Raw genomic sequence first — 116344 nt, 5'->3', positions numbered from 1 at the left:
TTAGATGAGGATTACCTAAAAGGTGTGATGCAGTACACAGCAGATTAAATGCCGTACGCTGTGGGGTCACAATCACAGGAGTCTGACGTTTTATCAATAAAGTACGGCGAAATCTCTGACAACATGAAATCACCTTATTGGTAATAATTCCAAATTCTCAACGTTATGTAACTTACGCAATTATTCAGCAGTTACCGAACAGGATGAACTACGTCATTATGTTATCTGATGGAAATAAACTAGCCTATAGTGTACGCAATATGGCGCCGTGTTAGTATGGAAAGTTAGTTAAACATGAAATGGTGCAGGGGATGCCATCATTAGTGCCATTCTGGTCAAGTCAGGTTAGAAATTATAAATCAATGATTCAACTGACTTAGTTCTGTGCACTTTTTAACACATTAAACGTTCTCGTTTTTTAAATCGTTAGTTGGGTACAAACAAACGGGGATGTAGAGTCGGACTATAGCAGCTGCCTCTCTTGGCGCTCATCATTAAGAGGTTAGTGTTAGGACTGGTCGGCCTGGTGTCAAGATAATAAGCGTGGGTGGCAAGCTACATATCTAACACATGACTGTAGACCGCACACGCACAAACAGTACACGGCTGATATTAGTAGTGAAGGGGGATACTAGAGCGACAATGGGAATTAGCATTACAAAACCCCTTGGGAACATATAGCGACAATGGAAATTTAACATGGAGAAAAAGCGTGGGAACATATAGCGACAAGGGAAATTTAACATGGAGAAAAATCGTGGGAACATATAGCGACAAGGGAAATTAACATGGAGAAAAATCGTGGGAACATATAGCGACAAGGGGATTTGAACATGGAGAAAAATCGTGGGAACATATAGCGACAAAGGAAATTAACATGGGATTTTTTTTTAAAAAAAATAAAAAAGGGATAGGCAATGGAAAGGCTATCTCTTTTCGAGAAATATGGCTGGCCCTGAAAAGGGCCTTTGGGTTTATGTTAATATTAATATTAACATAGATGGCATCTGTCACATCTTCTTCTTCTTCTTAAACTCCTTCTAACTGCCGGTCCATACACAAGTACCCTCTTGAGACATCCTTGTCTTTCTATATAAACTCTCCTCATCCATAGACTAGTATCTGTCCTATCAACAACAGTCCACTTGGACCGGACATACATGAGCATGTCCGTCCTGAACATCATTGTTGACACAAGGGTTGAAGATTGAACGTCGGTCCACATCTTGAGGCTCCGAGAACAGGTGAATTAATGCAGTGAACTGCGCTTATTTATAGGCATAGGTAGGATTGAAACGGATTGAGTTCATTCACCAATCATTCACCAATCCGAACACGCGTTACAAAATTCAGTCAGCCCACATCCAATCCGAAGAGAGCAGTCTGTGACGTCTGTTGGTCTATATAGATTCGCTAGCGCTTGTGTGCAGTCAATCTATGCGACAGTGATTCAACATGACGGAAACTCAGAAAACGATCCAATGGGGTGCACCAGCAGGGGAGACCGCCCAAGGGAACCCGGACTTACTTTCAGAAGAGGTGAATTGGGATTTTGTGGATTTTCTCTCTTCGCAAGAATTTGTTCCGGAACCTTCGTTACCTTCTTCATTACCGCAAGTGGAGAATTTTAGACAGAGACAGAAAGAAGAATTGGAGAAATTTATACAACGACAAAAGGAAGCGGAACAAGCTTTTCTCCTACAGCAACAGCAGCAAGAAGAAGAGGTAAGAAAAAAACAACAGCAACAACAGCAAGAAGTAGCAGCAAAGAAACAAGAGGGTGAAAATCAAACGGTCACGGTATTGTTGGACATTTTAGCGGAGTTAAGAAGTCTGAAACAAATGTATCAGACTTCTTTATTACGACCGAAGAGAATACGACCTTCCCGAGCTAAACACGTCAACCCTGTGATTAAGCCTACCGTACCACCCTTAGTGATTTCATCCCAATCATTATCATCATCATCAACATTACGCAGTCCAGAAGTAGGCCTTGGCCGTGGCAAAGGCATAAGGCAGTTAAAGTTGATTGCTTAAACTCACCCCTACGCCATAAAGAACAAAGGCCCTTTTCAGGGCCACCCACATTTCTCGAAAAGAAATACAATTTCAATTTGCCAATAACTCAAAAATAAACCCCACCCATTTTACCCTTATAGTACGTGTCTGTGTATGAGTGCGTGAGTGTACGTTCTTATTTTAAAATCAAAACTCAAAGACACTTACCTTATATCATTAATTTATTCTTTTCTCCATTTTTTACAATCCAATTCACAATTCACAACACAACACTTTAATAAAAAGTTCATTGACTTCTTCTTTCTCCTTGTTCAGTCTCTCTGTTTTTTAAATTTCTTCACCGTCTTTTCCTCATTTTCTTCCCTTCTTCTTTTCTTCTTCTCCTGTTTCTTTGCCTCTTGTAAATAGAATTGTCTTCTTTCTTCCTCTTCTTCCTCTGAAGAATCCCTCTCTTCTTCCGAAGAATCCCTCTCTTCTTCTGAAGAATCCCTCTTTTCTTCTGACTCCTCTTGTTTCTTTTTTGGGCAATCTGGAGACCAATGTCCTTTTTCTTGACAATAATAACAGGTATCTTGACTTTTGTCTTTTTTAGTCCCTGTTTTTGTTCTTTTTTGACGGTCTGGACACTCTGAAGACCAATGCCCTTTCTTCTGACAGATATAGCAAGTATCTTGACTTTTATCTCGAAAGGAAGAAGAGTAGTCCGTAGGCTGGTCTGAAGAGAATTTTCTAATGACCCCTCGCAAAGCTCTGACGAAACGTTCCATCTGGTTAGTCTCTTCCATCGTTGTGCTCGGCTTGAGAGTGAAATGAATAGTGAAAGGACAAGACACACACCCTTTTATATACGCTGGTCTGCTATGACTATAAAGTAGCTCATGGTGTCTGAACTTGAGTCATTTGACTTTTTGCTTTCAAGATGAAACGATCTAATTCATTTGAGAAGAAAGAAGAAGAAAGTAAGAGGCAGAAACGTGATCTATCGCCTCGTACCAGAGCTGAAATCTTGGCACAAATTCATGCCAGTGATTTTGAAGAGGACATGAGTGAACCAGAATCAGAACCCTCTAAAACAAGTTCACCACCCTTAGTCAACCCTGAAAAATACTATTCCATTCGAGAGACGGAAAAGCGCTCCTCTAGAAAATTTAGAACCACGGCTTACAAATACACGGTGAAGTTTAAAGATTTCAAGGCTGAAGTGCCGTTAGAGAAAGCAGAAGTGTTCATCACTGAGGTGTGGGATTCTTTGCTCACTGCACTCAAGCAACAATGTCAACCCAAAGAAGACGATCGCTTGAGACTTTCCATACAACACGACGGTTTGAAATCCCCTGTTTGGATCGAGTTTAGCACCCCTGCAGAATTGACCGCTTCCAAAGTCATGGACAAGATTCAGCACGTGCAACAATCTAATGACCAGTTTGACATCACCGATGGAAAAGCCACATTGGACATGACCCACGTCTCTCTTCCTCAAGGGACCGGACGCAAAAAGATGTTATTGGTGAACGACCTTCGCAGCATTAAGCGTAGCCTTGTCCAAATTCACAATCCACATGACCAGATGTGTTTAGCCCGTGCCATCGTGGTGGGACGAACCTATGCCAACAAGAACGACACGGTACAATGGAAAAGAGCCTGGAAAACTATTCAACGATCCGATCGAGCCAAACAACGAAACGAAGCAGAACTCCTGTTGCAACAAGCTGGCCTGTCCAAAGACACACCCTGTGGCATTCCTGAGATGCAAAAATTGCAAGATGCCCTAGCTCCACGTTACACCTTGAAAGTGCACCCTCAAGAAGTGCGCGGGTCTTTGTTGTTTCGAGGGCAAGACTTTAAGGACGGAAAATACATTCATGTCTATTATCACGATGACCATTTCGATACCATTACCACTATCACCGGATTCCTGGGATACGGTTATTACTGTGAGAAATGTGACCATGGTTATAATAATCGAGAGCAACACAAGCATTGTGGATCGAAATGCTCAGGATGTTTGGCCTCTTCACCCTGTCTGAGCGAAGAACCAGTGCCTTGTTCAACTTGTCTGCGCACGTTAGTTAGCCCTACCTGTTACCAACAACATCTGAAAACGCAAGGTTCACAGAAGAAATGTGCTTGTCAACTTCTGAGATTGTGCCCTACGTGTGAACAAGTCATACGTACCAATAATACCAAGGCACACGTATGTTCAGGAAAGAAAAAATGTCACATTTGTCACCACATCGTGGACTTGGAACACCAATGCTACGTGCAAAAATACCAGCCCCCACCAGAGAAAGAGGATGGTCACAAGAAGAAAGGCAATTTCATCTTTTTCGATTTCGAATGCATGCAAGAGACCGGCATTCACATTCCTAATTTCTGCGTGGCTCATCGAGCGTGCGAGAAGTGCATTCAAGAACCTATCTTCAGTCATTGCCCTCACTGTAGCAAGATTCCTGGAGGGCGTGAAAAAATCTTTCGGGGACCGAACACGCTAGCCGATTTTGCCCAATGGGTCTTAGACCCCGTCGACAAGACGTGGAGCCAAGAGGACATCGAACTTTACGGAGATTGTCATCGTCATGCCACGGTGATGGCTCACAATTTCTCCGGATACGATGGACAGTTTCTTCTCAGATACTATACGGAACAAGGCACCGAGCGTCCTAAAGTCACTTTGAACGGAGCCAAAATCATTTTCATGCAAGTGGGACAAGTACAGTTTAAAGATTCGATGAGCTATTTGGCCATGCCTTTGAGTCGAATGCCTAAAACGTTTGGAATGACAGAAATGGCTAAAGGGTACTTTCCTCACTTTTTCAATACGGAAGCCAATCAACATGCCGTTCTACCCCATTTGCCTGAGGCTCACTATTACGACCCCGACAACATGCGTACCGAACAACGAGAAGCTTTCTACGCTTGGTACCAGGCTCACGCCTCGGACCCTTTCGACTTTCAGGAAGAAATGCTAAAGTATTGTCGTTCCGACGTGGACATTTTACGACGTTGCTGTGGAAAATTTCGAGAACTGTTCATGGAACACGGAGGGGTCGATCCTTTGAAAGAAGCTTGCACCATTGCCAAAGCGTGTTCCTTAGTGTATCGACAACGATTCATGCCTGAAAACACCGTGGCTGTCATCAGCCCTCAAACGACCCACTTTGTCAAACGTCAATACTCGGTCAAAGCCCTACGCTGGTTGCATTACTTGTGCGACAAGGAAGACAAGTGGATTCAGCATGTCCGCAACGGAGGGGGCGAAAAGACCATCGGAACGCATTCGGTCGATGGCTGGGACTTAGAAAACCCCAAGATCGTGTACGAGTTTAACGGTTGCTTATTTCACGGATGTCCCGTCTGTTACCCTGACCGTGGCACTAAAAATCAGTTTTTGCAACGAACCATGGAAGACTTGTACCAGGACACTTGTCAGCGACGCCTAAAGTTAGAACAGCAAGGATACCAAGTGGTGGAAATGTGGGAACACGAGTACGATCACCGTATGAAAACCGATCCCGAGTTTAAACGCCTCGTGGAAAGTTACCAGTTCATGGACCCGCTGAACCCGAGGGATAGTTTGTACGGAGGAAGGACCAATGCCACCTGTTTGCTGTACCAAGCCGACGAAGAGAAAGGAGAAGAAATCAAATACTTGGACGTGTGTTCGCTGTATCCCTACGTGTGTAAATATTGTCGCTTTCCTGTAGGGCACCCGCAATTGCTGACGGAACACATCGACCTGAAAAACATTCGACAATACGAAGGCTTGATCAAGTGCAAAGTTTTGCCTCCCACGAACCTATACCATCCCGTCTTACCTCACCATTGTCAAGGCAAACTGATGTTTCCCTTGTGCCGTACTTGTGCCGAAACGTGCAACCAAGACCAACCTTGCCATCACAGCCAGGAAGAACGGACCTTGACGGGAACCTGGGTCAGCGTAGAATTGTTCAAAGCTCTGGACATGGGATACCAACTGTTAGAAGTGTACGAAATTTGTCACTTTCCCAAGACACAACAATACCGCAAGGGTGACCCTACGCAGAAAGGCATTTTCGCCGACTACGTGGATGCCTTTTTGAAACTGAAGCAAGAAGCCAGCGGCTATCCTTCCTGGTGTCACACTCCCGAAGACCAAATAAAATTCAAAGAGAAATACTACGAACAAGAAGGCATCACTTTAGACCACATCGAGAAAAACGAAGGCAGGCGATCGTTTGCCAAAGTGATGTTAAATTGCTTGTGGGGTAAAATGGCACAATGACCGTGTTTACCCAAGACGGAATATTTGACAGAACCTTCCCGCTACTTCCAGATGATTCACGACAAAACCAAATACATGAAACACGTGGACGTCGTTCGAGAGAATTTGATCTTGGTCAATTACGAAGAAGATCTGGACTTTGTACAAGACGACCCTTTTGGAAATGTCATCATTGCGGCTTACGTGACAGCCCATGCTCGCTTAAAATTGTACGAAGCTTTAGAACTGTTAGGGGAACGCGTCCTGTACTTTGACACGGACAGTTGCATTTACATCCATCACCCGATTCAACATCACCCTGACATCGAAGGAGACCGTTTAGGAGCCTGGACAGACGAGCATCCCGACGACAAGATTCTAAGTTTCGTCAGTGGTGGTCCCAAAAATTACGGCTACGAATATCGGGACAAACAAGGAGAAGTGCACACGCCGTGCAAAGTGAAAGGACTGACTTTGAATTATCGTACCAGTCGAGTGGTCAACTTTGGGGTATTGAAAGAAGCCTTGCAATCGGGAGAGGATGGAAACTTTAAAGTGACCACCTATCAACCGAACAAAATTGTACGTTTACCCACTCACCACATCGTCAGTCGACCCTTGGAAAAAGTCTATCAAATTGTATACCAGAAGCGAGTTCGACTTCCCAATCATTTCACCTTACCGTACGGTCACGTCGGTATTGGTCTGTATATAAAAAAGGAACCCTAGGCAAGATCGATAGTTCATTGTGACTACCAAGACCGAGCGAACAAGATGAATACTTTGAAAGAGGCATCGTTCCAGTTTGGGGATTGTAAAAAAGTTGTATCTTCCTCTAGTGTGACTAATATTGGATGGATAAGACCCATGCATTGCGACGGAAAATGTCCGGAAGGAAACTGCGATTGTCCATGTGGTTACCATTGTAATTGCGTAACGGAGTTTGCAGATGAGTGCGATTGTGAGCCTTGCGATGGATACGATGCTGTACCTTGTGACCTGAGCGATGCCGTAAAGCATCATGGGAACTTTAGTGTCCCTACCCCTATCATGGAAAGTGATGCTGTGCGTGTCAAACCTGTGGGATGCGAAAGTGATGCCGCTCGTCCTCTTGGACATTTTACTGGGTTTCGTTTTAAAGGGGAATGTTCACCTTCACGTCTACCCCCCTACGGATGTCATCCAGCCCTGAGCAAACTCCTACCCATGTCACTCAACCCTCATGGAAACGAACCTGTGAAAAACGAATATTCGTTCCCTGTGCGTTTGTCGGAATACTGCGACTTTGAAAATCGTCTTCAATCGTTCAAAGGAAAATGGCCAAAGTATCTGGGAGGACCGACCCCTGAAGAATTAGCCAGAGCCGGATTTTTCTACTTGGGCGAAGGAGATAAAGTCAAGTGCTTCAGTTGCGGTGTGTCACTTCACCACTGGGAACCGCAAGATTCGGCCTACGTTGAACATGCTCGATGGTCACCGAATTGTCATTACTTACCTTTAGTGGGACCGAGACATTGAAGTAACTTCTTACCATAATAATCTGTTCATGGATACTTTACAAGAGAACATTCGTGCTTTGCCTGTGGAGTTGAGAGAAAGGATTTACCGAGAGCTGGTGAAAATACAAGTGAAACGTAAAGAACAATTGCATCCGTTACGTCACCAGATCTTTAACCACTGGTACCTGAATGGTATAAGAGAACTGGTTCGTCAGAAATTCTTTCAATGGTCAGACATTGTTCAACACTTTGAGGTCGCTAATGATCGACATGTTCATAATTATGGTTACTTCGAGATTCACTTACAGCAATACATTGAGGAAGACAAGGTAAAGGATTACCAACATTTGTTACGTGGAATCTACTTAGCGGAAGAGGAAACTTCTAAACGAACTCTGACGTTTCGGTTACAGTATGCAAGATTTAGATTCCCTACTGGAGAACGAAGATCTCTGGCTAGAAAGTACGTGTATTGCATCCAAAAAAAAGAGAATATAAAAACAGGCTGCCATGCCACGGTTTATGTCACATGTCATCCAACAGATTCCGTGGAAGGAACTCAATGACCATATTCAAACCGTGGATCATTACCATCGATTATTACAAGAACTGTATCCATTCAATTTGGGACGACAAGTGGTGTGTGTCTTAGTGACTTGTTTTCTGGGATTTCGTTTACCAGCCGATTCTTTGTGGACTCTTTACGATCAGTACTTACCACCTCAATGGCCTTAAATGGTCACGAAAAACTCCTTTTGCTCAAAGCCTTGCGTTTTCATCTGGATACTTCTCGACCTCAACAGGAAAAAAAGATTCGTCAACTTTTAGCTACCCAAGACGTGTATGACGATGTGTGTGTAGCTTGTGACTTACATCCCCATTGGACAGATGTCCGTGCCTGGAAAGAATGGGGTTTTGAGGCTTGGACCCAAGAAGTGGCCCAGTATGCACGAGAGTTGTTCAAGGAAAAAAGTTACTTTTCAACCCGTGTTAGTGACGGTGCCAGAAGAACCCGTCACTCAGGACAGGACTGTCGTGGACAGACCTGAAAGACCCTTTCGGGAGGACACTTGTGTGACCTTATCCCCTACTATAGAACTGGTTAGAACATTACCCAAAACATGTGGTTGTTGTACAGACACTTGTGTTTATTCCACGTTCATAGTTATCATGTGCCTTTTATCCTTGTACTTAAGCCTTTGGCTTTTATGTATTTTTGTCTTTCGTATTCATGTTTGAAAAAAAACATTCAATAAACGTGTTCTGAAAAAGTATATAAACTCTTGTCTTGTTTGTTTTCGTGTCACAAGTGACATTTCTCACACCATGGCTACCTCTGCTGTCTCTGCTCCCTCTTCCTCTACTGTCAAAGTCATCGACGAACACTTAGATCGTGCCAGTTGGGAGGCTTTGTATCTTCGCCATCCCTTTAACATGCTCATTGCCGGACCTAGCGGTTCAGGCAAAACCGAATTCGTCAAACGTTTGATCGAACATAAACATCATTTGATCGATCGGCCCCCTCAACGGATCGTGTGGTGTTACAAAGAGTGGCAATCGGCGTACAGCCTCTTGCGAGAAAGTCAAGGCGATTCCATCGTGTTTGTGGAAGGCATTCCTAAAGAAGACGACGGCATCGTCTCTGACTCCCGTCAAACCCATTTGGTCATTTTCGACGACATGTTAGGAGAAGACGAAGAAGAAATTAAACTGTGGTTCACGCGCAAAGGGCATCACCGTAATGCCAGTGTCGTTTACATCACCCAAAATTTGTTTCAACAAAGTAAAGCCCATCGCACCATCAGTCTCAATGCGCATTACGTGGTCTTGTTTAAAAGCCCTCGAGATAAATCGCAAGTGCAAGTCTTAGCCAAACAGTTAGGAACGCCTTCGCTGACTCAGGCGTACGACGATGCCACTCAAACGCCACACGCCTATTTACTCGTCGATTTGAAACCTACGGCGATTTCGTACCCACTTGTTTCACCACTGGTGCCAAGACGGAGGCCCTGTCCTGTACACGTCTCCGTCCTCGACTTCATTTCACTCCCCATAAAAAAATCTATAAAAACCTCAGACCCTTTTTCGTCTGTCTCACACAGTGCGAACATGACGTCCCTTCAGTCGCATCTTCCCGTCAAATTGATTCGTGCCTTGTATGGCATCAGTCGAGAAAAAGATCCACAAACACGAGCTCGTGTCTTAGAAGCTAGTCTCAAAGAAGTCTTACGATGGTTCACGGTGACGGCACGTCAATTACTCCAAGGAATCATTCAGATTCCTCATCAAACCAAACGCTTTTTCGATCGAAACAAAGTCGCTTTGGTCCAACTGGCCGATCCCCGCATCGACACTCAAACCAAAAAACAAATCATTTTGAAACCTGGAGGGAGCGGTACTCTAGGAGGGGTCATCATTCGCTCACTCTTAAGATGGAATCCTAATGCCCCCAAAGTGATATCCAAGACAAAAGTCCAACGAAGCCCCAAGAAGAAAAAGACCAGGTCCCCAAGGAGAACTTCTCCAGTGGCAGGACCCTCCTCTGACCAGACACCACCCCGGAAAAAGAAAAGAAGCCCCCAGAAAAAGAAAAGTCCACAGAAAACTAGTCGCAAGAGAGGCACTTCGGCCAGGACGCAACCTTACACTCGCAAACCACGACCTGCCACGGCGGTGACTGCGTCTACGGCAGCTTCACGTTTGTCCACTTCTCCGTTAATGACACCCAGAACTGAAGAGTACTTGGAGACGTTGATCACACCAAGAACTTCTCCGTTGATGACCCCCAAAAGAACTTCCCCAGTGGCAGGACCTTCCAATTTAGTGGCAGTGGCTGCTGCTCACAAAGTGCCTTCTCCCAAAATCAAAGTTCAAGAAAGATCGGGCATGTTACAAAGTTTACTGGATTTGTCCAAGCAAGAACTGGCTCGATTTAGTCCGTTACGTACCCCTGCACGACGTGTCATGCCTGTCCTCAAACTAATACGCCGTAAAGACAATCAGTGGCGACGCGTTCCAGTATAAAAAAGGCCTGTGACCAAGTCGGGTATCAGTGTTTTTTGGTGCTCCTGAAGACTCAAAGATGTCACCCTCCAGAAAACCCCAAGGAAAGAAAAGGAAAGGACTGCCACCACGTTCAGCCAAACATGGGGACATGTTATCTGTCCTGTCCAAAGCTTCTCCACCCCTACGAAAAAAACTCATTCAAACAGCCTCCAAAGAGGTCATCGATACCGTGTGCGAATGTTGTTTGAACGTTTTGAAAGGCACGATCCCTTTGTCCAAACACCAGAAACAATGCTTAGGCAAACATCGTCACGTTCTTCGCCAAATGGTTCAAAAGAAAATTCCCATTCGTCAAAAAAAGAAGATGTTAGTGCAACGTGGAGGTATTTTACCTCTCTTGTTAGGCCCCATACTGAAAGGAGTCTTGGGAACCATGTTGGGAGGACTGGTGGGAGCAAGATAAAAAGGCCTCGGAAGTTCCAAGATCTCAGAATTGACCCCTGACAACCCCATGGAAGGACGAAAACTAGCTTTAGTACCTTACAAACGATGGATGGAATACCATCGGTGGCAAGAACAACACACCCCGCATTTACCTCCCAATCCCCATTTGAGCGAGATGTCCCAGTTACAACACGAATTGCAGTCCTTGATGGATCGCCAAGATTTGTCCGAAACAGAAAAATCGCAAAAGTACGGTCAACTCATGCAACGACTGCAACTCTTTCACCAGAAAGCTTTAGACGAAACAGCTCTACCCACTCTGAAAGATTTTAAGACCTTGATGAAAAGTCCAGCACCATCACCAGTACCAGTACCAGTACCAGTACCACCAGTACCCGTGACCAAGACAGAAAAAGGAGAAGAAGAGGAAGGGTTTCAAACTCCACCAGAAAAAGTACGCAAGTTAACAACACCACCTACCTCCAGAATTGGATGGATTAAAAAGATGATGGCCACCCCTTCTTCCTCACAAGAGAAAAAGAAAGTGAAGACAGAAGTGAAGACAGAAGTGAAACAAGAACCGATATCCCCCGCTCAGACATCCTTCTCCTCTTCGACACCTATTGCTGGCCGCACACGCAAAGCCTTGCAATCCAAGAAAATACCCCAAGAGAAAAAGAGTAGCATCCTCCAAGAGTGGGTGTCTTATTAACACACCAACCAACACAAAAAAATGGAAAAAGTCTTAGCCAGCATTTACTACGATCCCTCCCATCCTGCAGGTTACGCAGGAGTTCAAAAATTGTATCGTGCTGCCAAAACGCGACTGAAAAGTCTCCGTTTACCTCAAGTGCAACGATGGTTACAAGAACAAGCTACCTACACTTTACACAAACCCATTCGACGCAAGTTTGCCAGAAGTCGCACCCGAGTGGAAGGCATCGATCATCAATGGCAAGCCGATTTAGCCGATGTCTCTCATTTGGTCAGCTACAATCGTGGCTACAAATATTTGTTTTGTGTCATCGACGTCTTTTCCAAATTTGCCTGGGTCGTACCCTTGACTTCCAAATCGAGCAGCGAGTTAGTGCGAGCCCTGCAACGGGTGTTGAAACAAAGCGGTCGTCACCCTCTTCGATGGCAAACGGACAAAGGCACCGAATTTCTGAACCAAGCTTTCCAAAAAGAATTAAAGAAACGTGACATTCATTTTTTTACCACCGAGAATCCCGAAACCAAAGCCAGCATCGTGGAACGTTTTCAACGTACTTTGAAAGAACGCATGTGGAAATATTTTACGCATCACCACACTCTGAAGTACATCGACATCTTACCGCACCTGGTGCAAGCGTACAACCAATCTTACCATCGAAGCATCGGACGTGCCCCGCAAGACGTGACTCCCGACAACGAAGTGTTGGTGTTTGAGCGTCTGTTTGGTACGTCCCTGACGAGGGCTGTCCCCGAGAAAAGTGGAATGTTGGCCGTAGGAGATTGGGTGCGCATTGGCAAAACCAAACGCACTTTCGGCAAAGGTTACTTACCTAACTGGACGACCGAATTGTTTCGCGTCACTGGACGAGTGCATGGCCGTCATCCTGCCGTCTATAAATTGGAAGACATGAACGGAGAAGTGCTCAAAGGAACGTTTTATTTGCCCGAGTTACAACGTGTCACCAAAAAAGAAGACGACGTGTACGACATCGAAAGCATTCTCGAACGCAGAACCCGTAAAGTGGGCAAACGACGTGTCAAAGAAGTCAAAGTACGTTGGAAAGGATATCCACCCAGTTTCGATTCTTGGATCGACGCTTCGCAAGTCATCGACTATAAAAAGAAGTGACCATCATGCCCTTTCACACAGCAGACGCAGCTACGTCGACCACTCCTCCTTCCCCTAGTTCTTCTGTGCAAGATTTACAAAAACAACCCTTGTGGGTGTGGTGTGGAGAACGTGTGCCTAAAACGCAAATCGTCTTTTTCTGCCAAATCTTCGTGGTGTATTGTGTCATCGGGGCAGCCATCGCCAATTTGAGTTTGCAACAAGGAGACAAACAATTGTGGACCATTTTATTGAGCAGTTGCATCGGTTACCTGCTTCCTAATCCCTCCCTGAAATTCACCTCGAACGGGAACCCCGGGAACCTTGTGTCCAGTGCCAGTGCCAGTCACCACTTCAATCACAACCAGAACCCCATTTTGGGCGGAGACACGCCTCTGACGTCCAGTAACCCCTCGGACAGCCACAGAACTCTGGAATTATGAGTCACGAAAACCAATTTTACTTAACCTTACCCAGTGACAGTTCCATGGAGGTGTTTCCCAAGAACACGTTGTGCTGTTACACGGCCAAATTACCTCAAGCCATCCCTTTAGATCACGAAGCCCATTGGGAAGTGGCTTTAGTAGAAATGATTCACCCGACCCAAGTCTTCAATGTCCTTCCCAATCAAAATTTTTTTGATGTGGAAGTTCATGACGAGCAAATGCAACAGTGGATGGATAGCAATGTCAAATATGACAAGAAAACCCGTACACAAAAGTACACCACCTATCACTTGTTCATTCCCCCAGGCTATTATTTTAGTGGTCAACATTTGGTCAGCACCATAGCCTCCAGGTTTAATGTCGTGTTTCTGAAAGCTTTGGAGCATGTTAACAAAAGTGTCACCATGGAGTACCACAAAGCAGCCCGTCGCTTCTTGATGAAATTTGAACGGAGTAAAATCCTGTCCATTTTATTTTGTCCTGAATTGTTTGACATGTTGGGCGGAGACATGGACATGAGAAAGACCATGATCAAGAAAAACGAATTACCCATCGTTTACGACAACGAGTCTTTTAGCAAGTTATTTCGTGCCCCGGTAGAACTGAACCAAGGACTGAATTTGATGTTTGTGTACTCCGATGTGGTGGAGTACAACGTGGTGGGACACACCTCCGTACCGTTACTGCGTGTCATTCATTTCAAAGTAGATTCTGCCACGAACGCTGACGAGGAAGGTGGAAACACTTACCACGTCCACCGCGAATTTGTCCATCCTCACTATTTGCCTGTCAGTAAGTCGTATTTGGACACGGTCAAAATTGCTATAAAAGGAGATCTGGGACAAAATATTCCATTCACCAAAGGAAAAGTCACGGTGAAACTCCATTTTCGAAAACGGTTCTCTCACGACTCGTAAGTAAGTCATGTATCCAGTGTACCGAGGGGTTGCTCGACAGCGAGGACACGGCTTAGGAGATATGTTAAAATCGGCCTTTCGTTCGGTGGCCCCGGTGTTGAAACCGATGGTGACACGCGGATTGCACGCCTTGAAAGATGCGGCACTGACGCAAGGCAAAGAATTTCTCCAAAATGTCATCATCGACAAACAAAACCCTAAAGAAGCCTTCATGAGGGCAGGCAAAAATGTCTTGCTGCAAACGGGCAAAGACATTTTAGGCCAACGAGAAACACCTATAAATGCCCTGCACGCTACCGAGTCAGGCATTCAGCAAGGACAAGGCAGAAAGAGACGACGAAGAAAACACCCTTTCACCAGACTTCAAGCGAGAAAGGCCAAGAAAAGAAGAACCGTTCGAGACTTAGACGTTTTCGATTATTGAGAAAAGAGACCAAAAAAAAAATGATGCATCGAGAATCTTGCGCTTGTTCCAAGACGGAACTGGATCTGTTTGCCATGCCCCCCACGATGATGACGATGCAAGAATCCCAGTGGGTGGAATTTCACCCCGTCTCCTCACTGACCGATTCCGCTCCCATCGAGTTTGAAATCAAAGGACAGCCCGAAGATTACATCGATCTGAATAGCAGTTACTTGTACCTGAAAGTCAAAATTCTAGATAAGACTGGAGGTGCTATAGACGATGAAGCAGTAGCTCCCGTCAACAATTTCATGCATTCCTTGTTCAGTGGAGTGGACTTGTACTTGAATAACAAACTGGTCAGTAGCAGCATGGATACTTACCTTTATCGTGCCTACCTGGAAAATCTCTTGACGTACGGAATAGATGCCAAGAACACTCATCTCAATGCCTGTGTGGTATGGGAAGCTGACGAACCTACCAAGTTTGAAATATTGGAAACTGATGAAAAGAAAGACAACAATGATGGATTTCTAGAACGAAGAAAGAGAATCACGGGAGCCGACACAAGTTTAGAACTGATGGATCGTTTGCATTTGGACATGTGGTTGCAAGAAAAGTATTTGCTGAACGGGGTGGATGTCCGCCTGAGACTGAATCGTAGCAGTGCCGCTTTCCATTTGATGGCTGATAGTGACGGTTACAAAACCAAAATCCTAGAAGCCAGGCTCTACGTACGCCGTGTGGAAGTGTTACCTAAAGTGGGAAACGACATCAGTCAGACGTTGAGCAGAACGACTGCCAAGTATCCCATACGACGCGTGGAAGTGAAAACCTTCACCATTCCCAAGGGACAGCGATCCATGATCGAAGATCATCTGTTCCAAGGACAGTTACCCAAACGTTTGATCGTTGGTATCGTCGAGAATACAGCCTTCAACGGAGCTGCCGAAAAAAATCCTTTCTACTTTCAACACTTTGGCGTGTCCAAAATCGAAGTCAGTCGCGATGGCAAGACCTTGTGTACCCGACCTTTCGAACCTGACTTTACCAAGAAGAATTACTTGAGATCGTACTTGTCCCTGTACGAAGCCACCGGACAGTTAGGAACCAATACCAGTCACGGTATTACGTACGAGGATTATGCAGGAGGCTACGCTTTGTGGGCTTTCGATTTCACTCCAGACCAAGGCAGCGACGAGGGACATTTCCACCCTATAAAATCCGGTCAGATTCGTGTGGAAATTCAGTTTAAAGACCGAGACCCTGATGAAACGGTGAACGTCATCCTGTATGCAGAATTCGATAATACCATAGAAATCAACAGTTTGAGAGAAGTCATCCTAGATTACTAGAAACCATGGAAGACTGTTATCCCTCTTTACCTAGTGGAGAAACTTTAAAGATGGAATGTGATGAGACTGTGGAAAAAATGTTGTGTTTTGAAAAAAAAATTGTTTGATGTTATGATGTTGGATTATTGTTAAAAATGTTAGAGTTGTTGTTTAGTGTTAAGTGATTTTTGAATAAAAAATGTTGTGTTTTGAAAAAAATGCCTTTGTCTTTTGTTTAGCTATAAGAATGTTGGATTGATGCTCTTTCATTTCTTACTATCCCTCTCATGACACTCACTAAACGTTGCGACTCAAAAACCGTGTGGGGGATGTTTTCCTTCACGTCCGCGCTTTGACTTTAAGAACCGGGTTGTTTCCAGTCTAACTATCCATTGTCGACTCATCCTCCTAAGAAGATGTGCTCCAAACTAGCTAAACTCAACGAAGCCTACGTGAATTTACATAGGGTCAGACACAGTCTGATACCGAAGCCAGAAGAAATAGAGAATGTGAGAATGTTAAAAATCACTGAAGACTTGATAGAAGAGCTCTTCAGAGAAGAAATGAACAGGGAAAAAGAAGAATGGACAGAAAAGTACAGACTTCAGAGACAGCAGCAACAACAACAACAAGAGCAGCAGCAGCAGCAACCTGAACCTGACAGAGGCTTTGTCGATTGCCGTATCGACACCAAAGAGTTCTTCTTTTCTTTCCGAAGAAGCAGACCTATCGCCAGAAAGTCTATCCTCAGAGGACATCGCATTCTTAGAAACTAAAAAAAGAATGCCATAGCAAACAAAAAAAAAACAGCCCTTTTCAGGGCTACCCCAATACTCTAGAAAAGAAATAACTATTCATTTGCCAATGTGTGTAGGTAGAGTAGTGTGAAAATAAACACTAACTCTTTTTTAAAAAATGTGAGGGTATGTGTTTGTGTGTTAGTAAGTGCTTAAGTAAGTTGGTATGAATAGTAGATTAAAATCATGTTTTTTTTTTGGTGTTTGAGGTGTATATTTGGAGTTAGATTGGATTGCTTTGCGTATGTGGATAGTCTAATGAAGTGATTTATAAAAAATTTTAAAATAGTGATGGGTAGCATAAAAAAGTGAGTGAGTGTTTCCTTTAGGTCCGCGCGTTGTTGTTTTTGGTCATGATGTAGGTAACATCAATTTTATGTTTTTTAGGGGGATGTTTTCCTTCACGTCCGCGCTTTCACTATAAATTGAAACTCGCTGGGCAGTCTAGCTACCCTTGTTGATTGATCAACACCAAAAATGAACACGAGACTGTCTAAACTGTTGGAACTTCATGTGCATCTGGAATATGCCAGGCGCTTGTTGAATGAACTGGCCGCGGAAGCCATTGTGGAGGAGGGAAGGATAAGAGAGGAGGAGGAAAGAAGAAAAAAAGAAGAGGAGGAGAGAAGATATAAAGAAGAAGAAGAAGAGGAAAGAAGATACAAAGAGGAGGAGAGAAGAAACAAAGAAGAGGAGGAGGAGAAGGAAAAGAAGAGAAGAAGAATAAATTTCAGAATCCCAGAGAGCGAAAATTGGGATTCTGAAGCGACATATCCTGCCTCTGCTCTCTCCCCCAAAAAAGTAAAAAGTAACTGGGGGATAAGATGTGTATGTGGCGCCAGGCCTGGAAGGTGCCACCATTAACCAGGTGTCCATGAAGTTCCAAAAAAACAGCCCTTTTCAGGGCTACCCAATACTCTAGAAAAGAAATAACCATCAATTTGCCAATGTGTAGGTAGAGTAGTGTGAATATAAACACTAACTCTTTTCTAAGATAGTGTGAGGGTATGTGTTTGTGTGTTGGTGCTTGTAAGAGCTAAGGTATGTTTGTGGGAATAGTAGATTATGGGTTTCTTTATTGTTTCTTAGCGTAGGTGGAGAGTATAGTTTGGGTTTTGTAACCGCTCACGTACGATTGTGTGGATAGTAGATTATGGATTTTGTTTATTGTTTCTTAGCGTATGTGGAGAATATATTTTGGGTTTTGTAACCGCTCACGTACGATTGTGAGGATAGTAGATTATGGATTTTGTTTATTGTTTCTTAGCGTATGTGTTTGTGTGTTTGTGTTTGTGTGTTTGTGTTTGTACCCGCTCACGTACGATTGTGTGGATAGTAGATTATGGATTTTGTTTATTGTTTCTTAGCGTAGGTGGAGAGTATAGTTTGGGTTTTGTAACCGCTCACGTACGATTGTGAGGATAGTAGATTATGGATTTTGTTTATTGTTTCTTAGCGTATGTGTTTGTGTGTTTGTGTTTGTGTGTTTGTGTTTGTACCCGCTCACGTACGATTGTGTGGATAGTAGATTATGGATTTGTTTATTGTTTCTTAGCGTATGTGTTTGTGTGTTTGTGTTTGTACCCGCTCACGTACGATTGTGTGGATAGTAGATTATGGATTTGTTTATTGTTTCTTAGCGTATGTGAAGAGTATAGTTTGGGTTTTGTAAGCGCTCACGTACGATTGTGAGGATAGTAGATTATGGATTTTGTTTATTGTTTCTTAGCGTATGTGTTTGTGTGTTTGTGTTTGTGTGTTTGTGTTTGTACCCGCTCACGTACGATTGTGTGGATAGTAGATTATGGATTTGTTTATTGTTTCTTAGCGTATGTGGAGAGTATAGTTTGGGTTTTATTATATGAAATGAAAAAGTAGGGAATGTTTTCCTTCACGTCCGCGCGTTGTTTGGTCATGATCTAGGTAAGATCAATTTTACGTTTTAGGGGGATGTTTTCCTTCACGTACGCGCTTTAAGTATAAGAACCCACAGTATTCGTCGTTCAAACCATTCTGCAAAGAATAAAAAAGAAGATGGCTTCTAACCAGATGGACAAAATACAAACATTACAAGACGTTTTAGACAACTTAGGAATGATGGAGCAGATGTTAATAAGACTGGTTGAAGACCATTATTCCTATAGTCCCCATCGTGTAAAGATGGAAATTAATAACTTAAAAAAGGTAAAGGACAAGATTAGTGGTGTCATGAAAGAGATAAAGGAGGAGAAGGAGGATGAAGAGGAAAGAATAAGAATAAGCAAATGGAACGAAAAGATTGAAAAAGAAGAAGAAAATGAGAAGAGGAAGAAAGAAGAGGAGGAAGAGAAGAAGAAAGAAGAGCAGGAGTAAAAGAAAGAGAAGAAGAGAAAGAGTGTTGGAGATAAAATAAGAACTTGGTGGAGAAAAAGAAGAAATTAGAAGCAGAAGAAGAAAACCCAAAGGCCCTTTTCAGGGCCAGCCATATTTCTCGAAAAGAGATAGCCTTTCCATTGCCTACCCCTTTTTTTAAATTTAAATTTAAATTTAAATTTAAAAAAAATTAAAAAAAAAATCCCAAAAGCCCAAACTCTATTCCCCATGTTAATTTCCCCTTGTCGCTAGACAGACCCACACTATAGTTCCATGTTAAATTCCCCTTGTCGCTAGAGTGACCCACGATTTATTCCCATGTTAATTTCCCTTGTCGCTAATCTGACCCACGATTTTTCGCCATGTTAAATTTCCCTTGTCGCTAATCTGACCCAGGGGTCTCTGTAATGCTAATTCCCATTGTCGCTAATGTACCCCACCTTACTACTGATGTCCTCAAGATTGTCATCTCGAACGACTATTTCCAGATAATATCTTCGGGATACAATATCAGTTATGGAATTAAAGTTTCATGGCATGGGTATTATGCCAGTACTTTTATGTTAAAATACTTTTCGCGAGAATAAGATAGCTAACGATCCAATTTTAATTAGTATGGTCAAATATTGTATGTGTAGTGGAGATGACGGACGGAGGATGATATCGAATGAAAGTGAAAACTGTTCATGGATGTTTTTTCATCTTCAGTGTATTAAAATGAAGTATGTGCCTAACGGAACATGACTCTGTGTGAAATGTCAAAACCTAGTATTTTGAAAATGCTTTTAGAAATATGATATTACATATTAACAATGGGCTTTGTAATTTTGAAAGATAACAACAAAATTTATATCAGCCGATGAAAATTGAAAATTATTACGTTTCCACTTGTTTGTGCATCCATTTGTTTATGCGTCTGTTTATTGATGGATCTATTTGTTTATGAAAAAATAACAAAAATGGTTGAAATTTCAGGGACATTACTATTTATGTTTTATTTTCTTGTTCTGACTGCTAGTCTATATCATAAATTGGGGCGTTACATTCGATCATTTTTCCGTTCCTTGGTTTTTTAAGTACCGTTGACAGTTTGCAAGGCACAGGGGTAAGGTGTATGCTCAACATCTCTAGCATTGTCCAGAAAACATAATTTAACTTACTCGTCTATCAACTACTTGGATTGACATTTAATTCTGATAACATACTTGTTATAAAACCTATGTGTTGTGTGGAGCATACACCTGATGGAAATGAGTGCTTCTGTGTGCTGAAAAAATGTACTTGAAATAGCACAAAGTATATTAAATTTGCTAGTCCATGAAATACAGAAATGGATTTTCACAGTGTATGCATACCACCAGTTATCTGAAGGTGTACTGACGCACTTTCAAAATATTGATGAATCGAAGAAAACTAACTAAAATGTATGTATGTATGTATGTATGTATGTATGTATGTATGTATGTATGTATGTATGACCTCTGAAGTCTGTGTTGGTTGACCGTCGGGCTCGATGAAGTCACTTCTGCGCTGCTCTTCGTTGATGGGTCTTCATGTGACTGGTGAGTCTGATACGAGATGCGCATGTCCTTGAGCAGTGTGTACACTGGAGGCATAGGTTGGTTCTTGACGTTGAGGCCTTCCTGGGTTCCCTGGCGTCGGCGACTTTCGTTCTGCGTGCATTCTCGAAGGTTTTGCACCCATTACTAACAGCTACACGCCAGCCAGGTCTATCCTTGGCGCAGGACTCGAGGTTTGTCTCAGAGCAGTATATCAGGGTGTCCTTGATGGAGTCTTTGAATCTTTTCTTCGGGCGAACAATTTTTCTGTCTCCACTAGACAGAGCTCCATACAAAATCTGACGTGACATTCGAGTATGCTCCATACGGATGACATGACCTGTTCACTGGAGTTGGGTTGTCATGACCATCGCTTCGATACTAGCTAAGCCTGCTCTATACAGCACTACTTCTAGGTGCGTCACTCTGTCTTACCATCTGACGCCCATAATCCAGCGCAGGGCTCTCGCGTGGAAGCGCTCAAGTTTCTTGATGTGCTTCTTGTATGTTGTCCAGGTCACATATCCATATAGGAGGCTTGTTAGCACAACTGCTTTATATACTTTTATCTCGGTGGACAGTTTGATATTCCTGTGACTCAGCATGCGAGAGCGGACACGTCCTAATGATTGTCTGGCGCTGCTGATGCGTGCCGTTATCTCTTTGTCTTGCGATCCATCGGAAGATATGATGCTTCCAAGGTTCTTAAAGTGATCGACAGCTTTCAGTTGGTCTCTTCCATAGACACAGTCGGGGGAGAGCTATGGTGCCTGGGACAGGTTGGTGAAGTACCTTTCTTGTTGAGACTGATAGTGAGTCCGAAGAGTCTCCATGCTTCTGCGAAGCGAGTAACGATGACCTGGAGATCTGCTTCCGTGTGTGCCATGAGAGCACAATCAGCCGCAAAAAGTGCTTCAAGAATAAGTTTCTCCATTATTTTGAACCGGGCATTCAGTCGGCGAAGGTCGAAGAGTGAGAGCCATCCAGTCTGTACTTTATGTGCACACCTTTCTGGAGATCATGTGTAGCATGGTTCAAAATACATGTAAAAAAAATAAGTTGAATAATAACCTCTTAAGTTCAAGATGTGAAAACAGCAATGCATAGCTAGCAATCTTCAACTTGATGCACATCAGAAGTAATTTCCACTTGTGTACTCTCAAACCAAACCAACCCTTTTATTAGCATATTAACATAAAGAAAATGGTAGGTTCTTTAAACTTGCCTTAGGATATATACGCGTTTCTGTTTTGTTTTCTTAAAACAACGATCACAGGTGAGGAAAGTCAATGGAATACATTTTCTGTGCAAAAACGTGAAACTCGGAAGCGGACCCTATACCTATATGTATCATTATCATGGTACCGTGCTTGAACACTACCTCACAAACGTTCTTAAAAAGGCAATGGAGCCAGACTACACATTTAAAGTGAATTTATATATATATATATATATATATATATATATATATATATATATATATATATATATATATATATATATATATATATATTACAGATGGGCCGTAGTAATTTAGTTCAGTGTAAGAGAGCGTGATATGGATAGTGTATGAAATTCCTAGATGATACTTCAGAATCGCTGAATCAAGCATGTCCTATTGCACTTTAGTAATAATGACTTGCAAGAAAAGTTTGATATCTGCATGAAAGAATGCTTTTATTGTATTTCTATTCCCAAAGAGGTCAATGCAACAATGATTTACTTTTTAGCATGCTAAAATAAATGGTAATACTAGTTACTTGTTTGTTTACCGATGTATACGGAATGTTCTGGTCGTCTTGAACCCAGTGAACCACAGGTGCACGACGCGAGCTTGATGTTAAGAAGAAGAAATAAATCATCTAAAGGAAAAAATCATACAGAGTGACAAAAATACCTTAGATTAACCCCATGACCCGTTCTGACATAGGACCCTCTCTATCATAATATATCTTATATATTATGATAGAGAGGGTGCTATGTCAGAACGGGTCATGGGGGTAATCTAAGGTATATTATGATAGACACGGTCCTATGTCAGAACGGGTCATGGGGGTAATCTAAGGTATTTTTGTCACTCTGTATGATTTTTTCCTTTGATGATTGTTTTTTGTTTTTTTTTCCTTAACATCATGCTCGCGTCGAGCACCTGTGCAGTGAACCATTAGAATCGAGACGGACATACATACAGGGCCGCGGACAAAGTTCCGGGGGCCCACAACGGTCAGGGGGTCCAATGCCGTTACAATTTGTAATTCATAGGGGCCTATTGGAGATTTTTTTCCTAGGGCCAATAAATCCTGTCTGCTACCCTTCATACACGTTGTTAACCTCAGTGAACTGACAAATACCACATAAGCTATATACAAACTTAATTTAAAAAAAAAAAACAACATATGCTGCTAAAACGACTGTGTACAGTGTGCTAGTTGTAGTATTTGTCTAAAAATAGATACCCTCAATAAACCCTGGTGAACCACTGAAAAATCTAGCCTTCTTTGGAATATATATATATATATATATATATATATATATATATATATATATATATATATATATATATATATATATTGCCAGTTGTCATGTGACTTAGTCACCCTACGCCTTTTAAGACATGATTTGGTTATGACCTTCGAGTTCTTACACGCCGCATGAGTAGGTTTTAACAGAAATACATTGGGTTTTTATCTTGATAATTTACTAACCGTGTTCCTTGAATTGTTTCATGAAATAATAAAGGTGAATGAATGCGTAAAATTTCATAACCATAAATGCAACGTCAAGGAAACTGAGCTGCAAGTAAATGCACCGAAAGATTATGATAATATTCATCATAACGTGACAGTTGTTGTTGTTGTTGTTTAACGCCATTTTTCAGCACACGATAGACTATACATGGCGGCCAGTATTAATGGTGGAGGAAGAACCTGGAAGAATCTCGCAGACAGAGGTGATATGGCAGTGATCCGTAACGGAGAGCGCTTTAGACCACACGGCCACTCGGGGCCCCTCGGAACGTGACAGTACATATTGCTATGTCACTTCCACCTGCATGTATCGTCTGCTTCATTTTTCAATATATGAATTTGCTCTTGACTCAGAAGATATTTCTCTCTGTGGTGATTTTAATGGGGGGGGGGGGGGATACAAGCAACAATTTAGACCAGACTATATATTTTTTTAAAGCCTGACCTAGAAATGTAGGTCACTGTGACCTACATTTGCATAGTAGTAATCCCCGATTTTTTATACTTTGAATACAAAGTGAATTTTTTTTTTAAATTACAGTATTGTGAAATAATCCCAGATAGTCATAAAGTTTTATCACAAGTCCAAAGGTATAGAGTATTCCGAATTAACTTACCTGTTACCCTCGGGTTTTCGGTCCCCAAAAGCCTGACATCATAGACTGATTATAAAACAAACAGAGGAGTCCCTACCTGGATGGTCTGATGGTAGATTTCCCTTTGAATTTAACCACGAATGGGTCGTTGCGTAATGATTAAACAACAGACTGGCAGTTTCTTATGTCCAGAATCGGTCTAAAGTCGTAATCTTGCATAATACGTATTGACATTATTTCTGGTGCTCTTAACTACGAATTAACTATAACAAATATGTGTATTCATGAAGCATCAGATAATTTTCCCCACAACGTGAACTCCCACGATTGAGAATAAAATCGGGATTTTATTAAGAGAAAATTTGCTCCGAATATGCATATTTACACGCGATACGAATAGAACGAAATCCTAACGAGGCTACATGCTAACTACGGACACGAATATACAACACGATATTATATAATCCTACGGATCAGTTTGGCACTCCTACTCATGAAATCTTTACCCACGTTCTCTGTGTCCTTAAAGTATTTGATCTGCATTCGGTACTGTTGTGAGAACAGCGACCACCTCACCAGGTGTCTATTTGATAGCTTCGCCTGTGCGAAATACTCGAGTGGCTGATGGTCGGTCTCCAGTATAAACTTCTGCCCATACAAATATCGCTCGAACCGATATTTACCGAACATGATACCAATACAATCCTTCTCCGATACGGAGTAGTTCTTCTCGGCCGTGTACAGTTTCCGACTGCCATATGCGACGGGAAAAAAGTATCCCATCGTTTTCCTGCAGTAACACTGCTCCATGACCCGTATTATACGCGTCGGTGCGTAACATACATTGTTTGGACAATCTTGGTAGGCGGACAACCACGTCGGATGTCAGTCTATCTTTTAAAGCTTGGAAGACATACTCACGTGCATCCGTCCAGATAACCTTGTTTGGGGACCGTTTCCTGGTAAGATCAGACAACGGTCCCACAATCGCGTTGAAATTGGACACATACCTCCTGTAGTACCCGGCCAATCACATGAATAACCTTACCTCGTAGTGGGGCGTGCGGCGTTTCGTAGCTTCTCCACCTTAAACGTCTCTGGTGATAGTGTGTCTTGGATCAGCGTGTGTCCCAAATAGTCTAACGTCCGGAATGCTAGAGTTAGGTGTTCACTACACGTCTCCGTGGCTAGCAGGAGATCGTCCATAAAGTTGTAGACACTCCTATCGCGCAAGGGATCCAACACAATGCGCGTCGTCCTAGTAAAGACGCTTGGCGCGCTCTGAACTCCGAAAGACACAACCAACCATTGATAGGTCCCGTCGGGGGTAGCAAACGCAAGTTTTGACCTGTCCTCTTCTCTTACAGGGATTTGCCAATAGCCCTTAGACAAATTCATCTTCGAAAATTATTGCGTCCATGATACGGAGGGGAAAATGTATTCTGGATCAGTTAGAATTTTGGCCTGAAATCTAGTTTCCTATAGTCTACGCAAAAACGATGGGTGCTATCTTTCTTCTGTAATAGAACAACTGGAAAACTGTATGGGGAGTCGGTGGGTTCTATTACTCCCAGAGCAATCGTTTCTTCACTTTCTTTCCTTATCACTTGTTGCTTCGCGTTGGGCATAGGGTAGGTTTCCGTTGAGGTTTAAACTGAACTCGGCGAGTGACATTCTCCTTGGTAGCTCCGTAAGTACATCGGAAAAGCCTGCCAACAAGGTCTCTACCTCCTTCTGCTGCTCCCTAGTCAGCATCACGCTCCCTGTCCGATGGTGTCTCATCCTTCGTCAAAGGACAGCTCGGAACAGTGTTTGCGTTTTAACGTGTCGCCTTCGGTGTCTTCGGTGACCACCGTGGCAAAAGCGAAATCGTTGGAGGGCTCCCGTTCTCTATATTTCTTAAGGAGGTTGGCGTGTTTCTCCTTAGTCAGTAGCTGTATCCGGTAGGTTTGATCCCCAAGCTTTTCTGTTACGACGTATGGCCTCTACACAAATTTTTTAATTTTTTTGTGTTCTTGGGGCAACAACAACAATACCTTGTCTCCTACTTCGTACTGGCGTGGTTTAGCGCGTTTGTTATATCTCTCCTGACGAGACTTCGCCTGCTTCATATTCTCCTTTGCTAACGTACAAACTTCTTCCAGTTTGTTAAGTAAGTAAATGACGTATTGATAGGTAGTATGTACCTCTTCAACTGTCACGGAATTGTATAAATCCTTTTATTTATTAAATACATGTACTCATTTTTGTGTACAACGATACCCGAGGGTGATTTATGTATACTGTACAAAGATTTCGAAATAGTGAGTTCGGTTCGTCCTATGCCGCACGTGCAAAGTGCTTTCGATGTGAAGAACCGAATTTGCAGCGCACAGACGATGCCGCGCACAGACGTTGTATTGCGGCATCGTCTGTGTATAAATACCTCACCGTAGCTCAAAATCTTTACATTACGGAACGTCTTGTCAGTGAGCGGTCTGATTCACTCTGTTGTTCACTTGAACAGGAGTAATGTCGGGAAGAAGCAAGGGAGGAAATTGCGTGTATAAGTCCGACCACGAGGCGAGAGTAAATCAACTGGTACTTCTTAGGAAGTATAAGCCATAAAACAAATCTACAATACCATGGCAACAAAACAGGAACGGATATGGACTCATATCTATCATGACTATTGATTAAATCAAGGATGATGAAACTCTTGACTTGGAATTTCTAAAGAAATAAAACCGATAAAACATACCATACAAAAATCATACTATGTAATGGCAACGGACCAGGAACAGATGCGGACTTCGATTCAGGACCATGGATAAAATACATTTAGAACTTCAAATAAGGTATTTCTTATGAAGTGTTACCCATAAAACGTAACTCTTCACGGAGCCTAACCAAGAAGACGATTAGTAAACGCATGGAAAATAACAGAACGGAGGTGGAAATGTACATAAGTGATACAAACAGGACATACATTATTCTAAACGAAGCGAAGAAAAAAGGTCTCTGAAACAGGAAATCGAACACCAAATTACTCAAGTGCTGAGACAACAATATAACCCACAAAAACGAACTTGCACAATTTAAAAACGAAACAGAAAAGGAACCAAAAGAAAACAGATTTCATGCATACACAATTACTGTAATACCCATTTTGCCTTTTCTCTCACTCTTTTTCTCTATCTTCCACACTTCTAATAATCTAATTGCAGACACGCAAGCACCACACAAACACACATGCTATTAGACACATTATTTATTTATTACTATATAATTATAATCATTTTTTCTTTAAAAACTGCTCAGACCACTTTGATCTCTAAATTTTTATTTGTTTATTTACTACACTAAAGAAACTACTTTCCCATTTTAAACAGATTATAGATAGACTATAACCCAAACCAAGATCTAGATAGTGCCAGTCCTCTCACAGAACTAGGGTCGTAACTCAACAATGCAAACACACCACCTAACAGTGGACAAAATCCGACTTTGGCAAAAGTCACTAAAAATAAACAAACCTTAACAGGGAGCTAAAACCTGATCCCTTAACGGTGACAAGGGTAGAGGATTACGAACCCAAGTTCAAGCCTGCAGGGTCTAGGAATGGAAAATGTCCCCGGAGGTCTAAGAGAATAATCCACGAGGACTATGTCCACGGATAATCCTGTTCTGTTGGTTTTAGGGAGTGGTTAGGAGCAAAGAGTCCTCCCAACCAGAAACTCTACCGGTATGTTAGTGAAGGGTATTACATTCCAGCTTCTCGAATGAATCACAGAGAAACTTGTTTCGAGAAATGTACGAGCTCAGTGGGGCATAAATACAGACCAGGACCCAGCAGAAGGGATAACTAAATAAGCATTGATAGAACAGAACCAAGATCAACCCTGTCAAAAACTACTTATTTAGCACTATTACATCTTTACATCAACACTGCACATCTATCATGGGTGGGCAGGGAAATAATGCAAAACACACACATTTGGAAAACTAGGGTGTCATCTCTTGACCTCAAACCAGCTTTGTTCTGGGGAGAAATGAGAGATGTCAACAAATACTTTAAGGACATGCACATCTTCAGCTGTAGAGGTATGTGAGTTAATAATTTCTTGTGCATAAGTTACAACTATTGTACTACCACGTTTATTTTTGTATATTTTCTATGTAGCTTCGGCTTACGTAGTACAATGCAAATATTTTCTATTCTTGTTTGTGACTTAGCAAGAGATTTATATTAGCAATATATAAAATTGCATTTTTAAGAAACGTTTAGTACCGTAGAATTCTTGTCGGGCACGGTTAGCTTCGCTTCTGAACTTGTGTATTGTTTTGTAATTATTGTGCCGATAATGTAATCTATGTAGCTTACCATATATAAAGTCATTACGTTTTATCATATATGCCCGTGTCATGCATAGTACACGGTGTTATTTTCAGCTGACCAGATTGATCGGAGTCGCATCTGTATAGCTGACCAGAGTGATGAGAGTGAATATATTTTTACTATATGAGTAAATACCACATTTTTACTATTTGAGTAAAACACATCATTCTTTCGTTGTGAAATCACTCTGAATTATTCACCCTTTGTCCTAGTACTGTGTATGGTCATTTAATGTATTTTCATTATTTAGTTCGTGCCGATTATGTTAATTGATCCAATATTTGGATATTAGTCATAATTATTTTATCATTCAAGTCATTCGTAATTAAACATTGTATGTGTATTACCATGAAAAGTGTTCTGTGGTAAATTCAAAATCCCACCCGGTTATCTTGTTACATCAACTGTGTGGTCGTCAGTCCACAACTGCCTCAGTACGGCGATGGGACCTCGTACGGTCCTACCATATAGGAGTTCAAATGGGGGAAAACCCCAGACTCACATACGGCACTTCCCTATATGCAAATAGCACGGAAGGAATATAACAATCCCAATCCTTAGGACGAACCTCATACAGCTTCTTAATAGTGTTCATCTTCGCTAGCCAAGGTTCCGCTAACCCTATCTACACCTTGGCATTTTGAGCAGATATTTCTGTGCTTTGTGTCTGTGAATTTCATTGAATGCGGTGTTAAGCCAGAATTAAGTTGTACAAATTTGAACACTGTTCCAACATGATCGAGATAAGGGGAGAAAACAACTTGAATACACTCATAAATAAGCACTTTTCCAGTGCCGGTCGGTGTTTGCACAAATATCTTTCACTTAAATACACCTGTAATGGCTTCCCTCTGGTGCATAGTCATACTTTTGATGTTAAGTTTACAAAGTATCCTTTTTAGGTGAATTGCTACCACCGATTTCGGACGATGTACAATAAATCACGCTATTGGTTAGTTGGGATGACATACTAAGGGAGGCAACACATGAAATTCAATAGATGTCGCTACGACAAAGCACTAATAGAGATGGTCGATCCACCAAGGTGTAGATAGGGCTATCGGAACCTTGGCTAGCGAAGATGAGTGTTCTTCAGAGTCCCATTAAACCGTTCGACAAGTCCGTTGCGCTGAGGGTGATACGGCGTGGTAGTGAGATGCGTAATCGACATCAGTCGATTCATCTCTTTCATCACGTGAGTCATGAATTGCGTCCCCTGGTCGGTCAGGATCTCGTCGGACACTCTGACTCGTGCCCAGATCCATAGCAGAGCTTCAGCAACGATTTCCGAATCGATATTGCGTTACTCGACAGCCTCCGGATAGCGTGTAGCTTAATCAACATTAAAATATTTCGATTTCCTTGTGCGGACGCGGTTTTTATCAGCCCGATTAAATCCATCGCGACAGAGCGAAATGGTTCATCGATAAGAGGTGTATTACCCTAAAGAATGGGTCGATGATCTGTTTTCGGTGCCATTCTCTGACACTTGTCACATGAGAAACAAAACCGCTTAACATCTTCCTGGCCAGTAAAATCCTTTGACAAGACGGTAATGCGTCTTGGCAATCCCCAGGTGTCCTCCCATGAGATTTTCATGCGCAAGCTTCAATATTTCGCATCGCTTCGCCTTGGGGACGACGAATTGCTTGAAGTACTCGTGTCCGTTTCTGGCATGACGGTGTAAGGTCCCCTTCTTGTACAAAATCCTCACCTCGCCATTCGGAGTTCTTTTCTCCGTTCTTTCTGCACTTTGTCTATGCAACTGCGGTAGAGTTGCGTCCTCTTGATGAAGTTTCTTCAACTTGGCTGGCAGTACGTTACCAACCGGCGACGACGTAACCGCCTGACGACTCGTGGACCTGGTGTCCACTGCACTCACCGGTACAGATGTACAGGTCTCGGGCTTAAGTTGCGGTAACACATAACGACATCTCAGTATGACGTCATGTGATAACCCGGACAGGCACGCGGCTTCGATTGTCCCTTTTACATACTGTGAATCGAGCTCAATGACGGCAACTGGTAATGAGTCAAACATAATGTTGCCGTCCTGGACCTAAATTACCTCCCCTGTATACTCATCTGGGTTGACGCACTTCTTGTGGACAGATGCGGGATAACTACACTCAGTGTCGTACAAGTTAACTGGTTCACAGATCGTCTCGGTCCCACTTTTCTCCCTGGCAACATCATTTATCTGGGTCGGCGTGCCCTTGAGACAGTCTCTGGCAAAATGCCATGGGCGCTTGCAGTTGTAGCACGTCGGCAGCTCTCGTCGTCCCGCAAAGCCATTTTCTATGGTTGAAGTTCGTCCGGGTCGGTGGGTGGAATACTTATCCGTAGATCAACTTCCTACCTTCCCGTCCCCATGACGGTTACGTACGGCTGGCTCTCCCTCAACCACACAGCGTGACTCAATGGGGCGGGCCTTCTCGGTACCCCAAGAGACTCCAGTCATTGAGTGCGCTTGTTCATATGTTTCCGCCATGCTGGAAACCTCTTTGAGAGTCTTGTGTTCTATCTCTCCGCTAGGAAAACGGCCAGCTCTCGCCTGTATGTACTCAGGAACGTGTTTCTTGAGTATCGCTTCACGTAATTCTTCATACCACCGGTCGACCTCTGCCATTTTCATCCACTTCTCAAATAATCCGCGAACTCGGGTGTGAAATTGAGAGTGTGCCTCCGTTTGTCTTTTTCGTTGACTCTTGAAAAAGTTTCCGGTATATTTCGGTGGTAAGCCGATAATGGCAAAGAAGGGCTTTCTTCAGTATGTTGTAATCGTCTGCTTGGTCTGCTGATAAACTTCACTAGCTAAACTACTGGTAAATGTCCCTAGCTGCACCTTGCAGAAAGGCCGAAACGCTGATTGCCCTGTGTTGTTCATGAATCGTATGTACGCACGTGAGTTTCTCGAACTGAACGAAGAAATCGTCAATTGATTTTTCCTTTTCGTCAATTGATTCTTCCTTTTCATAATATCGGGGCATGTTTATTTGGACAATACGGTGGTCAGCAATCGGTCGTCCATATCCTCCAGGATTCGAACTGGTGGCATCTCTATTTACTGTTATAGACCCTACTCGCAGTCTTTCCATCTCGAAAGCGTGAGCGAGCTCTCTTTCCTTCTCGGCCGCTCGCCCTTCTCCTTCTCTTTTTTTCTCGCAGCATCTTCTATCCTTTCCAGCTCTGTCTGGGATTCTCTGTCTTTTGCAAAAGCTTCTATCCTGGCCAGCTCTTTCTGGATTTCTCTCTCTCTCTCTCTCTCTCTCTCTCTCTCTCTCTCTCTCTCTGCTTCCTTTCTCCTTCTCAGTGGCTTCTTCACTGACCATGGCGAGTAGGTCCCCCTCGTAACCTAAGTCTTCTAATGGCAAATATCCCCACAATGCGGCGAGTTATTGGCTGATCTCCTTACTTTCAGTCTGTTTTAAGGTACTGGAGCGCCTGATTCTCCAAAGAATCGGTCCTGACTTGGAGAATATCATAACTGTTGAGCAGGCATGCTTCATGTATTGTCGTTACACTTGGATCAAGTCCTTGCTTTGACTACATTTATTGAAAACAGGTTTCAGAAAAACCTTAAAACTGGAGTTGTTTTTCTGCATCTAACAGCGACTTACGACACGGTCTGGCATGCTGAGCTGCTGTTGAAAATTTCCAAAGTATTGCCGCGCTGAATAGTTTAGACTATTGAACTGTTCCTTCGCAACTGGCATTTCAGAGTGCACATCAGAGAGAGCTTCAGCTCGTGGAGGTGTCAAACTATTTGACTTCCACAAGGTTCTGTTCTTCCGCCAAGTTTGTTCAATGTCTATATCAATGACTTACCCGTAACACAGTCGCGCAAGTTCACGTATACTAATGAATTTGCTCTCGGGACCCAAAGTAGCTCATTTACTGAGATTCAGGAGTACTGAACAAGGACCTGGAGGATATGACGGACTTCTTCAAGAAATGGCGTCTACAGTGGTCTTCAACAGATGTAGATGTTGTAAACAACTCCCTCGTAGCTGAGCCATCTGTCTGCCCTCATGGCTTCAACCTTCCACGTCATCTGTTGACCACACTGAACCGCTTTCGGACATGACAGGGTCGTTATGCAGTCAACCTTGTCCGATGGGGCCAGGCCACTAACTCTTCCTCTTGCTGTGGATCTTTTCAGACCATGTCACACGTTGTAAACAACTGTCCACTGACAAAGTTCCCCGGTGGACTGCATGCTCTGCACCTTGCTGATGATGACGTTGGTAAATGACTGAGTACGCACTGCATACGATAATATATAATATTCATTCATTGCAAACCACACATGGACCACAGACGTTAAAATGTTAAAAAATGTATCTAAAATAAAAACGTGTCGTAATTTTGTGTGAAGCCTGAAAAAAAGATTGCAGACTCCTGGTTTTATCGCACCATACAACTTCCTCCCAAGATAAAGCGAACGAATGGGTTTAAATATGTAATAGAAATACCGTAAAATCTGGATAACGCTTTATTTTTCATAATTTACAGAGATATAACTATGATGATAAAATATAAATGTCAAACTATTTAAACCAGTTTTCCTTGCATATTGTACAAAAAATGTTTTTCTAGTCAATGAAGACAGAGTAACTTGTTTTCGAGACCATAATAGGGAGAAGTGAAACAGACAAGGCCAGTCACTTTTCGCACTATATCGACGGTACAGGACCAAATCAGGTCAGATGTTGGGGGTGGGAGGGTGTAGTTACGGTGGTTAGAATTATATATAAAATAATCAATATGTACGAACATTTAAAGGGGTTTATGTCTAGAATAGGAAGCAATTATCTTGTCCAGAAAATATTTAAGTAAATTATATTCCTAAGACATTCTTTAGTATGTGTCCGGAGGAAGAAAAAAAAAACGTTATGTAGGTTAGGTTCTTAAATGCGGCATGGGGAAAAATCGGCATGATGGGTTGATGTGTTGAGTTTTCATGGTCACGAATTTTCGCTTACATTGAGTTATCTACGAATTAAAAGCTTTGTAATGAAATGAAATTCCTTGTCTTTATTTGATATATGCATTATTTTGAGCAAGTGTAAACATTCGTTAGTCGGTTGATGTTATTTGGAGACATTAAACAAACGACCGTAGACCGAGTGGGTATTGATATATTTAATGTTCGCCTTTCTCCTACAAAATATCAGACTTATAAACTCTATAAGATTTGGAATAACAATGAATTTCATTATCTTTCAGAAAGTCTGTATGCCTAGCGACATGCAATTTTCGTAAAATCTGGGACACATTCTGAATTCTAAAACAAACATAGAAAAACTCAAATCAAGTTTGATATGTTTGTTATGTTGATCGGAACAATATAGGAATTTAAATCAGCAACCTCGGCGACATTTTTAATTTCTAATGGCGCCCATTTTGCCAGAATAATTAAAATTTTGTACCATTTTGTCGTAGAGCATTAGTTAAATTGGACATTTTTCTTTGTTGTTTTCTTTGATTTGACTTTTAATAAATATTTAAATCTAACTTCGTAGAATATTTCTTAATAAACACTTACTGTCACTGTCAACTAACGGTATTGACCCAGTTGATGACAGGATCTCAAAAGAAGCGCGTAAGGACACGGGAAACATGGCGCACGAACGAATGACAGGCAAGATGACGCTCGGCGATAGCAACAGCTCCTAAATTTATAGACATTAATGCACAAAAACATAGATTTATATGTTACCTTAATAGAAATCAGATATACAATATATAGCAACATGTCATGTAAGTTCAATCACTGACAGTTTCCATATAGAAAATTATAAAAGGTTAATACACTGAAGTCTACTTTTTGCTTCATAAAGTATGCTTTTAGGCATTTTTTTATGGCACCTGTTTGATTGTATAAATGTACACTAGCGGGTCTACAGCTGATACGCTTTAAGATATGTTTATCCTGACGAGATAGATCTATCATATATATATATATATATATATATATATATATATATATATATATATATATATATATATATATATATATATATATATATATATATATATATATATATATATATATATATATATATGTATGGACAGACATATTTCCTAAATGGGAAAACAAAATAGTTCCAAGAGTGGCGATATAATTTTTCTCCCACTGATATCTTTCAACATCTCACTGAAATATACAATTTCCATAATGCCTTCATAGAGTCTCTTCATACTTGGCTTTAATCAGCATCATGCGATTTTTTTATGCCACCACTCCATCGCCCGTATGACTTCGTTGTCACGGTCGCAATAATAGAAAATCTGCATTAAGGTTTTGTTTAAAGTTGCTTCTTTTGTTTAAATATACTAAAACCTTAGCTGTTTTTTTATGCTTGGTGTAAATCATAATGAAGCGAAGACGATTCTTTCGATGATATGCTCACTAAATCTTTGACGCTTGGCCCTTTACTAAGGGGTCCAGTCATATAAATTTGCATGAAGGTTTTAGTATTTTAAAAAATTAATATGCTTTTTTTCTTAAACCTTTCTTATGATTTATTTAATACATTGGATGAATCTTTATGAAACTATGAAAGTTCATTCTTCGACATATTCACTCAACCGTTTAACCAAGGAGTCAATGTTACACATTTTACAGTCATCATTTCATCGTGGCCTCGACATGCCCTGACTTTTACGATTTGCTTAATATAAACATTATTCATGCAGCTGATATTAGAATTATGTCCTCACAATTAACAAGACCAGAATAGACATATACTTCTTTTATTGTTCTGTGTGACCTCGAGGTTACCATAAGGAAACGGTATGCGTTGGTGTCCTTTTTATTATAGAAATGACAATATTTAGGAATACTTGTCCCAACTGACAATGGTGCAAATCAAGCCCCCAGCATGGCTAGAATGTTATTGTTACTACATCTCCCGAATGAAAAGTCACAGTGACGTTGCATTTTCACCAAATGATATTTTATGATATTTAGTTGGACCTGACTGATAAAGATACAATCTGTCATGCAAGATGGTCGCAGTGATAGCTAACTTAAAATATTATCACAATCTTCTCTTTAATAGTATAACAAAAATCTTATTCTGAAGGTGAAGTTTGTTGTCAATGAACATGGTACTGTTCATACATCCAACATAGCCACTATGACGTACATCTTGAAAATCGTTATCATTATGACTCCTGAATAGATGGGGTCGTATTGGCATTAGGTTTTCACTAAACGAATCTTATAAAATGGAGCTGATCATACATGAGCACGGTGCCGATCAGACATCCGTATTTTAAAAAATCTTGCGAGCTTGAAAATCTTGTCATGGATACACCTCTTTTGACGTGACGGTTGTACTATAACAAGAGGTTTTCACTAAAATAATTCTCAATAATTGTAACTGGCCCTAAACGAAATCCATACCAATGCGACCTCCCAAAATTTCCGCCAGATATTTCGCCAGAATGGATCGTCATATCAACATTTAAAAAAAAATTAAATTAATAAAAATAATTTTTTAAAAAACCCACTTAACTCTTGTAATGGTATGTTGCTCGACGACGCTGATCTTAGCTCCATAATAACTGTCTTGATGACCATCTTTGTATGGCTAATTCTCCTAAATGGATAGTAGTAATGGTCATATTTAACTGGTTCTGAATAAAAATGGTGCTCTCATGACCGCTAGCATGGCACCAATGTGGTCATCTTGAAAATCTTGTTATCACTGCTCCTCTTGAAAGGGTGGTGTCATCGACACAGAGGTTCACTAGAGCACTTCGTGCAATATCTAATTGATTCAGACGGAAAATGGTGTAGATCTGACTACAATTCTATCTGCACTTTCTTGGAATTTGAAAACCACACATGTCTGACATTTGGATCAGATCAACGGTCAGTGCCTGCAAGTTTGTACTATACTGATCTCATTGATTGTAAAAATACAAATGAATCTTGAAAATGCTCAATGATTGTATGCCCATTATATTAAGTTCAAGGTCAAGGTCAAAGACCATAACAAAGAATTTTGTAAGTGCACTTATAAACATGTTAACCCAAACATAAAATAAAATAGGTTTGTTACCGTCTTTGGTATGTTCGAGTTTTCCAAGAATATCTGAGATGGTTTCAATAGTCAGCAGTCAAAAAAAAAAAAATCAAAAGGCTAAAGCAGGGACTTATTGCTATAAAGTATTAATACCGTCGAGGGATTCTTGTTGTATATGTGTCTATTATCCAAATCGTATGATACTATTGAAATAAATAGTTTTGAACAGACACAGTTGTTAAGCTATCTTTAATAGCTAATGACAGATATCTAGTTTTGAGGTGCGATACACGTTCTGACAGACATCTGACAGGGATCAAGTTTGGGTGCGCAATACACACTAACAGACATCTGACAGAAATCTAGTTTTGATGTGCAATACACCCTGACAGACGTTTGACAGAAATCGACTTTTGATGTGCAATACGCCCTAACAGATGTCTGACAGGGATCTAGTTTTGATGTACAATACACCCTGACAGACGTCTGACAGGATTCTAGTTTGGGTTAGCAATACACCCTTACAGACATCTGACAGGAATTTAGTTTTGATATGCAATACACCCTGACAGACATCTCACATGAATCTAGTTTTTATGTGCAGTACGCACTGACAGACGTCTGACAGGAATCTAGTTTGGGTAAGCAATACACTCTGACAGAGATATGACAGGAATTTAGTTTTGATGTGCAATACATCCTGACAGACATCTCACATGAATCTAGTTTGTATGCGCAATACGCCCTGACAGACATCTGACAGGGATCTAATTGTGATGTGAAATACATACTTACTGACATCTCACATGAATCTATTTTGTATATGCAATACATGCTGACAGACATCTGATAGGAATCTAGTTTTAATAAGAAACACACCCTGACACACATTTGGCAGGAATCTAGTTTTGATGTGCAATACTCCCGAAGTTTGCTTAGAAGCAAGGATGCACACCAACATGCACAGAGACATTACACTATCATATCACGATCTTTTATAAATGTTGATTAAATCCAGGAAAGTAGGCACATAAAGCAAGAGTGTTCTCCACAGAGGCATTAAAATTTAAGTTTCATTAATACAGGAGTAGAAGAGAGATGGATTTAAATATTGGACAGACATTAGAGCAACAAAAAGTACCGAATTGACTGCCCACTTTTAAAAATTTGACATTTACCTTTGACTTTTGGATGCATTTATCTTTTGCTACTATTTTGTGGTCTCTTGATTTAAAGTGTGAATCGAACATATCACTGCAATTTGACATAGTACCATCTTATACAATAGGACCTAAAGAGGGACAAGAGTCGGGAAACACTGTTATTTCCATTCCCGAGACTTAATTATCTTTCTCTATAGTTCAGTATATATATATATATATATATATATATATATATATATATATATATATATATATATATATATATATATATATATAAGAAAATAGTTCCCTGTATTTAGTGTTTGATTTGAATATGTATTTTCATGGTGTGAAGTTCTGGCGCTGTGATACGGATTCCAATCAAGGAGAAGCCGTGCAGTTGTGATGTTGTGATGCAAATGTGAAGTTGGCACATTTATGGTCGTTGATTGATTAGAGGATAATTAACAGCAAAACAAATAATCAAAATTCAAGGTGACAAAACCAACCTATGGTTCGTCCGTTTTATCAGGATTTGGAGAAAACGTTTGCGCATACCAGCTAATTCACTGCATTAGTTAGTTAGTTAGTTTTGCCCGTCACCCCTGCCGGGGTATAGGCCGCCAACAAAAGATCGCCAGAGACTTCTGTCCTGTGCCATCCCTTCAAGCTGACTCCAGGTGTGACCCATCTTAGTAATGTCCGCCTCAAGGTCGCGTTGCCAGATGTTTCTTGGGCGTCTGAATTAGGTCATTAAAATAAAAAGGTTAGGTTTATACACAATTTTTGTCAATCTAATTTTTAACATATGTTTGATTTTTCCATTGAAGGTGTAATTTACATTGGGTTAGAGGTAAACAACCAAATGTATAAATTATACGTTAGAGCTTACAAAATATACCCATCAATAGACTTCAGTTTATCCGCTTGAATACATAGTGATGGTAGTAGACATGGTTTAAATGAACAACAAAAAACTAGAAAATGAAAGATAAACAAAAATAAATGATTTTAGCGATCTTCAGATGAACAAGTAAGATGAATGAATATGCATTGGATGGGTCCTAGCCAATAAGTTTGTTGCAGACTTGTGTAGGCATTATAACAAATAAATAGTGAATATATTGACGTGCAGCAAATACTTAAATCTTAAGAAGCAGGGGATTTTTTTTAGGGAGTCCAATACGTCAGTCAAACAAACCAATGCATCCCTCAAACATTAATGAACATTACGCTAGAAGAAACATTGCAAGCATATATACCAAACATCAGCCCAAGAATATACTGAGTATAATTGGTAGTTATTTTTTGGCGTGAACATTAAAGGAGATGCTAACAATTCGGTGGTAAACAGTTTGGGAGACTGCTTGTGAAATACAACACATAAGGAAGTTCGTTTGAAGTTAAATGTCTACAACATTTTCAGGACACACAGATTAAAGCTTACCTGTATCGGTGAGGACAAACATAATCGAGCTTGGTATCATACGTGAAAAATTGAGGACTTTGACATAACAAGCTGTATATTAGTACCAAAGCTGTACGGCTTACAGATTTTGGAATGAAATATTTTAGTACCAAAGCTGTACAGCTTATAACTTATGGAAAGAAGGTTAGGATACCACTTGACTAAGAGATCATTGTTCACTGTATCCATGTATTCTTCTACAGGATTCTAATTTAACATTATAGTTGCAAACGCCGCTATATTCATAGAAGATTGTAACCAGGACTACGAAATAAAAAACAGTAGCCTCTAGTATAATATGATTACCTCTGAATAAAATACTTAATTGGTGCACGAGGAGTTCAGAAATGGAATTGATTCATCCTACAAATACATTATGAAAAGAGAATCGTGGACATAACAGCCAAAAGGCATTACACTTTATTCTTTCAGAATAAGCTTAAAAGGTGTTTTGATACTTGACATTATGACTGGAGAAAAGGAACCCGAAACGTTATATAATTTATTAATACCAGAGATCTCTAAGATATAGAATATATAGAAGATAAAGAAGAGCTACAAAACATGGTTTATTCGCAGGGGTTTCAATGAGGCAACATTTATCAGGGTCCGCTTAGTATTCCTTTGGCATGATTTGGGAAGTAATTATATATTACTGATCTTAAATTAGCCATTGTATAACTAGGTATCCATTTTAAAATGAACAGAAAAGTGTTGATGCTCGCAAAATGTATATTTATTTCGTTTCAGATTCTCAAGTTAACATTTAGAACAGTCATCTCAAACAATTCTCATTTAAATAATAATAAATGTATTTAATAAACCCGATAACATAATCATTGGCATAGTTACTAACTGTGGTAAAAATATTGCTTGCAAAAAATTTGTTAGAGACCAAATGCAAATATTCTTTGATGACGTTGTTATAATCTGTGCAACTTTTATGTGCTACAAGACAAACGAAAGGAAGTGGATATTCAAAGACGGAAATATAATTATGATACACTTAGATAACTAGATAAGTTGTTAGAGTTACTGATTCATATATATTTAGAAACAAATACTTTGTTTCATTCTTATGACGACAAGGTAATATGTTTGCGTTGTCAACTAAGTTTATCATCATACATTGACAACACTACCTTGTTCACTGTAGTGATTGAATGATCTAAGTAAATGTATCACTTGGTATTTGTGTCTGTGATTAAGTACACAATCTCGGTGCACCTCAAAATGTATACTCTTTTTATTACATATATTCTTCTGTTTTCTTGGCATACTTTCTTTTAATCTGTGTCAGTCCTGTACGAAACATCTTCTCGGATACCTGCTGATTTATCTGAGGAATGTTTGCCACATTGTCTTTTAAACTGTCAGTAGTATCATAAAACTTGATATCAACCTTCGTGTAGCTGTAAATGTTGTCTGTCTCAACTATTATATACCAATTACGAGTAGTCTCATCCTATCACCGTATTTGCTTGTCAGTTAGGTTAACTCATACATCGACCGTATGGATATCTCAAACACACTAAATCCACCATAATTAGCTCTGGTTCGCTTGATCGTTTTATTTCTGAGACTGTCTAGTACCATGTCAACATTTTTTATTATCCTGAGAAACGATAACATCCTTTATCACTTGACAAAATTCAAATTACGGTCTCTATGAGAAGGGACTCTGTAATTTTCTGTTAAGTGACCATGGACTCCAACTTTGCCATTTCATATTTTACTCTCACAGATATAGCATGCGCTTGTTGAATTAAAATGTTTCAGGTCTGCATCTATGAATGCCATTGATTCTGCATTTATTAGTTGCATAATAATCTCGCTATTGTACCCAACCTGCATGCAATTAGTACATATGTAAGAATATTTTCTGTAGCATCTGTTTTAAGCATGGTATTAACGTCCAGGATATACTGGATTCATTGAGGGATCATTTTAATTATTGGATGATAAGATCGTAAACGACTAATCGTACAGTGTGATGACACTTTTACATTCGCAATAAAGGACATATAGGATTTTCAATTGCGGCCAGTATTAATGGTGGAGGAAGAACCCGGGAAAACCCCGGAAAGAACGACCGACCCACGAGAAGCTACTGGCAAGCTTTCTCACATACCCACACTGACCGAATCTGAGACTCGAACCCACGCAGACAGAGGTGAGATGGCAGTGATCAGTAACGGAAAGCGCTTTAGATCACTCGGTCACTCGGGGCCCCCTATATATATATATATATATATATATATATATATATATATATATATATATATATATATATATATATATATATATATATATATATATATATATATATATATATATATATATATATATATATATATATTCAAACACTATTTGCATGTGTATTTCTTCCACGATGTTTGCTTACTCGTGATGACGCCCAATCTGGATAATTCCATCAACTTGCTCATCTTTCTCATTTTTGTTGTTGTTGTTGTTGTTTTAGCTACTATAACATATTTAGCTATGACTGATGCACGCAAGTTTACTGAGATATCAGATTCGACTGCATGAAAGAAACATCAATCACCTGCAGTTTTCAAGTTGATACAAACCTTTTTATTTTTTATCCATTCAGGTACGTGAGCTAAATCTTATCGATTGATGCCTCTCTTCTTGCAGTGTTAAATATTTAACGTTCTCAAACATCCACCTTGTGCTGTTGCTTATTTCCTGTCCAAGTATGGTATGCAAGTTGACAAACACACGCTAACTGATATCATCAATTTCACCTCTATTCGTCGTGATTATAGGTCTGGTTCTGTGGTAAAATTCACCGTATCCAACCTTCTCTGTATACTGTGTTGACGTTTCATAAATCTCATAGTTACGTCAAAGCTGAACCTTTAAAGAAACCAATTGACTGATTATTTTTCCGATTTATTTTTTAAATTACGGATTCAGCTTTTTCAAAAAAATTATGAAAATCTTGTTTGTCACAACCATAAAATCTGTACTTGTTTACATTTCTCTTGAAATAATCTCTTATTTTTAAAGTCACATTTTTCTTATGTATAGCATCCAATTCTTTTCTTGTTTGAATAAGAATTCAATTATGCTTTAATGCTTTTGTAATTCATCTTGTAAATGACTGAACACAATAAAAAAAATATTCATCCTTTAAGTTAGTTACTTATTACGTTACGTGATTCTGGATGACCTTATCAGCTTTTCTAGCACGATAAAGAAGGGTTATTGGAGATTCTAGAAAAGTATAGTTGTTGTGAAATTGCAAATATATCTATAAAAATAAATTCATACCGGCGGTAAATGATTGTAGAGAACCATGGTCAGCCTTTTATGCATGGTTTACAAAAGAAATTGGAGAGTCAAGAAAATTGCATCTGTTGCGATATTAAAATGTATGTAGCCAGTGCTCTCATATTCAGAGAGAGAGAGAGAGAGAGAGAGAGAGAGAGAGAGAGAGAGAGAGGAATTGAAAATATTATCGGGACGTTGGGAAATTATATTGGGGTGGACTCTTGACATATGTAATAAACCTTAGGTTCATATTCCTCATGTCAAACGTTTCGTGGTTCGAGTTATATTCCAACGCCGGAGTATGTTCCGCCAGGGTCAGCGATAAATGTAACAAGCATTTATGATCGATGTTTTGAATGGGCAATTTTGTCGGCTTGATATCTGCCGAGTGATAATCAAGACCAGCATAGTAAATACCGTACCACCTGGGTGAACTTTTCACAAAATTGAATTTCCTGTACAGAGTACTAAAGTAACACTGAAGAATTGTATACACTTAACCCAGGTATCATTTGTAATTTGTTCATTTGGGATAAAGGCTTTTATCCGGTTGCATTATCCCCACAAGGACAAGACGAACAAACCCAGATTGATTTGTAGTTGCATCGTGATATGATTGGTTCAGAATCTTTGCTTCATTATGTATCGATAAATACTCTTGGCCGGTTGCTTAAACGACTCAGCAAGTACTCCGGTAAGAAATACCCATGCAGACGATGCGTGCACGTATTTAGCACTCAACAATTGTTTGCAGACCATGACTTTTATTTCGGTTGGATCTGTATTTAAAAAAAAAACAGCAGCGTACAATAATGCCAGAAACAAGCAAAAACATTTTGACAACTTTCTGACGAACCCTTATGCAGGTTTTCTAATAAAGTAGTGAAGTGTGATAGACAAACTGAGTCACGTATGTTGAACCGTAGCCGGGACTCGGCTGATAACTTTCTTAAATCGCTTATGGCGAAATGGATTCGACAACGGCTGTATTTGCTCGCAGACATGATTATGATCAGGGGCAATATTTGTGATTTTTTTATGCAACTAATTGCTGGATCTGTGAAGGAGCTTATGATGGTAGAGGCAAAGCCATTCTACTGAAAGTGGAAGTGAAGCATCTCGAGTTCGTGATGAGCGCGTATAGAGGAGCTGCGCAAATTGCCTGTATATACAGTTACTAATTTACTCAAACAAAACAACAATTCTTGTAGTGTTTCACAACCTGCGTCTGTATTATGATCGCCTAATAATGCAATATATAGTATCGGCGTCAAAGGCATCAATAAGTGTTATTCCATACAACATTTTAAAATACATGACGTTTAGACTCTGAAAAATTACAGTTCATCGATCCGAAATAGTTGGACAAGTTAGTGAGTAATATAGCGGTGGAAAACTTCAAAATTGCTATTAGTATTTTGCCACAATTACTGACCTGTTAATGAGAAAATGTATGTAACCATACGAGTACATGAACGATTCGGACAAATTTGTTTAAACTAAGTTGCCACCGATCGAGGCATTTTATTCGTCATTGTATCGCAAAGGTACTTCCGCCATGAACATGCAAACACAGTTTGGTCGACATTTGATTGTAACACCATGTGTGATTATCACGATATGTATCTGCGTGCTGTTACTTGCTGATGTGTTTGATAAATTTCGTGTCATTGCTATGGATGTACATAATCTGGATCCCGCACATTACATCGTATTACCGAGAATGGCATGGGATGCGTTATTGTCAATAACGAAAATCGTATTCGAATTACTTATCGACAATGATTTTGCATCTGTTTATTGAATGCTCACTTCGTGGCGCAATATCAAGTTATCGATATGCGCGTGTAAAGAACCCAAGCATAAACAGGTTTGAGCCCTTTGCCCCTAATAATTACATCACATATCAAAATTCCAATTACCTTTATGAGCAGGTAAGGATGCAGCCGTCACCTGTCAGAGGCTTTCAGTGGATTGATCCTGCACACATTGACGTACAAAAACACATGAATACAACACCAATAGCGACCACGGATATTTCTTTGAAGTTTGACCAGAATATCCTGAACAACATCACAGCACTCACAACAATTATCTGTTGATGCCAGATAAGTTATCAACGACTGCTTGGTGGTTGTCCCGTTGTCGAACACAATTGCTTCACATGGTCCCATTTATTCAGATGAATACAGATTTGCACACAGCCCCTACGAACACACTTTGGAAAGATTTCTTTAAACTCATGAACAGTTCGGGAAAACAATGTCGAATTTATGAAAACGATATCGATTCGACCTTGCTAGTGATAGTGAAGAAGACAAACTTTGAAGGCTCTTCGTGGACCCTACATTTGAATCACGGAAGATCGTTGATGGTGGACGTACTGTTGTCCATAGTAAATTGCAAAACTCAAGTTGACAAAACCAGTCAATGTTGGCTAGTCTCTATTGGACTTGTCAAAGCTATTCATGTAACGACAAAGTCAAACCGTTTTAATAGGATCGTATCAAAATGCTTCTGACCGATGCATATAACCACCGATGATGTTAATTCAGACATCGCAAGCACACTCACTCACGAATTTGACAACAGCGATTAAGAACGCCTATTGCTTAGTTATGCCAACGGAAAGGTTGTTGGCAAATTCAAAAGCTATCGCTGGAGTAAACCAATCGAAGAAATGTGTGATCTCGACCTAAAATGTCCTTGCTTGTGGTTGGAACGAAAACCATTAAAAGGTCAAAGTCCTTCCACGGGTTATTAAACAAAAAATCTCAGGCACGATATGTATGTGGAATGTCTCACACACCGCAAAATCTTATATGGCCAAAGAAACATCACATGTGTGTACCCAATGCACTTAAATAAGTTTGTCACCGCTTGATACCAAGTAATGGATATTAACCGATGCAATTACCACTTACGCGCTTGGTCATCATGCTATTGTGAATCAACTTACAGTTGATACACAAGAGCATTGATACGTTAACGTGTTAAAATAGATACTGGTTGCAGTTCTATATTTGCTGGAACGACGTACACGAGATCGACATGATATTTAACGTAATGACCGGCGTACGTGGACGCGTAAAATAAGTGCGTGTTATAAACGTGAGAAAACTGGTTTACGTGACATATTACGGAACTGGCCTCGATGACGTTCGTGGATTGTTCACTGGTGTACAAAAGGTGCTCATATCCTTGTCATCTTTGTCACATCCTTGTCATCGCGCGCTGCATCAATCGCTGAACAAGTTGTACTGCCAGTCGTTGATAGTATCAAAAACCTTTCCACTTCTCGGTTGAAAAGGATGCGATTGAGAGCGGTTCAATCGATTCGAGATCGACTACATCGATCAAAAGCGGTTACACCACCATCAACAGAAACTATACCGGCCGCGGGTTAGTAAACTTATCAAGGAAGTGGCTCAACAACGATCAAGAGTTAGAAGCAGCTCAACTGCGAAAAGAGGAATCTGCTATTGTAAATTTGGTGATGGGAAGTGGATATGGACAGCAAGCCCTCAGGCAATGATATTAGACAAAACCTCTAATGTATAAATAATGGTTCAGTTCAATATGTCAGATCCTGCATTTGATATGGACGTGCCTGTGTTAGTGGATCGAAATAAAAGAAAGAAATTTTCAGTATTATTCCTACTCGGCAAGGGACCCTGATCAACTAAAAGTAGAACTACAATTGCAGGGCATGTCCAGGCTTTTTCTTCCATGCGAAGCTTTCTTGGAAATAGAAGAATAACTTTTACAGAACGATGTTGGCGGCACCGATTATACCGCCATTACTATAGTTTGATTTGTTAACAACGAAATCATGTCATTGTTCAACAGTGCACATTATTTCATCGATGGAAAGGATATAGAATCAATTCTCGACGACGTTGATGTCGCCATGACGATTCTTGGACATCGGCTGCTCCAACGATGATGTTTATACGTCTAATCCTTCAGATCATAGACTGTATACATTTCATCAGCTTACACAGGATGCTTCTGTGGACCCCGCATCCTACTGGTATCGATTACAGACCTACCTCACTAAGGATTAATTGAGATTTTCGTGTGCAGTTCTTTTCACCTACGTATTTGGATTTTGCAGAGATGTTCGCAAGGTTATTTTGGTGGCTAAATTTTAACCCGTACAAGTTGCTCCAACGTTCCAATTGGGCATGCTAATCTTGTAGCTGGTGGTAGACTTGTTTTAACATTAACATTGTGAATGCATGTGGTATGCCCTTTACTGACTTCATTATAACGCTTGTTGTCATTTATGCAGTCCGAAACCACTTCAGTGCTTTTGTTTTTTTTTTTCAGATACCACAGATGCGCACCCACCAAGTGGTATTTGGGAGAAGTTTATATGGCAAATAAGTACCCAACACGGTCTTAGAGCTTAAAAGCGCATATTTGTGGCGTTTAAACTTACAGCGCGAGATGATAGTCAAAGCCATTGACGGCTTAAAAGTGACTGGGGTTTCGTTGCGGTTAAACGGTCATCAGGACCCATCCACCCCCAAGAAATTGGGCTTAACTATGCAGAAGCCAGTCATCATACTGCACGTGTATATAACAATCTGTGGTCGTATATGGTCCGATATCAAAACGTTTACACCGGTTTTGCAAATTTCCCAACACCATTTTTGTAAATAATACCCGATTTATTATTTTTCATTGGAACAACTGGGGTTGTTCAGGAAATTCATTGTTTACATGTGTTTTCATGCACGTGTTGGATGGGCTTGTGTTAAATACATGTTATGCTGTGATTAATTCTAACAAGACATTGTTGGTGGTCGAATGATAGCCCTTGATGCACTTGTGTAAAATTGATAATTGAACATTATGTCTTTAAATAACAATGTCCTATCACGAAGCGAATGCTGGCCTTAGTAAAAATCAGCTGGGAAAACTAAAAAACAATTGTAGGATCACACTGAGTAATTCTTCAGCAAAATAAACTGGATTGTACTAGTGTGGTTTGGTTAACCAAAAAGATATCTCGATCAGCTTAATGCGCCCAAACGAAATAACACCTCAGTGGTATCAACATTATCAAAATCAGATGCAATTGCAAAAGACCAGAACATTTCCATTCCAGCCCTGTTGCCAGCAGCGGCTCCAACGGTTACACAGCGGCCACATTAGGTACTGTCTGAACTGCTTTCAGGATGGCTTTGAAAAAGTGATCAGGGGTCGTATGCAAATAAAAAATTGAAAAGGCCATCTATTACTAGGGACAAATCGTCGAATATCATCGGGAATGTCTTCGATTGCCCGGTAGAACACGCAGTAGGCCACGTCGTTAACAACTCTTGATCTACTCATGATGGGAAAATCAGTCAAGCATTATCGGTGTCTTTATGCGAAATGAACCTGCACACGTCAAAGAGTTTAAAATTATATAATATGTCTATTATCATTTATGGATGTACTCATTCCGATGATGCGATGCTGATATAGATCTGAGCATTTAGGCCAACAAAGTGGATTTGACTGAGTATATCGACCGGGTTGTTGTAGGTGTTGACCCAGGTGAGCTTGTGACTTTTGAAGATCGAACTGGGAAACTTAAAAGGTATAGCGTGGAATTCAATATTTATTGTCAGGCTGAGAAACGCTGTTGCCAGGAACCTGATTGAAAATAACTGAAAACGGTGAGACCAAAGATGCTGGTGTGTTGATTGTATTTTTGAAAAACCACGCTGTTAGTGCGAATGACAATATGAAGCAATACGAGTATGAACAGATCACAAATGTTCCACTACCAATACGTTTAGTAAATTTAAATACACCATACCTATTACTGACCACTGAAGGAGAGATAGCAACTGATAATTAATCAAATAACAAATGGTCGTTTTGTTTTTGATAATGTGAATGGTTTTGTTAAACCTAAATCTAGCATCTTAAGGTCGCGCGAGTCTGGGTTGCATTTATTTATTGTATCTGGTTGTTAGGGTGGATGGAGTCAATCAACAGAACTGATAGATAATCGGCCTGGTATACGAATAATTATACTTTAAAAACCCGACACCAATCTTCCCAAATATTTTATATATACGACATCAATATCATTGATAGCTAATTGATTCTGAACGCAGTTATAAAGTTGCGAAATTTACCAATGGGGTATTTGACCAAATGCCAATGGATGCAAATATTGATGGTGATTTTGTTCCACTTGTCGATAAATATTTGCGCCAGAATGGTGTTACCAGATACTCTTATACACTCAAATATAATATTGCTAATGGTCAAATATAAATTGATAGTTGGAACTACCTAATGTGACAAAACCAGCTCGAGATCAGCTTGGTGCGATGGCATTAGCACGTTAAAAAAAAAAAACACCCAATCGTTAAATGCACCACCAGGTATGAAAACAGGTTTGTTTCTACGACGATGAAGTGGAAATCAATGCTACATCCACCCCAGTTACGTTCACCAATGAAAATGTTTCACCAGAGTCAACTGAGACAAAGAGTTCTCTACTGCTATTCAGCAAGGACACACTTGTTCGGATAATATTTTTTGGATGATGACGAGAACGGTTGTTTCAGACATCATTTAGTGGTGCAATCAGAGAACGCACGCTCGCCGGAAATTTAAATGTTTCCCAAGCAGATGTTTTTGATGATTGTATGACAGTTGTGATTGTAGAAAGGGTAATTATTTAGAAGTATAGTAATTGTACTACACGATTAAATTATTAATAAAAGAAATATGTTGAACCCTCAATGTTACCGACCTGACAAAATAACAATTGCAAAATCAAAACACCAAGTGGACCACGCTACTTGTAAAATACAAACATGCTTGTACTGTCGCTAATGCAACTTGTGGAATCGCCGCGGCAGCAGCTGTTGGTCTCAGTGTGGATGGAATCATGGCAAAATCAATTAAAATATGTGCACCAAATGCTATATTGGTAATAACCATTGTTGGGAGTTGGTAGTTGTAAAATAATTTTGATACAATTACTTTCACGAGTACGTGTCTATTCAAAACTGTTTGCAGCATCACACATTAGTCTCAGCACGATTAGTAAACTATATTCGGTGGCTATCCAGGATAAAATAATTACCATGATGGAAATGGAAAATCACCTAGACACAGATAAGAAACAGTACTGTAGCGGACTTACAGAAAATGAAGGTCAAGTAAAACGTCTACCATCAGTAGTTTCATAGGCGGTTTTGCTGGTCACTGATTAGGGTCACTGCATCTATTTTGAATGGCTATTGTTTGCCACTTCATTTTTGATGATTATTAATCCTCGAGTTGCACATAGTACATGTATGTGACCTTTATGCATATATGAGCAAAAGTCATGAGGGATAGAAGGTCGTGAACTCTATCAATATCAAAACACATATAACCCCGCTACTATCTTCTAACATTAGCTGACTTAAATATGCTCACATTTGTGTGTGTGTGTGTGTTCGTGTATGTGTGTATGTGTACAATGAGATACATCAGGAATTAGCAAAAGAACCCATACAACATGAGAGCATATTTTCAATAAGATCAATTTAAAAAATCTCCATAAAATATATTTTTAGTATTTCTTACAACTTGAATGTATTTCTGACAATGTCTGTGTATCTGTACATATCACTGTTTATTAGCCCCTCAGCGGTTAGAGCACCTAGACATTGTAAATACTGTGGCAGACCAAATTTTATTCAGAAATGTTGTTATGAAAATAAGAGTACATCAAGCTGTAACATAAACAAAGATACAGATAAATGGTTTACATCAAAGAAAGTAATGAAGAAATTCTAAAGGGCAGAAAGGATAAATTGTCTTTACACAATACTTTCACAATTTATCTTAAACTGTCAAAATAATGTCGACACAATATTCCTGTTAAAAGAGTTTTTATGTCACTCCTTGCTGATCCTCAAGAAAGAAGGAAGACCGTAAAAATTTCTAAAGGAGCCTCACTCTGAGGTTCATAAGGAAGTCTACATGATGACCAAAGAAGACAGAAAAGATTCCACCGCATTAATGAGCGGGAGACTGGTCTCTAGAACTAAAAGTACCTGATAAATTATGAGAGATGAGGATCAACTCTTTCACTTCCTCTCAGGGAACAGGATGCTCCCCAGAGCACAAATGAAGTCTGATACTTCCAAAAACAAACATCAGGCTAATGATATTTGTTGTTGACAAATTCCAGATAAAGATGCCTGGTGACCAGTATCTGTTGCTTTGCTATGTGCCATAGTGTTGTGTAATTTTAATTAATATTGTGTGCTTGACCTTTGTTTCATAATTGAGAGTAGGAATTTGGGCCTACCTGACTAATGTCATTTTTTAAAAAAAAAATCTTTATTTGATCTTGAGTTCAAGACCTAGCCTTGATTATGACCTTAGACAAATATGAAAGTGTTCTTATTCAGGGAGTTGAGTGATAATGTTCCTCTTCAGTGTGTCAATTTGGCATCAGACTTAGTCTCAGGACCCAAGAATGACTTCTGTACCCCTTGCGGGTATTCATTTATTACTAGGCAATGATATAGCTAAAGAAAGGTTGTGGTCAATCCACTGGTAACTGACAAGCCTCATTTGGATCAAAAAGTTGGTCTTATTGAAAATGAAATCCCTGATTTGTACCCTGCTTGTACCATTACCAGAGCTACAGCAAAGAGAGCTCTTGAGAATCACACTGATAAGTAAATTATTCCTTTAGCTGACACATTTATAGGTCAGTCTTTTGATGACATCACTTTTGCTCCTGACATTGATCAATCAAGAAGTATTTATTACAATGATCCTCTTTTTACCACTCATTCTCTCTATTCTAATCTGGGTTAAAAAAATAACTCATTGTGGATCAGGAATAAGATGCTCTGTGTGTGTGTGTGTGTGATTTGGCGTTTTAATCCAGCTTTAAAAAAATTTCAATCATATTGCTATGATATCTGCAGTGGGGCAGTTTATAGTGATGCATAACACTGGTGCATCTAGGTCGATAAATCAGCCCTTCACCAATGATGATGTTGATCTTCAGGTGAGGGGCTGATATCACCTATTCATTAAAAGCTGCAATTATATGCATCCAAATTTGGCTGCACACATCGGTCTACATTTCATACACTTACTGGTGTTTCACGTGGCTGTGCAGCTACCATTAGGCTGTAGGGTTCTTTTGGTGACATCAACATTATATTTCCAGAGCATATCATATGTTTGGTGACTTGTAAATCCACCTGGAATAGCACAACCATTTGTCCTGTGGCCATTTTGAATTTTACACTTGATATGGCGTTACCAATTACCGGTATGTGTCTAAAGAGTACGCACGTTTGTTCCGGAATGATTTGCATGTGACAAAATTGCACATTTTAATGAACAGTTTGCATCAGACACACATATAGTCCATCAATATCAACACTGAATTGGAAGGTTGATTTATCAGACTATGTTACATTATGCTGCAGACATAGAGCATCATGTCCCAGTCAGTCACATTATCATGACACCAGGCCAACCAGTCCTAACACTAACCTCTTCATGCTGAGCATCAAGCAAAGCAGCTGCTTGAACAATTTTTAAAAGTCTTTGGTATGACTCACTAGGGGTTAGAACCTGTAACCTCCTGCATCTGAGGCAGACACTCTAACCACTTAGCCCACCGAAGTGAAATCTGAGTAAAAAGAGCAGTGAAGCTTGACTAAAAAAAGTATAAAAGTCTAGCCATAAAACAAGGGATAATACTAAAGGTATCTGAATAAAAGTAATGTAATAAAAAGGAAGGATTCGAGTTATTGTTATTGCTGCTTTCCCCAAAATGAAACACTTAATAGTATTAAGACAAATACTAACAAAATGGAAAAGATTTTATCGGCTGCCAATGCAAACAGAAAGACTATTTTAAACACTTTTCCCAATTTTTCTAATTTTCAAAGACTTTTTGAGACTTAAAAACATATACAAGTCTGAAAGGCCTTCAAGCAAGGACACTTTCTGTCAAATTTGCTGAAATTCTATTATGGATTTTTTTAAAAAGAAGTTATTGAAAGGTTTTCTATAATTAGTAACAGCAGCAATATTTCATTGCAGATTGGCATCATTAGTATGAACTTATAAGCCTTTGGAACCAGTATGTTTTCTGTACAGTTCTGTGTGTGTGTGATTTGGATTTTTAATGTAGGTTTAACATTTTTTCAGTCATATCGCTACGATGTCTGCAGTGTGGCAGTTTATAGTGATGTCTAGCACTGTGGCATCATGCCATAGACATGTAGCATGATGTCCCACCCTATCACATTATCCGGACACCAAGCCGACCAGTCCTAACACTAACCTCTTAATGCTGAGTGCCAAGTGAGGCAGCAGTTAGTACCATTTTTTAAAGTCTTTGGTATGACTCGGTTGGGGATCAAACCCACGACCTCCTGCATCCAAGGCAGATGCTCTAACCACTAAGCCACCAGAGCGGTCTGTACAGTTGTCAAAATCTGTTAATGTTCAATCATTAGTATGAACTTATAAGCCCTTGGAGCCAGTATGTTTTCTGTCAAATTCTGTTAGTGTTCAATCATTAGTATGAACTTATAAGCCCTTGAAGCCAGTATGTTTTCTGTCAAATTCTGTTAGTGTTCAATCATTAGTATGAACTTGTAAGCCCTTGGAGCCAGTATGTTTTCTGTCAAATTCTGTTAGTGTTCAATCATTAGTATGAGCTTATAAGCCATTGGAGCCAGTATGTTTTCTGTCAAATTCTGTTAGTGTTCAATCATTAGTATGAACTTATAAGCCCTTGGAGCCAGTATGTTTTCTGTCAATTTCTGTTAGTGTTCAATCATTAGTATGAACTTATAAGCCCTTGAAGCCAGTATGTTTTCTGTCAAATTCTGTTAGTGTTCAATCATTAGCATGAACTTATAAGCCATTGGCACCATTATGTTTTCTGTCAAATTCTGTTTGTGTTAAATCATTAAGGCATTTTCTATTCTTAGTAATGATGTCCATATTAGAATGTGAATAATTTGTATGAATTTGAAAGCACTGAATATCAGAATGCTTTTTTTGTCAACTTTGGTCCAATTCTGCTGGGCAGTTTTTGAAAGTCATTTAATGGTTTTACTACATTCAGTAGTGGTGGTTATGTCTGATGATGGATCAGCATTATTTGTATAAGCCCAACTATGCCACATTTGGTCCAATTCTGTTTGGCAGTTATTGTGAAGAGACTGTACATACAATGGCATATTTGTTTTTTTAAACTGGTTTTAACAGCATTATTAACACATTGCTGACTATATCATGCTGAAGAAAATGAGAGCTAAGGACCTTTCCTAAAGACAGTTCAAGACAACTAAATAAGGCTTGTCTGGGCAGGTATCAAACTCCTAACCCTTGGAATACAAGTCCAGCACTCAGCCAACTGAGCCACAGTGACTCCCAGTGTCAGAGAAACTGAGATAAATGCAAAATTTGGACATAATTAATGGAGGGTGAACAGTATATCACCAGGATCTACCATTACCTGTGATAGATAGTACTGCCCAAGATGAATATACCCATCAAGTTTAATCACTACACGTACAACGTTGTCAGTAAAACTGAGGTATATACAAAATCTTGATATTATTGCTGGTGCATGAAAAGCAGGCCATCATGACCTATTTTTCTTTAATGGTCTGTACCACCCTCAAGAAGAATACACTCATCTAGTTTTATGACTACCTAAACTTAACTAAAAGTGGATGCCAACAACAACAAAAACGCCATCTGGAGAAGTGATCCCTACATCTTGACTATGCTGCTCTGGAAAAACAAAAATGTTATTTTTACAAGAATCCTTCTAAGGGACTGATGCTATACTGAGTGAAAAGAATTTTGAGGAATTCAAGACTATTTTTTCCTATCAATTGCTGAGTGTTGAAACCATCTCTGATATTCTTCACCAATAACAAGATTTTCAAATTAGCTGCTGTGGTACACATATTGGAAGTCTTTTAGTGAAAACCACTGGTTATAAAGACCATCCAGTCAAGTGTAGTGACAAGATTTTTAAAAGTCATCATAGCAGCCATACTGGATGTATAACTTGCACCATTTTCAGTTAGGAGCAACCAAGTGTCATTAGAAGTCTATTGCTGAAAACCCAATGTTGATATAGCTATCCATTTGGAGAAGAGCCGTGATAATATTTTCAAGAGATGACTTTCCATTCCAGAGAAGCAGTAACATGACTTTCAAGATGGCTGCTGTGGTGGCCATACTAGAATAAAATGTGGGAAGACCAATTGAACATCACAATAAATCTTATGGTGAAAACCCCACAACAACCTTTCTGTTCAAGCAGAGTCGTGATAAGATTATTGAGATGGCTGCCATCATGGCCACATTGGATATCAAATTGGTATCATTTCTATTCAGGACCAGCCAGACATCATAAGATGTATTTTAGTGAAAACCCCATACTGAGTAGCAATAAGATTGTCAAGATGACTGCCCTGGTGGCCATATTGGACATCAGATCGGCACCGTTTTCATTTAGGACCAACTAGACTTCATAGGAAGTCTTTTAGTGAAAACTCTATGGTGAGATAGCCATCTACTTAGGAGGAGTAGCTTGTTGTTGTTGTTGTTGTAGGTTTAACGCCATTTTTCAACACACGCTAGGCTATACATGGCGGCCAGTATTAATGGTGGAGGAAGAACCCGGAAAGAACCACCGACCCACGAGAAGCTACTGGCAAGCTTTCTCACATACACACAATGGCTGAATCCTATACTCGAACCCACACAGACAGAGGTGAGATGGCAGTAACAATAATAAAGTTTTCAAACTGGCTGCCATACTGGACATCAGATTATTACCATTTTCATTTAGGACAAACTAAACATCTTAAGAAGTCTTTTTTTTGGTTGAAAACCCCAAACTGATATTACTTCCATTCAGAAGTAGTGATAACAAGAATGTCAAGATGGATGCAAAAGTGAAATTGGACATCAGATTGGCACCATTTTCATTTAGAACCAATTGGACATAGAAATAAATATTTTAGTGCAAACACCATGTTGATATGGCCATCAATTCAAAAGGATTACTGATAACAAAATGTTCAAGATGGCCACTGGGGGTCAATATTGGATGTCAGATTGGCATACAAATATTTGAGTGAAGACACCATTGTGATATGATCATCCATTCTGAAAGAGTAGTGGTTTAAGATTTTCAAAATGGTCACTGTGGCAACAATAATGGATGTCAAAGCTGCACCATTCTTATTTAGGACCATGAGATGAATTCGTTTATAAAGTTTCAAGGCAATCCTCCAAATAGTTTAGTAGGAGTAGTGATAACAATCATGTGCTGACTGATGGACACATCAGGGTGATGGATGGAAGATGAACAGACCATCCCAAAAGCTCTTCTGGTCTATGACCTGCAGAGCTTTAAAAATAAAGTCAATTTCAAATTTATTGCATCACTTTTAAGTCTGGGTTGATACACAAATAAATGTGTCACAACCATGGCAACTGGACTGTATAAAGATAATAATTCATTAACAATTCCTTTTTCTATTGCACAAATTTTATTATGAGACTTTATAACAGTATTCATCAAATGATTATATCATATAACAAGAACAATGAAGACAACTTTCAATATCTTTTAATCACAGTTGCTGAAGCTATATCCAGTCTAATTACAACACTTAATCCAATACGACTAGGACATAACAGTATCATAAACAAAAACTTAGGTCCCTGCCACAAAGATGGCAATAATGATTGATATATTTTGTCAGAAGCAGCACAATATTCTGGCTGAATCTTGAATGGCTATAATTAATGTTTGTTTAATGATTTAGTCATTTTCAAATTTAATATGGAAACAAGAGCTTTTAGCCATGGGACCTGCTCATTACAATTTACATGATAAGGCCTTAAATGGGAAAATATGGGTTATAACTAAATGCTAATGCAGAATGCTGTTAATTACATTCATTTAATGTCTTGTTATTTTAAAGTATCAGCCACAACTGGTTGGAATTGAACAATTCAATGTAAATAATGCTACAATAAATAAAGTTAGGAGGAAATATGTGGATATAACTTCTGTAAATGATGCTGTAGAATGGTTGAAATAAAAAGCATTCAAGATCTCACCTATATAAAACCACATGCCAAGTTTAACTGAAACTGAACAAACCTGGTTAAAGTTATACAGTCGAAACCAAAGTCAAAGGTACAGTTAACAGGGGCATAATGCAGTAAATCATCTTGTGGAATGCTAGAAATAAAACTCATTCAAGTCTCATTATTACAAAGCTGCATACCAAATTTGGTTAAAATCCAAAAACCTTGGTAAAATTACAGTCAGCACCAAAGATGGCCAATCAGAGTATGCAATTCTGTAAGTGCTATTATGAAAGGCAGGAAATTGAATACATGTACCAACAAAGGCTGAAATCAAACAAACCTTGCTGAAGATATGTTTTGGAACCAAATAAAGGAGGATAGGCAATTTGGCAGCACAGCTCCTTTAAATGGTCCCATGGAATTATTGAAATAAAAAACTCATGCAAGTTCTCATCACTATACTATCATATCAAATTTGGTTGAAATCCAACCATCCTTGGCAAAGTTCTGCAGCACAGAGCAAAGTCAGGATGATGTGTATTCATGAAGCATAAGATTTTTAAATGCTGTGGAATACTGTATTGTAAATACAACTCATTCAGTATCTTATCAATATAAAGCCATATATGAAATTTAGTTGAAACCTAAGACCCCTAAGTAAAGTCGTGCTTTAAAAAGGGAAGTCAGGAAGATAAGCAATTAGGTAGCACAGCTCCTGTAAATGACGTCACAGAAACTGGAAATTGATCTGTCTGACCAATACAAAGCTGCATTCTAAATTTGGCATCAATCACACAGCTCACAGTACAGTTACAGTTACTGAGCAGGGTCCTAACAAGTTCAGCCACTACGACCTCAAGTGAGACCCTCAAAATCTAAAATATTTTGAATAATTTTTAAAAGACCAGGTGAAAGTGTTGAAGCACATTATCCACAAGCTTATCCAAACATACTGCAACAGGTTGTCAGAATTATAATAGTCAAATTATTCTTAAAAAGGCGTTTGACATTCTGAGCCATTTAATACTACCTGGCAATTCAATTAAATTCTAGTCAAAAATATTCTTACTAACCTCAAAACAATTGCCTGTTATGATAATATTTTGCTTTATGTTGCATTAGTAACCAGAAGAAAAAAAGATTCTGTATCAAATGTAACAACAATAAATTAACAAAAATAAAATAGAAAAGAAGTGTGTGTCTTTTGACATACATAGCTTTCTTAGGATTGTTTCATGTTTTACAAGCACCTAAAAGACTAGGATCAGTTTACACTGTGTACAACAATTACTCATCCATACAAAACTGTTTATAATGTGATCATTTCATTCTAGATTGGACTTCATTTCAATCCTGCTTTTAAACAAAATAAATGTATTAAACTTCTAGTCAGAACATAAACAGGTTCTTAATTTTTATTTTATTTTCAAAATTATATGTAATTTTCAAAATTAAATTACATATTCTGCAGAAGTCACTTCATCAAAACAATGTCGAGATCAATTATTTAAATAGCAGTCTTAAAATTAAGTATTTTAAAGGCATAGATTTATGCTTGTAATCTTTAACAATATTTAAAATCAAAAATCAATGTCAGTGTGTGTGGGGTGAACATAACTCCTGTATATGTCATGGAATTCTAGCAATTAAAATAATGTAACGTCTCATTGAACTAAAGGTGAATACCAAATTTTATTTCAATTAATGACCTAAGTTTAGTTGTGAACAGAAGCCACCTTTAGGAAGATGGAAAATATGGGGCAATAACAACTCTAAATATTGTGGAATGCTGAAAATTAAAGTCATTTAAGTCTAATCAACATAAAGCTACATGCCAAATTTGATTGAAATCCAACAAACCTTGATAAAGAGATGCGGCAAAAACTCAAGTCAATGAAATAGTTATTCAGGAGCATAACTTGTGTCAATGATGACACAGAATGCATAAAATCGTTATTCTGTATTTCATCAACATAAAGCCACAAATCAAATTCGGTTGAAATCCAACCAACATTGGTAATGTTTTCCTGTGGAAACCAATTTTAAAAGTTGGGGCAAACACAGGGCAGTAAATGACATTGTAGGAAGCTGGAAAATGAACTAATTCAAGCTTTTGCATGCCAACTTCGGTTGAAATCCTACAAACCTTGGTAAAGTTACGAGGCAGAACCAAAGTCAAATCGTGGTGCAATCAAGGACATAACTCCGGCAAATGATGTCATGGAATGCTTGATATCAAACTCTTTCAGGGCCACATTAATAATGAGCTGCAAAAGAAATCTGGTTGAAATCCATCTATCCTAGGTCAAGCTGTGGAAAGGAAAGTTAGGAGGAAGGGCAATCAGCGGCCATAACTCTTGTAAATGATGACATAGTAGACTGAAAATCAAACTATCCAGGTCTAATCAATATAAAGCTGTAAACCATGTTTATCAAAAATCCAATTATTCCCAGAAAAGTTATCTTGCTGAAACCAAATTGCTGAGAAATGGACAGCTGGAAGGATGTGATTACTATAGGGCTCTGCCAACTTCAGCAACTGTGACCCTAATTAAGAAGAGCAAAATCAACTAAATTGAATGAGGTTTCCTAATTCAGTACATATGGAAAGTAGAAACACTTGACTACTATGGACAGTATGCTGAAGAGCTTATATTTCCTAACCCAAAGAAAGTGAAAAGAAAATAACATTCTGATAAGAATAAAAATGTGCCTAAAATTATTTAAACAACTGACAGTGACACAGTTGTAATAAAGAACACTTTCTCTGCAAGTGTGGACATTCTAGGTCATTAGAGTCTCTTGAAGGGATGCATATGTGCAGTTTGATCTTGCACAGATGGGATCCTTGGCATAAAACTCTTCAAATTGGAGTGGTTTATTGCAGAATTCACATGCTGAGGGGTAAACTCTGGAATGCAGCTCTAAACCATTAGTCTTCCATACATCTACGACAGCAGCAGCAAATCCCTCTATCATCGCCTTTGTATGGTGAGGTGTGGGAGCCAAACGGAGCCGCTCAAGACCCCTCGGAACAGTTGGGTAGTTAATGGCCTGCACATAGATGCCATGCTTATTCATAAGATCATTGGACAGCTTTGTGCAGAGGGCAGCATCACCAACCTGACACAAAGAGTAGTAAACATAGTCTACAACAAAATACATATGTAAAATCTCTGAATCAGAATATTTCAATACATATGTAAAATCTCTGAATCAGAATATTTAAACATTTAATTTTAGTTATTTTAAATAAAAATATTAGAATTGACTAATTTTTCCCAGTTTACTCAATATTAGTTGGAATATGGTTGAATTATAATATTAAATAAACATAAATACAAATTTAATACAAGTTATTTGAATTTGTATACTGTCATTTACAATAGATTGATAAGTTGAGTAGATAACAATGAAGTTCACATTCACTAACACAGAAACTTTTTGAACAACCCATAATTAATGCTCAAAATAGCACCTTCACTTTCAAAAATTAAGATTAAAATTGTAGAATCATCACAGAACTGTTGTATCTGATAGATTTCAGAGCTTAACTTCTTTAAACAAAAGACTATAATGACTGAGAGTACCAATAAGGATTTGGTTCATTATTTGTTTCAAATGAAGTTCTGTGGACCTGGCAATTTTACAGTCTCATCTGGTAACAGACACTGCACCTAACTTTTGATGGTAACTTAATTTCTTTTTTCAACTTACAGATAACTATATAATATAGTTTTATTTGAGTCATTTGGTGAATGACATTTTTTAAAAATTCTTTAATTCTATGACTGGCCTATTCTATTTAAGAAGGGTACGTGTATGTACTTTCCATTCATAAATCAAGGTTGAATTGCTACATTCACATCCAAATTTCAGTCTAACTAGGCCAGGAATATATTCGATGGAGGTCAGGAAAACATTAAGTGATCTAAGAAGTACATTTGTACTGAAACTATCAGACTGCCCTCGCTGGTTATTGGTTAAATTTGAAAAAAGTTGAGTTTGACTGGTAAAGTATTTTTCCAATACAGAATAATTTCAAAATACCAGGAATTATATTCTGGTGATATCAAGAAGTTTATCTGCTGCATATATAGTGATTTTACAAAGGAATTAGATATGCAACTTTCTCATTCTACACTATACCAGTCTTGTGACTGTATGAGAGGAATTTTGATTTATTTATAATCGTTGAAATTGCAAGGTTTGAATAGTTATTTCAAACAGATAGTACCTTAGTGGATTATTGTGAAATTATTAAAAAACATTTGTGACATTCAAATTTCATTAGATTTACCCCAAACAAGAAAAAACTTATGAATATTAGAACAGTGTTTCTGCTGTAGTACTAGCACATAAACACATTAGAACTTTCATTCTGAATACTTCTGGAGCATTTCCAGATCACTGTTAAATTCTAGGAATTCATACTATACTGTAAGTTATTTTTAATTCCTTCATTTTGTCTGACTTTATATTTTGGGTTATCAAATACTTGTTGGCTTTTGGCTTTTTTTCTTGTTATGTAGTAACAAGATATAATAGGACCTAATAGTGACCAATCCCATACATCACTGATTTCTCTATTGTTTTCAAGCATAATTCTGAGTGTGATGAGTTAAAACTGCATTTATAACAATTTTAGTGTAATATATTTAATCAAGGGTTGTTTTTCTTAAAATCTAGTACAAGGGTGAAAAAGGTACTGTATGGATAACATTGAATATTTAACAGAAACAGGTCATGTAAGTTTAGTCACTAAACATTTGCACAATTCATCTGGAAAACTGTGTTTTAACAAAATAATACTTCAAACCAACTTGTTGCTTGGAGTTTGTTTTAAGGCGTTTTTTGTGTACAACTTCTCAGTGCTTACATGAATGTACAGTCTTGACATATTTTCAGATGTTCATCCTGAGAGATGGATAGAAAGTGAGAGAGAGAGAAGGAAACTATAATACAATGGTGTACTTACATGGATGGGAATGATGTGACTCGGGCAGTGTAATGCTGGAATGCCCGACTCCACCAGCTTCTCACGCATATATCTCACTGCCTCTTGGTGTTGGAACCTAAGTCTCCGTCCCTCATCACTCCGCAGTATCTGAATGACAGGACAAGACACAAAAAGCTGAACAAAACTAAATTTAGAATGACAAGACAAGGTTACAGAATGCTGAACAAAACTAGATTTAGAATGACAGAACAAAGTTATAGAAAACAAAACTAGATTTGGAATGACAGGTCAAAGTTAGAGAAAACAAAATTAGATTTCAAATGATGGGACAAGGTTACAGAAAGCTGTACAAAACCAGATTTGGAACCTCTGGTCAACAACAACATGGCAGCCAGTAAACTGGTGGAGGAAGAACTCAGGAACACCCCAGTAAGAATCACCAACCCAAGGGAAGCTACTGGCAATCCTTCTCACATACCCACACTGGCTGAGCAATAGACCTGAACCCACACAGCAGACCATTTTTAGGACGAACTAGGCATCATAAAAAGTCTTTAAGTGAAACTCCTAATATGACCATATATTCAGGATGAGTAGTAACAAGATTTTCAAGATGTCTGCCACAATGGCCATATCAGATGTCAGATCAGCACCATTTTCATTAGAACCAACTAGACCATGGGATGAATGTGTGTGTGTGTAAAGTTTCAAGGCAATCCTCCAAGTAGTTAAGGAAGAGTAGTGATAACAAACTTGTGCAAATGGATGGACAGACCTCAGATGAAATGAACATCCATCCCATAAGTTATTCTGATCTGTGTCCAGTAAAACAAAAAAGTAATCTGAATAATAGTACACTCACACACACACACACACACACACACACACTATACTTAATCTTGTCATCTTTTATCTTTAGATAATAATCATTTTAAGTTCTATTCCTTACCAGAGAAAATTAATATTTGCACTATTTTTTTTTTTAATTACCTGAATTTATTTGATTAATGTATTGGTGATTAATAGGTCTCTCATCTCTGTGTGATTTAAGTGAAGAATAAGACTTATGGAATTAATGTCAATCTCAACAGTGGTCATCTGTCTCTGCAGACAAATCACTTAGATTACACTGGTCAACAGTGAAATCATTACTGACTTGAAAAGGCCCTAATCTGTAGTATTTTGGTGTGCCGAACACGAATATAACCGTGAAAAATTTGTATTGGCTCTCGTTTTGAAGATATTCATATACCTCATTTTCTATGTTTCACTGTGTAAATTTCTCCAGTAGGACTGCAGCAACATCAGGAATAATGATGTAACATTGCATAATACCATCATGCTCACATCATCCACAGTTGATTGCATCATTTTCTGATGCAATGCAATACTAATGCCATGCGGCTGCTGAAGTAAGTTGACGTCAGCAGTGTACTATACATGTGTAGGCCTATTATACTAATGCCAGGCGGCTGCTGAAGCTGACGTAAGCAGTGTACTATATAAAGCCCAATCAGATAGGTTCAGCATTTAAAATATTTTAGACGTTGTGCGAGACAGTTCAAGCTACTGTTACATAAAACTTATTATTTTATCCATTTACGTACAATAAAGAACAGTAATGCCTCGAAAGTGTGTTAATACCGCGGACAATTTTTGCTATATTTGTGGGGAAGTGACATTTGCCAACCAGAAGAAAAGTATCAATTCTCAAGTGAAGAAGGCATATCATCTTTACTTCGGATGCAAGGTTGGTGACCAAGACAAGCCTTGGGCTCCGCATATATGCTGTGCTACATGTACAACACAGCTTTCACAGTGGTTGAATTGCAAAAGGTCATCAATGCCGTTTGCAGTCCCAATGGTGTGGAGAGAGCCAAGCAACCACCTAAATGACTGTTACTTCTGCTTGGTTCCTCCTCTTTCCGGCGGAATAACGAAGCGAAAGAAGTCGAGAATAGTCTACCCAAACATTCCGTCTGCATTGAGACCAGTTCCACATGGTGAGGGACTTCCTATTCCAGAACCTCCAGCAGAATATTCTCTTGATTCATCTGACGAAGACAAAGGTGAGTCGACCTGTTCTTCTCCTGGTCCATCAGCATGCAGTGATCCAGATTTTCACTGTGGTGCATCATCAACCCCACACAGAATAACACAGGAAGAACTAAATGACCTGATTCGTGATTTGGACTTATCAAAGAACAAGGCAGAATTGCTAGGATCAAGACTCCAACAATGGAATCTTCTAGAAGAAGATGTCACAATTACTGCATATCGAAAGCGCCACCAGCAATTGGAGCCTTTCTTCAGAAAGGAAAGTAATCTGATATTCTGTTCCGATATTGAGGGCCTCATGAATGCTTTAAAAATCACTCATGACCCACAAGAATGGAGACTATTTGTGGACTCTTCGAAACTGAGTCTCAAGGCTGTGCTTTTGCACAATGGAAACATTCTTCCATCTATTCCAGTAGCGTATGCTGTCCACATGAAAGAGACATACGATAACTTAAGGCAGCTACTGAATTCCATTGAGTATAACAAGTACAGCTGGCACCTCTGTGGTGATTTGAAGGTAGTTGCCCTTTTAATGGGACTGCAGCAAGGATATACAAAATACATGTGTTTCTTATGCGAGTGGGATAGCCGAGCAAGGGAAATGCACTACATGAGGAAGGAATGGACTCACAGGCAGAATGTAGCCATTGGAGAGAAGAATATCCAACACCCAGCTCTGGTTGAGGCTCAGAAAATCTTGCTACCACCCCTTCACATCAAACTAGGTTTGATGAAGAACTTCGTGAAAGCCATTGACCGGACTTTGCCAGCATTCCGATACCTGCATGAAAAATTCCCTCGACTCAGCGAAGCAAAGATTAAAGAGGGAGTTTTTGTGGGTCCTCAGATTCGAGAGCTTTTCAAAGATGACCGGTTCAACAACTTGCTGGAAGGTGACGCGAAACAAGCATGGAATGCTTTTCGCCTAGTTTCTACAAACTTCCTCGGAAATGTTAGGGCAGAAAACTATAAGGAACTAGTAGAAGACATGTTGATGAAGTATAAGAAACTTGGCTGCAATATGTCTCTAAAGATTCACTTCCTTCATTCCCATTTGGATTTCTTTCCTAGCAACTGTGGTATTGTTAGTGATGAACACGGCGAACGTTTTCATCAAGATATCGCAACAATGGAACAAAGATACCAGGGAAAATGGTCCACTGCAATGCTGGCTGACTACTGCTGGACACTCCTCAGAGATGCTCCCGAACAGCTGTACAAGAGACAGGCGAAGAAATCTAAGATGTAGTCAATGACTTGATTTTTTATAGGTAGGCTATTACAGTTGACCTTTTACTATTGGAATGCATTTCGTTATGTAAACATTAATTTCTTGCAGATTACAAAAAAACTAGAGCCAATTTTGCAATTTGACTGTCATATTCGTGTTCAGCACATAAAAATTGATAAGAATTGACTAATTTTATTTCAGTAACATGACTTTTGTAAAAATTTGTTGTCCAGTGTTATTGATTCATTAGTCTAATGGATATACTTCTAAGCAATACATAGCAGTATCTACCAATTCATATTTAATATCTGTGTAAATGTTTCATTCCACGGTATATGAAAGACAGAGTCATAAAGTTTATCACTTTTAACTTGATTCAAGCAAGACTGGCTCCACATTACTGCCTAGTGTAAAAGTAGATATTACAGAAAATTACAAGGAATAGTGTTAGATTTGAAAATGGTTCCAGAATATGTCCCTAACTTCCACCCATGCTAACTGTATAAGTAGATATTACAGAAAATGACAAGGGATAGTGGTAGATTTGAAAATGGTTCCAGAATTTGTCCCTAACTTCCACCCATGCTAACTGTATAAATAGATATTACAGAAAATGACAAGGGATAGTGGTAGATTTGAAAATGGTTCCAGAATTTGTCCCTAACTTCCACCCATGCTAACTGTATAAGTAGATATTACAGAAAATGACAAGGGATAGTGGTAGATTTGAAAATGGTTCCAGAAGTTGTCCCTAACTTTCACCCATGCTAACTGTACTGATATAGATAATCATTTTTTAAACATCTCTCCAGTGAACAATCAATGATGGAAGTGACACATCCCTTGGTAACCTCAGTTTTGTTCCTCAAGCCTAGTTGATAGGCTGGAGATAGCTTAAATGAAATTTAAACAAACTAAGCTTAGAACCAATCTAGCATTTGTAGTTGTGGGCAAAAACCAAGGTATCTGAATATGTTATACCATATTTACCATATATATTTGGACACCGTATTTGTTGGGACACCATAAATTAACATTTAAAGTAAAGAATTTGTGCTCTGTATGTTCTGGGCCACCGTTTTCTTGAGTGGTAAGTTGTGGGACACCTTTAAAATCTTTTGAAATTTAAATGTTGGAAAATGCACTCCTACTGAAATTTTATTATTCACCACCCGGGCTTCTATGTGCTTGGCATCTATAGTTATAATTAATAGAAACGGGCATTGATGTTTGTGGGTAAAGAGTGTACACAGCAATAACTTGCTTTAATAATACTTTTGTAACCGGTGCTAGCGAAAAGATAGCCACTTGCAATCAAGTGAATGTTTTCAAATATAGATGTTTTCTGCGAGATACTGTCCTATATAGTTGACTTGGATGTAACTGAAATTTGGTTATTTTGCACCTTACACTGTTTCATGCATGAATTGGTTGATTATTTCCCTCTTGTTTGTGATTTTGTTGAATCCAGTTTTCAGTTGGATAACATGTTCAAACCTTTGAGCACAACCAAACACGATTTGTTTCTCAATGGTCATGGCAATGAACAACGTATTATGTGTTATTGGACATAAGTGATACACACTACAGTATGGAAGCCTACTCTAATACCGGTAAACAAAGTTTGTGGATATATTTTATTCAGGGATTGTCCTGGGCTTCGCCAATGTCGCAAATTGCGATTTTTTTCCTTATTGGCGACAAAAATATCCCATCTGGTGATTTTTTTGGCGACAGACTTTTTGGTTATTTAATTTGTACATACAATCATGGATTTGGACTGGATAAATTAAAAGGGAGAACGAAATGAAGCCACAAACTTGACTAAGCTATGCATTGGAATCAATCTGTTACACAAACGATCCTTGTTCGTATTGACAACCCCATCTTTACAGTGCATTGTTACATCATAATCTGCTTATGTTGACATCTGGGCTGAGTACTGTATGCTGCGCTAGTCAATCATGCTACCGCACTATATCTACAACTGACCGACTTCTGAAGACGCGAATAGAACTGATACAATTAATTGTATGGCTAATCCTTCTGTTTTTTTATTTTTTTACATATACCAATACAATAGTTTTGCTGAACCTTCATAGAAAACTGATAACCTTTGAAGTACTGACTACTGTGTATAAATACAAAGCAAATGGAAAAAATCTCAATCACAATTATATCTGTCGCCAGTGCAGCATTTTACTCACTGATCTTTTTCTTTTGCCATCAATCCCGTGTTATGGCTGCTGAGACTTAAACTCCACAACAAGAAATAGCACAAAAAAACAAAACAGTTTTGCATAATTAAAAATAATTATTTCTCAAAATACAGGAGTGAAAGAATCCCTAAACTGGGTGTGAATTTATGCTTATATATACGGTCCAATATTGCCAGGTGTTGACTCGTGTAAGTTTCATTCGTGGGAATGGAGATCCTACTTTGCTTGTCAAGAAAATTTATACAGCATTCAGTGATCATTCTAGGGATTTAGGAAGCAATTCACTACAAGCTTTGTGAAGCTACCATGGGGGGGGGGTGCTGCTGAGAGACTACTGGTGTCACCTGTCAGCACTGTAGACTGTGAACGTGGATTCAGTAAGATCAACCTCATAAAAACTGACGTCAGAAATAAACTCTGCATCTCATCTCTCGAGAATTTAATGAGGATCAGCATATACAGATGTGAAAAATTAGACTTTGAAACTGCATTCAACAAGTGGGCAGCCCTAAAATCTTGACGGATCTTCATTTAACACTTTGTAACATTTTGTTAATGCTTGTTGTAATTAAAGTATTAACTAACCCATCTTTTTTGTAATTTTCATTGCCTGTTACATTAATAGACTAAATTAACACTTGGAAAAATGTACACTACTTGTTCTGGTGACACTTTTTGAAAATTGGCGACAAAATATTGAGGTTGGCGATTTTTTAGGGGACAGCTTTTTAAAAGCCAGGACCATCCCTGTTTATTCTTTATTGCTCATGATAAAATAAAGGAATAAATGATAGCAATACAAGGTTAGTTTCTTTCTTTTTAATATCAGAGAAGCATTTTTTATTTTATTGGAATGTGTGACGGGGGGGCCGGGGGGGGGGGGGCACAAATACCAATTTATTTCATTTCTTAAGTCTTGGGACATATGACCTAGGTGTAAAAAGTTTCACTATAAGCCCTGAGACAGGAGAATTTTTTTTATTATTTTTATCATGTCCCAATATATATGGTAAATGATGTAATAACTGCTTTTATTTTTATATTAGCATTACTTCTGATATGCCCACATATTAAATCTTACAAGTAGTGAAGTTTTCTTGGTTAACCTGCAGTCAGACATTACTGACACTTTAAGTGGCATCTATTTTTGTAAATATTCATCAAATTTGATGACAACTTTCATCCAAACATCCCTTATTTTCTCCAGTCACCTCACAGTTAGTTGATGGACTATTCAGTAGAGGTCAGGAATTCTTGCATCTGATGATTAATTCTTTCTTTCTCAGCCAACACCATCATGATGCATGCCATTGTCATAGCAAAATTAATATAAGAACAAGGTGTTTATTACTCATATAAACATAAATATCCCTGCCCAAAGAATTGCTAACAATATACAACTGGTATTGATTGTGGAATGATTCCAAAGCAATGAAAGTTAAGGCTAAAGATTACGTCACTATGTGGAGGAAGGATATATTACTGTAATATACTATTCCTCAAGATCTATCAACACAGAAAGTTTAAATAGTCTATGGCAGATAGTCTATGGTGGAAACTAAGCCTGAATCATTTTTATTTAATGAGGCACAGAGAATGCAACGAACAAATGACTGAAAATACCAAAATTACTGAAGCATAAAAACCAGGTTTGACAAGTTACACTCCTTAAGATGCACTCACTTCCAGTTTTCATGCAAGTAGGTGAAACTGGTTCTGAGAAATTAAAGGTGTAACAGAAAAGATAACTGAAAATTCAAAAGACACACAAGTCAGAAAATTGGGTTATGTGACATCCATTTAGTACAGTTCAGTTACCCTCCTTGAAATGCGTCCATATATTAATATTAATAATTGTAGGCGAGTCACTTTATTCACTATGCACCTGCACAAGTCATTTCATTTAGATGAAAATTATTTTATCTCCTCCCAGCAAAGAGATATTAATTGAAAGCACCACAAGGAATAACCAATCAGCTTCTATGCTTTAAAAAGCTTGTCAGGTTAAGACAAAGCTTTGTTGTAATATTTATACTTTAGATTTTCCAATTCACATCAGGCAAAGTCTCCAACACATTTCAGGCATTCCAATTTGAAGATAAGGAGGAATTAGACATGCAAAAAGTAATGTTGAAAATAATCATTATGGGTTTTAAATCACATCACTTTATCAATTTAAACTGATATCAAATGCAGCAATTTGGACTTTGCAAGTCAATTATTTTAACTGGTGTACAACAGTCTCAAAAATTCTAGTGGAATATTGGTCTTAGCATTTTGAGAAACTGGAAAACCATGTGGAAAGAAGTTGTCCTGGGAGGACAAAACCTCATGCCAGAATCTGGTATTGAACCTGTGTACCCAAGGTCTTCACAATGAACATGTTACTAATATGCTATCCAGATATAAAGCCAATAATAATCAAAATAAAAGTCTGTTGAAAGTCATTTTTATGATATATTGACTGATTGGTGCTTAAAACAGCACATCCGTACATAAATAACTATTTAATGCTGAGTGAACTGAGTAATACATGATGCCTAAAAACACAATAAAGCATCTGATCCAGAATTGTCTAGTCAGGATTTGAAACTGAAATCCATGGACTGTGAGTCTGGAATGCTAATCACTAGGCTTCTTGAAAGCTACAAGATGTAGCATTAACATGTACATGGTGGTAAGAATGAACCAATAATGACAATTAGGAATTAAGGCCAGTGTAACTACTTGACAGATTTACCTTTACTGACGCTAAGGCTCCTGCAAGAGTTGTTGGTGGCAGTGATGTGGTGAAAATGAACCCTGAGGCATAACTTCGGATCATGTCTATTGTCTTGGCTGTACCAGCTACATATCCACCTATATTACCAAAGGCTTTGCCTGAAAGAGGTCAAGAATTTGGATTGTCATAAAACTGGACAATTCTTTGATATGCATGACGATGGTTTCATTAAGACTGTCAATATACACCTTGTACAAATACAGTCAACCACATGAAAGCCATTTTTAATAAAATAAAAAAAATCCATTTGATCAACAGACAGACATTATCTCCTGTTTAATATTTTACACACACATTATAAAAGTGTATAGATATTCTTAAAAAAAATATTTTTAAAAACTTGAAATTTTAAAAATGACTCCAAGCAGTAAAACAAATGCAAATGAATTATCTTCCTAGTAACACAGTAACTCAATAGGTACAGAATCCTAGATTTATCATGAAAGAAGATGATAAAAATGTACATTTTCAAATATATTCATAACCTATTAAATCTGAAAAAAAGATACTTCTACATGGGTCTTATTTTTAATTTGATTGCATAACATAATATTAATGTAATTTGAGGATTCATTGCACTTTTTCTTCATCACAGGTGGTTCATTCTAAATTTGGTATTTCAATTTGCTGTTTACAGCCACCATCAGGTCCATACAAATGGCCACACCTAGAATGAAGGCCTAATATGCTGAATAATCTTACCCAGTGTTCCTGAGATTATGTCCATTTTGTCCAGGATGCCATCTCTCTCCCCAATCCCTGCCCCATGATTCCCATAGAGACCAACGGCATGCACCTCATCTACAAATGTCAGAGCCCCATACTTGTGCGACACTTCACACAGCTCCCGAGTTGGGCAGATTGCACCTGTCAGGTAAAGGAATATAAATCAGTCAGGAACAAGAAATGTTTCATGGCACATGTATGTCAAACCAAGAACTTAAATGCACACCTTATGAAGGTGTGGCAGATGGTCAGTATGGATGGATGGAAATGGGTACAACTATACGCTTCTATCATTGTGGTGGCGGGGGTGTACAAAAATATACAAGCTGAAACTTTACTATTATATAGCAGAATCTCATTGATCTTAATTCCTAAAGGGATACAATATTTTCTCAAGCACAGAGGAAATGCATAAAATCTGTATAGATCAGTAACTGTAGATAATCAAGGTGCCTGTCCAATCATCATCTTATTTCTACTTCAACCACCTTACCTCAACTGTACACCATTTATTTCAAATGTCTGTACACATCACAAGTCATCAAAGTAACCTCCAACAATTTCATTATACAGTTCAGTCAGCCTTAAGCATCCCTATTTAAAAATCTGACCCAAACCACTGTTATTGTGCAAGTCTATAACACAAATGATTACTTGAACATTCACATCTCCTTGTACTGTAAATAACGAATAGCAATGACTGAATACTATACTTTTAGAAACTTTCATGGGGGACACAATTTTGATGGTCTTCAATGTTGCCCCAAACCATGAATTTAATGAAACAAAGAAAAATTAGCTATGTGTGATAATGAACCAACCTCCCATTTTCTTACTTTGTTTTATTCCTAAATATTTAACAAAGTTACTAGTATTAAATCTATGTCAATACTGTAATCTGGTAATAAAATAATACTTTGTGCATGTGTTTGTTTTACATCAACCCTTTGGAAAATAAGTAATAAAGCATTTCATATTGTTCCAATGCATAGCAATAAAGTATCTAGTAGCTGTAATTTTCACTTACTGCTTTAAATTGATATGTGAATGTAAGAATAAAAATGTACAAGAAAAGCGTAATGTATTTAAACACTAGTATTACAGAAAATTAAAGAAGGAATAATAAAAAATACCAGGATATAAAAATAAAATTTTATACTTTTTCAAATCAATCCTACATTCAAATGTAAGTGTTGCTGAAAAATTTTAATCCTCCTAAAAGCACATTTCATTTTATCCATGCTATAGCTGGAGGCACTAATATCAATGAAAAACACTAATTACAGCAGAGTATTAGAGTTCCCACATCACCGAATTCAGGACACAGCCACTGTATCAACACTGTGTCAGTCAAGTTTCATGGCACACACAGTAACTGTCAGGTAAATAATCCATGAATTGCAGAATTAAACAAGTGCAGCTTTCTCAAAACCACTAATAGTTAGGTCCAATCCTTCACTCACTGTTGCATGAATTGCAGTTACCCATTCAGTGAAAACTGGAATGTTTAATTAAGTTGCAAGGTTTACTAATACAGTGCCATAATCATAACCAGTAATAGCTTTTCTGTGATGGTTGGCATGACCTATTTAGTATACTAGTTATGGAAGTATGCTTTGGCTGGCATGACCTATCTAGCATACTAGTTATGCAAGTATGATTTGGCATGCATGACCTATTTAGCATACTAGTTATGGAAGTATGATTTGGCTGGCATGACCTATTTAGCATACTAGTTATGGAAGTATGATTCAGCTGGCATGTCCTATTTAGCATACTAGTTATGGAAGTATGATTTTAATTCTTTATTTATTTTACAATCTAGTGGTTGAAGCTGGTCTGCACAAATGGCAGGCACAAACAAAGGAGTGATTCCACTGCCTTTCAATTTAGTTAGCATCTTTGCACTTTGGTGGCATCAGGTTCCTTTATGCTCAGCACTCAGATGAAAACATTGCGTAAATGACTGATCCTAACTGGGGTTTTATTTGTGCTCATAGAGGTGGTAGTACTGCTTTAATGTCATTGGCTTCCACTGATGTTATTCAACTGGATGAAATCATGGTGTAATTACTGAAATTGTTAGATCTTTGCTTTGTGCTCATACATCCAGTAGTTTTGTTTTAAGCATTCACGTGACCACTATCTACATCAGCAAAGTTTTATTCTTTTGTATATTTTATTTGGGGTATTTGTGGAGGTTCAACCAAGTTAAATACCTACTACACCACTCTCTTGATAACTCATGCACAACGGGGTCCACAAACATAAACCACACTATAAACGAGGGTGCAAGTAACCGAGGGACCTACAAAAATTGAAAAAAATCTGCTCAGACATAGAGAAAACCTCAGGGGTGGGGGTGTTTTAGGAAACTGGGCTGTTTAATGATTGAATCCTCGTTTTACAATCACGTTGAAAATAATTGTTAATAACGCGCTTTTTCTAATGAAGTTGTTTGTTATTCTGTATAAATAACAGTTATTTTCAAAATGTCCAGCATGTAAGACCGTTTAAACTGGTTTCAACAACCATCATGTGTATGCAAAAACATGTGTATTACATCACTGCTTTTTGTTTTGTTGATTAGTCTGGTTCCTGGAGTGCTATTTAATAGTATACTGCCAAGTCAGAAGTCAATGTTGCAGGGAACTAGACTAACTGGTGATACACCACCAAACAAGATTCCTTTTTTTCAAAAACTAGAGACATTTATTTCAAGAGTCAATCGTCTACGTCGAAACTCAATTTTTATATTGTTCACTTAATACAATATTGATGTCGTGATTTCATTGGAAGCAATAGTGAAACTTCTTATCATCCTTGAGGATATCTCTAAGTGCCAGTTCAGGAAGTCTCTAGAACTTGCTTGCCCACAACGGTTCTCATCTGTGAAACCAAGCTCTTTATTCTATGAAGTATTCGTTTCACTTGGTTGCCTTGCTATCTTTGATCATAGTTATGAATGAGTTGGTTAATTTAAGGTAGTTTATGTTACATACACAATAAAATGTATAACAGTGTTCAATTGATCAAATGAAGTAAGTTCACTCAACATACGACCTGGGCCACTAGATTTTAAGTATGCAGGATTTGCATACCTTTTACCTTTTCTTTTATTCCACCTCTTTTATTTGATTCAAAAGACATAATTAACATGATAATACAATGGAGGCCAACTTTTAATTCAGTGCAACAATACAAATACTTCTGCAAATCAGTTATCAAAACATGATCGACACTTACTTAGGTTCTCAGAGAAATGCTTGCGGACATGGCTGTTACGGTAGATTGCCACATTTTACGTTTAAAAATACATTGCATTTATGATGATTACACTTAAGAGGAATGAAAAGATAGAATTAAAACACAAATTTCACTTAATAAAAATTATTTAATTGGCACAGAAATATTAATGTACTGCCTACATCTAGACATAAGTGACATTATCATTGATAGAAACTTCCTTGAATTTCTTTAATTACAATGTACTAAGAATGTCATTTGGAAAAAAAAATGTAACCAATTATATGACTTCTTATTAAAAGTTGATAATTTCAAAATGCTGATTAAAAGTTTCAGGTCCTATCTACCGTTTTCGACCATAAAACAAGCGATATATCAACATTTCAGTTACCAATTTTGATAGCGATTTTCTTAAAGTTCAAGAACTAGGGATCATTTTTTTGTGTATTTTCTGGTTTAAAAAATGGGATCCATATCTGACCCTGTGTTATAAGCAAGTTCGCGAGTTATCAGGGCGCGAGTTATTGAGGGAGTGGCGTATTATGCAAACTTTAACAAGCAAAACCATGAATTTAAGTACCCACATAACTAAATGATACCACAGTATGGCATATACTGTGAGGAAGTCAACAGTCACATCTTATACTGTAAATAATGATCAGCAATGACAGAATTTATAATATACTCAAGTAATAATATTGTTAGTAGTAAAATTATTCTGAAGTATGTTTCAGTAGTATGATAAAAGGAAAATTTCCATGTTTTATCAAGCAGCACAGCAATAAATAGCTTTTGCCTTAAGGTCATAACAGACGTCAACTGCTGGACTTAAGATATCTCAGAAGTGGCAGTGTGGCCTATCAGTAGTCAATGCAAATTTAAGATGAAATAGGTTGTAGGTTGCATGTCACCATGGTTAGCAATTCACTTTACGTAGCTAGCACAAGTCAAGCCAACTACAAATTGAAACCTGTATCAACAGTAGATTTATCCTACAAATGGACTGGCCCCTGCTGAAGGGGGAGTTATGCTCTCAAATGCTTCAAACCATGGAACATGGAATGAACTGGTAATAATGAGCCACAAAAAGGCTCAGTATGTATTTAACTTACAAACCCAAACATGGCGAAATTGTGTATACACGTATTTAACTTACAAACCCAAACATGGCAAAATTGTGTATACTGAGGCTTACCATCCATTGAATGCACAGTTTCAAAGGCCACAATTTTCGGAATAGTCCTATCCACCTGCTTTAGTAGATGTTCTAAATGTTCTGGATCATTATGCCGAAAGACATGCTTAGGCGCTCCACTGTTCCTTATCCCTTGAATCATGGATGCATGATTACCATGGTCAGAGAATATATGAACACCTGCAACAAAATAAACCGAACCTAGTAACTGTTACTGAACCTACAATAATTGTAAAAAGTACAGCAATTATTATATTACAATTATTTCACAAAGAACAACATTATCATATCAAAATAATTTCATAAAGTACAGCATTAAAATTTCATAAAGTACAGCATTATTATAGTAAAGTTTAAATACAGTCTCCACTGATATTTAAGTGTTATTAAATTGTCTCAAATTTAGAAAACAGGGCATATTAACAATAATTATTTTTTGTTAATTAATGCAGGACTAGTGTTTCAATGTTACACAAACAAGTGTTCTGCAGAACACAATGTCTGACATGAACACAAAGATAACATAAACCATTATCACTATGTATTCTGCTGGCACTAGAAAAGTGAAACATGCCTCATTATATTAATGTAAATGAAACAAAAATGTTCTTCTAATGGGAGTCCTTCCTAAACTTAAATTTATTTTTAAAAATCATCCTCTGTAACAAAACAGTGCCAAGTGTGTGTGTGTGTGTGGGCCTTGGGTTCAATGTGTACAATCATACCAGATATATGATAGTCACAAACATAAAGTTGAGTTTACAAGTAAATGAACTTTAAGTGCTGAATTTCTAAATATATTCTAAGCTAACAAAGTTACACTGGAGTACATGTATATCAACTAAGTAGAATTGATGAATGAATAATTTATAATGTACTAGTAAACATCTAGGGATGTTTTTGCCAGCATTCATTCCAAAAATGGAAACAAGTGGCACCAATAGCCCCTATTATGTCAAAAAGTAGGGTAAATTGGAAAGAAAAGGAGTCACAAATACCCTTACCTATTTCTTGTTTAGCGAGAAGAAAAAAAGAACACATATCACTATCACAGGCACTTGTGTTGTGGATTTATTAATTTATACAATTCTTATTCACTGGTCTAGTTTTCAATGAGCTGATGCTGATTCTGGCTACAGTATGGTCTTGTACAATCTTCTAGTCTGCTATAATAACCATGTCTTTTGTTCAGGACATGGTCGTTTTACTTTGCAAGAAAACTAGCAAACAGTATTCAAGACATGGTTATTTTACTTGACAAAGAAATGTGAATGTATTTTAAATTTTTAACATAGTTTTACCAACTTTAGTCATATCGCTATGTCTTCTGTGTGGTAGTTCATAGTGGTCTAGCACTAGGGCATCATACAACAGACATGTAGCATCATGTCCCACCCAGTCACACTATCCTGAAACCAGGCTGAATAGTCCTAACACTAGCCTCTAAATACTGATTGCCAAGAGAGGCAGCTGCTAGTACTATTCTTATAAGCCTCTGGTATGACTTGACTGGGGTTCGAACCTGGTGACCTACCACATCCAAGGCAGACGTTTTAACCACTTAGGCCTCCTGGGCAGTCTGAAGGAAACTAAAGAAAACAGTGTCCATTGCACAGAACATGGTTGTTTTACTTGACAAGGAAACTAAAGCAAACAGTAACCATTGAACAGGACACGGTTATTTTACTTGACAAGGAAACGGTCCATTGTACAGGACATGGTTATTTTGCTTGACAAGGAAACTGTAGCAAACTGGGTCCATTGTACAGGACATGGTTGTTTTACTTGACAAGGAAACGGTCCATTGTATAGGACATGGTTATTTTGCTTGACAAGGAAACTGTAGCAAACTGGGTCCATTGTACAGGACATGGTTGTTTTACTTGACAAGGAAACTGTAGCTAACTGGGTCCATTGAACAGGACACGGTTATTTTACTTGACAAGGAAACTGTAACAAACTGGGTCCATTGAACAGGACACAGTTATTTTACTTGACAAGGAAACTGTAGCAAACTGGGTCCATTGTACAGGACATGGTTATTTTACTTGACAAGGAAACTGTAGCAAACTGGGTCCATTGCACCAGACATGATTGTTTTACTTGACATGGAAACAGTCCATTGTTCAGGACACTTACACTTACAGGCCATTACTTCTTGGCCTTCAATCAACCAGATATTACTTACTGACTGTCTATCAACCAGCCTTTCAGTTTCAGTTTACTTAGGGTTGTTCCAGTAAAATAATACACTTGGGACCCCTGAAAGGCACTTTCAGTTTTGGAACAGCCATCCACAGATCCAATTCTGATTTTTTAAAATCAATTTCATATAAACTCTTTGAGTGATCAGAGTACCCTGGAATATATTTTTCAAAGAAATGCATGTTGAAATGGAACAGCCCTTAACAAAATTTATATTTTCAAATTACCAAAATATCTTACTAATTTTCTCTTTTTTAAACACAATTTGTACTAGTTCTCACCCCAACTAAAACTGTAATATTATAATATCTCATGAAAGCGTTTGACAAAGAGCATATACTCACCAGGTAGGGCCTTTCCCAGAGTGTACAGTGTGGAATCATTTGCTACATAACATGATGTAAACAACAGTGCAGCCTCCTTCTGGTGTAAGGATGACAGCTCCCTCTCTAGGGCCTCATGAAGTGGGGAGTTCCCTGAGATGTTCCTGGTGCCACCTGCCCCTGCACCATGTTTCTCCAGGGCATCTCTGAGAAACCAAAAGACATATACAACTTACAAACACATCTAACATTTGAAACTCTAGATACCTCAGTGTTCAAAATAGCTGACTTGTTTCTTGGTTTATTTTTTCATTAACAAATGTCAGAAAAAATCTTTCTCTTTTTTATCAATCAGATGAAATAAGCTATGGAGTTATACTGCTATAATCAAAATCAAACAATGCTTGACGTAATTAATTTGGTCAGACATAATTACAGAAAAAATCACCTTCAGTGTTTACTGCATAAAATTCTGCACAGATGTTGGAAAAAAGAATCTCTTGAAGGGTCTGATGCTATGTTGTCTGATTAGAATCTCCAGGAACTGACAATAAGACCAATTTTGTTCTCATAACTGCTGGGTCCTAATTCCATATGATATTCTGGAGTGATAAGATTTTCAAATTAACCACTGTGACAGTCACAGTGGATGCATGACTGGCAATTGGGACAAACTAGACACCATTAGAAGACTTCTGATGAAAACCACCATTCTGATATTACCATCAAATCAGGAGAACTTGAGACAAAATTTTCAAAATGTTCAATGTGGCAGCCATATTTGCAGTTAGATCAGCGCTATTTTCTACAGGACTAACTAGATCTAACAAGAAGGTGAAATTGTGATTTTCAAGATGGCTGCCAAGGTCACCAAACCAGATGTCAGATCATCACCATTTTATTTAAGACCAACTAGGCAGCATAAGAAATCTCTTACAGAAAACCCAATGTTGATATGAATATCCATTCAGGAAGAGTAGCAATAATAATATTTTCAAGATGACTGCTGTGGTGGTCATACTGGATGTCTGAGCAGCACCATTTCCATTTAGAACTAGTTAGACCTTGGAATGAATGCGTCAGGGTAGTCCTCCAAGTAATTTAGGATTAGCAATAACAAACTTGTGCTAATGGATGGATGGATGTTGGATATATAATAACAGACAACAGTCAATCCTATAAGCCCTTCTGGTCTATAAAAGTACAACTTAAAATGGATCACAAATAAGTAAATTATGACACACTTATGGTTTTGTCTAAACAATATTGCATGGGAGAAGAAACTGACCCAAAGCCTTAGGTAAGAACAACCATCAGATGGAAAAGAGAGATAAAGCTAAAAGAAATTAAAATTGTAATTATGGGAAAACTAATGGATCTAAGATTGTAACATTCTTTTTCTCAGCCTGAATAATTTACTATCATATCTATCACTCGGATTTAAAACATAACTAGCTGTAGTGATATAGGATACAGAAAATCAACATAACAGTGAGATTCAGAGAAACGTTGGAAACCAGAGCACAAACTGATCAATTATACAGAAGCTGTACCTAACTGCCTGCTTGACTCCAGGATGCCAGCTCATTCCCAGGTAGTCATTACTACACCATACTGAGATGTCCTTCTTTGTGGGGAGACTGTACTCCTCTGCCAAGGGAAAACTATTCGCCTTCCTCAGAACCTTCTTGAAGATTCGGTACGAGTGGTCCCTTTTCTTTTTGTCAATTTGATCCGCAAAGAACTTCTCATAGTTAAAGTGGTGTTCTGGTTCAGAACCTTGAATTTGTAATAATGTGTCAGCATTAATATCTCACAAATACTGGACCTACATCTAAGAGATTTTGAAAACCTATGGGCAAATTAAAAATGACTTTAAGGTAAATGAAATCTGATCATGAAAACAAAGAATGTTAATTCAAACCTTCAAGATTAACAAATGTAAACTCCAAAATAATCAGGAGATTTATTAAAAGATTAATTTAGCTGCATAATAGCCTATGATAATCTTTTATATCTAAGTCTTGTAAATGCCAATACTTCCTTGAGAGATGAGATCAAAATGTATTCACTTTTTGACATCTTAGTCTTGTAGATGTCAATACTTCCTTGAGACATGAGATCAAAATGTATTCACTTTTTTGACACCTTAGTCTTGTAGATGTCAATAATTCCTTGAGACACGAGACCAAAATGTATTCACTTATGTCAGCAATTATCAAAGTGGGCCAATTTTATAGTATTTTCTCTTATCTGCAATTTTTCTATGCTGAACAGGCCCCCAAAAATGTTTGGTTATCCCGTTTAAGCAACAATCTTCCCACAACAGTTATCTTTCTAAACCAGCAATTCAGCAAGAAATTAAGTTTCATTTGTGTCACTACATCTATGTGTATATATTTAACCTCTCCTGAACAGCTCTGTCCCTTAAGCAGCTGATGGTTAAGCATCCTGTTGGTGACTGCTACATGAGGATGAACCCATAGATAACTTCTATAAAGATGAAATTACTATTTTTTTTATTATGAAGGATGTTCTTATTTCCACACACAATTCAGCATAAACCTGGTCAGAGAAATGAATATGTGTTATTGCTTCCAAGGATATACTGTACATCTCTCACACATTTGCAACTTACTTTGTGAAATATTTATATATTCAAGGTTAGTCCATATATAATTCAAAGGTGAAATCAATTCTTGGAGTAAAATATTTTTCTTCAATAATATTTACTAAATTGTAATACGTTTGGAGCACAAATCCAAGCTCCCCTTGGACAGAGAGATTGGCTTCAATAATGTCCATACATCACTTACTACTTAAGTGAATACACACAAAGTGAATACACACTCTCCACCAGGTTTTAAAATGTAACTATAGAGAAGTTGGAAGAATGTACCCATATTATGATCAGATAAGTAGTACTAAAGAAACAAATTTATTCCAAAAATTGGTTTCCTCTTCAAATATGTTACCCCATCATAATACTTTATCAGAATTGGTAAGAGGTGAAGAGAGTTACATCCCTTTATCTTGTAGTGGGCACAGTTTTGGTCCCTTGATGTATTTTCAAGCAGTTTTAAATCTCAACTGAGATACAGGCTAGAACAAGCATAGAGCTAAAACAGATACTATTCTCTCCACTGATTCAGCAAATATTGAGTGCAATGTCATTGTGAAACTGCTGAAAGACATAGTACCAGTCAAGATCAATCTTTTACACCAAGTTTTAGTCTCAGTGTAAGTCAAGATCAATCTCTTACAACAAGTTTAAGTCTGAGTGTAAATCAAGATCACTCTCTTATACCATGTCTTAGTACCAGTCATGATCAATGTCTTATACAGTGTTCTAGTACCAGTCAATATCAATCTCTTACACCATGTTTTAGTCTAAGTGCAAGTCAAGATCAATCTCTTATACCATGTCTTAGTACCAGTCAAGATCAGTTTCTTATACTATGTTTTGGTACCAGTCAAGATCAATCACTTACATGCTTAGTCTGAGTCCCAGTCATGATCAATCTCTTACACCATGTTTTAGTCTAAGAGCAAGTCAAGATCAATCTCTTATACCATGCCTTGGTAACATTCAAGATCAATCTCTTACACCATGTCTTAGTACCAGTCAAGATCAATCTCTTACACCAGGTCTTAGTACCAGTCAAGATCAATCTCTTACACCATGTCTTAGTACCAGTCAAGATCAATCTCTTACACCAGGTCTTAGTACCAGTCAAGATCAATCTCTTATACCATGTCTTAATATCAGTCAAGATCAATCTCTTATACCATGTCTTAGTACCAGTCAAGATCAATCTCTTATACCATGTCTTAGTACCAGTCAAGATCAGTTTCTTATACTATGTTTTAGTACCAGTCAAGATCAATCTCTTACATGCTTAGTCTGAGTCCCAGTCATGATCAATCTCTTACACCATGTTTTAGTCTAAGAGCAAGGCAAGATCAATCTCTTATACCATGCCTTGGTAACATTCAAGATCAATCTCTTACACCATGTCTTAGTACCAGTCAAGATCAATCTCTTACACCATGTCTTAGTACCAGTCAAGATCAATCTCTTACACCAGGTCTTAGTACCAGTCAAGATCAATCTCTTACACCATGTCTTAGTACCAGTCAAGATCAATCTCTTACACCAGGTCTTAGTACCAGTCAAGATCAATCACTTATACCATGTCTTAGTACCAGTCAAGATCAATCTCTTATACCATGTCTTAGTACCAGTCAAGATCAATCTCTTATACCATGTCTTAGTACCAGTCAAGACCAAGTTCTTGTACCATGTTTTAATCTGAGTAAAATTCATTATCAATCTCTTACACCATGCCTAGTCTGAGTCCCAGGGAAAGTCACTCATGTGTAACTTCCACCTTTGTCAGCAGATACCTTTTATCATGTTTGTTGCTAAAAGGAGGGCTGGATTTGGGGAGTAGTGGATATAATGCTGATGTTTTTTATAATTGGGCAAAGTATCTGAAGAAGAAATCTAGTTTTGGTGTCACATTTTAAAGATTTAAATGGCATAGCAACTTCTAATATAAAGCTGTCTCTTGTGATGATAGAAAAGTGTATTATTTTCTAGCTAATTTTTCATTTAGTACTGAAGTATTTTTGACAGAATGGGAGCTGATTTACATTAGAACTGAGTGGTAAGGTAAAAAAAAAAACATCTGGAGATTTAAAAGGGTTGTATCTTTCTGAAGTACTAAGAAAAACACAACTTGTCACATTTTAAAATGGGCTTGGTAACAACTCAGTTAAATGAAGGAATTCATTAGTGGTTTTGTCATTACAGATTAATTATGTATATTCACACCTGTTGGTCCCTTTGTGACCTTTTTAGCCACATCCTTTGCTTCCTCTGCCCTGAGTCCCTGGGTGAAAATCTGGGAGCCATGCTGGACTCCTTGGGTAGGCATCCCAACACTGGCCTTGACTTCAGGTTCAACCTGACTTTTAGCCAAGACTGGTTTCAGTATTGCATCACTCATGTCAACATCACTAAGGGAAGCAGATACCACTGGCTCATGGGCTGTAGCAGGAATTAATGTAAATGAGAAATTTGGCTTTCATAACTTAACCATGCCAACAGTCATACAAGTTATTGTAACTTCCTAATGTGTGCTTCAGTGTTCATTTTTGGGACACTGTGACAGATAAAGCTTGAAGTCTTCTATTTGCCTGTGAATTAAAGATATCTCTGAAGAAAAAAGGTCATCTCTGAGAAGAGATATGAGTTACATCTCTTTTCATTCGGGTCATTCAATATTTAACAATGTCTATAATGGCATGTACAATTTCAGTTTATGGGTCCCAAAGAATAGCCACATATCGCTTCTTTTGATTTCCTATTGATCACTGGCTTTTCACATAAGCTGTCGTTTGATCTCAGAGAGTTGAACAACCGGCTAATCCAGATATTATTATTTAAAGTGAGATGTCTAACTTGCACAAGTTGACTGACCAAACAGTCATTCCTCTGTTTCATGTTCATACATGTATGTTAGCTGAGAATCAGCAGTGAAATTATTGTTTTGATATGATCCACAATACAAACTAAAATTGGTGATTATTTTAGGTCAGTCATGATATATTTTACAGAATGGAGTTACTGATACAGTGATTTTGTGTGGATCATAAATTTGGGTGAGAACAACATATACACACATTTCATAAATTTGATGAATACTGCACACAAATCAAAAAAAAATAAAAAAAATAATAATAATAATAATAATAATAATAATGAAATTCAGTGCATGATAATTGTTCAAAAGCCAAATTTGTAAAGGTGAACCTGCATACAGAGATCACCTGTGTACAAAGGTCAGTTTTGCCTTTTCCCATGGGTGACTACTACTGTCAGGCTTGACTGTATACAAGGTGAAGATCTGACATTATAGCATCAAGGTCCATTTACTGTGGTTTGTTGTTGTTGTTATTGTGGGGTTTAATGCCATTTTTCAGCACACGATAGGCTATACATGGCAGCCAGTATTAATGGTGGAGGCAGAATCCGGGAAAACCCCGGAAAGAACCACCGACCCACGAGAAGCTACTGGCAAGCTTTCTCACATACAAACATTGGCTGAATCCGCGACGCGAACCAGCGCAGACAGAGGTGAGATGGCAGCGATCCATAACGGAGAGCGCTTTAGACCACTTGGCCACTCGGGGCCCCTACTGTTGTTTGTAAATTTCAGTATGCATGCATGGCAGTAAAGAATAACAAATACTTTTTTAGTGTCTCAAAGTCAGGAAAATTTGTGTCTGTCTTTCATTAAATGTAATGGAAATTTGAACATGTCTCCAATTTCAGTCAACTTTTCCTTTTCGTACCTCTATGACAGACACTACCTTACTGTACTGACTGAAAAGCTCTCAAACAATGCTAAAAATATTTTCCAAAATGTTATGAAAAATCTGATTTTAGATTTTTACAAGCATAATCAAGCTCTACACATCAAGTCAAATTTAAATGTAAACTTTAAATTTAGACAGCAACTGATAAAAAGTACTCTCTATGGCTTGAATGTTGATATAAGGTGCTTTTCTGGGTGGAGTAAACTGGGCATCTCAGAAAATCACATACACGATTATCTTGGATTGCTGGTCACATATCCTTGCATAAACTGGAGCCAGGATAGAAACCTGGGGCCAGTATGCTAGAAATATAGTGTGCAACTAATGCACTATCCAGATCATTTAAGTTCACAGTATTTATGAATCAAACAAAGTTAGTAACTGCACATACCTTGTGCTGGAACATTGATGATATCCTCATGAAGTACTGTGCTGGCTGGCTTGATGCTAACATTCTGACTAGCAAGGAAAGGACACCGGCCCTTTGTAATTGCCCCTGTGAACATGAACATTATATTATTTTATTTCAATGCAGCTGACAAGTACAACTCTAACACCACCTCACAAAGGAGGCTCCTTGGTTCAGTGATTAATGTGATAGAGTGTATGAGTGCAGATATGAATCCTACCATCAGCTCAGCCTGGTTTGACTAAAATGGTGCATCTTTTGGCAAGGCAGTTTATTCCAATTGTCTGGGCACTAAATAACTTACAAGTATTGCCATGTTGTAAAACAACAAATAAAACCATCTCAATTCTTTACAGTTAATAACATCTATTAAAGAGTTCATAATTTCTATTGCCTATTACTGAGGTAAAATGTCTATTACATAAATCATAATGCTTATTGCCTATTACTGAGTTAATAATGTATATTACGTAGATCATAATGCTTATTGGCTATTACTGAGTTAATGTCTATTACATAGATCACAATGCTTATTGCCTATTACTCTGAGTTAATAATGTCTATTACACAGATCATAATGCTTATTGGCTATTACTGAGTTAATAATGTCTATTACATAGATCACAATGCTTATTGCCTATTACTCTGAGTTAATAATGTCTATTACATAGATCATAATGCTTATTGCCTATTACTGAGTTAATAATGTCTATTACATAGACCATAATGCTTATTGCCTATTACTGAGTTAATAATGTCTATTACATAGACCATAATACTTATTGCCTATTACTGAGTTAATAATGTCTATTACATAGACCATAATGCTTATTGCCTATTACTGAGTTAATAATGTCTATTACGTACATCATAATGCTTATTGCCTATTACTGAGTTAATAATGTCTATTACATAGACCATAATGCTTATTGCCTATTACTGAGTTAATAATGTCTATTACATAGACCATAATGCTTATTGGCTATTACTGAGTTAATAATGTCTATTACATAGATCACTATGATCACTGATACCAGATAAAGTGCCAATGCCCTGATAAGCTGAACTGTCACTCCCAAACTGATATGACTGACAGTGACAATACTCCCATTATCAGCTTCATTAGTTTCAATTCAATCATTTTGCATGGCCTTCAAATATGTAGTACTTGCATTTGTGCAAGTAGTTACAGTATAACTTACACCGTATCAACTTCATTGAAAAAAATATTTAACATGAGAACTAGTCAGATATTTTATCATTCTTGATACAGCTGGCACCATTTTTTGAATGATAATTCAATTGTCTTGATGACATAGTGGAGCTGCCTAATAGAACACACTGCAAAAGCCTTTGCAAATGATACAAATGTTTCCTTAAATGTCCTTTATAACCTGTGGTTGATGTTTAAGTGTACCCTCTAGAATTATAAAATTCTGAAAAGTCTGGACAAAATAATATTCAAATAAAAAAATGTGTTTTCTTTTTTTTAACACAGTAACTCACTAACCATTAGTATCAGTCAGCTCTTCTGCCATCTGGTTTTCAAAGGCATCAAAAGTTGGAATGGACATGTACCGCACCACTTTTGCCATGACTGGACATTTCTGGGCATTGGTCTTCAGAATATTGAGGGCATTTTTCTGCAAGTAGCTCACTGACACCCTCGTCAAAAATGGACAGCTTAAGACCTTCATTTTATCTCACCCTGATTTTAGTTCAAGTTGTGTATTGTTCTGCAAAAAAACAAATTGAATATTATAAGTTCCCTACTGTGTTTTTATCTTAATATTTGTCAAACTGCAAACTGCACAGACCCAGATCTACCATTACTTAATACAACAACAGATCTAGATCCATGCAGATTGTTAGGAGTATGCAGTAGAATAACATAGAGCATGACAATGTGAGAAGTATGCAGTAGAATAACATAGATTATGACCATGTTAGGAGTATGCGGTAGAATAACATAGAGCATGACAATGTGAGGAGTATGCAGTAGAATAAAATAGAACATGACAATGTGAGGAGTATGCAGTAGAATAACATAGAACATGACCATGCTAGGAGTATGCAGTAGAATAACATAGTGCATAACCATGTTAGGAGTATGCAGCAGAATAACATAGAGCATGACCATGCTAGGAGTATGCAGTAGAATAACATAGAGCATAACAATGTGAAGAGTATGCAGTAGAATAACAAAGAACATGACCATGCTAGGAGTATGCAGTAGAATAACATAGTGCATAACCATGTTAGGAGTATGCAGCAGAATAACATAGAGCATGACCATGCTAGGAGTATGCAGTAGAATAACACAGAGCATAACAATGTGAAGAGTATGCACTAGAATAACAAAGAACATGACCATGTTAGGAGCATGCAGTAGAATAACACAGAGCATGACAATGTTAGGAGTACGCAGTAGAATAACATAGAACATGACCATGTTAGGAGTATGCAGTAGAATAATATAGAACATAACCATGGCAGGAGTATGCAGTAGAATAACATAGAACATGACCATGTTAGGAGTATGCAGTAGAATAACACAGAGCATGACCAGCTGGCACATTATGTGAGCATATATGGGTTAATGTTGTTTGCAGTTGGACAAAACTTGTGAGTATAGATATAAAAAATACCAAGTTATCAAATGAATCATCCAATCAGCATTTGTATGAGCAGCCTAGATATGGTCTGTGTCACACACACTTTATTTGTTGGAAAGGCCATCCATTTTGGAAAAGTATCTTTTACAAGTATTTTTTCCTTCCAATATTTTAAGGTTACATTGGCATCATTTTCATCATGGGATAAATTGGTATTTTGAGATATGAATTTAATTTCATGTCAATATTATCATTCCAAATGTTAGCATGATTTTCAAAATGGCCTACATGACCATCATTAGGGTCATCCACATGATTTTCAAAGATACATTCCAGCATAGTTTCACTGAAAAAAGTTGCAGTCCCTGCAATAAATCTTGCTGTCACAACGATGTTCTTTTTTGTCTGTGGATTGTGTAAAGTTGCCATCAGAATAGTACATATCTGATAATCAACTGAAAAACAAAGGTACATCTATGGTACATGACACCCAAAACACCTGATTTTCTGAAGATTAATATGGGAGTATGTATTCTTTTGACATATAAATAAATGCCAAAATACTGGTACTAGTTTTAGAGCATCTGATTACATGCATGTATTCCAAACATTGCATAAGGACTTTTTAATATGATGGATTAAAACTATGCTGTGTAATGCTTATCAAAAGGAGGTGTCAAAGCACAATGACATGTTATTAGTCTTTTGAAAATAAAATTCACATTAACCAGCAACAACTGATAAACAGTTGTCTTTATTTCCTTATCTGCTAAGATCTAACCTATGATACCTCAGTTAATCAGTTAATCACATAAATTCATTTGAACTTTGATAACTCACACACATTATTGATCACACTTTATAGAAACAAATCAAATAGAAGATAATTCTGCTGACAAAAAATATTGGATATTTTCTATGTGGTGAACCTTAATCATGCTGGAGTTCAGATTAACACCATCTTTTGTGAAAACACTTTGCTTGAATGACCATTCATTGATATTTTCAAGATGGCAACTATGGCTGCCATACTGGAGCTCTAGTCAGCACCATTCTCACACAAAGCCAACTAGATATTATAAGAAGTCTTTAATTGAAAGCCCCATGCTGCATTAAAGATAAGAAACAAATTTTCATATTTTAAATAAAAACAACATAAAGCACATAAAGAAATTTTTTAATGCATTCATTTAGTAAAGGTTATTAGTGTATTGCATCTGCTTTAACCATAGCACATTTTGTATGATGGCATGTTTAATCAATATAAGCTACATGTATGCTATCAGTTCAAATTCCAGATATTCTATGAAACATCTGTGAGACTGCAACTACTTAATAGTTACCATATTGTTTAAATCAATGTCCACCATTGACAACAGACTTTCCTGCGCAAATAAGTTTGTTGTAATATTTGTTTCACTGATGTTGTTACAATTATGCAGAGCCGTATAATCTACTGGACTATCACATGTGCTAACTCCCTGCTATTGTAAGCATATGATTAATGATTGGCCTAGATTGGACACCTGTAGAAGTCATTGTCATGTGCCATAAAAATATGGTATCTGCACACAGTGCTAAGTAATGTTTGACCATAAAAATATGGTTCCTGCATATAAAGCCAGGCGATGTCATCCATAAATATATGGCTCCTGCACTACCTGGGTTTAATTCGTATCTAGAGCTTGGCTCCATGTCACTGTGACTATGCATTAAGGAGATGTAGCTACAGGGAGATTTTCAAGATGGCCACCAAGGCAGCCATAAAGCATAACAGATCAGTACTTTTTCATTTGTGTCTACCTATACATCATGTAAAGTCTTTGTGAAAACTCCATGTAATGATGGACATCCATTTAGGAGAAGTAGTGATAAAAAGATTTGGCAGTCATGTTGGAGATCTGATTGGCACCATGATCATTTAGTATTAAGTAAACATTAGAAGTCATTTAGTGAAACTCTGCAAACTTCGTAACATGTTACTAAGTTTGAATATATTGAGTCATCCAAAGAAAATGTTTCAGGGGCTAAATTATCTTGCAGACTAATAAAAAGTTTCTATTATACAACTCAAAAGAGGGTTAAAGTGTCATCTACCTACAAGTGGCAATGTAAGGAAATTTGCATTCTTTATTTCAATAATTTTGACTACAAGCCTAAAATAGAAAAGGTCATTATACTGAAGTACAATACACTTCTTATGGTATAACTAACAGACATTAAGAACAGGTTTTTGTCTAGCTAATAAATGGAACATAAACTGTGGACTTTGAGATGAAATCAAACTATACAAATTTTCTAAAGATGGATTTGGCAGTCATGTTGGAGATCTGATTTGGCACCATGATCATTTAGTATTAAGTAAACATTAGAAGTCATTTAGTGAAATCTAGTGATAACAATCAGAATTTTCCAATATCTGTATGTACATGTACTGGTTTTGAGTGCCTTATCATTTTATACATGAACTCAACTGGAAATGTGGAATTAGGAGTGTGCTTATTTTTTGTTAACAATGTATATACATATAGTATATAGTCTCAGTAAATAAAAAATACCTTGGTACTAATTTTAACTCAGTCATTTTTATTTCATTTAACCATTTTGGTACTTCAAAATGAAAACCAAGCAAAAAGAAAGCTTTTCATGGATATTTTTTATATCAGTATCTACCATCTCAAAAAATGTACGAAGATTGAAAGGAACAACTGATGTTTCTTTTGTACTTATGTACAAGTACAATTTAGATCTTAACTTCAATCAGAAAGAAAATAAATACAGGACAGGTTAAAAATTAGGTGGATAGAATGCAACGTGTAATGACCTAATACCTAAAAATAGCTGCATGAGCAGTATTATAAACTCTGCAAACTTTGTAACATGTTACTAAGTCTGAATATATAGAGTCTACCAAAGACAATGTTTCAGGGGCTAAATTATCTTGCAGACTAATAAAAAGTTTCTGTTATACAATTCAAAAGAGGGTTAAAGTGTCATCTACCTACAAGTGGCAATGAAAGGAAATTTGCATAGCCTACAACCCTATAATAGAAAAGGTCATTATACTGAAGTACAATACACTTCTTATGGTATAACTAACAGACATTAAGAACAGGTTTTTGTCTAGCTAATAAATGGAATATAAACTGGACTTTGAGATGAAATCAAACTATACAAATTTTCTAAAGATGGATGGGCACACTAGTGTTTATTTTAATGGCACATTAATGTTTATTTTAATATTTTTTATACATAACATCATGGTCAATTTAAAAACAAAATGCATGGTATTCATATGAACTAAGAGTACATTATTTCTGGAACAGAAATTAAGAAATCTGTGAAGTGATGTCACCTTCATATCTATAAAGTTTATGGTTAGAACATCTAAATGCAGAAAAGTCCTGAGGAATGTAAAAAGGCAATCATTAGCATAACTATTTCTCAACATGCTGTGACGACTGGTAATCTTTATTATAGATTTGGACTGATTTACCTTTTCAATCTGACACAGTACATGTACAATTTTCTTAATGTATGAAAACGTTGATGCATAAACTAAATCATAAATGTTTGGCTTTATGAAAATGCAAATAATCACCCACAATTCCTCCACCATGGCTGTATCAATTTAATTATAACTATGCGCCTTATGATTTTTCTGACAATCATTTTGTTTTATTGAGACTGCCCTTAATAATCTAATTCATTTAGTTTTCAATTTCACCAGCCAGTCCGATAAATGACAGGAATGTACAATGAATGGATGTATAGATTTACAGGTGCATATAAGTCTGTAGAAAAAGAATAAATTAATGAAATCAATGAACAAACAAATAAACAATAAATAAATGTACGAAAAGGAAAACAAATAGAAGAATTGTGGCATATATGAATTCACACATGAATGAAAATAAACATGATAACAACAATAACATTTCACAAAAGGACATTATAATTTTACTGTGAATGGAAATGCAAGATGAAAATTACCACAGTGAATGCGGGTTATTACTGAATAATGGTTTTACATGTATTTACTAATTTTATTAGACCAAATAATATATTTATACAAATTACATATATCTTTAAAGCTGATAATTCACTAATCTCCCAAATTTATAGATTTAAAAACAATAAAACAAATCGTTATTTGTTTTATCTACTAAATATGGTTCATATTTTATCTTTGAGTATTATTTTGTACTCGTTGATATGAGCAGGGGAATATAGTTCACATAGTACATAACAGCTCAGCATAAGCAAAACACAGTGTACACTCCAATTTTGTTTGCTTGCCTGAAATCAATATGGCTTACCAGGTCTTGTGGGAAGATGATACATGTATAGAAAGAAACAATGTGAATTCATAACCCACCCTACTGCTTTCCAACAGTACACTAACTGTTACAATAGCAGTAGTGGTGGTAAAGTTTAACTGATACAACAGCAGTAGTGGTGGTAATGTTTAACTGTTACAATAGCAGTAGTGGTGGTAATGTTTAACTGTTACAATAGCAGTAGTGGTGGTAAAGTTTAACTGTTACAATAGCAGTAGTGGTGATAAAGTTTAACTGTTACAATAGCAATAGTGGTGGCAATGTTTAACTGTTACAATAGCAGTAGTGGTGGTAAAGTTTAACAGCATGAAGCACAAAACTGACCATAAGGTCAAAAGCAAAGTTACACAAATTTAAATATAAACAACTGCAAAAAATATCTAGCAAGATAAAAGACTTCCAAACATAAATATTGGTACTAAACAATTAAAGTTAAAAGGAAAAGATCTTAAACTTCTACAAGAGTATACAAAAAATAACAAAGGTAAAAATATAGCCAACTTACAGAGGTAAGAACAGCTGGATTTATAGCCAGAGGGTTAAATCAACCATACTGTGCTCTTAAATAATGTCTGTGATGCAATGAAACATTTTTGGTTTCCGAGATCAAAGGATCAACCTGATGTTAATGATGAATTGTGTGGCAACATGATTCATCATTCTGTCTGCTATATATATATATATATGACCCCAAACAGGATTGACTGTCATGGACATCACATTAATTTATGAAGAGTACACAAATCCATACAGTAGACCCATTATGGATAAGGGATCCCACACATTCCTGGTCAACCAATAATGTTCTCACAGTCATACTGACAGTAACCAATAATTAAACCATCACTATTTAAAATCAGTTGTAAATTAAAGTGTTTCAATAAATGCTCAACAATGTGAGAGTTTTTATTCTACATTTAAAAAAAAATACAATTAAAACAGCATCTGATTAAATTATCATTACAATTTTCATATAAAAGTTCTGTTTAAAATGGCAAAAGACAATTTTAATACAACATAGGGTTTCTCCTTGATCCCATAGGGAGACCTGTATAGTTCTCAGAAATGTGTAGAAAGTCAACTTGGAACTCTTCTCATTTTTCAAAGAATTACATAAATATGTAGTCTATTACCAGGATACTGGAACTCTTGATGGGACTTTGTGCTTAAATTATGGAGAAAAACATTGAAAATAAGTCACAAGACTTAAGTAGTACACATGGTTTCACCTAATCATGGAGAAAAACAATGACAATAAGTCACAAGACTTAAGTTGTACATGTAGTTGCATCTAATTCTGGAGAAAAACACTAAAAAATAAGTCACAACACCTAAGTAGTACAAGTGGTTCCATCTACCAGACAAAATTTTACACTATGAATTTGCAGTAGGATCTTCTTGTACTGAAAAAATGGCTGGCTTGCTCAAACTGGTGTTTATGACCTGGCAGAATGTTTATCATTAACTGAAACCTCATGCACAAAGACATTCCCATGAAAAAGACAATATATAAATGTACAGTAACAAATCTGTGTCCTTTAATTTGTATGTACATGTATTAACCACTTCAAACTGCAACCAACTGTACAGCAACAAGAAGTTCTGAAGCATACTAAATCTGAAATATTAGAACAAGTAGCAAATCAAGCATTTTCAAATGGACTTTCATCATTAAATATATTTAAAAAGGCCTTGTGTATTTAAAACACTGACTGAAAATTTTTGATGAAAACCATAACAACAATGTTGACTCACTTCCCATTAACATGGGCTTGAAGAAAAAATGCAAATAAAACTTATATGCTGAAGATAATTGATATGGATACAAAAAATTTCAAAACAAAAGTCCCATGAAAGGACTTATGCTCTAATGTCTGAAATGAATTTCCCAGAATTCAAGATAAGACCATTCCTTACTGGGTGTTGAAATGATCTCTGATATTCTTAGCAATAAGATGATTTTCAAATCAATTGCTGTGGTAGACATCCTGGATGTCAGATTTGTACCATTTTCGTTAGGAACAATATGATATCATAAGAAGTCTCTGGTAGAAACCCTATGCTGATATGACTTTCCATTTGGGAAGAGTAACTGTAACAAGATTTTCAAGATGAGTACTGTGGTGGTTATATACAATATCAGATAGGTGCCATTTCTTTTTAAAACAAACCAGGTATCATAAGATGCCTTTTGGTGAAGTCACAATGTCAGTATGTCCAGCCATCTAGGAAAAGTAATAACAAGAATTTCATTTACCCATTGTGGTAGTCATACAAGAAGTCTGATTGGTACCACTTTCATTTACAACAAATCTCACATCAGAGAAGTCTTTCAGTGAAAACCGCATTCTGATATGACCATTCATTCGGCAGAAACAGTGAAAACATTTTCAAGATGACCACTCTGGCAAGCATAGTGAATGTTTGAATGACACCATTGTCATTTAGAATCAACCAGACATCAAAAGAAGTTGGCAAAAAACCCATGTTGATATGTCCATCCATTCTGGTGGTGGCCATACTGAACATTGGATCAGCACAGGTTTTGTTTAGGATCAACTAGACAGCATAAAAAGTCTTTTCTGAAAAGGTGAAAACTTCAGGTCAATATTCAAAAGTAGCTATAACAAGATTTTCAAGATTGACACTGTAGTGACCATACTGGACATCTGATCAGCACCATTTTTATTTATGACCAAACAGACATCATAAAAAATAAATTAAACGAAAACTCCATGCTGAAAACTTCAGGACAAGTATTGATAAGATATTGGTCATTAGATCAGCACTTTCATTCAGGTCCTGCTGGACATCATAAGAGTCAAGTCCCATGGCTTTTCTGTGGTCCTGTCATCTGAGAATTACCTCTCAGGGATGTACCATTTTTGGACACAAATCGGAGCTTAGAATTGTTCTTTAAGGTGGAATATTAAAGATTGTTCCCCTTTTAATGATATCCCGTCTTCAATGGGCAAACATTTCATGGATTGGGATCTTTCTTTCTTAATACTAAATTATAAAGCCGATACAATACAATCATACAAATTCTGGAAAATCATGAATGTTACCTGATGTGTATTTTGTGGTAGATCACAGCAAAACCTACCCACACGTGTACATAAAACAAATAAACAAAGAAGTGGCCATAAATTGCATAAGTGGGAAGCTGGTAATTATTTTGTTCTAGGTGGAATATTAAAGTTTGTTCCCCATCTAATAATACATGCAAGTACAGACAGAAAAAGAAAGAAATATCATAGAAATAAAAAAAGCCAAAATAAAATAAATGACCAAACAGCCTCTTACATTAAACACACTTCAGTAATTCCAAAGTGTGAAATCAGTAAGAACATCATAATGAAAAGCAATGAAGATATCCAAAGCTGATATTTACAAAAGACAACTGTAATGCAATTCCAGTTTATGATCTAAAGCTTTACTTCATTTCTGGTCTTAAATGATACACAAGACAACAGTAATATAGTATTCCTGTTCATGATCTAAAAGGTTCCCTGTGATATTTGTACATGACAACAGTAATATAGTATTCCTGTTCATAATCTAAAAGGTTCCCTGTGATATTTGTACATGATAACTGTAATACAATATTCCTGTTCATGATCTAAAAGGTTCCCTGTGATATTTGTACAAGACAACTGTAATACAGTATTCCTGTTCATGATCTAAAAGGTTCCCTGTGATATTTACATAAGACAACAGTAATATAGTATTCCTGTTCATAATCTAAAAGGTTCCCTGTGATATTTGTACATGATAACTGTAATACAATATTCCTGTTCATGATCTAAAAGGTTCCCTGTGATACTTGTACAAGACAACTGTAATACAGTATTCCTGTTCATGATCTAAAAGGTTCCCTGTGATATTTACACATGACAACTGTAATACAGTATTCCTGTTCATGATCTAAAAGGTTCCCTGTGATATTTATACATCTAAAAGGTTCCCTGTGACATTTGTACATGACAAATGTAATACAGTATTCCTGTTCATGATCTAAAAGGTTCCCTGTGATATTTATACATCTAAAAGGTTCCCTGTGACATTTGCACATGACAACTGTAATACAGTATTCCTGTTCATGATCTAAAAGGTTTCCTGTGATATTTACACATGACAACTGTAATACAGTATTCCTGTTCAGGATCTAAAAGGTTCCCTGTGATATTTACACATGACAACTGTAATACTGTATTCCTGTTCATGATTTAAAAGGTTCCCTGTGATATTTGTACATGACAACTGTGATACAGCATTCCTGTTCATGATCTAAAAGGTTCCCTGTGATATTTACACAACTGTAATATAGTTCCAGTTTATGATAAAAAGGTTCCATGTCTTAAAGGATGTTTGAAAAAAATCATAATTTATACATAAATATAAAACTCTTCATCTTCTCCAGGTAACATTTTGCTGAAGTTTCAACAGTCTGTAATAAGCAATTACAAAATTTTTCATCACAAACTTAATGTTAATATTCTAACTTACAATTCTAGAGAAAATGTGTCTTACCTGTAATACCATGATTCTGACATGACAATGTTATACCTTGATTCTGACAGGCCAGTTTGATTGAGCCTTATGACAATTTGATTGAGACTTATCTATGTGGAGAGTTTTTTATGGATGTCAAGCCTCAATGCTTCCAAATGCAAGCAAACTGGTTCTAAATCAAACAACCATGTCACATTTTCTATTCATCAGAACAAGTGTCCAATAGTTAAGACTGGTGGTACAGTCTTTTTGTTACCTACAATACCAATTAAACATCACAACCTATTACTTTCAACATAATACTGAGGACAATCTCCTTGATAACTTTAGACAGTACAGGTTATTATCATATGTACTTATTTTGCATATATAATAATAATAAATACATATTTTAGTTTAACTTTTCTTATCCTTTTATTTATTAAATATTATATGATAATTAAGCATAAGCAAAAATTAAAACTTGGAAACTGAAGCACTTTGAAATTATTATTACAATTAAATAAAAAATGACTTTCTTCTCTGGAAAAAAGATGATAAGATTTTAAAGATGGTTATTGTGGTTGCTATATTAGATATCATATCAGCACCATTTTCATTTCAGGATCAACCAGACATCATAAGAAGTCTTGTAGCAAAAATGTCATGCTGATATGACCATCCACGGAGAAGTAGCATTAACAAAAGTTTCAAGACGTTACTGGTCGTCCAAGTAGCACCATTATGATTTAGGATAAACCAAACCATGGGATAAATGTGTGTGTAAAGTTTCATTGCATCCGTCCAAGCAAGAGTAATGATTACAAAACATTGATGGATAATCAGCTGAGAGACAACAAACCATCCCATAAGCTCTTCTGGTCTATGAGAAGTAGACCTAAAAATAGAACTTTTTGCACAAGATTGGCAATAAGCTGGTTCTGTCACATACTGAAACATTTACAATTTTATCTGAAAAAATTAACAACCTATGGTACAAAAATCATGCCAATTAAAAACAAGATTAAATAACCATGCAGTGATATAAATAATTATCATTCACAAATCTCTCAATAGTAATTACAAGATGTATATAGTTAATGCTGCAAAAACTTTTAATACACATAATATATGAAATACGTTTTTGACAATTACACTAACATATCATGAGTTAGATTAACAATATCAAATTGTACTAGATGATGATAATAATGTTATCATATGGTGGTGGTGGTGATGATGTTATAATCAATATATGGGCATTTATGAATAATCGTGGATCAACTGTCATTAATATTTGACTTCAAACAGTTCAATCTGACTTTTTGTGGTTCAGTCAGATGAGAAAGACCTCTCAGAGAGAGATGGACCATTAGGCTGTATCTGTTTACATTTTTTTTGTGTTACATTCAGCCAAAATTATAAAAGGTACCAGCAAGCATGGTAAAAAAAAAAAAAAAACAAGCAAAAAATTTAATACAGTACAAGTATTTCAAAGCCAACAAATATTCATTTTCAAAGAAATAACAATACATATAAAACAAACAAAAATAAAATTATTACACCTCATACATAAACATAATATAAACAACCTTTTAAAAATATTTTGGCATCTAAGTTTCTCTGTTCATAAAATAAAAGCCTTCAAGATTTGGTATTTAATGGCTCATATAAACAAAAATAAAAAATATTAGTATCCCTGACAAAAAACAAAATATAAATAACTTTATAAAATACCTTGTAATTTAACTGTGTCTCTGTCCATATCAGGTTTTAATATCTGGCAGTTAATGGTAACATACAAATTCACTTTTTCAGCTTCTTCCCTACAACTTTACTCTTGTTCCTTGTTCTCAATGAGAATCACCTCCACATGACGCAAGAAATAGTACACTCTACCTGAATCCTTATTGCCCTCTTAAACTTAGACCCCCCAGGAGGGACACACCTGGCATAGCAGCATTGCACTGGGCACTCATGATGTATATGAATTCCGACAATTGAGAAGGTGTATGATGTGTTTGTTATCCTCTTCTAAACTAACACAAAGGATCTCCCTTTTTCCAGACATCTCCCTGATTCAACATGTTTAGAATAAAATATTACAAATGACAGTCATGATGGAACCACCATTTCAAATGCCAAGCATTTCACTGATTGCAATCTTTCTTTTATACTAGTTTACAAAACTGATATAATACAAGCATACAAATTCTGGAAAATCATGAAAGTTACCTTGCATGTGTTTTGTGGTAGATCACAGCAAAATATACCTGCATATGGACAAAAAAACATAAATAAACACAGAAGTGGCCTTATATGGCACAAAGGGAAGCTGGGAATTTTTCTTTAAGGTGGAATATTAAAGATTGTTTCCCCTCTAATGATGCATGCCAGTACACAAAGATTTTTTTTTATAGATATCTCTTGAAATAAAGAAACCCAAATAAATGATAAATCATCCTGTTACATGAAATGGTTCATCCCATACATTTCAGTAAATCCAAATCCAGTAATCAATAAGATCATAATGAAAACATTTCAAGCAACAAATATCCCCAAAGCTGATATTTACAAAAGGCAACTGTAATAAAGTTCCAGTTTACGATCTAAGCTTCACTCCATTTCCTGTCTTAAATGATATTTACACAAAGCAACTGTAATATTGTTCCAGTTCATGATTTGTATGGTTCCCTGTGATATTTATACATGACTGTAATATAGTATTCCTGTTCATAATTTAAAAGGTTCCCTGTGATATTTACACAAGACAACTGTAATACAGTATTCCTGTTCATGATCTTAATCATTCCGTCTTAAAAGTTAATTACTTAAGATAACTGTAATATAGTTCCAGTTTGTGATCTAAAGGTTCACCCATTCCAGGCTATCTTAAAGGATATTTAAATAAAAATCTGTTGCTATACATAAATATAAAAATCTTCATCTTGTCCAATGAACATTTTGAACAAGTTTCAACAGTCTATAATAAGTAATTATACAATTTTCCATCACAAACTTAATATAAAGTTTAATATTCTACCACAAATTTCTGGAGAGAATGTCGGACTTACCTGTAATACCTTGATTCTGACAGGACAATGAGATACCTTGATTCTGACATGTCAATGTGATTAAGAGTTATCTACGTGGCAAGTTAGGTATGGTTGTCAAGCCTCAATACTTCTAAAGCAAGGTAACTGGTTCTTAAATCAAACAAGGATGTCACGTTTCCCATTCATCAGAACAAATGTCCAATATTTAACACAAGTACTGGTACAGTGTACCTTCTTTTTTTATATACCTACAACACTAATTACACATCACAACCTATTAACTTTCACCTATACTGCATACAATCTCCTTGGTAACTTTAGAGTGTACGTCAGGTTATTATCGGATGCACTTATTTTGCATATATAATATTTATAATTACATATTCTTGTTTGACTTTTCTTTTCCTTTAATTTATTAAATATTATATGCTAATTAAACACAAGCAAAGATAAAAACGCAGGAATTAAAGCACTTTGAAGTTATTACAGTATTACAATTATATAAGCTATCACATCTTTTATAATAATACTAAAAAAACATAACTGTATGCAAACTATCTCACAACCCCTCACTATCATGGACTTTTATATCATTCATGTTATGGACCTTAATATCATTCATACATTTAGCATGGACCTTGATATCAGTGATCATTGCCCTGAAGTCTTTAGGCATGGTCATTTGGGGGGTTTCCTGGTCTTGACAGAAAGACCATTGCAAAGCTCCATATTTGATGTGTGTGTGTGTGTGAATTGGATTTTTAACACAGCTTTAACAATTTTTCATTCATATCGCTACAATGTCTGCAGTGTGACAGTTTATAGTAATGTTAGCACTAAGGCATCATGCCGCAGACATGCAACATGATGTCTCACCCAGTCACATTATCCTGACACCAGGCCGACCAGTCCTAACACTAACCTGTTAATGTTGAGCACCAAGTGAGGCAGCTGTACCATTTTTGTAAGTTTTTGGTATGACTCAGCCAGGGATCAAACCCATGACCTCCCGCATCCGAGGTGGATGCTCTAACCACTAGGCCACCCGAGCGGTCCCATATTTGATGACTAATTGCAATGTTGTCAAAAGAAGTACATCTCTCCTTTTGTAACTATCATTCAGTCTGATACAGATGAAACTCTCTGGTTTAAAGTTGACAAAATTGGTTTGGAAACTGGTGATAATTTAAGAGTCACGTATGTTTCTCCATCAGATTCAACATGTGCTAGAGACGAAATTGATGCAGTATGTTTGTATCCTAAATTTTTATCATGTGTAGTTTGCATAAATATCCACTTTTAATTGGATAATTTAACGCCCAAACTCATGACATCAATGATTAATTGGAAAAGATCAGTACTTTTTCAAGGACATTGATTTTGGTGCCAATTACAAGTTTTGGTCAACAATGTTTCAAAGTACATCTGTTATTAACTATTCTGTAGTTTCAAGCAATGCCCTCAACTATGATAATAATTTCTTCATAGATGAACTTCTTCGGCTGGCCACACCTTGTTAATTACTAGTTTTAGTTTTTGCCACAAAACAATGGAAATGTTACCTGTTGACAATAACAGATTATCACAAAAATTGAGATGGCCAGAACACAGATTGGTTTAAAATATTGATACTGGTAAACTAGCGAAGATGGTTGTTGTTGTTGTTCTAGGGTTTAATGCCATTTTTCAGCATAAGATAGGCTATACATGGCGGCCAGTATAACTGGTGGAGGAAGAACCCTGGAAAGAACCACCGACCCATGAGAAGCTACTGGCAGGCTTTCCCACGTACCCATGCTTGCCAAGCCTTGGACTCAAACCCATGCAGACAGAGGTGAGATGGCAGTGATCTGGAACGGTGAGCGTTTTAGACCACTCGGCCACTCGGGGCCCCAGCGATGATGGTGATGAAGACTCAAGATGCACATAATAATATACAATCCATATCTTAGAATGATATCAACAATTTATATTTACCAATCTCATCATCATCATCATTTAATGACACTGTTTCATAATGTTTTGCAATAAATATAAGCAAACCAATATGAATAAAAATAACAAATGTTGATTTGAAACTAAATTCCAAATTGCCCACCAAAAATATCACAAATCAAAAAATATATATAATAATAACAGGACAAATCTTATCCATTCTGATCTGAGTTTATATGGATCAAGCACTCCCTTAAGTAACTTTTAAATAATGCATATAGCAAGCATGCACTTCATCTGGTAATAAATTTGCATAATATTAGAGCTGTCTTGTTCCTTCACTGCCATAATGGTTTTGCCAAATAGAGCTCTGCACACAATTAATTGTAATTTCATACAGGGATTCTCAGATGATTCCTATACTGTACTATGGAAATATATGTACCATAATCATGTATTTTGTATCTGTTTTACAAGACTAACAAATTATTTCCAAAGATAAAGGCAAAATTAATATGCACAGCTGTAGCTCACAATTTAACAACTCATTCAAGGTCTTCATGATATAAACCTATCGGCAAAGTTGTATAAAAAATCGGATGAAGAATATTGTCTCTAACATGGCTGGACTATTGGATGCAATATCACCTCATTAACATATGCAGATGTATCTCCTCTTACTATTTTGAAGTTTCAAAACCCTTTGAACAGTGATTTCAATTTTTATTCACCACAAAGTTAACCAAATCTTAATGTTCTTACACAAAATTCTGGAGGAAATGTCAGTCCTACCTGTAATAACTTGACCCAGACTTTTACTAGACCTTTATACATGTATTACAAATGTACCTATTATTAAGACATATCTATGTTGGTGTTTATGTGTGGGTTGTCAGCACCCTCACTGTTTCTAAAAGCAGGCAAACTGGTAATAAATCAAAGAAGAATTCCCACATCCGGGTCATGTTCACTTATGTCCTACATACAGTACTACAAGTTCATCTACAGCAACATTAAGTAAACAACAAAATATCTCATCCTATTAACTTACAGCAATACTGACTCAATATATCATTTTTAGCTTGGTAATATTATCAGACTGTAATGATCATTATCACATGCAAGCATATAAATGAATCCTGTTGGAGGCATAAAAAAAATATGTGCAGAAAACAAATGAACTCTGTCTGGCCCACTTTCAAATCAAAGAGCTTCCAGGTAATCATGATCAAACTTATTTTTATCAAGGTGAAATTAACAGGATCGTGACTCAATTATATAGAAAAAAGAGACCCAAGTACACAGATCCAAGTGCTAATTGACATTTAATTTTTCCAGATCATTCCACTACATTGTGTACATGAGCAAACATGGTAGCAAGTAAGCATTTGTGCTGAATCTTCATTTTACCATGACACACCATGCTTCAATCTAATTAATATCAGATCTCAATTTCACAAAGGACAGTGGTCGATCTGATTTAGATTGTGCCATGTTATTTGCAGGTATGTCAACATGTTGAAGATAATTTACACATTTCATCATCGTGATCAAAGTTTCCTCAGGCAAATTAATTTTTTTTTTATACAAGCCTGACAGGCATTTCACTTAAAACACAGGACGGGCCTGATCTAAAATTATACTCAGAATTTGAAAAATTCTAAAAACCAAAATATGAGACAAGCACCTATGAGCTTCTTCCACTGACTTTAAGACATGAATTAATGATGGACATAAAACAATACAAAATTTCAACAGTACAAATGACAATACATGGTTCAACACTAAAATGTCACTACATGTATAGAAATTTCACATACAGTGACAATGGTGTACACATATACATACAGTAATGTAAAATACATATGCATATAGTACCATACAGTACAGATCAAAATGATCCCAAACAAAATTGTTGGCTTTAAACTGAAGGAAATGAAACGTAAATAAAATGGAGAAAATCTGATTGTTTCATGCATATTAACACTATGCAAGTCAAGATGATAACAATGTTCTGATACCTTTTCAAGTGCTATGTTTGAAGAGGTCTTGTGAAATGAGTAAGTGTAAATAAATCATGATAACAACTGGGTCATTACCTCACAGCCTTAGCCAATTCCGGAAGTCACAATCAACAAATCAAGTTTAACGAATGCACATAGATATACGTGTATAGATAAATCCTGGAGTCCTTGATATTGCTGCACTTAAGCATTTACTTTGACCCTATACTCCTTTCATTTAATTTTAAACATTGGTTATTTTAGCAAGTATGCAAATAAAATGTTGCTGACATATTCCTTCATACTCTTCTCTGAATGCTTTCAACAGACAACCCCTTGTCAGAAAAGTTTGTGTATTATGTCACTTGTTCTGATGGACTTCACACAAGTCTACTTCTGCCTGTGACACCATTGTACACATGCTCAGGTAAAAATTATCATCATCAATAGCACATAGAAACCTCAATTTTATAGGAAAAATTACATAAAGAAACTTAAATTAGCATTCCAAAAACATTTCTTGTATGCATCATAATTTTGCTTTTGGTACAGATTTGGTCTTAAAAAATCTATACAAAACAAAAAGTGAAAAATCATGTTGGTATTATAGCTAAACTGTTTACTTCCAATAGAAAAATATAAGGTTTAGTGTATGACCTATTTTTTACAATTTAACTGGCAGTGTGAATATGCAGAACCTCAGTCCTTGAAAACTTATTCTCTGGAAGTGCAAATAATCAGACCCGGAAGACAAAGTTACAGGATGTTTTATTTTCAAATTATTATCATTCTAACCATTATCAATGGAAAAAAATCATTGGTTAAAATAAGTTAAATATCAAGATTCTCTTAAAAGTTGAACGAAAATTACTTATTTTTCATACAGACCATCCTAACATTTTGAATCAAATATTTAGAGTCTGATTTATTTATTAAATATATTGTAAAATTATCTGCTTCTTGTAAATTTTCACAAATTATAATAACAAAGAACCACCTTTAAACATCAAAAAAATGACAGATTCACTAAAATTTTATAGCACTCTATTTTAAACTGTTGGTGATGCAGTTGTCAGCTATGAGTCATACTGCAATCATATGCTGAGTAACAGTCTGGATAATTATTGTGGTTGGGAAGTTGATATGTACAGTGTTATGTATATTTGATTTATATTGTGTGCTTGATTTTTATACATGATCGAGAGCTGTGGATAGCTTTCATTACATACCTGACTTTTGAAATGACTAAGTGGTAAACAAGATATTTACCAGAATTTGAGCTCAAGGTCAAACCTTGCTCATGACTTAGTTTAATTTTCTACTGGATTTCCAGAATTTACTATTACACTGTAGGTCAAGTGAAAGATGTATAAAAAGAGGTTTGGTGTGTGTGTGTGATGAGGATTTTTAATGTAGTTTTAACAATTTTCAGTCGTATCACTACAATGTCTGCAGTGTGACAGTTTATTTATAGTGATGTCTAGCACTGGGGCATCATGCCGCAGACATGTAGCGTGATGTCCCACCCAGTCACATTATCCTGACACCATGCCAACCTGTCCTAGCACTAACCTGTTAATGCTGAGCTCCAAGCGAGGCAGCTGTTAGTACCATTTTTTAAACTTTTTGGCATGACTTGGCCAGGGTTTGAACCCACAACTTCCCGCTTCCGAGGCAGATGCTCTAACTGAGGTTTGGTAAACAAATTATTAATTCCTGTTTTAAGATTAGTGTGAAATCATATTCAGCTTTGTACAGATATAATCTGAGAGGATTTATTTATCTAAATTATTAATTGGAATTACAAAGTACCCATTGACTTCTATGCTAATACATTACTTTGGAATTATTGTCAACCAAGTAAAAAAATATTCTGGATTGCATCATTGTGGTACATCAGGGCATTAAAGACTACTGTTACATTAAAACATTTAAGACTACTGGAATTCATTCAGAACAGTCTATGCTTCTGGACCTGTGGTAGAACATTTTAGGATTAACTGGGACTTAATTCACAATACTCTAAGCACTTTCACTTTGTAACTTTGAGAGAAATAAATAACTTGTTCAATTTACTAAACCCATTGGCTTCACTTCTTTCTGTTACAAAGTTTAAGACCAACAGTCATAACACCTGTAGGATAGTTACTAAGGATTTGATGAGGCCATAGTGACTGAAGAAAAAAAAAGAATTTGTAAAATGCATTTTTTTTCTCCATTGTTAGGCATCTAAGTTTAATTTCACTGTTGATAATAATAGGGCATGTGATGCTATATACACTGTATATTCTTACAACTTTATGGTTTTAATCTAACAGAAAAGAGCAAAAACCAACTAGTTTTGTAAAATTAAACAAGTAACCTATTTCCCTTGAATACAAAATAAAAATTTAAAAGGAACAGCATGTGAATTAAATCCTGAACAGTCCTAAACATTTAACACAAGTCCAAAAGTACAAAGTATACAATTTTGTGTTCCAAATTCCAATTTTGAATGTGCTGCTGTACCGATAGTCTCAAATGCATTAATGTGCCAATAGTCTTGATGTATTACAATGATATAATCCAGAATGTCCATTAATGAATTCACAATAATCCCCAAATAGTGATTAAGTCAGAAAATAGTGAGTACAATGTAATTACAGTGAATAATTTAAATAAATAAATCACCTCAAATATTAACTGAAACACAACTAAAATTGACTCCTATCAAGACTGATGTTAAAATAGGAATTAGTAATTGTTTACTTTTCCCTTACATAAAAACTTAATTCCCATTATGAGGAAAAACTAGAGGACCAAAAGTTCATTTCTAGAGTGCTATAAACTGTCCTTAAGATCAGGAATTTCCAAGTGGAAAAACTAATGTTCTAAACTCTGATACAAGTAAACATGCTTGCCTCAAGTAAGAATGATCTTAATATATAATATAAAATCATATAGAAATATTAACTATATAAATATGTTGTTTACAAAATAAGATATTAGACAGATAGGCCACATATTCAAGGTCAATCACACAATATATATATATATATATATATATATATATATATATATATATATATATATATATATATATATATATATGTGTGTGTGTGTGTGTGTGTGTGTGTGTGTGTGTGTATAATAATAACAATGAGGACTTTGTATAGCGCCTAATCTTTAGAAGCTCTAAGCGCTTTACAACTTTAGACAACACCTATAAGATAAGAAACATAATAATTACAAAAACAAACAACATGAAATTAGAAAAACATTTAAAAAAATAAAATAAAAAACATGCTGAGAATATTTCAGGTAGGAAACATTATTAGGTCTTTAAGTTTGTTCTTGCTGTCGAAATAAGTGAGTTTTGAGAGCCTTCTTGAATGTGATCCCTGTGTCTTTGTGTCTAAGTTCAGTGGGCAATTCATTCCACATTGCTGGGCCCTGGTATGCAAAAGAATGCTGTCCATATGACTTTGTTTTCATACTTGGAATAATGAGCATACAATTGTCAGAAGAGGAGCGTAAGTATCTTGCTGGTGTGTACACATGGGTGAGGTCAGATAGGTATGTTGGACTAGAGTCTGACAGTGAAACGTAGCACAGAGAACAAATTTTGTGTTTGATTCTGGATCAAATGGATAGCCAGTGTAGGGTACAGAGCAGCGGGGAGGTGTGCTCTGATCGTGGTACTCTAAGTATGATCCGAGCAGCTGTGTTTTGAACTTTTTTGAAGTTTCTGGAGTAGATATTGAGATGAACCAGACAGAATTGAGTTACAATAGTCCAGTCTTGAAAATACTAATGAACACACATGTTGGTGCAATGTGAGAGTACTGTCCTGAGTAACACCAAGGTTTCGTACTAATTGTGTGAATTTAATGTTGGCGTTGCTGATATTTATTGTTTTAGGTAAAGGATGTGAATGAGAAAGTCTTTGTGTTGTGATCAGAATGGCCTCAGTTTTATCATCATTCATCTGCAGCTTGTTACAAGTCATCCATGATTTCACATCACAAATACGCCTCTCTACACCTTGGATGGTAGCATCAACTTCAGTTGGATGGCTGGATTTGTATATTTGTGTGTCATCAGCGTACAATTGATGAGGCACTGGATGATGATCTATGACACTTGAGAGTGACTGAGTGTATAGAATGAAGAGAACAGGTCCAAGAACAGACCCCTGTGGAACACCACAACATAGATCAACTGGGCTGGAGTGTATTCCATTTGCAGATACAAGTTGTGTCCTGTAGACCAAGTAGGACTTGAACCATAGTAAGGCTGTATCATGAATGCCAAATACATGCTGGAGACGGTGAAGTAATATATCATGGTCTATTTGTCAAATGCTGCAGACAAATCAAGGAGGGTGAGGACTGTAATCTTTCTGCTACCAATGCAGAGAGAATGTCATTAACTACTTTTAGAAGAGTAGTTTCAGTACTGTGGCAAGGGCAATATGCAGATTGTACATTGCTAAAAAGACTGTTTGAATTTAGACGAGATACAAGCTGGGATAGAACAACCTTTTCTAAGATTTTTTAAATGAATGTGAGATTAGAAACTGGGCGGTAGTTCTTTAAATCGTTATGGTCTAGTGTTGGTTTCTTCAGCAGAGGCTTTACAATGGCAGTTTTGAAAAATGATGGGAATTCCCCAGATGAGAGAGAGGTATTAATAACATCAGTTAGTGAAGGCAATACTGGATCTAAGCACTCAAGCAGCAGTGATGTTGGAATTGGATCAAGTTCACATGACTTTGGTGCACTCTTCATCAAGATTGTATGTATGAAATCCATAGAGGCAGGTTTAAATGCTGCTAATGGTTGCCGCTCAAATTCTGTATCCCAACTGTATGGTGACGACGAGTCAATTGAAATTGTGGAGTCAAGCTTATCTCTAATATATATATATAGTGATCAAAGGTCGATTGTGGTAGTCTATATCTAACTGACACACAAACTTTAGTGAAGATAAGTGCAGAAGGGCTTGTCTCACATTAGACCTGAAGGAGTTAATAGTTCAGGGTGGGTGAGGGTGGTATAGCTAAATATCATGTATAATAATCTATTTTGCAGAAAATATATTTCTAATGGTTAAAGCAGTCAAGTTGATATTGCAGTTTACACATAATTTATCATAGCACTGACACAGAGTTGTGCTAATGTATTGCAGTTATCTTGTTGCATGAAGACTAAGCAAGGTGGAAATAGCATTACATTTTTTTATACAGTACATGCGAGTGTGTGTGTGTGAGTGATTTGGATTTTTAACATAGCTTTAACAATTTTTCAGTCAAATCGCTATGATGTCTGCAGTGTGGCAGTTTATAGTGATGTCCAACATTGGGGCATCATGCTGCTAAAGGCAGGTTGATTTTTGAAGTATTATATGTAACAGAGGGACCAAAAGTGGTCAACAGTGGCTATTGAGTATTTGATTAAATACCTGCCATCCTTTGGAGGTAAGATAAAAAGGCAAGACTGTCTAATAATTGATTATCATGAAACATAAAAGTATTTTGATCATTTTAATGGTCTTGTTTAATGGCTATTGTGCTGTCCAACTTCAATAAGCTTCAAGTCAAAGCTTAATGTATAAAAACTGAACGGTCCCTAGCACATACTTACATTAATGTAAAACTGGTTAAACAAATTAAGAAGCAACTATTGGCAATATTAAAAGTGTAAAGAGAAATTGTAAAAGACAAGACACGCTTCAGATGCTATTGAACATAAATAATGTTGATCTTATATGTGATGACTGACCTCAGGACCTAGAGGAAAAATTTTTTTACATGAAATATTTTGAGATCTGAATAAATGCACAAATCAATTTAATAATTTTATTATTGAAGCACATCAACTGCAACATTGCATGATAAATGATATCTTTAAAAGATTTGTGCACATTGAGAATATGAAAATTGGAGGCTAGTGGAATACAAGCCAGGGTTGTGATTTTTTTTAATGTCACCAGCCATGGGCTCATGTCTGAAAAAAAATATTTCTTTGAACTCTGCCTGTGGCAAATATTACAATGCCATGTAATGAGGGATGCCATATTGGTCTTCTTCCAGTCAACCCACTCCCTTGGTAGACTATCATAGTACATCTATACGCATACCTGTAGCCTTATGTCCATCAAACTTTCCATATTTAAAGTACAGTTGTGGTAGCTACTGAAGATAGCAATGGGATTTCCAAAAACATTCCTAAAATAATACTATAAAATTACTTATTTTCTCGTTTATATTTTCCTTCTTTTCCTTTCTTCTTTCATCACATGCAGTTCTCTATATATTAATCCATCAAAGTTATACATTCGGGTATTACCATCCTTTGTTCATAATATTCTCCTAAAGAAAATGAAGAGAACTAGCCATTAGATACTTATCCTAAATAACTCGTGTGTATGCACAGACGGAATATATATTGAAATTGCTCGTAAGTATGAGAAATACTGTAGTTGTGGTATGCATTTCCACTAGTGTGGGAGAAGGCACTTCATGCAATGTAAGAGTTTGATTCAAATTAAGAAAAAGACAAAAAAATTATAAAATTACAAAATGATCAGGTAAGATATATGAGCATTTGCATACTGTAGAAGGAAATTCATTCAGTTCTGTTTGATGTTACTGCTGTCACTAATCATGAATATGAAACTAAGTATAGCACGACAGACTTAGTGATGGTGAATATAACATGAATATATCAATGTGCTTCTCTACAGCATAATCTACGGTAAGTCAAATAGGCCACATGGAAGAGTTGACACTTATTTGTTGTTGTTATTGTTGTGGGGTTTAATGCCATTTTTCAGCACGCAATAGGCTATGCATGGCGGCCAGTATTAATGGTGGAGGAAGAACTGGGGAAAACCCCAGGAAGAACCACCGACTCACGAGAAGCTACTGGCAAGCTTTCTCACATACCCACATTGGCCGAATCCTAGACTTGAACCCATGCAGACAGAGGTGAGATGGTAGTTATCCATAATGGAGAGTGGTTTAGACCATTCGGGGCCCCCGACACGTATTTGTAAAATTAGTTATATGCATATTAGTGGTAATTTAATGACATTTTTGTAATAGATATTTATGCTGTTTAGTGTATGACATTTGCACATTAGGCAAATTAATTTTTATCATTGTTCAGTGTACTTTGCAAAGATATGGTTGTGCTTTGGAAAGCAGCATACAAGGAGACAGCTTAATGTGGCTGGTGGTCTACATAAAGCGGAAATATTTAGACATTTTGTACATTCAGCCTTGAACCCATTTGTAAGATACCAAGAAAGTGGTTAGAGATTTAAATTCAAGATTCATTAATAAAAAGTATATAAAAATGAATTATCAGTTGTGGTAGAATATATAAATAGATGTAGAGAAAGATGTGAGTAGAGAAATCAGTGCAAAAAACCAGACAGCTCATTGCCCACAGCCCCTCCTGTATTTTCAGTGAGGTACCTATTGGGCTTGTCAACAAAATAATTACGGAAACCAGCCAGAACCAGTCTAATGGATATCAGAACTATTGCAGCAAGCTTCACAAAAAGTACACTGATGCATGGCTTTGTGATTGGATTAAGGCTGGCATATACACACAGCAACCTGTTGCCTTATTGTTGTAGTTTGGTGGGATTAGACCAAATGCAGGATGTTTTCTGAGGTGTAATAAAGGGATAAAATGTGATCATGCTGGCGTTTGAGTCTCTGTTCAAAAATCAGCTGCCTTTGGCAGATCTGAGATAATAAAAAAGCAAGACCAACTAAAAAAAGATTTCAGCAAAAACAATTTAGTAAGTACTTAATTCTGTAATGGTCTTAAGCTTGCTTAATTGGTATTGTATTGTTCAAGATGTTTCAAGTTCAAGTTTAATCAAAAATAATTGCACTGTCCCATGCTTACACTTCCACTAGTGTAATGCAATACTGGTTAAACATATTAAATAGCACCAATGAACAATTGTTTTTGTTTTTGTTGTAGGGTTTAATGCCATTTTTCAGCACAATATAGGCTGTACATGGCGGCCAGTACAACTGGTGCAGTAAGAACCCAGGAAAACCACCAGAAGAACCACCAACCCTCGAAAAGCTACTGGCAGGCTTTCTCATGTACCCATGTTAACCGAGCCTGAGATTCAAACCCACACAGATGGAGGTGAGATGGCAGTGATCCAGAACGGTGAGCGCTTTAGACCACTTGGGACCCATCAATGAACAACATCAAAAGTGTAAAGAGAAACTGTATAAATCAAGACACGTTTCAGATGTTAATGAACATGAACACTGTTGATCTACTGAGAAATCAGGATATTGACAGAGCAACTGGACAATGGATGACCTCTCTGGGCCTGGAGGAAAATACCGTTTTACGTAATTTTATTTGAGATCAAAAAAAAAACACAAGTCAATTTATTGATTTGTTTTTATCTTATCCTATTTGTAGTGCAGCAAGTGCAAGACAAATAATTATAATAAAATGGGGCATTTTTGGGCATATGGTAAGTGGAGTCAGTGCTTGTGGAATTTCAGTCTGGGCTTGTGATTTTAATTTTAAGTCACCAGCCATGTGCCTGTGTCTAAAAAACAAATAATTTCTTTGAGCACTGAAAATGAAAATATTCCAGACTGTTCCTTTTGGGGATAATCATAATGTCTGGGACTAAAAATTGTTTTTTTATTTTATTATTACCAAAATACATGCAGAACATGTTACTGCCTTCATTATAAAATGCCATTTATGGCCAACAGTCTTCCAACCGTTTTTTAGGAACTACCATCAAGGTTGTTCAGGTCTGAAAACAGTATATGCAACAAAACAGCTTATGTTCAATTTTTCCAAGTTGTATAGAAAATCCACTTCTCCTTGCCACTAAATGGATTATTCATAAGTGATAAATGGAAACTTGTTCACATTCTTCCCATTCCTAAAAAATGGTGATCCACACAATCATACGTTGCTTTTTATGGACCAATCTCTCTACTTAGCTGTGTAACAAAAATCTTTGAAAGATCCATTATTAAACAAGTATATAATTACTTTCATAATAATAAAAACATCTTTTTTTTATAATTATCAATCAGGATTCCTTCCTGGTCACTCCACTGTTTTTCAACTTATTGAAATGTATCATATATATGTATATGCAGATCATAAGAACAATCTCAAAATTCTTGTATTTTGTGATCTATCAAAAGCTTTTGATCAGTTCTGGCACTGAGGCTTATTATTTAAACTGAATGAATATGTGTTTCAGGTAATCTGATAAAATGGTTTGAAAGCTTTTCAGTAACAGAAAACAAACAGACCTTTTGTACAATATTGATTAAGTTGAAATGATTATAAATGCTGGTGTGCCAGATGGATTGGTGCTTAAGCCACTCTTGTTTCAAATTTATTTAAACGATATAGCCAGTGCTATGAGCTCTCTCACTTATCTTTCTGCACATGACTCATCTCTGCATTATTCATCCACTTATTATGAGTAATGATCCAATAAAACCGCATATGGTTCTTAAAGTTTAATCCAGAAAAAACAGTGGCTATGTTTTTCACAAACAAAAACACAATAAATAATCCTGAACTTTTTTTTGATAATACTAAACATAAATTTGTGGGTTCTAGGATTATTACTTTCATGAAATGGACTTGTCACACTGCTAGCATTTTAAAAACAGCATCCTCTTGAACAGCCAATCTTTGAGAACTAAAATACAAACTTGGCAGGCAAACGTTATCAAAACTGTATATAACTTATATCAGGCCTATCTGGAATATGCCATTGTATTCTGGGACAGATGTTCATTGATTGATTCAGAAAAGTTGGAAAAACTACAGTCTGGGGTGACAAGAATAGTTACAGGATTTCCAAAACACACTAGCAGGCAAATTCTCTATTTAGAAATAGGGTGGGAAAGTCTGGATTCTACAAGAAAAATATGAAAATTGCTAACACTCAAAAACATCAAAACGAGCAGAACTCCTGATTATATCACTTAATTACTCCATCCCCCTGGATCCTAACAACCAAATATAACCTCTGACATTCAAATAATATGGTCATTTGCAATTTCAGGCTAAATTCTACCAAATCATCTTTTGTACCCTCAACAGTACCTTTGTCCAAATATCATATCTAGCAAAACAATTATTAAACAAGCCCAAAACTATGTTCAACTTCCTGACACTCCTTTTGTTCCTGCGGTGGGATTAGAACCACCACACATTTCTTCATGTTCTGGAAACATGTACGTAGACGATGAACTTAGCTGATTAGATAATTACTTTAAACTACATATGCAACAATTAGCTTAGATTTACTGCTCTGGGGAAAGGGGATGCAAATGTAAAATAGAACTTTACATCAAGAACGAAAATATATAATCACTGGAGGACGATTTCATTAACTTACTCAAATCGTGATTACTGTCATTGTGCCTGCCTCTCTCTCCCCCCAATAATTTTTCATTCAATTTGTTATCTTATAATGTTGTAGACCTACAAGTAGGTCTCTGCTTCTTTTTTTTCCGCTGTCGGAATAAAAGAAAAAAGAGACCTACTCGTTGGTTTAGTATGTTCAATATGCTATATGTGGGAAGAGGGCTAATTTAAGATGTTAGAATTTGTGCCCAATCCCACTGTATCCTATTGTGACAATAGAATGTTAAAAACAAAGTCGTAATTTTCAGTGGCATTTAATTTTCACTCACTTTACACTACATCAAAGTGTGTTCAAACACGTTTTTATCACAAGTTATTCTGTCACACATTCACTGCTAAATGCTGCAGGATACCTAAACGAAAAAAGGGACATCATATATTCCCATAATCTGTAGCCGTTTCTTTACAATCACAATCAAAATCCCATCCACCACCCACCTGTAGTACAGGTTGTACTCGACTACACAATGTCGACAGTATCAAGACCCTTCAAAACAACCGAAAAAAAATACCCAAGTAGAACTATACACTAGTTTTCATTTAAAATATAGTGAAATACCTCAAAACGACAATTTTTAAAGCTTGACCTTTTTCTCAGATAAAATTACATTATCTAAATAAGGCTTAAAGAACCAGCATATGGGTCCTACCTTGTCTGTCAAGTCTTCCGTCTTCAAGGAAATGAAATACGTAAGCTCATTATTATAAGGGAGGTAACCCATTCTGATAGGAACACTCGGAATATCTTCAATTGTTTCTCGAATGCAAGATAGAGACCTCGGATATAGTTTTGTATTTTGACATCCCCCTAATTTTTAAGGTAGAAGGCATGAACCTAATTATCACAAGCCTAGCATTTATAAATTCACACATAAGCTAAATCTATAATGTGGTTTAGATTTACTTTGAGTTAGGCTTGGAAATAGGTTGGCTTGTTGGTGACTGCCTGTCACAGTTAGATCAGCATTGGAGATCAAATGCGTAACTTGGGCTGCAAATGAGCTGTCGACTTGGCTTACGTATTTATGTGTGTCTGCTACAGAGGTAAATATCTAAAAAATCTAGATGGTTGAGGGGTGATGAAAAGTATGCTAATTTGTTATAGTACTAGTGAACTTTATTCATGCATAAGGCATATACTGATTCTTTTAGCTGCCTTGTCACAGAAAAATATCCAAAATAGCTATTTCTTGTCAAAAATGAATGTAAAATTTAGGGGTTGGTGGCAGTGTTGGTTAAGTATAAAAACCACCAGTTGCATCAGGAATTAACCTGATTACTGCAGTCAAAATCTCACATGTATGCTTTCTACAAAAATCATTAGTTTGTTTTTATTTGTATCTTCAGTGTAAAATTATTCTCATTTTTCTGTAATTGGTCATTGTCGGATGAAAATTCACCAGATAAACTGTCCAGTGAGACCTAAGTAAAGAGATCCTTTCGTGCCGCGGGCTCCAGAAGCACCGGAAGTGTGACGGGACAGGAGCGAAGTTTCGTAGATAAAGAACGCCACTGCCTGACGCATATCGTTTGACACACAGGCGCTCGTTACAAAGAAAATTTGGAGTACCCGTTTTTGAATCAAGGGATAGGGGTTCTAACTTGTATCAATATAACATTGTGCTATATTGTTACAGGTTAGAACCCTCATCTCTTGATTCAAGGATGGATACTCCAAATTTTCTTTGTAACGAGCCCCAGTGGTTTGACACTGATGTTAGTACCGTTTTGAGTTGTCACTTTTAGTCTTTTTTCATCGAATTTTGGCGACAAAAAGTGAACGTTAACATTAACAGTACAGAGCTAAAGGCTCAAAAGGTCATATATGCGCATTTACTCATCTTAGATATAAATTGTTGTTTAAAATAAAATACTATATAATTTTGTTTAATAAAATCTATTCGATCCTGATTATTGAATGTCCTGTACCTTAACTGTCATCAAAAAACATCCAGGCAAAAATTATCGATTGCTATGGACTTTTACAATGGAGGTCTGGTACTAATCTGTGTCAAGAAAAGAGCATGTCGAGTCTGATCTTCGGTCTCACTGGACAGTTTATCTGGTGCCGTGACCTATTGCAAAAAAATGAGAATAATTTTTACAAATAAAAATGTGAGATTCTGAATGCAGCATTCATGTTAATTCCTTCTACAATAGGTGATTATTATACTGAACTAACATTACCACCAACCCCTCTTTTTTACATTCATTTTTGACAACAAAGAGCTATTTTGAATATTTTTCTGTGACAAGGCAGCTAAAAGAATCAGTATGTGCCTTATGCATGAATAAAGTTCACTAGTGCTATAATAATTTATTATACTTTTCATCACCCTTCAACCATTTCGATGTTTAGATATTTACCTCTGCAGCAGACATATGTAAATACGTAAGCCAAGTTGGCTGTTCATTTGCAGCCCAAATTACGCATTTGATCTCCTGTGCTAGTCTAACTGTGACATGCACCCACCAAAGAAGCCAACCCATTTTCAAGCAGAACACAAAGTAAATCTAAACTACACTAAAGATTTAGCTTTTGTGTCAATTTATAAATGCTAGGCTTATGATAATTAGCTACATGCCTTCTACTTTAAAAATTAGAGAGGTGTCAAGATACGAAACTATCCACTGAGACCATCACAGTATAGGTTAGTACGAATTTGTTTATCAAAATGCGTAGCTTTCATTGTGACTTCCCAAACCGCGACATTCAATCCGGATTGTACTGGATCAAACGTTTAGGTTGATCTCGTACAAAATTGTCACCGTATTTTAACATTGATTTTGCTGTTTGTAAATCTCGGGGCGTTTAAATAATGACTTTCGAAAGGAATATGGATGTATGATGATCCAAATAAAGTGAATACTTGACATGTAATGGTATGTAAAATCAAATTTAAAAAACGACACCCACTACTGAAATAGTCGGTTTTTAATGTATATATGACATGCATGACTTTTACTTATTTTCTTTCTTTTAAAAGAAATCTCAAGAGTAGGTTCACTTGCTGTTGTTGTTTTGTAATTATCATCAGTAACAAAATGTGGCAAAGCTTCTTGTATAATTGGAACAATAAAATACTTTGTCA

General features: G+C 37.1%; 1 protein-coding gene across 2 annotated transcripts; it reads right to left on the bottom strand.

The window, feature by feature from the left end:
• Positions 1-56060: 56060 nt before the first annotated feature.
• Positions 56061-114033, bottom strand: LOC149774324 (uncharacterized). 2 transcript variants are annotated; one of them, XM_089945458.1, is made up of 11 exons: positions 113903-114033; positions 85881-86106; positions 84353-84457; positions 82415-82630; positions 79131-79356; positions 77599-77783; positions 75050-75229; positions 70585-70749; positions 69841-69980; positions 61608-61736; positions 56061-59752 (listed from the first exon to the last, which is right to left on the bottom strand). In XM_089945458.1, exons 2-11 carry the CDS (start codon positions 86065-86067, stop codon positions 59414-59416), a joined length of 1872 nt encoding a protein of 623 aa, XP_089801584.1. In that variant the 5' UTR covers positions 86068-86106; positions 113903-114033; the 3' UTR covers positions 56061-59413. The 2 variants fall into 2 exon arrangements, with proteins under 2 accessions (XP_089801584.1, XP_089801585.1); XM_089945459.1 differs by lacking the exon at positions 113903-114033 and adding an exon at positions 98894-98955.
• Between the last annotated feature and the right edge of the window lie 2311 nt (positions 114034-116344).

This window comes from Sinohyriopsis cumingii, unplaced genomic scaffold, assembly GCF_028554795.1.
Source record: "Sinohyriopsis cumingii isolate HCF-2022 unplaced genomic scaffold, ASM2855479v2 utg000349l, whole genome shotgun sequence".
Lineage (NCBI taxonomy): Eukaryota > Metazoa > Mollusca > Bivalvia > Unionida > Unionidae > Sinohyriopsis > Sinohyriopsis cumingii.
This window is presented reverse-complemented; position numbering and strand designations above follow the sequence as displayed.

Coding starts and splice junctions, on each gene's coding strand:
- LOC149774324 (XM_089945458.1), bottom strand. CDS start 86,067: ATGAAGGTCTTAAGCTGTCCATTTTTGACGAGGGTGTCAGTGAGCTAC. Junction 79,357..82,414: donor GGTCACAAAGGGACCAACAG/GTGTGAATATAC, acceptor TACAAATTCAAG/GTTCTGAACCAGAACACCAC. Junction 77,784..79,130: donor GGAGTCAAGCAGGCAGTTAG/GTACAGCTTCTG, acceptor TTGGTTTCTCAG/AGATGCCCTGGAGAAACATG.